This window comes from Aquarana catesbeiana, linkage group LG12 (assembly GCF_042186555.1).
Source record: "Aquarana catesbeiana isolate 2022-GZ linkage group LG12, ASM4218655v1, whole genome shotgun sequence".
Lineage (NCBI taxonomy): Eukaryota > Metazoa > Chordata > Amphibia > Anura > Ranidae > Aquarana > Aquarana catesbeiana.
Window position 1 is genome coordinate 21,897,270 of NC_133335.1, and position 144,179 is coordinate 22,041,448.

At 43.9% G+C, this 144,179-nt stretch overlaps 3 protein-coding genes and 1 non-coding gene across 6 annotated transcripts; 2 read left to right on the forward strand and 2 right to left on the reverse strand.

Annotated features, from left to right (window-relative positions):
• Positions 1-502: 502 nt before the first annotated feature.
• ARFRP1 (ARF related protein 1) lies at positions 503-36,425 on the reverse strand. The gene is made up of 8 exons (XM_073607379.1): positions 36,294-36,425; positions 30,862-30,963; positions 28,114-28,201; positions 24,223-24,305; positions 22,565-22,646; positions 20,087-20,157; positions 6,595-6,695; positions 503-3,516 (listed from the first exon to the last, which is right to left on the reverse strand). Exons 2-8 carry the CDS (start codon positions 30,952-30,954, stop codon positions 3,429-3,431), a joined length of 606 nt encoding a protein of 201 aa, XP_073463480.1. The 5' UTR covers positions 30,955-30,963; positions 36,294-36,425; the 3' UTR covers positions 503-3,428.
• Positions 36,408-61,033, forward strand: ZGPAT (zinc finger CCCH-type and G-patch domain containing). The gene is made up of 7 exons (XM_073607374.1): positions 36,408-36,633; positions 38,283-38,950; positions 47,356-47,489; positions 51,847-52,005; positions 55,079-55,201; positions 55,396-55,810; positions 60,753-61,033. The coding sequence occupies exons 2-7, from the start codon at positions 38,388-38,390 to the stop codon at positions 60,889-60,891; spliced, it is 1,533 nt and encodes a 510-aa protein (XP_073463475.1). The 5' UTR covers positions 36,408-36,633; positions 38,283-38,387; the 3' UTR covers positions 60,892-61,033.
• A 31-nt stretch (positions 61,034-61,064) lies between these two features.
• LIME1 (Lck interacting transmembrane adaptor 1) lies at positions 61,065-112,012 on the forward strand. 3 transcript variants are annotated; one of them, XM_073607375.1, is made up of 7 exons: positions 61,065-61,202; positions 61,441-61,606; positions 70,357-70,491; positions 77,233-77,296; positions 79,674-79,761; positions 82,676-83,004; positions 110,227-112,012. In XM_073607375.1, the coding sequence occupies exons 3-7, from the start codon at positions 70,379-70,381 to the stop codon at positions 110,461-110,463; spliced, it is 831 nt and encodes a 276-aa protein (XP_073463476.1). In that variant the 5' UTR covers positions 61,065-61,202; positions 61,441-61,606; positions 70,357-70,378; the 3' UTR covers positions 110,464-112,012. The 3 variants fall into 3 exon arrangements, with proteins under 3 accessions (XP_073463476.1, XP_073463478.1, XP_073463479.1); XM_073607377.1 differs by lacking the exon at positions 61,065-61,202 and having other exon boundaries at positions 61,243-61,606; XM_073607378.1 differs by lacking the exons at positions 61,065-61,202; positions 61,441-61,606 and having other exon boundaries at positions 69,520-70,491.
• On the reverse strand, positions 93,837-93,908 carry TRNAE-UUC (transfer RNA glutamic acid (anticodon UUC)). Its single transcript has one exon. It is a non-coding gene; the product is annotated as a tRNA-Glu (tRNA).
• Positions 112,013-144,179: the final 32,167 nt, after the last annotated feature.

Sequence of the window (144,179 nt, forward strand, 5' to 3'; positions counted from 1 at the left end):
GCGATTTTGAAGTGCGACATGTTAGGTATCTAACTCGGCGTAACATCATCTTTCACATTATACAAAAAAAACGGGGTAAATATTGTGTTTTTTTTTTTTAATTCATCAAAATTTTATTTATTCCCAAAAAAACTGTGTTTGAAAAATTGCTGCGTGAATACCGTGTGATATAACAAATTGCAACGATTGCCATTTTATTCGCTAGGGTCTCTGCTAAAAAATATATATAATGTTTTAGGGCTTCTGAGTAATTTTCTAGCAACAAAAGTTATGATTTTTGCATGTAGGATTGGCATGGTATGGATGTGGTTAAAGCAAACAATTTTAACAACATACTTCATTGAATGCATGGAGAATTTTCGGAAAAATGGTAATTTGAAAATCTTCTAGTGTTAGGGCCAGCATTATAATTTTTTTTTTATGGCTTTAAAATTGGAGACGTGAGCTGCATAGGTGGCCATTTGTGTTTTTCACATAACAGAAAATTTACCACAAGACAATAGAGGATTCAGATTTTTATTTTATTTTTTTTGGTAGGAAAGTCACCATAAAAATATCATCTCTGGTTAGGAGATCCCCTGAACACCCACCAAAATAACCTTTCAATGAAACAAACATTCACCACCGTCAGTGTGTACAGGCCGCATATGCAGAGGAATGTTGCTTTCTGAGCCGATACTTAGGCCTCATTCACACAGGAGTACTACAACGTACACCCACCCATGCACCCCTGTGCAGGCAGTCCCATTCAAGTCAACTGGTACAGCCACTGCTTGTTCCTAAATTGACATTTATGCGGAGGCACCCACACAGATATTGAATTTGGAGCAGCAGCTGTGTCTGCATCCCTGACATGAATGGGACTGCCTGTATAGGGACGCCAAAACAATATGTGCATGGGAATGGTGTCAATTATGAATTATGCCATTGGAGGGTATCATCCTGGAGCAAAATAACTCAAAATAAAGAATATATGTAATGAGACTATGAATACCCTTCCCTGTGCGAGAGCAGAGATGGGTGTTCCTATCTCCGCTTACAGGAGTTCCATGCATACCTGTACAGCTCAAAACAGAGAATATATGTAATGGGACTATGAATACCCCTCCAATAGCTAAATATATACACACAACAAATCTTTATTCCAAATCACTTTAAAAACACTCTACATAAAAACATATACAATTTGTAATAGGTGCCATTAATAGGTAATAAGTTGTACCATGGAAGTCCTCAGAAATCATTAAATGTGGGTCGACGTTTAGACGTGTTTTGCGGGGTGACCCGCTTCATCAGGACCTCAGATCTCGCATATAAATACAGTTGGTCACTAAAACAATATTGAAAACAGTTTTACACATAAATTAAGTATAATGTACATAATATGTCATAAAAGACAATAATCTCACATTTATTAACAATAAAAATAAGCCACTATCCCTAAAAAAAAGAAAGAGAGAAAAAAAATTGTGTGCTTTCTTTTTTTTAATTTGTTCACATTTAATGATCCCCGAGGACTTCCATGGTACAACTTCTCTGCCTGCTAATTGGGAAGACAAGCGATAGAGTTGGCACATATTACAAATTATATAGGTTTTTATGTGGAGTGTTTTAAAAATATAAGCCACTATCCCTAAAAAAAGAAAGAGAGAGAGAAAAAAAATGGTGGTGTTTTTTTTTTTAATTTTATTTGTCCACTCTTTTTTTCAGTGATAGAGTTTTATTTTCATTATTGTTAATAAATGTGATGTTATTATCTTTTATGACATATTATGTACATTATACTTAATTTATGTGTAAAATTGTTTTCAATATTGTTTTAGTGACCAACTATATTTATATGTGAGATCTGAGGTCCTGATGAAGCGGGTCATCCCGCAAAACGCGTCGACCCACATTTAATGATCTCTGAGGACTTCCATGTTACAACGTCTGACTACTTATTGGGAAGACAAGCGGTAGAGTTGGCACCTATTACAAATTACATATGTTTTTATTTGGAGTGTTTTTAAATTGATGGAATAAAGATTTGTAAACTTTTTTAATCCATTTTGTGTATATATATATATATATATATACACATACATATATACACACACACACACACAGTATTTGGCAATTGGAGGGGTATTCATAGTCCCATTACACATATTCTTTCTTTTGAGCTGTACAGGGATGCATGGAACACCTGTAAGCAGAGATGGGAACACCCATCCCCGCCCTCGCACGGGTGCATGTTGTAGTACGCCCATGTGAATGAGACCTTAAGACCTTAACAGCCAAAAAAAATCTCAGTGAAAGTTTGCACTGCTGCCCAAGACAACCAATGTCTTCCATTTCCTTCTCCAATTGCATTGTGGGAAACAGAAGAGGCTGCTCTGGGCAACCCTGACTGTGGGAAAGAGTGCTTCCCTTACTTAAATAAAATAGGCCCCAATCTAAAAAAAAAACAAAACAGAGGCGCCATTTTATAGGTTAAACCTATACACACGCTGCTAAATCACCACCGCATCAAGATGCAAAGCATTCCCATGCGTGTCAAAATAGTTCCCATAACAGTAGAAGCACTTAAAAAGAAGCAGTCGTTTCCCTCAATGGCACTCAAAGCCCCTCCAAACTAGGTATGCAGATAGCTGCGGTTATCCATAACCATGCCCTAAACCTAAATGGCAATGCCCAGGCCTGCTGATGAGGGAGGGAGAGGAGAGGAGTGTGTCTGACAGCTATCAAAAAAGCAGAGAGACCTCAGGGCAGCTCCGTGTGGCACTGGGAGGCATATTCTTCCTCTGTTACTTAAATCTATGTTACAGGAAACCACAAGAGAAACGTGCAAGAAACCCCTGCTGACAATGCAAGTTGCTCGGCCGTTTTTGACAATCCTTTGGCTTTAATACTTTCAGAGTCACTCTGAGCTGGTGCAAATTCTTTTCCAGGTCAGTGAAAAAAAAAAAATACAAAAAAAACCCCAAACATTTTCATCAGCATCCCTTGTATTTCTCTAATTCCTAGCAAACTACCTTAACTGTCTTAATTAGAAGCTCAAACTCCGACTGACTTCCTCCACTCGCTGATTACTGTCAAAACTGTGACATCCCTATGTATCCGATGCGCGACAGCTCCAACTTCACAAATTGATGCATTTAGATCCTTAGGGAGCATTGCCCACTAGGGGTGGCCAGCAGTACTGCAAGGTAGTTGCAACACATACAGGTGAGGGAGGTTAGGGGGGTTGGGATGTTGACATTACCACGTGTTTAAAGTTGCCCACAGGGCAGAGAAGTTCACAGGGGAATTTAAGATAAATAGAATTCTCTAAGGGTTATCTATACAGAGGAGTGGGTTGGCAGGTATGAGATATATACATTCCAGTCTACTGTAGTAACAGCTCCATAGAAAATTCTCAGTGTGCAGCTCATCGTCGCCGCACCCTATGTGATATCCTTCTGTCTTGGGGGCCGATGAATATTCCTCACTACACACTTTACCATCCACTCCACGCCCTCGTTCACGCCCCTCCTGGAAAGAAAAACAATAGAGATCAATACCCAGCCCACCAAAGCCTACCGAAAACTGAAATCTATAATAAAAGCTCAACTCCAGAATTTTAAATATTTTTAAACATCCATTGCCTAGCGGTCCAAAATTTAAAAAAAGCATTTTTTTTTTGTTGCAAAAAAAAAATAAAAAAAATAAAAAACCTCCCCTCCTGTTCTGCAAGCTCATTGCTCCGAGGTCCAGTGATCGGCCCCTTCCAGGTTCAATGACACCCAGAACCATTGAACCCACTTCTTCTGGACCCTGGCCTTAAAGTAGAAGAAAAATGTTCCCCTCGCCCCCCCTCCTCCTACGTATCCTGTAAAAAAAAAAAAAAAAAATAATGGGTGCTTACCTGTTTATAATCCAATCTTGTCACATGATCCCACAGCTCTGTCTCCCCTGTGTCAGTGACCAACTGCTGCAGGGGAGAGGAGGGAGTGCCAACAATGGCCGGGCCATGGGAGAGCATGGGTGAGACACCCTGGCTCCCGAAATGCACAGCAGTTGTCAAGCGCTTTCCTACACTGAGCTGCAGGATCATGTGACCGGACCAGAGTGATTTGAAAATAGTTAAGTACACAGATCTTTCTTTGATCAATTTAATGGAGACACTCCTTTGGGGGGGGGGGAGCAGATGAATGACAGGATCTCTCTTGCCCATTCACAGAACACAATGCATTGTGGGACAATAACAGTACGAGTTATGTGATTGGCGGAGGGGCCTCATCTGTTAACCCTTGCAGCTCTGGAAGATCGCCGCCCTGGGCAATATCCAGCAGCATGAAGGAAGCAGCAGCCAGCAGGACATGGGATACACACCATTAAAAGGGGAAGCTCTGCTTTAAGTACTCCTCCCTTGCTACATTTGACATTTTTTTTTGGGGGGGGGGGGGGGGGGGGCTGGCAGACCATTCAGGAGCAACAGCGCAACTCGTGAATGCGCAGTAGGAACCCGACTCTGAAGCCCGCAAGCTGTCACAGCCGGATGCCCACAGTTGAGATGCCGGGGAGAGAAGCCAGGGAGAATGGACGCACATCGCTGGATCGTGGGGCAGGTGAGTGGCTGTTTATTAAAAGTCAGCAGCTACAGTTTTTGTAGCTGCTGACTTTCAATAAACACAAAAATGACTGGAGCTTCTCTTTGAACTTCCCCTTATCCACCACTAAATTTCAACTCTAAGGCCACATTCACACCTGTTACCAGGACAGACACAGAATGCATGCAGAAACCCCAGCAGGAGTTCTCGGCAATTAGCTGCAGGTAGGAGCCCCATCGATAGCAATGGGAGACTGCCAGCTCCCGCAGCTAATTGCGGCTGCTCACATGTAATGGTGCAAACAATTACTAAACACGGAGAGTGCAAAATCTGGTGCAGCTCTGCATAAGAACCGATCAGCATCTAGGTTGTTTTAAAGCTTAACCCACTTCCCCCCCGGAAGATTTGGCTGCTCAATGACCAGGCCATTTTTTGCGATACGGCACTGCGTCGCTTTAACTGACAATTTGGCGGTTGTGCCACGCTGCACCCAAACAAAATTGACGTCCTTTTTTTCCCCACAAATAGAGCTTTCTTTTGGTGGTATTTGATCACCTCTACATTTTTTATTTTTTGCGCTATAAACAAAAAAAGAGCGACAATTTTGAAAAAAAAAATAATTTTTTTACTTTTTGCTATAATAAATATCCCCCAAAAAAATATATTAAAAAAAAAAAAACAAAATTCTTCCTCAGTTTAGGCTGTTATGTATTCTTCTACATATTTTTGGTAAATAAATAAATAAAATCGCAATAAGTGTATATTGATTGGTTTGCGCAAACGTTATAGCGTCTACTAAATAGGGGATAGTTTTATGGCATTTTTATTATTATTATTTTTACTAGTAATGGCGGCGATCTGTGTTGTTTATCGGGTCTGCGATATTGCAGCAGACAGATCGGACATTTTTGGGACCAAGTATACAGCGATCAGTGCTATAAAAATGCACTGATTACTGTATAAATGTCACTGGCAGGGAAGGGGTTAACACTAGGGGGCGATCAAGGGGTTAACTGTGTTCCCTTACTGTGTTCTAACTGTAGGGGGATGGGACTGTCTAGGAGGAGAGAAAGAGATCGATGTTCATACTTAGTATGAACACACGATCTGTCTCTACTCCCCTGAGAGAACCGGGATCGCATCGGCTCCTGGCCCACGCTGTGGGCACCCCCTAGTGGCGAAGCGATGTAAGCTAACGTCGTTTCGCCCAACCATGCCATTAAGACGCAGTAATGCCCTGTACACACGGTCGGACATTGATCGGACATTCCGACAACAATATCCATGGATTTTTTCCGACGGATGTTGGCTCAAACTTGTCTTGCATACACACGGTCACACAAAGTTGTAAAATCCGATCGTTCTAAACGCGGTGACGTAAACCACGTACGTCGGGACTATAAACGGGGAAGTAGGCAATAGCTTTCGTCTCTTAATTTATTCTGAGCATGCGTGGCACTTTGTGCGTCGGATTTGTGTACACACGATTGGAATTTCCGACAACAGATTTTGTTGTCGGAAAATTTTATAGCAAGCTCTCAAACTTTGTGTGTCGGAAATTCCGATGGAAAATGTGTGATGGAGCCCACACATGGTCGGAATTTCCGACAACAAGGTCCTATCACACATTTTCCGTCGAAAAATCCGACCGCGTGTATGGGGCATTACACTGCGGCGGCTGGTCGGCAAGCGGTTAATCTAAACAAGCTGAAGCTGATAGGCTACCATGCACAGCTGCACCAGATTTTGCACTTCCCAGTTTTTCCCAGTAAATGAACCAAGCAGTGTCCAAGGCAGATCACTCCCAGGTGATCGCTTCATGAGCGATTACACGCCAGCGGCTGCGATTAGCTGCGGAAGCCGTCTGACTCCCATTGCTGTCAATGGGGCGGCCTCCTGCAGCTAATTGCAAGGAACCCCCTGCTGGGGTTCTGGCATGTCATCATTGCCGGGGTCATTTGCAAGTGTGAATGTGGCCTAAAAACAAAATCGGATTATAGTACATGACGTCTGTCCTTACCCGGAAAGGGCAGAGCATGCCTGGGTGAGACAGTCCCTTTTTCCAATCTTGTTGATGCAATCACTGAAGGCAGTTTTGATATCTGGAATGGACAGGCAGCCCTGGAAAGAAACCAAACAAAAATACATTAAAAGCAAAAGGCATACCCAGAAGCACCTAAGATGAAGGAAGGAGCAGTGGGGGAGCACTGCAGAGGTGGATATACTATATACACTCACATTACTCATACTGCCCTCTTACCACTCCATGCACTCTCCAACAAAGGCAGCTTCCAGCCTCTCCTAGAGATTTACAGGCTGACGGTAGCTGGGCTGGATGGCGCACCTTTGCATTCAGTCCGCACCAAAATGCCTCAATCTCATGTACCTGGGCTAACAGCCACCAGAGAAATATAAATACCACACTCTTCTCCATGTTAAATATACAATCATTAGTAGTAATTTATTACAAACATGGCAAAAATCAATCTTGAATACAATAAAATGACTGAAGATGCAGATTCTAAACAGCTACATCCGAGCCCAAATGTTGATTTACGCGTTTCGCAGGTGTTCCGCTTCTTCAGGACTGCGGACAGCTCTTCTTTCCCTTTTTTCTTTTGAATGATATTTGTAATTGTTTATCTTATTTTAGTTTTACTTTTTCCTCCAGTTTGTGATTTACAAGTATATAGGGTAATGTTATTGATATTTAATAATCCATCTTAAAGTAAAGCTCCACCCAAAAGGGGAAGCTCCGCTTGTTTGCTTCCCCCCCGTCCGGTGCCACATTTGGCACCTTTTAGGTGGGGGGAGCCGATACCTGTTAAAAACAAGTACCCGCTCCCAATTCTGGGTAAGAAGTTGTGCAGCGATCTATGCAATTTCTGGCCCCTCCTCCTTCCCCCCGCTGCCTTCTGGGAGACGGACAAGCCACTTCCTGTTTCCCTTAGTGTAGATGCCAGAGCCTGCACCCGGAGCCTGTGGACGGATCAGCTTTGGGTGCCAACGCAGGATTCCTGGACAGGTAAGTGTCCTTTTATTAAAAGTCAGCAGCTACAGTATTTGTAGCTGCTGACTTTAACAAAAATGTTCCCCTAGGCTGTAACTCCTCTTTAAATACAATATATTTATTGAAGATGCAGATTCTAGACAGCTATACCCTAGGCCAAATGTTGGTCTGCGCGTTTAGTGAGTATTCAGCTTCTTCAGGATGGTGGACAGCTTTGGCAGATAGCTCTCTTTTTTCTTTTTTATGATATTGTAATCAATATTCATTTTTTTTTCTTGTGGTTTGTCACTTCTATAGGGTACAGCTATTGATATATAAAATCCATCTTGAATACAACACAATTATTGAAGATGCAAATTCCGGACAGATATATCCTAGCCCAAACGTTGGTCTGCATTTTGTGGGTATTCCTCTACTTCAGGGCCGTGGACAGCTCTTTCATTCTCTTTTGTATGATATTGTAATCAATATTCTTATTTTTTTGTTTTTTTTTCCCTGTGGTTTGTAACTTATATAGGGTACTCTTGGTATTGATATATCATTTAATATTTTTGTCCTTCATGTAGGCGTTCTTTTTGTTATGTGTATGTCCTAAAAAAACTCTCTGTCCTGAAGAAGCAGAAAACCCACAAAACGCGTAGACCAACATTTGTGGCTAGGATATATCTGTCTAGATTCTGCATCCTCAATAATTTTATAGTATTATATTCGAGATGGATTTTTTTAAACATGTGTCTAATAAATTATTACTAATGATTGTATATGTAACCTTGAGAGGATTGTGGTATTTATATTTCTCTGGTGGCTGTCTACAGAAAGTCCCCTCCCCCTTTTTTTTCTCTATACGTTGTTAGGAGGATCAAGCCACATGCACATTCTCTGGGAACCGTCACTTTTCATTCTTTCAAGGGAGAGAGCCGTTCACGATTATAAAACTCTCAGCAACCAAAGAATTAGACACAAGTCTGGTCTATACAGCAGGTAAAATAAGTATTGAACACACCGCCATTTTTCTAGGCAAATATAATTCTAAAGGTGCTACTGATATGAAATTTTCACCACGTCAGTAACAACCCATGCAATCCATACATACAAAGACACCAAAACAAATAAGTTCAGAAATGAAGTTATGTGTAATAAAATGGAATGACAACAGGGAAAATGTATTGAACACGCTAAATGACATTTATTTAATACTTCGTACAAAATCCTTTGTTGGTAATGGAGGCTTCAAGACGCCTCCTGTATGGAGAAACGAGTCGCATGCATTGCTCAGCTGTGATTTTGGCCCATTCTTCCACACAGTCTTCAAATCTTGAAGGTCCTGTGGGCCTCTTCTATGAACTCTGATCTTTAGTTCTTTCCATAGATTCTCTATTGGATACAAGTCAGGTGATTGGCTGGGCCATTCTAGCAGCTTTATTTTCTTTCTTTGAAACCAATTGAGAGTTTCCTTGGCTTTGTGTTTGGGATCATTGTCTTGCTGAAATGTCCACCCTCGTTTCATCTTCATCATCCTGGTAGATGGCAGCAGATTTTTATCAAGAATGTCTTCGTACATTTTTCCATCCATCCTTCCTTCAACGATTTGAAGTTTGCCAGTACCGTATGCTGAAAAACAGCCCCACACCATGATGTTCCCACCTCCAAACCTCACTGTTGGTATGGGGGGTGTTTTTGGGGTGATGTGCCATGTGACCTCCAAACATGGTGTGTATTATGGCATCCAAAGAGTTCAATGTTGGTCTCGTCTGACCAGACTATATTCTCCCAGTATTTCACTGGCTTGTCTAAATGTCGTGCAGCAAACTTTAAAAGAGCTTCAACACGCTTTTTCTTCAGCAATGGAGTCTTGAGTGGCGAGCGTGCATACAGGCCATGGCGGCTGAGTGCATTACTTATTGTGTACCTGCTAATTCCAGGTCTTTCTGAAGTTTTCCACAAGTGGTCCCTGGCTCTTGGACAACTCTTCTGATAATTCTTTTGACTCATCTGTCAGAAATCTTTCGAGGAGCTCCTGGACGTGGCCAGTTTATCGTTAAATTATGGATAAAACAAAAAAGTGTGGCGCTAATAAAGTATGAAAAAGTTCTTAATGAGTGGAACCAATGTAATAATAACGTTGGAAAAGAAATATATGTGAAAAGAATATGGCGATTTTAGGCGATCCCGGAAAACTTTCCTCTTCAGAGAAGCCTATCCTGCCTCCATCTAACAACTGCAGTCACTATTTTCTCCATTAGCTCATCCCCCACAGCTATTACCCTTTTGTATAACTTGACCCTCCCTCCTAGATTGTAAGCTCTAACGAGCAGGGCCCTCTGATTCCTCCTGTATTGAATTGTATTGTACTTGTACTGTCTGCCCTAATGTTGTAAAGCGATGCGTAAACTGTCGGCGCTATATAAATCCTGTATAATAATAAGTGTACATAAATACTGGCCACTGAGATCACTGTAGCTAGTGGGTTAAAGATCGTGATTATTATAGGAGAAATAGTTGTGGTAAAAAATGTGCTTGTGAAAAAACAACAAATGCAACATCAAAAAGTACAAAACAAACAAAATGATCTATAACAAAGTGTGATCGACACTCCGTGGGTGAATGACAATCTGACATAAAAATACAACATACAATAAAACCCCCCCTTTTTTTTAGGACCCCTTTTTGCTACCCTAGCTACCTTGTACTGCGCTTTTTTAGTTCAAACCAAATTGAACCAAATTTTTATCGCCCAATTTTCCACTCCTGTCGGATTTACACCATGTGGAAGTTCTTCTTTTTCTTTCATTATGGGAATTGACTCTGATTGAGCTGAGTTCGGTGGATGATCCAAGCTAGCCTAATGCCGCGCACACACGAGTGGACTTTATGGCAGACTTTGCTCGGCGGACTTTACGCCGGACTTTATGACGGACTTTCCGAATGAACGGACTTGCCTACACACAATCCACCAAAGTCCGTCGAATTCGTACGTGATGACGTACGACCGGACTAAAACAAGGAAGTTCATAGCCAGTAGCCAATAGCTGCCCTAGCGTGGCTTTTTGTCCGTCGAACTAGCATACAGACGAGCGGACTTTTCGACCGGACTCAAGTTCGACGGATAGATTTAAAACATGTTTCAAATCTAAGTCCGTCCAACTTTTGAGCAAACAAAGTCCGCTGGAGCCCACACACACGATCGAATTGTCCGTCAAAATCCCGTCCGCCGGGCAAAGTCTGCCGTAAAGTCCGCTCGTGTGTACGCGGCATAAGATCGGTGATTGAGACAGCAGGATAACCCTGATCGAGTCTATCCCCTTTGGTGGCGAGCAAGTCTCCAGGCTCCATCTCCCCATTGGTTACATTCTATCTACTGGGATTGGATCTACCTTCACCGCTTGGCGGTACAAGCACGTTTGACTCACCGCTGACGGGCCTGTGAGTCCATCTTTTCCGGTAAGGGTATTTCACCTTTTTCACTAGAAGTTTGTTTTGGAGAAGAGAATACCCTACAGACGTCAGCGCATTTCCAATATCGTTTGAGAAACCTGTATTAAAGCACCATGGCCTTGACACCATGAATCTTCACCTTGTTGAGTGATATGGTCTATACTTACATGCCAACATTTACTTATGCCTAAAACATATAGAATTGTGGCCTGTTTTACGTGTGGCATTCCTAAAAACTCAACCTTAAAATATTTCTGTGTATTTTTATGTCAGATTGTCATTCGCCCATGGAGTGTCGATCACACTTTGTTATCGATAATTTTGTTTGCTTTGTACTCACAAGCACATTTTTTACCACAACTATTTCTCCTATGTTGATCACGATCCTTAACCCACTAGCTACAGTGATCTCTGTGGCCAGTATTTATGTACACATATTCTTTTCACATATATTTCTTTTCCAACGTTATTTCCACATTGGTTCCACTCATTAAGAACTTTTTCATACTTTATTAGCGCCACACTTTTTTGTTTTATCTATATTTCTACAATTAGTCTGATTGTGGTGTTGGCTGCTTTACACCCAGAGTTGGCGCGGCATTTCCCCCCCCCATTTACCTATCCTGAAATTATGTTCTTTTCACTTCCGGATTATGGCCCCAAACAGTTACATAGTTACATAGTAGGTGAGGTTGAAAAAAGTCCATCAAGTCCAACCTGGGGCGATGTCATTGGACGTCATCTCAGAACAACCGAGAATCCCGCCCGCTGTCATTACATGAATTACATGAATACACTGGAAGTAGTTAATTTCTGAACGTATTTGTTTTGGTTTCTTAGTACGTATGGATTGCATGGGTTGTTACCGACATGTGGTGATAGAAAAATATTTACGTAGAAAAACGGTGACGTGTTCAAAACGTATTTTACACACTGTAGGTCATCTTTAAGGAGTGAAGGGTGTATCCCATTACTATGGCCAACACAACCACATTTATACAATGACTAGACGACATGGAAAGCACCCAAATGAAAACCAGATGACAGTTTTACTAAACCCCTGACGATCTTCACAGGAGAGCGACAGTGCGGTTACTGACACAAAAGGCCATAATGTGTGTCACGGGGCGTCTGGCCGAGTCAATGAATACACCACTGTGCGTCAAGAAAGGAAACACTTTACAAATGTCAAATGAGGGGGAGTGCACACTCCTGGGAAATTCCCATCAATAGTTGTAGAATCATCTACTGAAAGACAAACACTGGATGCCATTATACATTCTATTTTCTCAGATGTTTTTGGTTGCCCAAGTTTTGTTTTTATTCCTATTTGTGGAATGAATGCGTGTATTTAAAAGAAGATGTAAACCCGAACTGGGATGACCTTTAGTTTGCGATGGAACTTTGTAATCATAAACTATTGCCATGTTTTTGTTTCCATCTTTTTTTCATTCTTTTCTTACATCTAAGTGATGCAAATGACCTACAGCCTCTTTGCTGCCACTTCCTATCTACAGGGGAGCCAACAACAGTCAGCTTTCAATTATATGGATTTAAAAGTTTGTTTGTTTTTTTCCCCACAAGAAAAAATAAATAAAAATCATGCTGCTGTAACTGCATATAAAGTGTAAGCGGGAGGTGGTCTTTAACCTTACCGGACACTTTCACTTCCAGACTATGGCCCCAACAGTGCTCACTGGAACATCCAGAAGTTTAAAAATCCTTCTGTAACCAATGGCATCAGTATGTTTTGCAACAATAAGGTTGCGCAGGCCTTGAGGGAGCTCTTTGCTTTTACCCATCATGAGATGTTTCTTGTGTGACACTTTGGTAATGAGACACCTTTTTATAGGCCATCAGATAAGACTTAACCAGCTGATATTAATTTGCACTGACAAGGGGCAGGATTGCTTTCTAATTACCAATAGATTTCAGCTGGGGTCTTGGCTATCCATATCTTTTGCACCTCCCTTTCTTCATGCGTTCAATACTTTTGCCCCGTGTCATTCCATTTTATTACATATAACTCACCCCCTTTCTGCCCAGGCCAATTTTCATATTTCAGCAATGTCACACTTTGAACGACAATTACTCATGTCTTGTAACCAATGACATTTTTATTAAAAAAATAAATTAAACAGATAGAGCTTTATTTTGGTGGTATTTATTCACCACTAGGTTTTTTGTGCTATATAAATGAAAAAATACCGTAAAAAAAAAAAAATCTTTTTTCTTAGTTTCTATTATAAAATTTTGATAATGAATAATCTTTCTTTAAAAATTTAGGCCAACATTTATTCTGCTACATTTATTTGATAATATTATTGATTTATTGATAATATTATATATTGATTCAGGTTATTGTTATTTAGTCTGTGTGAAAGTTATAGAGTCCACAAGCTATGATATATATATATATCTGAACATTGATCATTCATGATGTACTGACTGCTTGTCTCATTTCTTGAGGCCCTGAAACACCAGGACAGTACAAATATCCCCCAAAGGACACCTTTTTGGAAAGTCGACACCCCAAGGTAATTAGTACGAGGCATGGTGAGTTTTTGAAGTAATTTTTTTTGTCAAAGTTTTTGGAGAAATTAAATAAAATTTTTCTTTTTTTTCTTTTCTTTTTTTTTTTTTTAATACATACAGTCACCAGAGCAGTACAGCATCACCATATCAGCAAATTGTTTTAATGTTTTCTTTTTTTAATCCCCCCCTTTTTTTTTTTTTTTTTTTACACATACTGTCACAAGAGCACTACAATGTCACCATAGTGACATTGTACTACTCTGGGGAGGTGATCAGGATTTTTTTTTTTTTATATTATGGTTGCTTATACAATGATCATCACTGCATAACCAATCATTTTTATGAATGGCAACCATTCATGTGCCATTGTGTACAACTGTAATAGCTGTGATTGGCCACAGCTACCACATGGTACTGGTCAACTGCGATTGGCCCTGTACCATGTAATTACTGCGACCAATTACAGAGATCATCACAATAGTACACACTGGGGGGAGATTTACTAAAACTGGAGCTGTCAGAATCTGGTGCAGCTGTGCATGGTAGGCAATCATCTTCTAACTTCAGCTTGTTCAATTAAACTTTGGCAATAAACCTGGAAGCCGATTGGTTTCTATGCAGAGTTGCACTAGATTTTGCACTTTTAACCTCCAGTGGCTATGAATGAAAGCCATTGCTTACAACTGACATGTGATCGTCACAGTGATCACATGGTACCAAGGCAGCTCACAGCATCCCAATACAACTATCTGTGTTCTGCTGTGTCTACTGTACGCAGCAGGTCACAGATCGCGCTGCTGTGCGGCCCCACAAGCCGTGCGAATAGAAGGACATTATATGGGATAGCAGTGCTCCCACCCATCCGTATTATTATTTTTTTTTTTTAAATCAGATCATTTTTATTGAAAACAAACAGAAAAAAACAACAACTTTTTTCATTTCACCACCCAAAGCAAATCCTTTATTTTTGAGGACACATAGGTATCAATGTTAAATGACCGTGCGGTCTAATATGCAGCCCTATTATTACAATAGGCCGGGCAGGAGGTGGTTAATGTTTTGCCTTTTAAAGTCCATATATGACTATCTTGTTGACAGTGCAATAATTGCTGCTGCATGATCTCACTACAGAACGAATAACGCTGTCACCTTATTAGAGGAAGTGGAAAAAACAATGTATCTACCCACAGGATCAACAGGTAATACAACTATAATACATAGGGAACTCGGAAAGCCAGACTAATGCTACTGACAGACTACATCCTATATGCAGCCCTCAAAAATTCCACTCGCCTGCTCGCATTTTGCGAGTGGATTCTGAGGGCTGGCGAGCTGGGCTGCCTGCCTGGGAGTGGGGGGGTGAGCACCGGGGTTGTATGGGAGCTGCGACCGCGTCGCGGAGGGTAAGGGAGGAGGGCAGGCAGCCGGATGATGAGAGCGCCGAGGAACATCACAGCTTTCATTTCAATCGCTGTATTCCCTGCGCTCGTTGTCACATACAGCCCCTCCTCTTTGTCCAGGACTTTGATAAACAGATCACCCGTCCAATCCTGGGACGTGTGAGGTCTATCAAAGTTCCCCGGCCAGGGGACGTGGCTGTATGTGACAGCGTGTGGCGGGAACACAGCAATTGAAATGAAAGCTGTGATGTTCCTTGGCGCTCTCATCATCCGGCCGGAAATTCCTCTCCCACTGCATAGACAGGCTGCACCGAGTGCACGCAGGTGAGGCTGCACCGGGTGGACGCAGGTGAGGCTGCACCGGGTGGACGCAGGTGAGGCTGCACCGGGTGGACGCAGGTGAGGCTGCACCGGGTGGACGCAGGTGAGGCTGCACGGATAAAGTTGTTGTTAATATTTATTTTTATAACTTAATTCTTCATAAAACATTTAAGTGTCATTTCATGAGATAATTTATGAGGGCGTGTTTCGGGGTGGAATACGGGGCGGTGCATGGTAGGGGTTGGGTGGGGCAACTGGTGGTGAGTAACCCTTGAAGCCTGGCTAGTAGCTCAGGACTTGGAATTTTGAGCCCTGATATATGGATTTTTTTTTTTTTTTGGACAATAAAATTTTTTAAAAAAAAATAGCAGTTCAGTATTGGCAGAGCATCAAATGTTGATTTTGGCTCTTACAAGTAGATTGTGCTTTGGGATAAAGTAAGCACAGTGTTATGACTACATGTAACACAGGCTTAGTCTCCCTCTGGAGGATGAAGCATGCAACTACAACTAACCTTTCTATACAAAAGAAAATAAAATATAGCAAAAAAAATAGATATATAGCAATACCATTCCTACACAAGCCATGTTGAAATGTAATATTAATAAAAGTAAATGTATTTTTCAATTTGCAGCTGCTGTAATTCTCTGTAAAATCCAATGCATTATGGCAACCTGAAGTTGTTCTGTTCATGGTTGGTGTACAGAACATCCCCAGAAATGTATTTTCCTTCTTGTGTGATTGGCTCGCTGATTTTTCCAGAGGTCTGCCCTTGACACTTGTCAAATTTTAGGCATCCTCAGCAACAGGAATTTCAGTTTTGATGAGATACTCTACAAGGGTTACATAGTTGTGGGATGCAAAACCCAGCAGCTTTTCTCATTAAAAAGCAAAATGTGACTATAATGAAGCAGACCCTCCACCATTCAGATTCAGTCTGCAAAGGACATGGCGAAATAAACAGCTTTTTGTTCAGAGCAACAAAAGGTAGGAATCTGCTACAAGGTTTGTTAAAATTGATCACATTGATATACATTGATCACCCAATAGTGGAGTTACTCTTTAAAAAGAGTCTTAAAGGACCCCGAGTTTAAGAAGAGTATCCTTCCCAAGGTGCAAGTCCATTCTGACTACCATGGATGCCAAAAGAAACTATTTTTTAGGAAGCTTTAAAGCCCAACTCCAGGCAAAAAAAAAGCTTTTTCTATGCAGCGGAGCTGTGCCCGCACTGCACTGGTTAACTGCTCGTTTTTTTATCTAGGGGATTGGAGAACAAAGATATACTTACCTAACCCCTCCGATCCTCCCCGCACAAGAGGATCCCACACAAGACTGGTCCCTGTGGCGCAAGCGGTCTTGTGCGGTGGACTGTTCCTGACGTCATGAAGCCCATAGACCTGCTCTGGACGTGAGGACATCAGGAACAGCCCACCACTGGATTGTGGGGGAACGCCATTTGCCAGTGGAGCGGAGGATCAGGTGAGTATAAAGCTTTCTCCTCTCCCCTGGACAAATCAAGCAGTTAACCCCTGCAGTGTGGGCGCAGTAAAAACACACTATAGTGGCATGGATGAACCGTGGATGGGGATGGCTAAGCATGGTTGAGCCATGAATGTGGATGACTGGGTATGGATGGGATGGCTGGGTGCAGTTTTTTTTGCCCGGAGTTGGGCTTTAAAGAGAAATCTGCAATTTCCTTTTGATCTAAGTACCTTGTTCAAGTGTTTTTACCTTAACATTTAGCCAATCCCCTCAATAATAAAAAGATATAAGTAATGCAGAAAGCCTTCATCTTTCTCACTTTCTGTAGCATGTATGGTATGTTTTTACTGCATGGTGGTAGACTGTCAGCTTAATCAGAGAAAAGCCCTTTCAGGACAGCAGTGGACGGGTTGAAATTACTGCATATAACTCCAGTTCTTGCAAATTATTGGTAAATGGGGCATGAATATGGGAAGGTGTGGTAAGTCACAGAATTTGCCAAAAGGAGGTAACTAAAGCCGGCCATAGATGATCAAATCTCAGTTGGTTCAGCAGGGACCTGCCGAGATTTGATCCATCTATAGGCAAGCTGGTTGTGCTGAAGTTGATCCATCGAACAACTTCAGTACAACCGGCCTCTCGGATATTTTTCATGCAATCACTGCCGGAAATGACCATTGTGTTTTGCCGGCAGAGAAGGCTCCCTGCTGACAGAACACAATGGCACAGCGGAAGGGACTCCACCATCAACACAATCAGGGAATCGAGCAATTTTCATACCTGTGGTACAAGGAAAGAAAACTGCATAATTTATGGGCTGCTTAAGAGAGAGGGCCCAGGACACAATCCCCAGTCTTCCTTTTCAGGCTTAGTTGTGTCATAGGAAGGTACACATGTTCCATTTTTATAGGGAGTCAGCAGGCCAAGGGATACCATATGCCTTAATCCCTGGAGGTCATCTGATATATCAATTAAATGGGGTAGGGTGTAGATACATATATATATAAAAACATTTTTATTCTACCTAAACTGACCCATAACCTTTGTCCCTGCCCCTAATCCTGACACTGACCTAGATCAAACCATTTTATTTTAAGCAGACTTTTTTTATTTACATGTTTCTTTACTAGCAAGGATAACAAGATGCAATGGGGGAGATTTGCTAAAACTGGAGAGTGCAAAATCTGGTGCACAAAAGTCCATCCATTGACCTATAGTGAACTTAAAGAAAAGTGCCAATCCAATATCAACCGGTGCTCCCCACAGGATAAATATGGCAAATATATCTGCTTACTAGATACTAAGACCTTCCAAGGTCTATAGGCGCTTCAGTGAACATTCACCCCTCACTACGGGTATAACCACCTTAGCTATCCAGCCAACTTGATTAGATTCCAGAAAGATATCCTTCACAGTGATTACCCTTCAAAAGGAACTCCAGAGTTTGATCCTCTTCCTGGGACAGGATCCCCCGCTCTGCCACCGGACAACTAGAAAGTTTCCCACATTTTCCTTGTTAAAAAAGAAAGTTGCCCCGCAGGAGGCAGCATGCTGTCACCACCACTTCCACCCTTCCAGGAGGGCGGAAGTGGCGGTGACAGCACGCTGCCTCCTGCGGGAAACTTTCTAGTTGTCCGGTGGCTGAGTGCGGATCCTGTCCCGGGGAGAGGAACGGACTGACTACAACTTCGGCATCGCTGGATGGTCGGATTCTGGAGTTCCTTTGGAGGGTAATTACTGTGAAGGATATCTTTCTAGAATCCAATGAAGTTGGCTGCATAGCTAAGGTGGTTATACCTGAAGTGAGGGGTGAATGTTCACAAAAGCGCCTATAGACCTTGGAAGGTCTTAGTATCTAGTAAGCAGATATATTTGCCATACTTATCCTGTGGGGAGGACCGATTGATATTGGATTGACACTTTTAATTTAACTTCACTATATGGACTCTTAGTTGGAATTTTTGACTTTTTTCCCCCCTTCTCACTATACAGTAAAACCTTGGATTGCGAGCATAATTAGTTCCAGAAACATGCTTGTAATCCAAAGCACTCGTATATCAAAGCGAAATTCCCCATAAGAAATAATGGAAACTCAAATGATTCGTTCCACAACCATTCAGGTCCTTCAGTTTATAGTCCAGATAAAAAGATTATAGCAATGTGACCAGGTTGTGTAACCATAAAATGTCCATCCACAAATGGAAGCCTCCACAAGGGAATTAGAAGCAAAATCTAGCAGGAGCTACAGAGTATAAAAGAGAAGAGAGGCGCCTCTAAGTGTAGAAATATGTTGCTAAATGTTGCACCTTCATTAAATGTAACCATATTGCTACACTCAGAGGCGCCTCGCTTCTCTTTTAGGCTGCATTCACACCTGAGCGTAGCGTTTTTTAGCGTTTCTTCTGGTGTTTTGTCACGCGTTTTTTCGGGCATACTTGCGCGTTTCCATGCAGCGTTGTGTGGCGTTTTTGAGCTTTGGCATTTTTTTTATTAGCCAATAGGAAAAATGATCATCTGGTTCATCATTTGCTATGTTGTTAGATTTTGTCATCTGCTTCCTGCTCCAAAAACGCCCAAATCTGCCCGATTCGCGAGACAAAAAAGGGTCCAGAACTTGTTTGAGCTTCAGGCGTAGGGCTTCAGGCGACTTGGAGTGGAGATGTGAACCATCTCCATAGAGAATAATGGATTTTTTCCCCTCAAGCGTTTTGTAGCTTGAGGCTTCAAGCTACAAAACGCTCAGGTGTGAATGGGCTCTTATACTCAGTTGTGACATGACGCTACTTGTATATCAAGACATCGCTTGTATATCAAGTCAAAATTTATTAAACATTTTTACTTGTCTTGCAAAACGCTCTCAAACCAAGTTACTCTCAAACCAAGGTTTTACTGTATTTCAATGGATGGACTTTTGTGCACACTATATATATACAATAATGGAGTAACAGCACAACACTTTGATTTTGATTTTATAATGTGTACATATGTGTGAGTGCTGCTGGTTTTTGGCTTGAAGTTCCACCTAAAATTCTCAAAGTGGAGCTAAACTTACCTTTCCTTCAACGGTCCATTTTTTCTACACCGGCATCTACTGCTGGGCGTTGGTCTTCGGCCGTCTTCATTGGCCGGTGCACTCGCAGGCATTGTGCTGGAATGCAAACTGAGAAGCGCTTGTGCCGCTCAGTGTACATTCCTAAGAAGAGTGCGGGCAGGCAGGTTTCTTTTATTGCAGAGGAAACATTGCAGGTCTCTTCTGCAATAAAGCGCCTGCCTGCTTGCAGTTTCTGACAGCCGGACTTTAGTTTAAAACCCCTTTTTTTCCTATTTACCTCCACATCCTGCTTGTTCGCCAGCACCAAGATGGGGACTCCTTCCAAAGCATCACTGCTGATTATTTTCTCTGTGTGACAAAGTAGGAATGTTAGGAGGGAAAACACAACATTGCAAAAGAACATCTTTATGCTCTCTCAGTCTCTAAATGGGCCAAATAAAATGACCTCTTCATAATTTCAGATAAACAATAAAGCCTTGTTCACAAGGACTTCACCTTGTATAAAAGCAGCTTTTAAAAAGGGTGGATATAAATGTATTTCTGTGTAAGTATAATAACTCTTTCATAAGTAAGCATGTGTAAACACTACAGTGACCTATTCATGACTGCTTCAGTTTAAAGCTTAAAGAGGAACTGCAGTCTGCTCACATCATTTGTAATAAAAAACATTTTTGCCATTGTAAAGCTTCCCTCCAACCACTTTGCATATAAATGTATATATACTGTGATTCTGTACTTGCCAAATATGCTGCAGAAATCTCCCTCCACGGAGTCTGGCTGCAGCCATTTTAACTGTGGGCAGCTGAAGTTGCTGCCTGTTCATTTCCTGAATTTACACCTGCAGCTCTTATTGGCCCTCTTATGACTCGTCCTCCCTCCCTGGCAAACTCTCACGAGAGTTAGAGAGAGAGCTGTGCATGATGTCATAAGCCTAGGCTAATGACCAGACAAGAAACAGGAAGTGGGCTGTATAAGGTATTTACTGGCAGAAAAAAAAAATGTTTTATTATCCAAAGTTAAAACAACAACAAGGGCAGAAGATTTAATAGATGAAAGATGAAAAAATGACTGAAGTTCCACTTTAACTTCAGGCAAAAATGACAATTTATTGGTTGATGTAGTTGTGTATCCATGAAAATATCTTCAGCTAGTACAAGCGCAATTTCACTTGCTATTAGCTGCTTGTAACCCCCAATACAGGAGCATTTAGACTGAGGGAGAATGAGGCAGCACTAGGAGTAAATCGAGGTGCTTTCATGCACATGTGTTAACAGGGAGCATGCTGACAGGAGGCAAAGAAAAGACTAAGAGAAGAGTATTCTGCTGCTCCTCCGATAACTGAATCACAGGCTGGCCATGCTGTGTTGTTTAACCACTTGAACCCCCTAGGCCTTTTTCTGACACTTTTGTTTACATGTAAAAATCTGTATTTTTTCCTAGAAAATTAGAACCACCAAAAGCAGAGGCCCAAGGGAATAAAATGGTGGGTTTTCCAATTTCTTAGGTCACACAGTATTTGCGCAGCGTGTTTTTATATATATATATTTTTGTAAAATATAAAAGATGTTACACCTTTTAAAAGTATTCGATCACACCAATATCGGTGTTTTTGATAATGGCGGCATTGACATCCGGGTAAACTGGAAGTGATGTCAGGTTATCGCTCCTGGTTATCGCGTTACCATAGCCGAGAGCCGATCCGGTCTTTGTTCGGCTCTCCGATCAGCAGACTAAAGCGCCAGCTGGTCGCTGGGGTCTCCTGGGTGGGATGGGAGAGGTCGAGAAAGACCCGGGGGGGGGGGGGGGGGGTTGGGTGTGGTGGTATGGGACGTCCCCTCCCTCTGCTTGTAAAAGCAATCCAGCAGCTAGTTAGCCGATAGGATTGCTTTTACCGCCAACTCTAAAAAAAACAGTACCAGGATGATGGCTGCAGCTGAAGGCAACATCCCAGTATAACCACTTGAAGTCTAGCAAAGTATGTAGCTGGTCGGCAGGTGGTTAAAGTATAAATAAAGGCAAATAGTTTTTGTTTTGTTTTTTTTGGATAGTGAGAAGAGGGATTAGAACACCTGTCAGGTTTTTATTACTGTCTTGATCCCGTTAGGGAGATTCATCCTTTCAACTTGTCCTGTTAACTATTATCAGAGAGTGTAGAAGTGAAAGAAAATCCCAAATTTTGGGTTGTCATCAGAACAGGAATAGAGGGAGAACAAACTAGTTCTGGCGACCTGGGTCACTTTGGATTTCCTCTCACTTCCTGTTTTGGCTATAGGAAAGGAAATGAAGGGAAATTTACCCAGGGGGGACACAGATGAAAAACCAAAAGGGGTAATAACCCTGTCTTACTCTATCCAAAATAAAAAGAAAACGTTTTTTGTTTTTGGTGCGAATTTAGCCTCTATTCTATCCTAGATAAGAATTTTTCACGCAACAATATGTAAATGGACAAAGCGCCGGATCTCTATGCATGTGTGGGGGGAGGGGGGGTGTTGGCTGCATAAAGCAAGAACAGACAGCTGCCTCCTGGTGATGTAAAAAGGAAGCTAGCCACCATGTGGGACAGGACCTGTAGAGGTGAGTGGTGCAAGAGGGTAGATAGGACAGAGCTGGATCCGCTGGGCTTGTAAGTATATTAATCCAGCATAAAGCACCAAAAGGTAAGTGGGTAAAAAGACTAACATTTGCATTGGGTTGAAAACAGTACAGGTATTCCATAAATCAAACATTTTGGATGTCACATACTCTTTTAGCTTACCAAAAGCTCGCTTTGACTCAGACAGTCGTGCCTCATCCGTAGAATCAATGACGTAGATCACTCCGTGGGATTCTGCATAATACTGAGAGAGTAAAGTATGGTCAGGGCAAAAAGTAACAAACAGTCGCAGCTCACAGCTATTCCACACTGAAGACCAGAATGTCAAATCAGCCACCCCCACACAACATGGGTTTATTTAGAAGCAGCCCAGAGTGGGGTTTAACATAACCTTTTACTAAATACACCTAAAGTCAATAATTTGGAGGGGTAGCCATAGACTTTAGGCCATATAAGTAGGTGTGATGGAGAGGTGTCCACAAACTTGTTGTACTTCTTCCCACAATGGGTCGGCGAATCTAGGCTTAAAAGAGAATAATGAATCATACTTCCCAAGGTGGATGCTGCATCGGTCCAGCCGGCTCTAACACTGAGAACTGAGCAATCAAACACCGCCGATTGCTTGGTTCTCACAGCTCCCCAAGCAGAGAGCTGGTGACTTTCAGTCACCGCTCTCTGCTCTGTCCCCCTTCATTGGAGTGCTGGGCTGTGGAGGGGGTGGAAGTAGCCCGTTCAGGCTCTTAGCGTCTCGCTGGGAGGCTGAGCCGGGTGCCGGTCCAGGCATGTGGGCGGATCCCAAATTCATTGCCGCAATCTTGCCCGAGCCGGGACTGGCTCTGACGTCAGCTGACAGCGGGCTTCAGCCTGTGTCTGCTGAAAATGGCTCACAGGAGTGCAGAGCGAACCACACTCCTGTAATCCACAGAAATACAGCCAAAACAAGCTTTGGATGTACTTCTCCTTTAGAGGGGTTGTAAACCCTCTCGGTTTTTCATCTCACTGCATTCTATGCAGTGAGGTGAAAAACCTCTTTTAGTGCCCCAGAGCCCCCCTTTTACTTACCTGAGCCCGATCGTTTCTGCGCCGGGGACCAGCACACCAGCTCCAGCCGGTGTCTCGGGTCCCGATTGGATAGATTGATAGCAGCGCAGCCACTGGCTCCCGCTGCTGTCAATCAAATCCAATGACGTGGGAGCCGGGGGGCGGAGCCGAGTCCTGCTGTCTGTGTCAATGGACGCAGCAGCAGGACACGGGAGTGCGCCCGCACGGGTGCCCCGAGGGAGAGGGATTCTATAACGGGGCACACGAGAAGAGGAGGAGCCAGGAGCGCCGCTGAGGGACCCCAGAAGAGGAGCATCGGGGCCACTCTGTGCAAAACCAACTGCACAGAGGAGGTAAGTATGGGCATGTTTGTTTTAAAAATATATATAATAATAAAAAAAAAAACAAAAAAACAAATGTTTACATATCCTTTAAAGCAAATCACTGCATCAATAATAGAAAATTGGTCCGCATGTGGACGCCCCTGATCTGATCTTCCAGGAAAAAAGCGAATAAAGGCTTAACACAGATACTGATGTAGCAAGGCATGTCCTTTGGTTCCAAAGAAAGAACATTGCACAGGGACAACAACCTCCTGTGAACCGAGAGATTTGCTAAATGTTGGACTTCAACTCCCCTCTACTGTCAATCTAATCAGTCAATATGAGCAACAAGAAAAAGGTATTCCTGTAGTAGCATGGATAAATGTCGATTGTAACGGAATATATATGGAGTTCTAAAGTGATGCTGGACAACAAGTCCCTGATCTGAGGACTCACCTTATCCCATAGAGACTGCAGCTCATCCTGTCCTCCGAGATCCCAGAACATAAGCCTGGCTTTTCCCACATCGATTGTCCCGACTAGAACAGAGAGAATAGAATAGCCTGAATCCATGAACAGCATTTAAAAAGCAATTTATATGGTAGGCAAATATTTTATTTCAAGCCAAACTCCAGCCTTGTGTTTATTTTTTTTTTTACGTTTTTGATAGATAAACTAATAGAATAGAGGAACAAATGGAATAATTAAACTGGCAGTTGTGCTCAAAAGTTTGCATCTTCTGGCAAAAATTATGAAATTTTGGCATTGATATTGAAAATATGACTGATCAGCCAAAAAAACTGTCTTTTATTTAATCATAGTGATGATATGAAGTCATTTATTATCACATAGTTGTTTGGCTCCTCTTTTAAATCATAATGATAATAGAAAACACCCCAAATGGACTGATCACCAGTTTCCATCCCCTGGAATGTTTGGCCTTGGTAAAGACACACAAAGTTACACACACGGGTTAAAATGGCAATTAAGGGTTAATTTCCCATATCTGTCGCTTTTTCATTTGCAATTAGTGTCTGTGTATAAATAGTCAATGAGTCTGTTAGCTCTCACGTGGATGCACTGAGCAGGCTAGATACTGAACCATGGAGAGCAGAAAAGAACTATCAAAAGACCTGCGTGACAAGGTAATGGAACTTTATAATAACAGAAAATGATATATAAAGATATTCAGAGCCTTGAATATGCCAATCAGTACTGTTCAATCACTTATTTTTTTGATCAAAATAAAAGTTTTATTGAGGATAAAGAAAAAAGAAACATACAAATGTAAAGTGCAACAGGCACTATCCATAAAACAGATACACCGACATATTCATACTGCATGTAAAACATTGAAGGTCAGATTAACTAAGAGTACCAATTTGAATGCAACGGAATATATTACACACATAGGGGGGACACCAAACAGCCCAGTGCATGTCATTAAAACCAGCGATGCCCGCGGGGGTGTGGGGCATAAGAGGGAGGGACATGAGGAGGAGTACACTCAACATACGTAGGGGAAGATTTCCAGTTTTGGTTTGGGATTCATTCCTCAGCAGTGCCAGTGGAAGCATCTTCTGTGATATTTGTTCGGGCAGCCCCTGTGCAAGTACAGTACTTTTTATAGGGGAGGGTAACGTTAATGGCCCTGATCCACTGTTGAATAGTTGGGGGCAACTCTTTTATCTAGGTCCTGGCAATTTGCATTCTAGCTAAGAACAGTGACTCTTGTAAAAAGATGTTTCAGTATTTGTCCTCCTCAGAGATGGAGAGAAGGCCCAATACACACTGGTGGGGGCATAGAGTCATGGGGAACCCATGCGATCATGAAGAAATCTGATCACCTGTGACCAGTATCCTTGGATAGAAGGGAAGGACCATAGTAAGTGATAAAATCTGCCCCTGGGATCTCCACACCTGAGACATGTTGGACTGTGCTCCGGCCTAGACCTGGAAAATCGAGTGGGTGTTAAATAGGACCTGTGGATAATGTAGAGGTGAGTGAGACGGTCAGACAACTTGGGCAATACAGATTTACAGGTAGCCATCACCTCCTCCCAGTCCTCATCTGTCCCCCCAGATCCGTCTTCCACCGGGATTTCAACTGATAGGCCAGGGCAGTGGCAGCAGGTAGCATGAGGTGGTTGTAAAATAAAGATACGTTTCTTGGGAGCCCGACCCGTGATCCACCAGATATAGCGATTGAAGGCTGGGGATGGAGTCACGAAATTAAGAATTGGGCGCATGTCGGAGTTGGAGGTAATGAAAAAAACCATCTTTCAGTGCATGAAACGATTTAACCAAGCCATCTGCTATGACATTTGAAAGATATAGGACCAACTCGGGCAAGTGCGGATTGTCCCACAGAGGCATATGGGTATGAATTACAGGAGCCTTGGTAAGGTTCATAGCCAGCTGCCAGATTTTGCAATGATGGAATAACATACCACTCCTATTGCCCATGTGGGACAACTCACGACTACCACTGTTCAATCACTTATTAAGAAGCAGAAAATTCAAGGATCTCTTAATACCAAGCCATGGTCAGGTACACCAAGAAAGATTGCAGCCACAACTGCCAGCAGAATTGATCAGGATACAAAGAAAAACCCACAGGTAACCTCAGGATAAATACAGGCTGCTCTGGAAAAAGATGGGGTGGTTGTTTCAAGAAGCACAATACAACGATACGTGAACAAAAAATGAGCTGCATGCTCAAGTTGCCTGAAATAAACCTTTACTGTGCCAATGCCACAAAAAAAAAACAGTTACAATATGCCCGATAACACCTTGACACGCCTCGCAGTTTCTGGCACACTGTAATCTGGAGTGACAAGACCAAACTAGAGCTATATGGTCATAACCATAAGCGCTTTTTGGAGAGGGGTCAACAAGGCCTATAGCGACAAGAGTACCATCCCCACTGTGAAGCATGGTGGTGGCTTACTGATATTTTGGGGGGGGGGGGGGGGGGTGGGAGCTCTAAAGGCACGGGGGATCTTGTTAAAATTGATAGCAAGATGAATGCAGCATGTTATCAGAAAATACTGGCAGACAATTTGCATTCTTCTGCAAGAAAGCTGCGCATGGGACGCTCTTGGAATTTCCAGCATGACAATGACTCTAAGCACAAAGCCAAGCTGGCCCTCCAGTGGTTACAGCAGAAAAGGGTGAAGGTTCTGGAGTGGCCATCACAGTCTCCTGACCTTAATATAATCGAGCCACTTTGGGGAGATCTCAAACAAGAAGAGGAAGAGGCTAGACTATCAGTGGAGTGGATCGATCGATGCAGAGAGACTGCTGGGGCCATTAATCAGTACTCACATTGTGTGTACCCTACACACTGACGGTAAGGGTCATCTGGTTCTGGATGAAGAGCTTCAGTTCGATCGTCTCTCCAGTTTTTTTTAATCATAAATGGATTTTATTGTTTAATTATGTTTTAAGCGCTACACCTTCTATTTTACATTATGGGGTATTGTTTGTATAATTTTGAGGAAAATAATGAACTTAAAGCAGAGTTCCACCCAAAAGTGGAACTTCTGCTCATCTGATCCCCCCCCCTCCGGTGCCACAATTGGCACCTTTTTTGGGGTGGGGGGTGTCTTTGACAGGTATCCTTTCCCACTTCCAGGAGCCTCAGCTGCAACCATTGACGTCACGGCTGGGGCTCCCTCCAATTTCCCCTGTCGCCAGACCAGCGGCGGCAGCACCTGACAGCTGATGGAAACATCAGCCGTGGTGCCAAGGTCGCTGGACTCCAGGACAGGCAAGTGTCCTAAGCTGCTGGTTTTTAATTTTATTTTTTTGGGGGCGGACCTCCGCTTTAATCTATTTTGGAATAAGGCTGTAACATATCAAAATGTGGAAAAAGTGAAGCGCTGTGAATACTTTCCGGATGCACCATATATAAAATACAATCCGTTTATATAGTGTCTAAACATCCTCACTTGCGTCACAAATCCACGAGTGCTTTATCAGCTTTTGTCTGCTGTGTGTTCTTTTACAGATCTATTGAGTGTGGTGCTGAATTTTTGAAATCCTTGTGTCTGGAGAACATAAAAACTGATCAGCATGCACAAAAGCAGCTCAAACTTTGGACATTTCCACTTCCTCTTGTGAAAAACTTCAAGCGAAGGATTGGTCACTGAAGGCCTGAGCACTGCGTCCTTGGGAGCCAATGAAGGAAGGCACCTGCTGCCCCCTATTAAAAGCACCCGGTACTTCCAAGTTTAGGTACAGTCAGTATCGGGGGGAGGGGGTGGGAGGGTCTTTTAAGAGACTCTTTCATGATGCCCTGAATAGTGACCAGCACTCTGTGATCTGTTTCCATAAAATACTCACTGTTCAGACCAACCGTGGTGGTGATTTTGGCAAGGTTCATTCCTTTGTAGTTTTTGTTGAATCTGATTTTGGTTTGTTCCAGATAAGTCTGAAAAGAAAATGAAGAAAAGAGAAAAAAGCGCTTACTGGCACAGCTGGATATGCCCCCTAGTACTGAGCCAACACACACTTCTGACAGGCTGGTGTAGTGTCTGCTTTCTTTTGGTACTCCTTTGGACTGCAGTAGGATCACTCTTGCAAGCCATGTTGATGGTGGTGTCTCAGACTTCCACATAGGTGACAGGGGGCTTCTTATACAGGTGACAAGCTTGTTTCTACTTGTGACCTTGATAAAAAAAAGGGGCATGGTACCCTAAAAATGCTGGTGTTACATACAGTACTAGTATCCCCTTGCTGACTGCAATACGTATATATACGTTGCAGTTTGCAAGTGATTTACTGGGGTAAGGGCTATAGCCATCGGCCGTAACCCCGATATTTTTTTTTTTTTTTTTTAGATGGCTTTCTCGTAAAAGCAGTCTGAGCGGCTCACAAGCCACTGGACCACTTTCAGAAGCGGCGGAAGGGGACTTCAGTGCTGGTGTTTCTCAGGCTTTCAGGGTTTTCACCGGCGATCCCGAGAATTGATCCAATGGTGTGGCCCGGTGTTTCGTCAGATTAGGCGACCCGTCAGAAAATGTAACGGAAGTGATTTTCCGTTGCCTCTATCTTGCTACACCCCGCACTCCTCCACAGTAAGGATACACTGAGAAGGGGCAAGCGGACATCTTGTTACACCCACCGGAGTTTTGCATTTTACAGTTATTTTTAACAGTAAAACGGAGCTTATAAGGTGAAATACAGTATTTAGAAATCCGACGGACTGTTTAGATGTTGAATTTTAAAAGCAGCGGCAAACCTGCTGATCTCACAGGTTTGCTAATCTGACAGAACACAGCTGCTTTTGTAATTCAACATGTAAACAGTCCAATGGATTTCCAAATACTGTATTTCACCATATTTGCTCCGTTTACTGTTAAAAATAAGTGTGAAATGCAAAACTCCGGTGGGTGTAACAAGATGTCCGCTTGCCCCCTTCTCTGTATATCCTTACTGTGGAGGAGTGCGGGGTGTGGCAAGATGGCGGGCGACAGAACGTCACTTCCGTTGCAAATTCTGACGGGTAGCCAAATTTGATGAAACACCGGCTGGTCACAGAGACAAAGAGAGACTAGATTATGTCCGATTGCCTCTATGGCCTTGGAGGACTGGAGACACGTCATGACATCCCTTCCAGTCTAGGCTGGAAGTAAACACATTTTTTTTTTTAAAAACAAAAGATTTTTTTTTTTTTTTTTTAAAACAAAAGATTTTTTTTTTTGATCTGTTGCTTTTAAGGGCTCATGCATACTACAGCTCAAAAAAAAGCTGCTTTTTAGCTTTCGTTTCTGCCTATAAGCTCGCAGAAGATTGATATTTTTTGTGCTCTTTCTTGCGTTTTTTATTGAGCTCTTTTGAGCATAAGTGTTTTTTTTTTTTTTTTTTTACAAACGCTCCAAGATAGTATTTTCTTAACCACTGTATAAACAAAAAAGCTGAAACAAACGTTTTCGCGTGTTTTCACAAGTTTTTTGAGCTTTTTGTGGCACTAGCTCCTCTCAAAAACACGAGTTTGGTGTGTGTGTGGGGGGGGGGGTCTGCCTGTGAAAGCCATAGTGTGCATGGACACATTGGCTAACATGGAGGGGAGTTTCCAGGCAGAAAAAAAATAAGAGCTCAAAAGCCTGTAGGAGCCGCTTCTTTGAGCTCCTTTGAGCTGCAGAGTGCACGAGACCTTCAGGTAGAGAGATGTGGGGTCTTTTTTTACCCCAGGTCTCTCCGAAAAGAGGACCCGTCATCCTTATTTCTATTACAAGCAATGTTTACATTCCTTGTAATGGCAATAAGGGCCCTTTCACACGGGCTGTCCAATCAGGTCCAACTGTCAGTTTTTCAGGCTGATCTGATCGGACCCTCCATTCATCCCTATGCAGCGGCGGATGTCAGCTATGTCTGCCGCTATCCGATCTGATCCTGCCTGCAAAATCCAGATGGATAGTGGTCCTATTTTACATCTCTCTGGCGGATCGGATGAAAAAGAACAGGCGATCTGAAATGTTAATGGGTACACAAGGTTGTTGCGAGACCCTGAACTCGCTTTTTGTGGGTGAAATAAAATATTTGAAAAAAAACCCAAAAAAACAGGCGGTCCGTTTCCACCGATTTCACCATAGACGAGAGCGGTCTGTGTCCGTGTCCGCTCTGAACCTGTCATCCGCCTGCTCAGTGGGGATCAGCGGAGCATGACATGTTAGGTATATATTTAGTCGGCGTAACATCACCTTTCACATTTTATTTAAAAAATTGGGGTATATATATATATTTTTTTTAATTCATTAAAGTGTATTTTTTCCCCCAAAAAATTGCGTTGGCAAAACCTCTGCACAAATACCATGTGACATAAAAAAATTGCAAAGATCACCATTTTCTCCGTAGGGTCTCTGCTAAAAAAAAAATTATAATGCTTGGCGGCTATAAGTAATTTTTTAGCAAAAAATACACTTAAAGTGGTTAATTATGGCTTATTAGTGGAGTAATTTACATTATCTCGTGGGAATAGCTTACTGGATGTGAGGTACCACCCCTCCCCCCCCACTTATTCAGCCGTAAAGTGGCTTAGCTGGGCTCCGTCCCGCCTACTGCCCTGAGAACTACTTCCACAATACTTACTGTCTTGCCAGCATTGTCCAGGCCCAGGATCAGGACGCAATATTCTTCCTTCTGAAACACGTACTTATACAGGCCAGACAGCAGGGTATACATGATGGAGACCTGTAGGTGAGAAGGATGCAAGAAACAAAATAAATGTATGACATGCAATTAGGAAAATGGCCAAAGGGTTAGCAAACCTCCAATGTTTTGCTTGTAAGACCCCTATATGTGATAAAGAAGAAGCCACAAAACGTAGTCTTGGGTCGGTGAAAGTGTCACTTGAGGTTATCCTAGCCAAAAAGGCAGAGGTGCTAGGCTGTCAAACAGCTTGGGGCGGCACAGAGGCTCACTTCCAGAAAGTCTCAGCTGGTGGCCTTTAGGGAAGATCTAAGAGGGCAAAAAGCAATGATATGATCTGTAGCTGAGTAGAGATTCATGCTATGGCCTTAAAGAGGGTAAGGATCCATCCTAGAATAAGGAGTCCCGTGGCGCCAATAATATTTTAGAGAAGAGACCCATGGAGCCAATAATATTTTAGAGAAGAGACCCATGGTGCCAATAATATTTTAGAGAAGAGACCCATGGAGCCAATAATATTTTAGAGAAGAGACCCATGGTGCCAATAATATTTTAGAGAAGATATTTGGGACACCAATACACTTTTGGAGAAGAGACCTGTGGTACCAATATTCTATGCCATGGTGCCAATATTATATAGGAGTAGAGATGAATGACACCAATAATATATAGAAGTAGAGTCAAATGACACCAAATAATATATAGGAGTAGAGACGAATGACACCGAGAATATATAGGAGTAGAGATGAATGACACCGAGAAGATATAGGAGTAGAGACGAATGACACCGAGAATATAAAGAAGTAGAGACGAATGACACCGAGAATATATAGAAGTAGAGACGAATGACACCGAGAATATATAGGAGTAGAGACAAATGACACCAAGAATATATAGGAGTAGAGACGAATGACACCAAGAATATATAGAAGTAGAGACGAATGACACCAAGAATATATAGAAGTAGAGACGGATGACACCAAGAATATATAGAAGTAGAGACGAATGACACCAATAATATATAGGAGTAGAGACGAATGACACCAATATTATATAGGAGTAGAGACGATCGACACCAATAATATATAGAAGTAGAGACGAATGACACCAATAATATATAGAAGTAGAGACGAATGACACCAATAATATATAAGAGTAGAGACGAATGACACCAAGAATTAATAGGAGTAGAGACGAATGACACCAAGAATATATAGGAGTAGAGACGAATGACACCAAGAATAGAGACGAATGACACCAAGAATATACAGGAGTAGAGTCGAATGACACCAATAATATATAGGAGTAGAGACAAATGACACCAAGAATATATTGGAGAAGAGACCCGTGATCCGCAATTAGCGTGCTACTGTCACCAGGGAAGTAAGGGCACTGCCACTGTTGGCCTCCTGAGGAAAATGCTGATTGCCTGGCTGTCTGACTTTTGTACTTATTAGTCTCCGATAGGGTTGCCACCTCATTCCTTTAAACCTGAACACATTACACAGGTTCTGTGGCTGATTAGGGTGGTAATTAAACTCACTTGGTGCCTTCTCTGCATTAAATTAGCCTCAGAACCTGTGTAATTCATATGTGTTCGGGTTTAAAGGGATGAGGTGGCAACTCTAGCCTCAGACTACATTTGCTTCAAAATGAGTGTCAGGATTCTTTACCTCAACTCATCAGCATGACAGCCGGGGAAGCAGTATTCGTAGAAGGAGAGTTCAGCAATGGCGGCCTCCATGGCTACCATTAAATGGGCCCCTAAAACAAAGCAGGGCCCAGACTCAAAGCTGTCATACAGGTGGGAACACAAGCCCTGCAAGTGGTGGGCAACGAATGTCTTCATGGGGTCATAGGGGGATGACACGCTACCCCTTGGGCAATGAATGTTCTTCCGGGGTGATAGGGGGATGACATGCTACCCCTGGGCAATGAATGTTCTTCCGGGGTGATAGGGAGATGACATGCTACCCCTGGGCAATGAATGTTCTTCCGGTGTGATAGGGGGATGGTAGACTACCCCTGGGCAATTAATGTTTTTCCGGGGTGATAGGGAGATGACATGCTACCCCTGGGCAATGAATGTTCTTCCAGGGTGATAGGGGGATGACATGCTACCCCTAGGCAATGAATGTTCTTCCGGGGTGATAGGGGGATGACATGCTACCCCTGGGCAATGAATGTTCTTCCGGGGTGATAGGGGGATGGTAGACTACCCCTGGGCAATGAATGTTTTTCCGGGGTGATAAGGAGATGACATGCTACCCCTGGGCAATGAATGTTCTTCCGGGGCGATAGGGGGATGACATGCTACCCCTGGGCAATGAATGTTCTTCTGGGGTGATAAGGAGATGACATGCTACCCCTGGGCAATGAATGTTCTTCCGGGGTGACAGGGGATGGTAGACTACCCCTGGGCAATAAGGAGATGACATGCTACCCCTGGGCAATGAATGTTCTTCCGGGGTGATAGGGGGATGGTAGACTACCCCTGGGCAATGAATGTTTTTCCGGGGTGATAAGGAGATGACATGCTACCCCTGGGCAATAAATGTTCTTCCGGGGCGATAGGGGGATGACATGCTACCCCTGGGCAATGAATGTTCTTCCGGGGTGATAGGGGGATGGTAGACTACCCCTGGGCAATGAATGTTTTTCCGGGGTGATAAGGAGATGACATGCTACCCCTGGGCAATGAATGTTCTTCCGGGGTGACAGGGGATGGTAGACTACCCCTGGGCAATAAGGAGATGACATGCTACCCCTGGGCAATGAATGTTCTTCTGGGGTGATAAGGAGATGACATGCTACCCCTGGGCAATGAATGTTCTTCCGGGGTGACAGGGGATGGTAGACTACCCCTGGGCAATGAATGTTCTTCTGGGGTGATAGGGGGATGGTAGACTACCCCTGGGCAATGATTGTTCTTCCGGGGTGATAGGGGGATGACATGCTACCCCTGGGCAATGAATGTTCTTCTGGGGTGACAGGGGATGGTAGACTACCCCTGGGCAATGAATGTTCTTCTGGGGTGATAGGGGGATGGTAGACTACCCCTGGGCAATGATTGTTCTTCTGGGGTGATAGGGGGATGGTAGACTACCCCTGGGCAATGAATGTTCTTCTGGGGTGACAGGGGATGGTAGACTACCCCTGGGCAATGAATGTTCTTCTGGGGTGACAGGGGATGGTAGACTACCCCTGGGCAATGAATGTTCTTCTGGGGTGATAGGGGGATGGTAGACTACCCCTGGGCAATTAATGTTCTTCCGGGGTGATAGGGGGATGACACGCTACCCCTGGGCAATGATTGTTCTTCCGGGATGATAGGGGGATGGCATGTTACCCCTGGGCAATAAATGTTCTTCCGGGGTGATAAGGGGGATGACATGCTACCCCCGGGCAATGAATGTTCTTCTGGGGTGACAGGGGGATGGTAGACTACCCCTGGGCAATGAATGTTCTTCCGGGGTGATAGGGAGATGACATGCTACCCCTGGGCAATGAATGTTCTTCCGGTGTGATAGGGGGATGGTAGACTACCCCTGGGCAATTAATGTTTTTCCGGGGTGATAGGGAGATGACATGCTACCCCTGGGCAATGAATGTTCTTCCAGGGTGATAGGGGGATGACATGCTACCCCTAGGCAATGAATGTTCTTCCGGGGTGATAGGGGGATGACATGCTACCCCTAGGCAATGAATGTTCTTCCGGGGTGATAGGGGGATGACATGCTACCCCTGGGCAATGAATGTTCTTCCGGGGTGATAGGGGGATGGTAGACTACCCCTGGGCAATGAATGTTTTTCCGGGGTGATAAGGAGATGACATGCTACCCCTGGGCAATGAATGTTCTTCCGGGGCGATAGGGGGATGACATGCTACCCCTGGGCAATGAATGTTCTTCTGGGGTGATAAGGAGATGACATGCTACCCCTGGGCAATGAATGTTCTTCCGGGGTGATAGGGGGATGGTAGACTACCCCTGGGCAATGAATGTTTTTCCGGGGTGATAAGGAGATGACATGCTACCCCTGGGCAATAAATGTTCTTCCGGGGCGATAGGGGGATGACATGCTACCCCTGGGCAATGAATGTTCTTCCGGGGTGATAGGGGGATGGTAGACTACCCCTGGGCAATGAATGTTTTTCCGGGGTGATAAGGAGATGACATGCTACCCCTGGGCAATGAATGTTCTTCCGGGGTGACAGGGGATGGTAGACTACCCCTGGGCAATAAGGAGATGACATGCTACCCCTGGGCAATGAATGTTCTTCTGGGGTGATAAGGAGATGACATGCTACCCCTGGGCAATGAATGTTCTTCCGGGGTGACAGGGGATGGTAGACTACCCCTGGGCAATGAATGTTCTTCTGGGGTGATAGGGGGATGGTAGACTACCCCTGGGCAATGATTGTTCTTCCGGGGTGATAGGGGGATGACATGCTACCCCTGGGCAATGAATGTTCTTCTGGGGTGACAGGGGATGGTAGACTACCCCTGGGCAATGAATGTTCTTCTGGGGTGATAGGGGGATGGTAGACTACCCCTGGGCAATGAATGTTCTTCTGGGGTGATAGGGGGATGGTAGACTACCCCTGGGCAATGATTGTTCTTCTGGGGTGATAGGGGGATGGTAGACTACCCCTGGGCAATGAATGTTCTTCTGGGGTGACAGGGGATGGTAGACTACCCCTGGGCAATGAATGTTCTTCTGGGGTGACAGGGGATGGTAGACTACCCCTGGGCAATGAATGTTCTTCTGGGGTGATAGGGGGATGGTAGACTACCCCTGGGCAATGAATGTTCTTCTGGGGTGATAGGGGGATGGTAGACTACCCCTGGGCAATTAATGTTGTTCCGGGGTGATAGGGGGATGACACGCTACCCCTGGGCAATGATTGTTCTTCCGGGATGATAGGGGGATGGCATGTTACCCCTGGGCAATAAATGTTCTTCTGGGGTGATAAGGGGGATGACATGCTACCCCCGGGCAATGAATGTTCTTCTGGGGTGACAGGGGGATGGTAGACTACCCCTGGGCAATGAATGTTCTTCTGGGGTGACAGGGGGATGGTAGACTACCCCTGGGCAATGAATGTTCTTCTGGGGTGCTAGGGGGTGGAACACTACCCCTGTACTGCTAAATAATAAAGTTGATGTGGCCCCTGGCTGCACACAGTGTCCAGAGGGGCCCCCATGGAGAACCAGGTAATGTTTCCTGTATATAAATGTCTAATCAGTAAAGGTAACAGCTCAGCTGGCCTCTACCTTTCTGCTGAGATAAAACTACACAGGATGGTCACACTCACCAGGCCACCTTCATCCCACTATACATCCATCCTCCCATCCCCCCATATTACCCACCTTTTGCCCAGATCCCCATCAGCACCGATTAGGCCCCTGCCAACACTCACTTCCGCCCCAACCCGCGCTGCACTCTGGGAATCTGCGTCCCGTGCGTCACACTCAGGCGGCCATCTTAGTTGTGGCACCGCCTGTCATAGCGTTGGGTCAGTGGAATAGATTTGTTTTAGGGACCAAGGAACCTACCGGGACAGAATATTAGAAGAAGTGTTATGTCCGCTTAGAGATGAGTCGTTTTTAAACTGAAATGATTCTAAGGGGGCTACAAGAAAATGGCGGCTGGTACAGAGACAGCTAAGGAGGTTACGCTGTGACGCGGGTGTCATGGCGGCTGTGTAAGGTAAGAATGAAATGAGTGGAGGGTCTGGTGGGAAATGGAAAGCTTGTGTTTGAGTCAGGTGCTAAAGAACTACAAGTCCCAGTGTGTATGGGGCCCCAAGTGTCAGTGTGTCATTGTTCTGGGGCCCCAAGTGTCAGTGTGTCATTGTTCTGGGGCCCCAAGTGTCAGTGTGTCATTGTTCTGGACTCCCAAGTGTCAGTGTGTCATTGTTCTGGGGCCCCAAGTGTCAGTGTGTCATTGTTCTGGACTCCCAAGTGTCAGTGTGTCATTGTTCTGGGGCCCCAAGTGTCAGTGTGTCATTGTTCTGGACTCCCAAGTGTCAGTGTGTCATTGTTCTGGGGCCCCCGAGTGTCAGTGTGTCATTGTTCTGGGGCCCCCGAGTGTCAGTGTGTCATTGTTCTGGGGCCCCCGAGTGTCAGTGTGTCATTGTTCTGGGGCCCCCGAGTGTCAGTGTGTCATTGTTCTGGGGCCCCTGAGTGTCAGTGTGTCATTGTTCTGGGGCCCCAAGTGTCAGTGTGTCATTGTTTTGGGGCCCCAAGTGTCAGTGTGTCATTGTTTTGGGGCCCCAAGTGTCAGTGTGTCATTGTTTTGGGGCCCCAAGTGTCAGTGTGTCATTGTTTTGGGGCCCCAAGTGTCAGTGTGTCATTGTTCTGGGGCCCCAAGTGTTAGTGTGTCATTGTTCTGGGGCCCCAAGTGTCAGTGTGTCATTGTTCTGGACCCCCAAGTGTCAGTGTGTCATTGTTCTGGGACCCCCAAGTGTCAGCGTTCTGGGGCCCCAAGTGTCAGCGTGTCATTGTTCTGGGGCCCCAAGTGTCAGTGTGTCATTGTTCTGGGGCCCCAAGTGTCAGTGTGTCATTGTTCTGGGGCCCCAAGTGTCAGTGTGTCATTGTTCTGGGGCCCCAAGTGTCAGTGTGTCATTGTTCTGGACCCCCAAGTGTCAGCGTGTCATTGTTCTGGGGCCCCAAGTGTCAGTGTCTCATTGTTCTGGACCCCCAAGTGTCAGTGTCTCATTGTTCTGGACCCCCAAGTGTCAGTGTGTCATTGTTCTGGACCCCCAAGTGTCAGTGTGTCATTGTTCTGGACCCCCGAGTGTCAGTGTGTCATTGTTCTGGGGCCCCCGAGTGTCAGTGTGTCATTGTTCTGGGGCCCCCGAGTGTCAGTGTGTCATTGTTCTGGGGCCCCCGAGTGTCAGTGTGTCATTGTTCTGGGGCCCCCGAGTGTCAGTGTGTCATTGTTCTGGGGCCCCCGAGTGTCAGCGTGTCATTGTTCTGGGGCCCCCGAGTGTCAGCGTGTCATTGTTCTGGGGCCCCCGAGTGTCAGCGTGTCATTGTTCTGGGGCCCCCGAGTGTCAGCGTGTCATTGTTCTGGGGCCCCCGAGTGTCAGCGTGTCATTGTTCTGGGGCCCCCGAGTGTCAGCGTGTCATTGTTCTGGGGCCCCCGAGTGTCAGCGTGTCATTGTTCTGGGGCCCCCGAGTGTCAGTGTGTCATTGTTCTGGGGCCCCAAGTGTCAGTGTGTCATTGTTCTGGGGCCCCCGAGTGTCAGTGTGTCATTGTTCTGGGGCCCCAGGTGGTTTAAGTATTGGATTTCGGTAGGCAGCTCATTTTTCATGGTCCTTTTTTTCACAATAAATATGATTTTTTTTTTCCAGGTTACATGAAGACAGTTGAGGATCGGTGACAGTTGATGTTGTAATCAGCTCTATAAAGAAGACAGACGGAGTCAGTAGCAGGGTGGAGGTGTTCTGTAGCACACAATGGATGAAGAAAGTCTGGGAGCCGCCATCCAGACCTACAAAGCCCAGCTGGAGCAGGTCAGACAGACGGTGAACGCTGATTTGGACCCCTCACAGAAAGCCGACCTCCTCCAGCTTCAGGAGGACCTGCAGCAGCTGATAGAACTGACCGAGTCTAGCCTGCTGTCTGTGCAGAAATCCAACTTACTGTCCGCCCTTGATGGTCCTTCCTCCTCCTCACATCCAGACGATGAGTATGAGGCTTTCAGGAGGGCCATAGGGGAACTGAGTAATGAAAGTGAGGCCACAGGGGCCACGGATAGTAAATCCATTGGTTCAGGAGGCAGTGAGGAAGAAGAGGAGGTGGAGGAAGAGGAAGATGTGACTAGCGGGATGAAGGTCAGAGCCCCTTACTATAGCACATGGGGGACGTTGGAGTATCATAACGCCATGATTGTGGGCTCGGAAGAAACAGAGGATGGGAGTCCCGGGGTCCGGGTTCTCTATCTGTACCCCACGCACAAGGCCATGAAAACATGCCCCTATTTTCTAGATGGAAAGTGTCTCTTTAATGAAAGCTGCAGGTAAGCAAAGCACTTCAAGACTGGAAATTCCAGGAACGGGGTTGTCAACCAAAAATAAATACCAGGCCAGGTCTTTGTAGATACGTGTTTTCTTGGCACCTCGGAAATGTCCGCCACTATTGATGGGTTTACATTTATAGAAGGCTCAAATGGAAAACTGGAGGGTGCAGCTGCTAGGTTCCCTTTTTAAAATGCTCATTGCTTGGCCGTCCTATGGATCCAAGCGTGCCAATGTGGTTTCCTGATATAAATACTTCAATACCAGGCACTTTGCCCCCTTCCTGCCCAAGCCAATTTTCAGCTTTCAGCGCTGTCGCTTTTTAAATGACAATTGCGCGGTCATGCTACACTGTACACAAACTAAATTTTATCATTTTGTTCCCACAAATAGAGCTTTCTTTTGGTGGTATTTGATCACCTCTGCATTTTTTATTTTTTATTTTTTGCTAAACGAATAAAAAGACCGAAAATTTTGAAAAAAAATAAGTTTTTCTTTTTTTTTTGTTATAACATTTTGTAAATAAGTAAGTTTTCTCCTTCACTGATGGGCACTGATAAGCTGCACTGATGGGCGACGATGGGCACTGATGGCTGGCACTGATATCACTGGTGGCACTGGCAGGCTTTTTGATTTGGCACTGATTGGCAGCTACCTGGGCATTGATTGTCATTTCCCTGGTGGTCTAGAGTGGCATACCTGGTGGTCCAGTGTGGTGGCCACCCCTGGTGGTCCTGGCGGCATCCTGGTTGTCCTGGGCGGGATCCGAGGTGGGGCCTGCGCTGATAAACAATCAGCACAGACCCCCCCCCCTCCTGTCAGGAGAGCAGCCGATCGGCTCTCCTCTACTCGCGGCTGATCACGTGGTAAGGAGTCTCTGTCAGAGGCTCTTTACTGAGATCGTAGTTGCAGTGTGTCAGACTGACACGCCGCAACAACGAACGCCGCAATGCGCGCCCCCGCGGGCCCGCAGCGGCTTGATATCCTGACAGACGTCATATGACGTCCGGTCAGGATATCGCAACCACTTTGCCAACGTCATATATCGGGCGGCAAGTGGTTAAAGTCCAACTCTAGGCAAAGCTTTTTTTTTTATTTCATTTTGGATAGAGTAAGGGAGGGTTATAACCTCTGTAAGGTTTATTTTTGCCATCTTTGTCCCATCGAGGAGATTTACTTTCACTTCCTGTCGCATAGCCACACAGGAAGTGAGAGGAAATCTCTGCAAATTAAAGTAGGACTATGGGCAAAACTTTTATTTTCATTTTGCATAGGAAGGGTTATAACCTCCTGTCAGATTTTTTTTTTTTTTTTTTTTATCTGTGTCACATTGCGGAAATTTCCCTTCACTTCCTGCCCCATAGCCAAACAGGAAGTGAGAGGAAATCCCTGCAAATTGAGTGTATTTCTTAGGGACCCCCAGGTCACCAGAGCTAGTGTCCCCATTGGATGATCCCCCTCTATTACATTTTTGGGGACAACCCAAAATTTGGGATTTTCTTTCACTTTCAATGATAATGGTAAATAGGACAAATAGAGAGGGGGAACCTCCATAATGGGAGCACAGACGGCAATAAAAACTGACAGGCGTTCTAATCCCCCTCCACTCCATCCAAAACTAAAAAAAAAAAAAAAAAAAGTTTTGCCTTTAGTTATACTTTAAGGGAATTTCTTGGGGGGGGGGGGGGGGGACGGGGTCAGGCAGATCACCGGAACTAGGGTCCCCATTGGAAGATTTCCCCTCTATTACATTTCTGGGGACAACCCAAAATGTGGGATTTTCTTTTACTTTCACTTTCAATGATAATAGTAAACAGGGTAAATGGAGAGGGGGAATCGGAGGGGGCACAGACCGCAATAAAACCTGACAAATGTTCTAATCCTTCTTCACTCCATCCAAAACTACTAATAAAGTTTTCCCTTAGTTATAACGTTTCAGAAAGGCATTTTTTTTTTTAGATTTGTATAGAGTAAGGGAGGGTTAATAACCCCTGTCTGTTTTTTTTTTTTTTTTTTTTTTTTTTTTTTTTTTATTAAAGTCATTGGTGTTCCAATTGATTGATTTTTTTCGTTTATTTCCTGTCCCAAAGCCAACAGGAAATCCCTCCAAAGTGAGGGAGTCCCTGTTGTTTTTTTTTTTTTTTTTTTTGTTTTGTTTTTTTTCCAGAACTAGTGTCCCCATTAGAAGATTTTCTCTTTATTCCTGTTTTGGAAACAATCCAAAATTTCAGAATTTTCATTCGCTTTTGGGGATAATAGTAAACAGGACAAATAGAGAGGGCGAATCTCCCTAACAGGCACACAGACAGCAATTAAAAAAAAATCTGATAGGGGTTCTAATCCCCTCTCCTAAACTAAAAGCTATCCAAAGAGCTATCTGAAACTTTAAAGCGTTTCCTTAACCCAAAAAATAAAAAAACAAAAATAAAAAATGGATCCTGCTCCTTTTTTAAAGCATTGGAAAAAAGAAGATAAAGCTGCGCTAAAAATTAATCTGTGAGACGCAAACCATTAGAGACTAAACCAATGCGCTCACAACTGGTGTAAATGGTTGATGTGCAAAGAAATGTTTGGTAAAGGAACTGGTAAAAACCAGTATAACAATATGTGAATCAACAAATAAAACGGGTACAGAAATTTAAAATCACTAAAAACACAAAGCATCTATAAAAAAAGATTACTAAAACCCAATCATGTGATAATGTGAATAACAGCAAGTACTGGTAAACATATGTGGCAATAATGGAAAATTATCAGACAAGTGAATAATGATTATAAAAAATATGTAACAAACAATGAGTCCATATAGTGTGTACTGACTGATGAAAAAAGAAAAAATGAAGGAAAAGTCCATGCACAATGTATATATGGCTTGTTCACGGTGACATAAATTTCAGACACCCCAGAAGCTGTGAAGAAATAGGAAAGTACCTCCACCTAAAGACACACTGCCGCTTACCAGAATAATATGGTCCCTCTCAATAGCAGCCTGTTCCTTCTGGGATTTGCGCAGCACTCGGTGACTTCAGCATGCCGCTCCTTCCTACGCGTTTCGTCACTACAAAGGACGTCCTCACGGGGTACGGGCGGTGTCTTGACGCACGGCTTGTATAACAAGAATACATAACCAAGCCTCAGTCTGAGTCCCGTGACACCGTCAGACAGTGCCATCTTGGCTATCGGGAAAAAATAAATAAATAATATATATATACAAACATGGATGTGGTGGACCGATGGTCGGAAGGGGGGGAAAAAAAAATCCCGCAGAACTGCACGATAATAGACCCCTCCGAAAGCCATAACGGCCCAGTGGAAATAAGTGCATAAAAGTTGCAGACTAAATTTTAATCACAATGGAAACCAAATGGTTCCATTGGCCCATATCTCAAAAAGCATGACACCTGTCAGCAACATAGGAGAACCTATATAAACAAAAATTGGCACTACCTAAAAATTAAAAAATGTATAATAAAACAAAAATAAATACAAAAATATAATAAAAATAAATGAAAAAATTTGTCATCACCCTCGGCTACCCGGGACTCAGATCAAATTCACACAATCGAATATATGAGTATCCAAAAATGTAATTAAAACAATAATCAAAACTACTTTTAAAAAAAATGTTATATTAAAAATGAGGGTCACTAGGTGTTATCAATAAAAGAGTTAATATCAACCTCTATGTTTAAACCAAAGGGGGTGTAACATTTTAGTTTATGCACCCATGCCATCTCTAACTTAGAGATGCTCCTAACCAAAGAGCAACCCTTACAATGGGGCCTATATTTGTCTATACCTAGAAATATGGTATTAGATGGATCTCTATTGTGCACTGTAAGATAGTGCTTTAACACTGAGTGTTTGGTGAAACCCCTGCGTATGTGTTTTATATGTTCATTTAAGCGTACCTGGAGTGGTCGCTTAGTCTGGCCCACATACTGCAGGCCGCATGGACATTGAACTATGTAAACAACTCCCACTGTAGAGCAGGTGATAAAGGGCTTGATGGCATAGCTCTTAAAGGTGCAACTAGAACTGAACCTAGTGGTCCTTCTGGTCCTACATCCATTAATTGAACAGACGTGACACTTTCTGCATTGGTAATAGCCAGTAAGTTCCGCAAAAAACGTGGGTCTTATACTGGAAGTGTTCAAAATATTCAATTTATCCTTCAAAGAAGGGGCACCCCTAAACACAACCTGAGGTGTATCAGGCAAAATTGACTTGAGGACCTTATCGTCTTTGAGGTTATGCCAGTGTTTTTTTTACTATATACTTGATGTTGGAGTGTTGGCAGGAATAGTTAGTGATGAATGGATTACGGAATGCACCATTCTCACGACCTCCAGTACTCTTTTCAATAAGTTGTTTCCATCAACACACTTGACCTGCTCTAGAGAGTTGGTAAGGGACTCAAGTGAGTAGCCCTTATCCACAAATCTTTGAGTGAGGACCTGAGCCTGTGCCAAGAACACACTCTGTTCAGTACAGTTATGATTTAATCTCAGGTACTGACTCTTTGGCACTGACCTAAGCCAGGAGGTATGATATCCTGTGGGATGGCAGTGAGTCTGACCTCTCGGCCTTTATGGATTCCCTCAATACCAACGATAGGGGCATTCACCTTAACTATGAAGCTAGTCAGGAGAAAATCAATTTCTTGGACCTTACGATTTCTGCCAGTGGAGAGTGTTTTGTCACCTCTACATTTTTCAAACCCACTGACAGAAATTCGTTCATTCCAAATAATAGCTGTCATCATGCCTCCTGGCTTAGGTCAGTGCCAAAGAGTCAGTACCTGAGATTAAAACATAACTGTACTGAACAGTGTGTGTTCTTGGCACAGGCTCAGGTCCTCACGCAAAGATTTGTGGATAAGGGCTACTCACTTGCGTCCCTTACCAACACCCTAGAGCAGGTCAAGTGTGTTGATAGAACCAACTTACTGAAAGAGAGTACTGGAGGTCGAGAGAATGGCGCATTCCGTAATCCATTCATCACTAACTATTCCTGCCAACATTCCAACATCAAGCATATAGTAAAAAAACACTGGCATATCCTCAAAAACGATAAGGTACTCAAGTCGATTTTGCCTGATACACTTCAGGTTGTTTTTGGGGGGCCCCTTCTTTGAAGGATAAATTGGCTTGCAATATTTCGAACCCTCCCAGTATAAGACCCACATTTTTTGCTGAACTTACTGGCTATTACCAATGCAGAAAGTTTCAGGTCTGTTCAACTAATGGGTGTAGGACCAGAAGGACCACTAGGTTCAGTTCTAGTTGCACCTCTAATGCCGCGTACACACGGTCGGACTTTTCGTCTACAAAAGTCCAACGGACGCTGACGGACTAAAGCTGGCTGGTAATCCGATCGTGTGTGGGCTTCTCCGGACTTTCAACTGACTTTTTCAGCCTCAAATCCGACGGACTTTAGATTTGAAACATGCTTCAAATCTTTCCGACGGACTCGAGTCCGGTCGAAAAATCCGCTCGTCTGTATGCTAGTCTGACGGACAAAAACCCACGCTAGGGCAGCTATTGGCTACTGGCTATCAACTTCCTTATTTTAGTCTGGTGTACGTAATCACGTAAGAATTCGACGGACTTTTGTGTGATCGTGTGTAGGCAAGTCTGTTCGTTAGAAAGTCCGCCGCAAGTCCGTCGAAAGTCTGTCGGACAGGCTGTCGGACTTTTGTAGCTGAAAAGTCCGACCGTGTGTACGCGGCATAAGAGCTATGCCATCGAGCCTTTTATCACCTGCTCTACGGTGGGAGTTGTTTATATAATTTAGTGTCCATGCGGCCTGCAGTATGTGGGCCAGACTAAGCGACCACTCCTGGTACGCTTAAATGAACATATAAACAACTTGCACAGGGGTTTCACCAAGCACTCAGTGTCAAAGCACTATCTTATGCCCCGTACACACGGTCGAAAATGTGTGATAGGACCTTGTTTTCGGAAATCCGACCGTGTGTAGGCTCCATCACACATTTTCCATCGGATTTTCCGACACAAAGTTTGAGAGCAGGATATAAAATTTTCCGACAACAAAATCCGTTGTCGGAAATTCCGATTGTGTGTACACAAATCCGACGGACAAAGTGCCACGCATGCTCAGAATAAATAAAGAGATGAAAGCTTTTGGCTACTGCCACGTTTATAGTCCCGATGTACGTGTCTTACGTCACAGCGTTCAGAACGATCGGATTTTCCGACAACTTTGTGTGACCGTGTGTATGCAAGACAAGTTTGAGCCAACATCCGTCGGAAAAAATCCTAGGATTTTGCTGTCGAAATGTCCGAACAAAGTCCGACCGTGTGTACGGGGCATTACAGTGCACAATAGAGATCCATCTAATACCATATTTCTAGGTATAGGCGAATATAGGCCCCATTGGAGGGGTAGCTGTTCGGTTAGGGCTGATAGCATCAGAGCTATCTACGTTTGTTCCTACTATGTGGTTGCTCAAAGTCTGCTCTTCCTTTGTAGGCATTCGTATACACATATTCGTTTTTTCTTTTTCTTCTCATAGCCAAGATGGTGCTGTCTGACAGCGTCACGGGACTCAGACCAAGGCTTGGTTATGTATTCTTGTTATATAAGCGGTGCGTCAGGATGCCGCCCGTACCCCGTGTCGATGTCCTTTGTAGTGACGAAGCGCATAGGGAGGAGCAGCGTGCTGATGTCACCACGTGCTGCGCAAGTCCTGGAAGGAACGGGCTGCTATTGAGAGCCGGCCGGCTCGATTGTCTTTTTTGGTGTTTTTATTCATGTGTCCATTCGTCTTTTAATTATAAATAAATATTGAAAGTTTTTACACTAGGGCAAGCCTTTTCTTTATACTATGGGGATTAAACCATCGTGTTCCATTCGGATGAGGATTATCGCTGCTGAGTGTGAGGAGTTTGGTGCACGCCACTGGGACCCCAGGCTGGGTTATAAGCCATTTGCACTTCTGGGTCCCCTGTAATCGGGGACCATATTGTTCTGGTAAGCGGCAGTGTGTGCTTAGGTGGAGGCACTTTCCTATTTCTTCACAGCTTCTGGGGTGTCTGGAATTTGTCACCGTGAACAAGCCATATATACATTGTGCATGGACTTTGTCTTCATTTTTTTCTTTTTTCATCAGTCAGTACACACTATATGGAGTCATTGTTTGTTACATATTTTTTTATAATCATTATTCACTTGTCTGATAATTTTCCATTATTGCCACATATGTTTACCAGTACTTGCTGTTACTCACATTATCACATGATTGGGTTTTAGTAATCTTTTTTTATAGTTGCTTTGTGTTTTTTGTGATTTTAAATTTCGGTACCTGTTTTATTTGTTCACTGAGTATTTTCCATTTTTGAGTTGAGTCACATATTGTTATACTGGTTTTTACCAGTTCCTTTACCAATCACTTCTTTGCACATCAACCGTTTACCAGTTGTGAGCGCATTGGTTTAGTCTCTAATGGTTTGTGTCTCACAGATTAATTTTAAGCGCAGCTTCATCTTCTTTTTTTACATTTCTGTCCGGGGTCGTATAACGCCCTGAGTTACAGCTTGATTTTTGTAGCTAATAGCGCAGTTTTTTTCTTACCATTCCTTTTTAAAGCATGTTATATGACACAGTGCTTGTCCTGTGTCTTTTGGCCCCCTGTAGCACCTAAAAAACCTGACTGATCCTGCCAGTTTCTCCCCTCCCCTCCGTAAACTGACCACGGTGTGTCATGGCTGCTGAGACCAGACACGGTGGTCAGTTTACGAGCTTCTGGCATCAGCAGCCTGCTATTTTCTCTGCTCCTGTGTCCTCCTCTCCCCTCTGTCTGTGGGTGAGCCGCCCCTCCCCACTCCTGCTGCTCTCATAACACTAACCTGTATACACCATCAGCACTGCCTCCTATTGCAGTGTCCCCCCTCTGTGAATGGCTTATAAATATAAATGCTGTAAATACCTCATTTTAAGAGCAGAGATTGCGATCACATGACCAGCCAGCTCTCTCCTCCCCTCCAGAATGACATCAGCAGAGGAATCTTAGCCCTGCCCGCTGCATCTCTCAGAGGAGGAAAGGAGAAAGCTGGCCAGTCATGCGATCACAATCTCGGCGGTAAAATTTGGTATTTGCAGCATTTATTTTTTATAAATCGCACACAGAGGGGGATACTACAATAGGAGGCAGTGCTGATGGTGTATACAGGTTAGAGTGGCTTAACAAGCACTTTAACTCGGACTTTGTATCCTGCATGGTTGTTCCGGATCAGTGGTTCAAAAGGTAGATTAGAGTTAAATATCAGGTATATTAGATGTCTTGTCTGTAGTGAGCACTATTGCCCTTTTAGATATGAGTACAGTGAATAGTTTGTGTCCTTTAACGGTCCTTTTTTTTTTTTTTTATTTTGCCTCCACTCAGGTTCTCACATGGACAAGTGGTGCCAGCAAGTGAGCTCCGGGTCTTTAAGGAGGCAGACCTCCACTCTCTCGGCATTGACAAACCCTGCTTGGCCCAGCACAGCGATGGCATCTGGTACCCTGGGCGGATTATAGGTAAAGTCTGAGACTACAGGGCTGGGCACACCAACCTTTTATGTCACCCAATACATTGTCAATGTTGTAAGGCAGAAAAAAATACAGTAAGTGCATCAACTAGAATTAATTTAACATCACATTGTAGTATTCTCATAACTCCATTTATCATGGTATGTAAACCTCAAACATCCGAGGGGCTGCTGACCACTTAGTGGTTTCTGCATTGCTCTGTCCTCCTAGTCGTTGCTGTGTAGACTTTTGCCCATGGGGGATCATGGCATTGTCTTGGCACTGCCCCCCCCCCCCCCCCCTCGTTGCACCAGGAGCCACCTAGGGGCTCCCCCCCCCCCCCCTGCCTTTTGAAGTGAAATTTGATTGGTGGTGTAAAAAGGCAGAGGCAGTTACAAAGACATGTTTCAGCAATTCTACACTAATATTACCAAAAGTATTGGGACGCCGGCCTTTACACGCACGTGAACTTTAATGGCATCCCAGTCTTAGCCCGTAGGGTTCGATATTGAGTTGGCCCACCCATTGCCGCTATAACAGCTTCAACTCTTCTGGGAAGGCTGTCCACAAGGTTTAGAAGTGTGTCTATGGGAATGTTTGACCATTCTTCCAGAAGCGCATTTGTGAGGTCAGGCACTGATGTTGTACGAGAAGGCCTGGCTCACAGTCTCTGCTCTAATTCATCCCAAAGGTAGTCTATCGGGTTGAGGTCAGGACTCTGTGCAGGCCAGTTAAGTCCCTCCACCCCAAACTCGCTCATCCATGTCTTTATGGACCTTGCTTTGTGCACTGGTGCTCAGTCATGTTGGAACAGGAAGGGGCCATCTCTAAACTGTTCCCACAAAGTTGGGAGCATGAAATTGTCCAAAATGTCTTGGTATGCTGATGCCTTAATGCCGCATACACACGAGCGGACTTCTCGTCGGACTGAACTCCGAAGGACTTTTCAACGGAGTTCCGCTAAAATGGACTTGCCTACACACGATCCCACCAAAGTCTGATCGTTTCGAACGTGATGACGTAGGACCGGACTAGAAAAGGAAGTTCAATAGCCAGTAGCCAATAGCTGCCCTTGCGTCGTTTTCGGTCCGTCGGACTAGCATACAGACAAATGTTTTTTTCCGATAGGAATCGAGTCAGCCGGAAAGATTTGAAACTTGTTCTATTTCCAAGGTCCGTCAGATTTTTCGAAAGGTCTGATGAAGCCCACACACGATCGGAATGTCCGACGGATTCGTTCTGTCTGACATTTTCTGCCGGAAAGTCCGGTCGTGTGTACATGGCATTAGAGTTCCCTTCACTGGAACTAAAGGGCCAAGCCCAACCCATGAAAAATAACCCCACACCATAATCCCCCCCCCCCCTCCACCAAATGATTTGGACCAGTGCACAAAACATGCATGCATCCCGATATCTTTGGTAATATAGTGCATCTCTACTCCTATTTACTGCCCCCCTGAGAAGTGTGTGCTGTGACTAGAGTGTGTTACAGAGAACCCAGAACTTGACCTCCAGAAGATTTACCCCTTTCCTGACCAGGCCATTTTTTTGGGATACAGCACTGCGTTACTGTATCTGACAATTGCGCGGTCCTGCGACGCTGTACCCAAATAAAATGTATGTCCCATTTTTCCCACAAATAGAGCTTTCTTTCGGCGGTATATGATCACCTCTGCGTTTTTTTTTGTTTGTTTTTTTTTTAGTTTTTGTGCTATAAACAAAAAAGACCGGCAATTTTGAAAAAAAAAAAAACAATATTTTTTTACTTTCTGCTATAAAACATACCCAACAACATTTTTTTTTAAATTGACTTTCTTCATAAATTTAGACCAATACGTATTCTGCTACATGTTTTTGGTAGAGTAAGTGTATAGCAATCAGATCAAAGTATAGGGAGTGGCGCTGTGTTAGGAGTATAGATAAAAATTAGCAAGAAGTACAAATGTAAAAAATAAAAGTGTAAAGAATAAGAAATGTTTTGGTATAATCCAAAAATTACTTACAGAAAAAAAAAAAAATATATATATATATATCTATCTCCTTGTGTTAGTGGAAACACCTTAAACAGGTGAAAATTAATACTATATGTGCAAAAAATCGCAAATATTAAGCAGCATCACTAAATAACATAATTACATCTTCACATGAATAAATATAAAGTGCCAAAAACAATAATTGTCCACCAATAATGTGTAAATGTGCAATAATTATACGCAATAAAAATCATTAATATTGTGTCAAAATCGCAGCTAAAAATCAAAAAACCATATGTTGTTTGGTGCAAAAAAGTTCATAGCAATTGTGCAGAAAATTCTTCTTAGGTGATAAAGTGCCGTGCTGTAACACCTGGTGGTCCCCCCAATGTGGTTGCACTCACCGGAGCGCTCCACCCCTGCAGGGGTACGAGCGTGTAATGTTGGTCCTGTCACTCCAGTCCTATAGGTGTCAGTTTCCTTCCACGCGTCCCATTTCCAAAAAGCAGCTGTATACACAGAGAGGTGGGGACTTCCTGTCCCTTGGTATTAAAAGTCCCCACTGGATATCCGCTTGAGTAGTAAAAAATATTAGAAGAAAAGTATCCACATAGCGTGATTCTGTTTTAAAAAATATCCATTTATTTGCATAAAAAACAGTCCAGTCGCATAAGCCTGGTAACACACTAGCGGTTAAAAAGTATCTAAAAATAGTTACAAACTGGGAGAGGGAGCTCACAGTCTCCTATACTCTCCCTGTAATCCGGGGCCGCAGCGTCAGCGTGAACCGCCGCTTGCGTTCCACCGGTCAAAGTTCCGGAACCACGATCCGCGGAAATGACGTTGTGCGTGCCAAGATAGTCCCACCTATTGTTTTACGCAAGCGTTATAGCATCTGCAAACTATAAGATTTATTTATGGAATTATTATTTTTTTTTTTTTTTAATACTAGTAATGGCGGCGATCAGAGACTTATAGCGGGACAGCAATATTGTGGCCAACAACTGGATACTAACTGACACTTTTTGCACTTTGCGGTAACCAGTGACACTAATATGCCCCGTACACATGATTGGACTTTCCGACAACAAAACCGTGGATTTTTAATAATAATAATACATTTTATTTATAGTGCACTTTTCATCAAAAGATCTCAAAGTGCTACAGGATAAAAACAAAAAGAAAAATGAGCAGTTTATACAATGAAACAAACATTTTTGTTTGAAGGATGTTCGCTCCAAGTTGTCTTGCATACACACAGTCACACAAATGTTGGCCAACAGTTACGAACGTGGGAACGCGGTGACGTAAAAGGAAGTTCAATAGCCAGTGCGGCTCCTTCTGCTCGATTCCGAGCATGCATGAACTTTTGTGCGACGGACTTGTGTACACACGATCGGAAATTCCGACGACAAAGTTTTGTTGGCGGAAAATTTGAGTATCTGCTAGCCAACATTTGTTGGCGGAAAGTCCGACAACAAATGTTCAATGGAGCATACACACGGTCGGACTTTCAGCCAACAAGCTTGTGACAGACCTATGCTCAGCTCTGACGGGGCATTCAGTCCCCTCCAAAAGTCTCTCTCCTGGCTAGGTCTGTCACAAAGCTCACATCCAACATTTGGAAATCCGATCGTGTGTACGGAGCAATACAGTGATCAGTGCTAAAAATATGCACTGTCACTGTACTAATGACACTGGCTGGGAAGGGGTTTAATATCTAGGGCGGTGTTGGCGAACCTTGGCACCCCAGACGTTTTGGAACTGCATTTCCCATGATGCTCAACTACACTGCAGGGTAATTGAAGGGCTAACTGTGTGCCTCGCCGGCGTTTTTGTGTAGTGTATGTGCTGCTTTTACTAGGGAAGGAGATTAGTTCTAGTCACTGCTTTGTAGAGACACAGAATACATCCCTCCCCCCGTCAGAACTGAGCTATGCCTTGTTTACATAGGCAAATCTCAGTTCTCTGTGTTTTACTGATGATCGGCGGGTGCCGGAGGACATCGAGTGCCCTGCACCTGCAGATTGGCTTCTGCTGTAAATCATCACAGCAGAAGCAGCCCCCTTGCTTGTTTCAATTGAACCCTTTGCTGATACTCTCCTCATTTGCAGCATATCACCCTAGGCTTCTCTCCTGAGTTGGACAATAAACATCTCCCTCTTCCCTCATCTTCCTTGCATAGAAGGGTACGTGTTTTGTAGCTCACAGAAGATAGCTGGGAAAGCTGATAACATATTTTTTAAGATTTCAGTCACCATATCTAATGACTGGTAAGCTGTAACTTATTACATTGTTGTTTTTGCATTTTAAATAATTTTTTATTTTTTTTTCTGTTTTACATTTGCTGTTTGTATGCTATGGCTGACTGTTGTTTTCCCTGTGTGTTTTAGACATTGACAACTCATTCTACACTGTAAAATTTGATTCTTTGCTGCTGAAGGAAGCCGTGCTTGAAGCAGATGCCATCATCCAACCGCTACGGGAAAGTGAAGACTCTTCGACCGATGAAGATGATGAGGATGAAGTAGAGGATTCTGGGTATGCCCAAGGTTAGTAAGATAATTATACCTGGTTTAAAGGTTAAGTCAGGGCTCAATAAATTTGGGGTGCCGGGGATAGAATTGTATGTATAGCTCAGACCTTTTTTATAGCTTTAGACCACGTAGGGAAGGGTTAAATCCTCATCACATTCATTTTCTGTGTGCCACTGGGCACATTTCCCCTCACTTCCTATCCTGGACACATAACAGGAAATGAAAAGAAAACTCCCCTTATAGTCAGGGGAATTCCCCTCTAAAGCCTGGTATACACAATGAGATTTTTTTTTTTTTTTGTATGCTAATCTCTCTATTGAAAATGAAGATGTTACGAAAATTCTCGAACGAGAGAATAAGAATTTGGAAGTGATGTATTGTATTTTCGGTTGAAAACTGCACTGATTGAACCAAAATCATACCTAGAGCTGCACAAAAAAATGAGAATCACGAGAATGAGAATCAAGTTTTTTTTTTTTTGCTTTATAATAAAGATCACAATTCTCTCCCGATTCTCGCGGCGTAACGTCCTCTTTCACATTATACCCCTTTCACACTGGGGCGCTTTGCAGGCGCTACAGCGCTAAAAAAAGGGCCTGCAAAGCGCCCTGAAAGTGCCTCTGCTTTTGTCTACAATGTGAAAAACCCAGAGGGCTTTCACACTGGAGTAGTGCGCTAGGACGGGAAAAAAAGTCCTGCTAGCAGCATCTTTAGAGCGGTGAAGGAGCCGTGTGTATACCACTCCTTCACCGCTCCTGCCCATTGAAATCAATGGGGCACCGCGGCTGTACCACCGGCAAAGCGCCTCTGCAGAGGTAGAACCACCCCGCTAGCGGCCAAATACTGCCGCTAAAACTACGGTAAAGCGCCGCTAAAAATAGCGGCGCTTTACCGCCGACGCACCTCCCGCCCGTGTGAAAGGGGCCTAACTGTTAAAAACAAGTGTGTAATGCAAGACTTCGATGGGTGTAAAAAGATGTCCGCTTGCTTCTCACTGTATCCTTACTGTGGAGGAGTGCTGGGTGTACAAAGATGGCGGCGTCGAAACGTCACTTCCGTTACTAAATCTGACGGGTCGCCAAATCTGACGGAACACAGGCCGCGCGAGTGGTAAGTATCTAATCTCTTCTTTACAGGTACAGCTTAATTTCACACTTTAGATCGTTGACATGCTCAACTCAAAGGCTTCAACAAAGATGGCTAAATGCTTTGTAAAAACTTGCAGTACACATTGCTCTTTCACTTACTAAGGCTGCATTCACACCTGAGCGGTTTCAGCTCGTAAAACGCTCATCTCTAAAGTTCAAAAACACACAACAAGCAAAATCCAATTCATTTAAATGCCCCCTGTTCACATCTGAGGGTTCTGTTGCCTGAAGCAAAACTCCTGAAGCTCAAAAAAGTACACGAGGTTCTTTTTGGACAGATTACAGGCGTTTTTCTGCTTTTTACATTGGTGAACTTTTGACCTGTACAAAATCGCGGCAAAAAACGCGCGACTTTCCACCTGAAAAACGATACGCTCAGGTGTGAATGCATATTGTATACCAACAAGCATGTGATTGTTTGATGGATAAAAAAATCGCAATATGTGGGCGCTGTTTTTGATCCTTCTGTATTCGTGCACCAAAATAATAAAAATAGACTCTGCTGCCCTCTTAGGCTGCATTCACACCTGAGCGTTTTCAGCTCATAAAACGCCCGAAAAAACCCCTGGAAAAATGCCCAACAAGTAAAATCCCATTCATTTTAATGGCACCTGTTCACATCTGAGCATTTTGTCACCTGAAGCAAAACGCCTTAAGCTCAAAAAAGAACATGAGCTTCTTTTTGGGGCAGATTACAGGCGTTTTTTCTGCTTTTTACATTGGTGAACTTTTGACCTGTACAAAATCTGGTCTAAAATGCTGCAAAAAAAAAAAAAAGTGTTTAAAAACACGCGACTTTGAAACGCTCAGGTGTGAATGCAGCCTTAAAGCGGCGTTCCACCCAAAAATGGAACTTCCGCTTTTCGGAATCCTACCCCCCTCCGGTGTCACATTTGGCACCTTTCAGGGGGGAGGGGGGAGCAGATACCTGCTCCCACTTCCGGGCATAGATAGCCGAGCCATCCGCAGGTTTGTACGCCACTTCCGGCACCTTCTCCGTTCCCCTGCCAACGCCCCCCCCCCCCGCTGTCTTCTGGGAGACACACAGGTCCCAGGAGACAGCAGGGACCAGTGGGATCATGCAGCGCGACTCGCGCATGCGCAGTAGGGAACCAGGAAGAAGTGAAGCCGCAGGACTTCACTTCCTGATTCCTTTACCGAAGATGGCGGCGCCTCCAGCCGAGGGACGGGTGCCGACATCGCAGGCGCCCTGGACAGGTAAGTGTCCAATATTTTAAAGGTCAGCAGCTGCAGTATTTGTAGCTGCTGACTTAAAAAAAAAAAAAAAAATTAGGCGGAACTGCGCTTTAAGCACAAAATGCCTCGGGTAATACTCCAATGATATGTTGTGTGATGTAATCACTTCTATATAAGCACTAAGAGACTAAAGCCTGCCTTTATCGTTGGATTGTTTGATGAAAGTATCATTTCAAGATTCTGATTGATATAAAGCAATTTATTGATACTTTTCTAATGACCGTTTTTATCACTTTTGGCCTATTTTGTGTAATTGGATTGAGGACGAAACTCGTTGAATGGCTAAGAAATGCTGATCAGTCTCTACCTTTATAATTCAGTATATGGAAAAGTCAGTTGACTCTATAATTATCACATTTGATTTTGTTTTACTTTTTTTTCCAATAAAACTTTTGACATTTTAAGGATTTTACTACTTGTATTGCATCAGACCATTGTTTTAGCGATCCAGTTTATTAAAATATTGAGTCTCCTAAAACAATTGATATGTGAATGGCTTGGGGGATGATCTGAGCAAATGGTAAAAAAACAAAATACCAATATCAATGTCAAGGTGAGTAAACGCAGAATTGGCTTAACCCCTGCATATGATTCCTTAAAATATAAAGATGCCAGGAAGCGATTTTAACTTCCCTCCCTACTTCCCCTTTCCTCCAATAATACATCATGCTTTGTTTATACAGTATTAGCAGACAATGAAGTGGTTGGAAGTGGTCCCTGCAGTTCTGAATTTGCCGGTTGGGAGGCTCACACACGTGGGATTGGATCAAAGCTTCTAGCTCGAATGGGATATGAGTTTGGGAAAGGTAAGTGATTGTTCTATCTTTCTTTTTTTTTTTTCAACCTTTCAAGAAAAGAAAAACTATTTCTCAATCCCAACATTGAGCACAATTGTCCTGATGATGCAAAATGATCAGCTGCCAAAAATAGCAGTTATGATAAAAATGAATTGTACTTTTCAGATCAGCCTGTATTTTTATACTCATTCATTATTTTTTAGGTCTCGGAAAGAATTCAGAGGGTCGAATTGAGCCCGTACAAGCCGTGGTCTTGCCAAAAGGGAAATCATTAGACCAGTGTTTAGCGATCCAACAAAGGAAGCAAAAAGGAGCGGGCCGCCCTCCCAGAAACAGAAAAAAGCGAGCGCCCAAGCTGGCAGCGGCGGCAGGCCGTGGGAAGCCCAACCGCCGCAATGTGTTTGACTTCCTGAATGAGAAACTGGAGGGCCAAAACGACAAGGGGCAACCCACAGGGACCAGAACCCATTTAGAAAGGAAGGGCAAGGAAGTCTATAATGCCAGCCAAAGTAGCAAGCGGGCACTGAATATTGAATTGGCCAAGACTATAGAGAGGACCCGGCAGAAGCAGAGAGAGATTGCGCACATTGCAGAGTCGCTGGCAAGGAATGAAGGAAGGTAAGTGCAGGTTATGGACCGTTGATTGATGTACTCAATACCATTTCCACACTACACACACTGTTACTCAAATGAATAAAACCTTACCTAAGCTACTTTGTAACATAAAGGATAAGTTCACCTTTGAGAACATGTCACCTACTCCACCCGTTTTTTAGGGTGGAACATGTAACGTGTGCCCACTCCTGCAGCTTCCCCCCGATTTCCCCTTCTTCTACCTGCACCCGCTGTCACAATTTGAAAAGAACGCAGCTGTGCTGGGCTCCGCCCCCACAGCTGTGTCATTCATTCTTTTACAGAGGTCTGCGAATGAATGACTTTCAAGTACCGACAGCCTTTGCGGCTGAAGGTTTGTAGTTATCAATGAACTACCAGGGCACTGCTGAACGCTCTAGGTAGTTCATTGATTTTTGTTTTTTTCCAGTCATTCAGTAACTGCCTGGTCATGTAATGTATGGGCAGACAGCTGCACAGACAGTCTGCAGGAGCCTGAGATTGCACCGTGATCTGCTGATTGCTTTTCAGGCTCCTAAAATAAAAAAATAAATAAAAAGCAATAATAATAAAAAATGCACTTTTTTTTTTTTTACCTGAACACATGTGCATTTATTTTATTATATATATATATATATATATATATATATATATATATATATATATATATATATATATATATATATATAAAATAATATTTAGAGAGGTGAACTTACCCTTTTAACCTTATTAAAAATACCATTTCATTCAGTCTACAGCCTTTGTAATTTTTTCCAAACATCTCCAAGAGGTCTGTACAGTACAATTATTCTCTATGTGCCCTGTTTACACCACAACACTGGTATCATGCGCAGATTTTTTTCTGTGCAGGAATCTGCAATGTGTATACAGTGTTCTGATGTGATATCAACACTGTGGTGTGAACAGGGTACATACCTGACATGCATGAAAACTGATGTTAACGTGGATACAAACTCACTGATGTAAACTCATATCTCTGCAAGTGAAATTCGCTTGGTTTTCCCATCAGTTTATTATGTGCTGTGAACAAGCCCTTACAAGCAACTTGTTGCGACAAAATATGTCATTACATGCAGTGCCCCTCCAACTTGCCATGTAGTTTGAAAAATTTCAGCAGGTTCACTGGAATACTGAAATAGAAAAAAGAGGGTGCGCCAACCTTGTGGATTATCCTTGGATATATTTTATTAAAAAAGTAAATTAAAAACTACTCACAAACATGTGAAAGTAAACCGCAATATAAATAGCCTTCAGATGATGGCCATCGGTCTCACGACAACAAACTCTAGATGGTAATGGAGAAGATTTTAGGGGCCACTGCCGGCTGACGCGTTTCAAAGGGATACCTTCTTCCTCAGAGCCCAGCAGTGTTGTCTCCTTCAGCTTCTTATATATACACACATACAAGAGTGTGCACTCATGAGGAACCTCCCAGAGGGGTTCAGAGGTCCCACCCACAGATTGTGGGTGGTACTCAGCAAGAGGGTGACGCCCAATTCACATAAGTGGACATACACCTATATGGAATGCTGTGTCTCATTATGTGATATAGACATCCCTTACAAGACAACACAGCTAGTTCCTTGATCCCTCTGCAGGTTGTACAATTAAAGGAGAAGTTCCCCTTTTGTAACTTGTTACATGTTACACCCTGTAACAGACCCAACCAAGACAGGGACTTTTGGAGAGGGCTAGGGGCAAGCCTCCTACCCACTGGTTATGGCCCATGAAGAGAGCAGATCATTTTCTAATGAACGACCACCACTTAATGGACGCTGAGAGCGAGGCTTGGTATAATTCTCTGAATAAGGACAATAAAGCATTCCTTCTGGAGTGGATGGGAAGGTGTAATAGAGGAAATATGGTGGCCCTCCTGCGGACTGGGTTGGAGAGGCTCCTTCACTTGGAACAAAAATATTAATCAGCCATAACCCTCAGGAGATCTATAAAGATAAATTAATTCCACTGTATCAGATTACTAAGACTCTTCTAGTGGACAGAATACACAAGTTTGTGTCTCTCCTATTGTTTATTGGGTCACCTATTGTTTCTGTCTGTCTGATAGTATTGTGTGCACTCCAACTTGTTAGCAAACTATTGTTGGATGTTATATGTTTATTAGCTTACGGATTAGATAAATCACTGTCAGCTATTAGTTGCTAGATGTGGATTAGCATATAGTATATGTTGGTTGTTCCTTAGTTATGGTAATTATATTCCTGTATACAGTTTCCTTTGCATACGATAATGTGATCAGGCTCACCTGATCTGGTGTACTATAAATTCTGTGAGTTTTCAATAAACCGTTCCAGTTTGCATGTACAAGCTATTGTCGGCTAGTCTTGTATGCTCAGCTATATCTGGTTTCTATGTCCAGATTGGAGGAAGCTATATACAGTATCTCACAAAAGTGAGTACACCCCTTACATTTTTGTAAATATTTTATTCTATCTTTTCATGTGACAACACTGAAGAAATGACACTTTGCTACAATGTAAAGTAGTGAGTGTACAGCTTGTATAACAGTGTAAATTTGCTGTCCCCTCAAAATAACTCAACACGCAGCCATTAATGTCTAAACCGCTGGCAACAAAAGTGAGTACACCCCTAAGTGAAAATGTCCAAATTGGACCCAATTAGCCATTTTCCCTCCCCGGTGTCATGTGACTCGTGTTACAAGGTCTCAGGCAGGTGTGAATGGGGAGCAGGTGTGTTAAATTTTGGTGTTATTGCTCTCACTTTCTCATACTGGTCACTGGAAGTTCAATATGGCACCTCATGGCAAAGAACTCTCTGAGGATCTGAAAAAAAGAATTGCTGCTCTACATAAAGATGACCTAGGCCTGTGATGGCGACCCTTGGCACTGCAGATGTTTTGAAACTACATTTCCCAGGATGCTCAACTACACTGCTGAGTGCATGAGCATCATGGGAAATGTAGTTCCAAAACATCTGGAGTGCCAAGGTTCGCCATCACTGACCTAGGCTATAAGAAAATTGCCAAGACCATGAAACTGAGCTGCAGCACGGTGGTCAAGATCATACAGCGGTTTAACAGGACAGGTTCCACTCGGAACAGGCCTCGCCATGGTCGACCAAAGAAGTTGAGTGCATGTGCTCAGCGTCATATCCAGAGGTTGTCTTTGGGAAATGGACATGTGAGTGCTTCCAGCGTTGCTGAAGAGGTTAAAGGGGTGGGGGGGTCAGCCTGTCAGTTCTCAGACCATACGCCGCGCACTGCATCAAATTGGTCTGCATGGCTGTCATCCCAGAAGGAAACCTCTTCTAAAGATGATGCACAAGAAAGCCTGCAAACAGTTTGCTGAAGACAAGCAGACTAAGGACATGGATTACTGGAACCATATCGTGGTCTGATGAAACCAAGATAAACGTATTTGGTTCAGATGGTGTAAAGTGTGTGTGGTGGCAACCAGGTGAGAAGTACAAAGACAAGCGTGTCTTGCCTACAGTCAAGCATGGTGGTGGGAGTGTCATGGTCTGGGGCTGCATGAGTGCTGCCGGCACTGGGGAGCTACAGTTCATTGAGGGAACCATGAATGCCAACATGTACTGTGACATACTGAAGCAGAGTATGATCCCCCTCCCTTCAGAGACTGGGCCACAGGGCAGTATTCCAACATAACGACCCCAAACACACCTCCAAGACGACCACTGCCTTGCTAAAGAAGCTGAGGATAAAGGTAATGGACTGGCTAAGCATGTCTCCAGACCTAAACCTGGGGGCATCCTCAAACGGAGGGTGGAGGAGCGCAAGGTCTCTAACATCCACCAGCTCCGTGATGTCATCATGGAGGAGCCGAAAAGGACTCCCGTGGCAACCTGTGAAGCTCTGGTGAACTCTATGCCCAAGAGGGTTAAGGCAGTGCTGGAAAATAATGGTGGCCACACAAAATTTTGACACTTTGGGACCCGGTTTGGACATTTTCACTTAGGGGTGTACTCACTTTTGTTGCCAGCGGTTTAGACATTAATGGCTGTGTGTTGAGTTATTTTGAGGGGACAGCAAATTTTCTTCAGTGTTGTCACATGAAAAGATAGAAGAAAATATTTACAAAAAATGTGAGGGGTGTACTCACTTTTGTGAGATACTGTATCTTGACGGAAGCACTCAAGCTGGGTGCTTGACTGTTCCGTCACACACCCATATTCAGGTTGGGCTATTTAAAGAAGAATTCCTGGTATGGCATTTTCCTTATAGTTTGCGTTGGTATATCTTGGTGCTATGCATATACCATACCTGCGGGTTCCCTCTAGAAGCTGGAGATCACTGCTACACCAGTCATCTCCTATAGCTCCCAGGTCTCCTGCTGAGCAGCTGCCCAGCTGCAGTGTGAACATGGGAGGTCTGCCGTTTGGCACAGGCGCCATAAAGATAATGCTTTGCTTTCTCCCAATGAATACAAAGCATTCTTTGATTGGACAAGGTGGAGAGGGTCACATCACCACCCTCCCTCTTAGCCTCATCTAATCACAGAACACTTTGCATTCATTAAGAAAATGCAAAGGATTCTCTGAATGGTGCCCGTGCCCAGCGGCCGACCTACTGTGTACAGAATGTAGAAGGGTAGCTGCTCAGCGCAGAACAAAGAAGCTAGTGGACATGAGCGGTGTCTACTACAGTGATCTCCAGCTTCTAATCTAGAGGGAACCCGCAGGTATGGTATATGCATTGCACCAAGCTGTACCAATGTATGGTATATGCATAGTTGCATTCAGTGGGTCCAAGCTGGAGGATCAGTGTAACTATGTATAAAATGCCTTGGTCGTAACATATTTTCTATTGTGTATAAAATGACATAAATGGAATTCTTCTGAAATTTAATTTGCAAAGACAATGTTATGCATCTAGGATTTTTTTTTTTTTTTGTAGCTGAGTTGTGAAGGTGACCTTTTATTTTTCTTTTAGGGATAGCGTGATCAGCACGCAGCTGGAGAAACGCCTCTCAGATGCTCGATCTCAGCTTGCAGGTTTGCAGCAGGAAGAGCGAAGTTTGCAAAGAGAACAGAAGAAGGCAAACACACACAAAAAAATGACTGAATTTTAATTTGCCCCATATATATTTATATATATAAATATATCTATCCCTGTACAGACTCATGCCTTATAACTATGTATCAAACTGTTCATTGCCCCAGTTTGTAATATTTGTTTCTGAAACTGAGAATAAACCGTTTTTAATACTCCCAGTTTTGGAGTGTCTCCTGCCCACACCTGTCTTTGAGAGATTTCAACACCCCCCCTTCCTTTCTTCTCGATGTCATGATCTTTGAGGCAAGGGAGTGGTGTCATACCACAGAACATTTCCTGCGAGGGCAAGCTTAGAATCCTGCACACTCAGTGCACATTGGGACCCTGGTAATTATTGTATTGATCCACTCCATGTCCCCCAAATTCTCAACTCTTCCCCATCTCTGCTTCTTTTTGTAAGCCATTTTGACATTTTGAACTTCCCTTCGCTCTGATCATATCTGGTCCCCCGCTACCTGCTCGACGCTCAACACGCCTTATCAGACTTGCACGTCTTGTGCTTACCCCGCGCTTTGCTGAAAACAGTCATGTATGTCCTTTTATGTTCATTTTCTGTTTTTGGCAGCACCTCGAAGCGGACGAGACTGCTAGTATCGTAATTCAATCGCCCCCTCGCTATGATTTCTTAGAGGCTCGGTTGTCTTCCAGTAGGTCGCTCAACGCTGGACAACCACTAGGCCTCTATGGTTGATGGCACACCCTAGGATCATGCATGATTGTCCATTTCAAAGGTAAGACCATGGTTATTTTTTGTTTTTAAAATATTTTGAGCTTGCTGGTTGTCTGTCCATCATTTTGTTTATGGAGGTGTTCACCTTGATGTGGCAGTTTAGTGGATTTTCAAACAATTGAAGTGCTGGTGGTTTCATCGCTAATAGGTTATATTGCTACAGGACGCTTATAAATTTAAACTTATATTTGAAATGCGTTTGGATAAAAAATGTCAGCCTTTGGACCATACCATTCCCCTAGAGAGGAGAGGGATTCTTTTTTGAAACACTTCTTTAAGTTCCTTTTAGAATTCGGCTGGACACTAAGACAGCATTCAACAACTTGCTTTCTCTAGCAGTCATTACATCCGCTTGTTTTACCCCAGTGTTTAGGTCAGCACCTTTTTAACAAGGTTCATTCGTTATCTGGAGGAAAAATATAAAAACAATTAGCCTATCAATCCCTCTTGGAACTGTCAGCCATGTTCACTCTGGCCAAAAGTTGATGGACATATGACCATTGCACAAAAGATGGTGGACATATGACCATTGCACAAAATTTGGTGGACATATGACCCTCGCACAAAAGATGGTGGACATATGACCATCGTACAAAAGATGGTGGACATCCCATTCCAAAACCATGGTCATTAATATGGTGTTGGCTCACTTTTTGTGCAGCTATAACAGCTTCTACTTCTCTGAGATTTTGGAGGTGTCTGTCAGAGTTTGTGCTCATTTATCCAGGGGAAGCATATGTGAAGTCAGATACTGAAATTGGATGAGAAGACCTGGTTCATACTCTGCGTTCAATTGCATCCCAAAGATGTTCATTGAGGTCTCAGGGCACTTGATGTCCCCCACACCAATTTCGTCAAACAATATCTTTATGGACCTGGCTTTGCGAATCTGAAGTTGATCATCTTTAGGGACGTCCACATACTTTCAGCCAGATAGTGTAAGTATCAAGTGCTCAGGTGATAATTCTAAAATGTACCTAAATGTGGCAGTTTAGTGGGTTTTTAAGTGATTGAAGTGCTGGTGGTTTCACCACTACATAAAAAAAGGTTATATTGCTACAGGTCGCTGATAAACTCAAACCTGTATTTGAAATGTGTTTAGATGACAAATGTCAGCCTTTGGACCATACCATCCTTCTAGAGAGGAGAGGAATTCTCTTTTAAAAATGCTTCTTTAAGTTTCCTTTTAGATTTGGGCTAGACACTGAGACAGCATCTAAGCATTCAACAACTTGCTTTCTCTAGCAGTCATTACATCCGCTTTTACCCCAGTGTTTAGGTCAGCACCTTTTAACAAGGTTCACTCGTTATCTGGGGGAAAAATATAAAAACAATTAGCCCATCGATCCCACATGGAGCTGTCAGTCACATTTACTCTGGCCAAAAGTTGGTGGACATATGACCATCACACAAGTTGGGGGTCATATGACCATCGCACAAAAGTTGGTGGACATATGACCATCGCACAAAAGTTGGTGGACATCCCATTCCAAAGCCATTGTCATTAATATGCTGAGATTTTGGAGGTGTCTGTCAGAGTTTATGCTCATTCATCCAGGGGAAGCATATGTGAGGTCAGGTACTGAAGTTGGATGAGAAGACTTGGTTCACACTCTGTGTTCAATTGCGTCCCAAAGATGTTCATTGAGGTCTCAGGGCACTTGATGTTCCCCACACCAATTTCGTCAAACAATATCCTTATGGACCTGGCTTTGCGAATCTGAACTTGATCATTTTTAGGGATGCCCACATAATTTCGGCCAGATAGTGTAATGCCACGTACACACAACCGGACTTTACGGCATACTTGGTTCGGCGGACCGGAGTCCGTCGGACAATTCGATCGTGTGTGGGCTCCAGCAGACTTTTTTTTCCCCAGAAATTCAACAGACCTAGAAATGAAACATGTTTCAAATCTTTTCGACGGACTCGAGACAAAAACCGACGCTAGGGTAGCTATTGGCTACTGGCTATGAACTTCCTTGTTTAAGTCCGGTCATACGTCATCACGTACGAATCCGTCGGACTTTGGTTGATCGTGTGTAGGCAAGTCCGTTCATTCGGAAAGTCCGTCGTAAAGTCTGTCCAAGTCTGCAGGGCAAAGTCTGCCGTAAAGTTCGCTCGTGTGTACGCGGCATAAGTATCAGTTGATCAAGAGACAGTTATAAAATGTTCCACAAGTCCCTTTTTTTTTTTTCTTCACTTTTATGAGACCTTTTCAGTTTGGTATAGCAGAGAGAGTGCAACAAAGACCTCTGTAAATAGAAGGTCATTATCCCATGAGTTCCCCAATTCTTATACTGATTTTTTTTATCTGTGCATTATGTCTACTAGGAAATTTTAACATTTTGCTGGTAGCCATGTTATCTCACTGCAGATATGCCTTAATAATTCCATCACAGCACAGTTTTTTTTTCCCTTGTTTAATGAATATTTTTGACAGAAGGTCTTCCTTTTTTTTTCTGTTTCTTTGAAAACCGAACTTTAAACAAATATAAAAACACCCTCTTAGTCCAGCAATGATTTAATTTAGAAATCATTTGATGTATAAAAAAACAAAAAAAACAAAAAAAAACTGATAGTAGAATTAAAGAAATGCATATATTTATATTAAAAGTAGCCTTTTAAATTAGCTTACAGTCGAGGCTCATAGCCAGGCACGGAGCCACTGCCAGTCCCCCTGACCTCCTTCTGCAAGGCCCAACAGCCTCCAGGAATCTCTGCTAAAATTAGTCTTTCCTTTTAGAGATTGGACAGTACTTGCTAGATTTGCGGTGGATTTCTTGGCCTTACAGAGACTTGTCACAATCTTGTGTTAAATAACTTCCCTCCCTGAGATAATCGTTTGTCCACCAAATACACATGACCAGAACCAGATCATACCAAAATGGTGCGTATGGACTTGGGAAATGTAGCAGAGGTCATTCATATGACAAACTGTGAACTGCCAGTCTAGCTTTTTTTATTGTCCTTAGATGAATAATTCACTCCTGATTGCACATACTTAAAGCCTTCTGTGTGCAGCAGCCCCCCCAATACTTAACTGAGCCCATCTAGATCCAGTGATGTTGCAGGAGTGTCTCAGCTGCCCGGGGTTGCCCACCTCATTGGTTGAGACAACAGCGCAGCGCCATTGGCTCCCGCTGCTGTCAGTCAGCCAATGAGGAGAGAAAGGGGGTGGGGCCGAGCCGCGGCTCTGTGTTTAAATGGACACAGGGAGCTGTGACTCGGCTCGGGTGCTTGTTGTGGGGGAACTCAACAGGAGGGAGGGGCCAGGAGCACCGAAGAGGGACCCGAGAAGAAGAGGATCTGGTCTGCTCTGTGCAAATCCACTGCAACAGAGGCGGGAAGTATAACATTTTCGTTATGTTTAACAAAAAAAAAAAAAACGGAAACTTTTTACAATCACTTTAAGCCTTGTACACAGGATGGGATTATTGGACGACTAATCCTCGATATTTTATTTTTTTTTGTTGCATGCTAGTCTCATATCGAAAGTGAAGAGGTTACTCAACTTGCGAAAGTTCTCGTACGACAGAATACAACTTCAGAAGTGATGAAATGTGTTGAATTGTTTTGCAATGTATTCTTTCGTTTCCGAGCATACGTAGTCTTGGCTTTACGATTTTTTTTTTTTTTGGACGATAAGTAAATGAAAATCGGACGCTGTGTTCACATACGGTAAAAAATTTTATAGCGTGCGCTTTCAGCTTTTGTCGTCCGAAAAGTCGAATCGGCTGTCGAAAGCACCATACTAACGATCAGATAATCTGCTGATCGCTCGTCCTATGAATTTTTACTTATGATTTTCTTAACGTGTGTATGGGCCTTTAGCGAGAATTTGTTTCTCTGGCAAATCATAATATATCCTTTTTATTTTTTTTATATCAGCAGGAATGGTAGACACTCACACAGATGAACAGGGAGGATGATATAGAAGCTTTATTACACTGATGTTTCAGCAAGTCACAGTTTGCCCTTCTCTTCTTTTCTTTCTTGGGAAACAGTACAGTAAAGGTTCTATGTCATTTTGCTCATCCTTCTGTGAAAGCCCTTTGAGTGCCTACAATACCTACCTACAATACCTGAGTGCTACATTATCTGCTTTGTGTGGAGCACCGAGGCATTTATTTTGTATGGAGTGCTGATACCCTTTTTCCATATACAGGTGCATCTCAAAAAAAATTGAATATCATCAAAAAGTTGATTTTATTTCAGTAATTTGATTCAAAAAGTGAAACTCATATATTTTATAGATTCATTACACACAGAGTGATCTATTTCAAGCATTTCTTTCTTTTAATTTTGATGATTATGGCTTACAGCGAGTGAAACCCCAAATTCAGTATCTCAGAACATTAGAATATTGTAAAAAAGTTAAATATTGTAGACTCATGGTGTCACACTCTAATCAGCTAATTAACTCAGAACACCTGTAAAGGTTTCCTGAGCCTTTACATGGTCTCTCAGTCTGGTTTAGTAGATTACACAATCATGGGGAAGACTGCGGACTTGACAGTTGTCCAGAAGACAGTCATTGACACCCCCCACAAGGAGGTTAAGTCACGAAAGGTCATTGCTAAAGAAGCTGGCTGTTCAGAGTGCTGTATCCTAACTTACTAATGGAATGTTGAGTGGAAACCGGAAGTGTGGTAGAAAAAGGTGCACAAGCAATAGGGATAATCACAACCTTGAGGGGATTGTGAAGCAAAGGCCATTCAAGAACTTTGGGCAGATTCACATGGAGTGAACTATGGATGGTGTCGGTGCTTCAGGAGCCACCACACACAGATGTATCCAGAACATGGGCCACAACTGTCACATTCCTTGTGTTAAGCCAGTCCCGAACCAGAGACAACGTCGGAAGCATCTTACCTGGGCTAAGGAGAAAAGGGACTGGACTTGTTGCTCTTTTCGGATGAAAGTAAATTTTGCATTTCATTTTCAAATCAAGGTCTCAGAGTCTGCAGGAAGAGTGGAGAGGCACATAATCTAAGCTGCATGAGATCCAGTGTGAAGTTTCCACAGTCAGTGATGATTTGGGAAGCCATGTCCTCTGCTGGTGTTGGTCCACTGTGTTTTATCAAGTCTAAAGTCAGCGCAGCCCTCAACCATGAAATTCTAGAGCACTTCATGCTTCCCTCTGCAGACCTGCTTTATGGAGATGCTGATTTAATTTTCCAGCAGGACTTGGCACCTGCCCACACTGCCAAAAGTACCAATACCTGATTTAATGATCACGGTATCACTGTGCTTGATTGGCCAGCAAACTTGCCTGACCTAAACCTAATAGATAGAGAATCTGTGGGGTATTGTCAAGAGGAAAATGAGACCCCAGACCCAACAATGCAGACAAGCTGAAGGCTGCTATCAAAGCAACCTGGGCTTCCATAACACCTCAGCAGTGTCACAGGCTGATCGCCTCCATGCCACGCCGCATTGATGCAGTAATTCATGCAAAAGGAGCCCCGACCAAGTATCGGGTGCATACTATACTGTGCATGGACATACTTTTCAGTAATCCAACATTTCTGTATTAAAAATCCTTTTTTTATTGTTCTTTATGTAATATTCTAATTATCTGAGATACTTACTGAATTTTGGGTTTTTACTATCTGTAAGCCATAATCATCAAAATGAAAGAAATGCTTGGAAAATATATATATATATATATATATATATATATATATATATATATATATATATATATATATATATATATATATATATATATATATATATATATATATATATATATATATATAATCACTGTGTGTAATGAATCTATTTAATATGAGTTTCACTTTTTGAATTGAAATACTGAAATCATTTAACTTTTTGATATTTTACATTTTTTGAGATGCACCTGTATGGATATAGATCTCTACCTATCTATCTCGATAGACATCTCAAATAGAATCGCCACATTCTGAAAATTCTCTTTATTGTTAGTGGATTAATCTTTACAAAGCTGCACAAACAGCTTAGCGCTTTACTAGGTAATAAAAAAATATATATATATAAAATGTATGTATATATGTGTATGTGTGTGTGTGTGTGTATATATATATATATATATATATATATATATATATATATATATATATATATATATATATATATATATATATATATAGCGCTGGTAGATTTATAATCTACCGCAGATTAGGTAAATTGTGTGTTAGGAAGGTTAAAAGTTCGCCTCTGTTCCAGCTTGGCTGACGTTGTGTGTGCTTCCGTGCTGACCGGTGGGTGTCGCTGTTACCATTAGTCAGTGTTGGAAAGGCAACGTGTCGAAGTGTATGGATGCTCCTCTGTCTCGGAGACAAGCTCGGTGGAGGTGGTCCTCCGAGTTGCATTCTGGGAAGGGGGTATTTATGGGACAGACTCCATGTTCTAAGGTCGTTTTACAGCCACCTGCTGGCCCTCCTGGCCGACAGGTATGTGTTAAGGAGCTACCTTGTGGTCCTCCGATCGGGAGGCCCACGATGCTGCGGCGTAGGGGTGGGTCCAGAGGCTTGTCTGGGGCCTACCACTGCGGCTGAGGAATGGTCCTGAGCTGTTGGTCCTGTGTGACGAAGCTGGACGGCCGAGGAGATCCCAAGGGAGGACCTGTCTTGGAGAGATCACGCAGCGTGCTGGTCTATAGAGGGGCCTGGTGACTCGGTTGGAGGACATATCCAAAAGAAGTAATTATACAGTAGAGTGTCGCTGGTTCGGCTTAAAGGTTCAGGCACTGTGACTGACTGTTCACTGCAGAAGATCTGATACATCCTGTGGCAGAGGATTGTGCAGATTTACCCCCCCAAACAAGTCTGTGGCAGAGACTTTAGATTCGTGCTGCGTACTGGTTGCTAGACTGGTGAGAGAAGCCTATCCAGACGAGCAAAGAGTGTATCCCATGAGGGGAATGCATTCCATATAATTATCTGAAATCTACCAGGACATTTGTCACTAAGATCTTGTAAGAAGATATTTGAGTTTCTCCTGAAGGTTTCCTTTTCCGTCTTTTTCCTGCTACTTCCTAAAGTTTGACTGTTTAATAAAGCATTGAAAACGTACTCCAGTGTTGGTGCGTGTGTCGTCCAGCAGTAAACTCAATGGAACCCTTAGACCCGGTGCCGGTGAAACAGAGGGAAGCAGAGTGAAGGTAACAGACCCGCTTAAACCAGCAGCTCCACCGTGAGTTAGTGCTACACATATATACCCCAGTTGGGGCGAGCTGCACAGGAATCTTTTGAAATGTAGTGGATGCACCATTCAGCCAGCAGATTGCATTTTTTTTCCCGTGATCTAAAGTTCCATAAAAAGGTTTTGCACTCCAAAATGCTGAATATCAACATTTTATTTTTGACATTGTGTAGTACATAGTAATGTACACCCGAAAGACAAATTTTTTTTTTTTCAAATATAAATTTTATTCAACTCCAATCAAGGGCGAGGGCCCCAACACATACAAGCAAAAGCAGGTGCCGATTCGGCCATTTCAAGTTGACAACGCTCAGACAGATAAATGGTCAGTACAGTTACATTTAGAGTGTAATTATTGGCTCGTGCATACAGCTTTTAGTTCAACTTGTAATAGGTGAGCTCACGTCCTATTTCAGGTAGTATATTCGGGGTGAACCTCGCCTACTTTTTCCATTTTACAACCATATAAAGAATAGAGAAGGAAGAACAAGGGGAATCAAGGGGGGGAAGGGGGGGGGGAGGAAGGGCAGGGGAGAGGGCGTGGGAGACACGGCGGCGATACTCTCGACAAGTTATATCGCAACCAGCTTCCGAGGAGGCCAACAGAAAGACAATTTTAAACATCTTTTATGATGGATGGATAGATAAATAGATATCTTTTTTTTTCCAATGAAATCACAGGTCACAGGTCCTTCTTGTCCTTCTTCCTCTCCTCCAGTGGTGCTTGTAGTGGTGGGGAAGAATAGCACTCAATACATTTACATTGGATTGGGTAAAGCTATTGCTATGGGGGGCATCTTAAAGATGAGTATTGTAGCAAAACATTTTAATTATGGTATGCTCTTAAATTTAAAAAAAAAAAAAAAAAAAAAAAAATATATATATATATATTAACCTTTTTATGGAACTTTAGATCACGGAAAAAAAAAAAATGCAATCTGCCGGCTGATTGGTGCATCCACTAAAGATTCCTGTGCAGCTCACCCCAACTGGGAGATATATATAATATTTTTTTTTCTCGTGATAGTTTTGCTTTAAAGCACTACTCTTCTCCCTGGCGCTGGTCCCCCTATTATGTTGAATTACGGACAGCATTGGGTAAACTGGAGATGGACTTTAAGAACCCCAACAGCATTTAAAACCTTTCGTGTCCTTGGTGGCACACGCGTGCATTAGTGGTCTCATATTTGAAGTCGAGGGGTCATTCGGGGACTCTGAAGTAAGGATCATACAGCAACTGCATGGAAACTTCTAATAGCTTTAGGGGTTAAAGTCATGATAGACCTTGATAAAGTTGCAGTGCTAAACCACATGCAGAGCTGAGCAAGGCAGACACCTGCACCTTGACAGGAAGTGGTGTAACAGCACAATGCGAGGCCTCCTGAGTATTGCAAGCTGTAAGTCATGATGCACCCCGCATCGTGCTGCACAAATCATCCAACGTGACCCGTATTTCAGCTGTGTGCAGAGAATGCCTGATCAGCAATGATTGTCAATTCTGATTAATGTGACTACATAGGATACTGAGCTTTTTTATTTAATTTTTTTATCTCCTTATAGCTATTAGGTGCAAGTTGCCACTATGGCTCCAGGTCCTGTGACTCCTTCACCCTCAGATCACATCCTCCCTGCCCTCTGCTCTGCGCTGGGTCTGTTTCTTCTGCTCTGCGGTCTGTGCGCCCTCTGCAAGAGAAGGTAGGTCACTTCAAATAGAACGCTCCTGGATGTAGAGGTATTCCTTTTGATTCTGTTCATTTTTTTTTAAAAGAGGAAATTTATTACACAGGAATCTCACAGACATAAAAAAAGTGTCATAAGGAGAACCAGTTTTTAATGGGTTTAGGAAAAAAGCTTTTTTTTAAATTTTTTTTATTTTTTCTATTGTTATTATTATTTTATTTGTATTTTTTTGTGACTGGTGGTAACAGGTAAGCATACAAGATGGCATAGAGAACAATAAAAACTTTGTGACATTCTAACACTACTTCACACTACTTAAATTTGTTTTTTTTTTTTTTTGTGTCCTCCATACAGACAGGAAGTCAATATCACTGATAGGAGTACAAAACCTGACAGAGGCTCCAACCCTTTTTCTACTCTCTCTGTTTAAAATGAATAAACAGACCTGGGTTGGAGTTGGGCTTTAGCCACTTGATTGTAATCTTTTTTACTGAGCTAGACCTATAAAAGAAGCCTATATATTTCAAAACTCTCAAAACAGATTTCCTTTAACCACTTGACCTCCGGAAGATTTACCACCCCCCCACCCCCCCACCCCCCCCCCCCCCCCCATGACCAGGCCATTTGGCACTGCGTTATTTTAACTGGCAACTGCACTGCAACTGTCATTCGCTGTATCCAAATAAAATTTATTCAATTTTTTCCCACAAATAGAGCTTTCTTTGGGTGGTATTTGATCACCTCTGCGTTTTTTTTTTTTTTTTTGCGCTATAAACAAACAAAAAGCAATCATTTTGAAAAAAAAAAAAAAATACTTACTTTCTGCTATAAAACCTAATCAATGAAAAATTAAAAAAAAAATCCAATTTATTCATCAATTTAGATTAAAATGAGAATCAATATTTAAATATGCAGTGAAGGGAATCGTCTATTCTGTATCCTTGAAAGAATGGGGAGAAAAAACACAACCAGGTGAAATGACATATGGTAAAAATGTGAGTTGGGTATCCTGGAGGAATCTTTCCGATCTTCAGCTAGCTCCTGAGGCTTTGGTGGATTACCTTACCCTGCAGAGGTTTACTTGCATGCACATGTGACCTCACTAGCAATAGGAGGTCCACATCATCTGGTAAGAGGTCCCACTTACAGGGTGATTGTCACAGGAGGATCTTCTTGGTGGTGGAACCCCTCTGGAAATATTATCTTGTGTTTTTTTTTTTTTTTATATACATCCCGTGGACTTTCACTTCTATGTACTTTCCAGAATAGTTTTCAATATTTTTACAATCTATGTCATAACTATTCGGGATGTATATAAAAAAAAAAAAAAAAAAAAAAAACAAGATCATTTTTCCAGAGGGGTTCCACCACCAAGAAGATCCTCCTGTGACAATCGCCCTGTTAGTGGGACCTCTTACCAGTTGATGTGGACCTCCTATTGCTAGTGAGGTCACATGTGCATGCAAGTAAACCTCTGCAGGGTAAGGTAATCCACCAAAGCCTCAGGAGCTAGCTGAAGATCGGAAAGATTCCTCCAGGATACCCAACTCACATTTTTACCATATGTCATTTCACCTGTTTGTGTTTCTTTATTCTTTCAAGGCTATGTAATAGACTATTCCCTTCATTGCATATTTAATTTTGTTTCTCACCTTGATTATTAGCGCAACTTTTTTGTTTTTAATTTGTGTCTACTATGGTCTGTCACTGCTGTTTTCTTATTTAATTTTTACTTTTTTCTATCAATTTAGGCCATTATGTATTCTGCTACATATTTTTGGTCAAAAATAATCCCAATAAGTGTATATTGATTGTTTTGCGCAAACGTTATAGTGTTTACAAACTACAGTATATATATGGAATTTTTTCTTTCTTTTATACAGTAAAACCTTGGATTGCGAGCATAATTCATTCTGGAAACATGCTTGTAATCCAAAGCACTTGTATAGCAAAGCGGATTTCCCCATAAGAAATAATGGAAACTCAGATTATTCGTTCCACAACCATTTATCCATAGGTCCTTCAGTTTATAGTCCATATAAAAAGATTATAGCAATGTGACCAGGTTGTGTAACCATAAAATGTCCGTAAACAAATGGAAGCCTCCACAAGGGGATTAGAAGCAAAATCCAGCGGGAGCTCCAGAGTATAAAAGAAAAGAGAGGCGCCTCTAAGTGTAGCAATATGGTTACATTTAACCACTTACCAACCGGCCCATAGCCGAATGACGGCTGCAGGGCGGTTGAATAACTCTGGGTGGACGTACTATGACGTCCTCCCAGAATTCCCCTCTTGCGCGCCCCCTGGGGCGCGCACCCGAACACATCCGTGACCGCCGGGTCCAGGGGACCCGGCGCATCACGGATCCCGGTAAATGGCCGCTGATCGCGGCCGTTTACCATGTGATCGAGCCGTCAAATGACGGCGGGATCACATGTAAACAGACCAGCGTCATCTGATGACGCCGGTTCCTCTCCTCCCCTCCTGTGTACCGATCGGTACACTGTGGAGGAGAGGGGGATGGATGGATGTCTGCAGCGCTGTGGGCTGTATGTGTAGTGCCCACAGTGCTGCACAGAGACATCCATCCATCCATCCATCCATGCTCAGCCATCCCTCACTACTGCAATGCTGTGCAATACTCTGCATTACCCCCACAATACTCTGCAATACCCCCACAATACTCTGCAATACCCCCACAATACTCTGCAATACCCCCACAATACTCTGCAATACCCCCACAATACTCTGCAATACTCTGCAATACCCCCACAATACTCTGCAATACCCCCACAATACTCTGCAATACCCCCACAATACTCTGCAATACTCTGCAATACCCCCACAATACTCTGCAATACCCCCACAATACTCTGCAATACCCCCACAATACTCTGCAATACCCCCACAATACTCTGCAATACTCTGCAATGCCCCCACAATACTCTGCAATGCTGTGCAATACTCTGCAATGCCCTCACAATACTCTGCAATGCTGTGCAATACTCTGCAATGCTGTGCAATACTCTGCAATGCCCCCACAATACTCTGCAATGCTGTGCAATACTCTGCAATGCCCCCACAATACTCTGCAATGCCCCCGCCATACTCTGCAATGCCCGCCGCCATACTCTGCAATGCCCGCCGCCATACTCTGCCATGCCCCCGCCATACTCCGCCATACCCCGCCATACTCCGCCATACCCCGCCATACCCCGCCATACCCCGCCATACTCCGCCATACTCCGCCATACTCCGCCATACCCCGCCATACCCCGCCATACTCCGCAATACCCTGCCATACCCCGCCATACTCCGCAATACCCTGCCATACCCCGCCATACTCCGCAATACCCCGCCATACTCCGCAATACCCCGCCATACCCTGCCATGCTGAGCCATGCTCAGCTGTACTCGGCCTCTGTATGTGGCCAGGCTGTGGAAGTCTCACACATGGGGTATCGCCGTACTCAGGAGGAGAAGGAGAATCTATTTTGGGGTATCATTTTTGGTATGTACATGTTATGTGGTAGAAATATTGTATAAATGGACAATTTTGTGTTAAAAAAAAAAAAAAGCGTTTTAACCACTTCCCGCCCGCCGGTCGTCATACAACGTCCTTGACTTTGTGCGGAGATATCTGAATGATGGTTGCAGCTACAGGCATCATTCAGATATCAGCTTTTTCAGCCGGCGATTCCCTACACCATGAGAACTATCATAGCAGCTGTTCCACTGCTTGATCGTTCTTACGGGAGGCGAGAGGGGACGTCCCCCCTTCCCGCCGCCTTGCGGTGCTTCTACCGACTCACCGCTACGATCGAAGCCAGGATCTTTTTTTTTTTTTTTTTTTTTAATTTCAGGCTTCCCAGCCTAGAGGTGAGATGTGGGGTCTTATTGACCCCATATATCACTGTAAAGAGGACCTGTCATGCCATATTCCTATTACAAGGATGTTTATATTCCTTGTAATAGAAATAAAAGTGGTCAAAAATTTTTTTTTTTTTGGAAAAAAGCATCAAACTAAAATAAATAAAGTAAAATGAACAATAAAAAAAAAAAAAAAAAATTTTTTTAAAGCGCCCCTGACCCTGCGTGCTCGCATGCAGAAGCGAACGCATACATAAGTCCCGTCCACATATGAAAACGGTGTTCAAACCACACATGTGAGGTATCGCTGCGATCGGTAGAGCGAGAGCAATAATTTTGGCCCTAGACCTCCTCTGTAACTCAAAACATGTAACCAGTAAAAAATTTTAAAGCGTCGCCTATGGGGATTTTTGAGTAGCAAAGTTTGGCGCCATTCCACAAGCGCGTGCAATTTTGAAGGGTGACATGTTGGGTATCTATTTACTCGGCGTAACTTCATCTTTCACATTATGCAAAAACATTGGGCTAACTTTATTATTTTGGTTTTTGTAAAGCACAAAACTGTTTTTTTCCAAAAAAAAGCGTTAAAAAAATTGCTGCGCAAATACTGTGCGAGATAAAAAGTTGCAACGACCCCCATTGTATTCTCTAGGGTCTTTGCTAAAAAAACATATATAATGTTTTGGGGTTCTAAGTAATTTTCTAGCTAATAAATGATGATTTTTACATGTAGGAGAGAAATGTCAGAATTGGCCTGGGTGCTCCAGAACGCCTGAAGGTGCTCCCCTGCATGTTGGGCCTCTGTATGTGGCCACGCTGTGTAAAAGTCTCACACATGTGGTATCACCGTACTCGGGAGTAATAGCAGAATGTGTTTTGGGGTGTAATTTGTGGTATGCATATGCGGTCTGTGAGAAATACCCTGCTAATATGACAATTTTGTGGAAAAAAAAAAAAAGTAAAAAAAAAACCTTGATTTTGCAAAGAATTGTGGGAAAAAATGACAACTTCAAAAAACTCACCATGCATCTTTCTAAATACCTTGGAATGTCTTCTTTCCAAAAAGGGGTCATTGGGGGGTATTTGTACTTTTCTGGCATGTTAGGGTCTCAAGAAATTAGATAGGCCGTCAGTAATTCAGGTGTGATCAATTTTCAGATATTCGCACCATAGCTTTTGGACTCTATAACTTTCACAAAGACCAAATAATATCCACCGATTTGGGTTAATTTTACCAAAGATATGTAGCGGTATAAATTTTGGCCAAAATATATGAAGAAAAATTACTAATTTGCAAAATATTATAACAGAAATGAAGAAAAATGTATTTTTTTACAGATTTTTCGGTCTTTTTTTCTTTTACGGCGCAAAAAATAAAGAAACCAGCAGTGATTAAATACCACCAAAAGAAAGCTCTATTTGTGTGAAAAAAAGGACAAAAATTTCATAAAGATACAGTGTTGCATGACTGAGTAATTGTCATTCAAAATGTGAGAGCACCAAAAGCTGAAAATTGGTCTGGTTAGGAAGGGGGTTTAAGTGCCCAGTTGTCAAGTGGTTAATGAAGGTACAACGTTTAGCAATTCACATGGTTGATGAATAAAAGCGTCACATCTAAGTATGCCGGCTTCCGGGGTAAAGCTGTCCACATAGACCATCCTCAGCACCGCTGACTCTCACCGCTGTCAGCCTGCCATCGTGACCGGGAAGACTACCCTGCAGTAGAGCGTTCTGGAAGTGAGGCTTGAATGGCTTGTGGAGCGCAGCGTGGAAGGGATGACGGTGCGGAGGATGGTTTATGTGGACAGCTTTACCCCGGATGCCCGAATACTTAGATGTGTCTGTTTTAATCGTCAACCATGTGAATTGCTAAATGTTGTACCTTTATTAAATGTAACCATATTGCTACACTTAGAGGCGCCTCTCTAATCTTTTATACCCAGTTGTGACATGACGCTACTTGTATATCAAGACATCTCTTGTACATCAAGTCAAAATTTTTTTTAAAGATTTTGCTTGTCTTGCAAAATGCTCTCAAACCAAGGCTTTACTGTACTAGTAATGGTGTCGATCAGTGACATAGCGGGACTGCGATATTGCGGCGGACAATCAAACACTGACACTTTTGACAATTTGCGGGAACCAGTGACCCTAATACAATGATCAGTGCTAAAAAAAATATGCACTGTCACTGTACTAATAACACTGGCTGGGAAGGGTTAAACAAACATTGAAGCTTACTAGTCAGTGGTGAGTGCATTATTTATTTTTCTTTATGTATTTAGGCTTTTCCTTTATTTACACCTGGTGATCCCGCCAGTAACACATATCCTGTCCTGGGGTGACAACACTGTATTGTATCAACGGAGGAGCAAAGTTGTCACCCCAGGACAGGAAGTGCGTTCAATGGTAAAGGGAGAAATCTTATTTTTAGCCCCCGTTCACACCAGTGCGACTTGTCATGCGGTTTGACAGTTCCAAACCCGCATGACAAGCCGCACCCCATTGCCAGCTATGGAACCATTCATGTCGCAGCGATTATGAAAAAGGTTCCTGCGCTGCTTTTTACGGAAAATTATTTTTTTTTTTTATTGTGACTTGCATAGACTTCTGGTAAGTGACGCCGCAATGAAATCGGCAGTGCAAATCGCGCTGAACTGTGGCTTTAAAATCGCGCTGAAGTAGCGCGATTTCGAAACTGCACCGGTGTGAACCAGGGCTAAATAATGATACTGTTGCTATATATTGTGACACGTTTTAAAATGTATTCATTATTCATGCCGTTATTAAAATGTCTGTTCACTGAAATATTGATTTTTATGTGAAAAAAGGTGGATTAGGTGTTGGAAGGTGATGTTGATATCTGATATGTTTGTCCCTGTTTAGGAGGAAGAGAAGGAAGAGGATAATGAGGAATCTCCATCCCAATGGGGTGGCCCTTGTCGATGTGGTAAATTTTATAATGCTGATGAGTAGAGGAATAATTGTGTATTAATATTGTAATTCTGTAGGCTTGCCTATGAAGATTTTTTTTTACTTGCCTTATTAAGCTTAAAGTGGATGTAAACCCTGACATATACCCAGTGAAGTGAACAGCCTCAGATGATACACAGAGATGAAACAAATCTCCCTACATAAGTTTTACATGTATATCTGCTGTCTTCAGCGTTATATACGGTTCAGAAATACGTATACGATATATATAACATACGTCCTGTTAGAATTTTCTCTTCCTGATTCACCTGTAGGAGTGGATTCTTGCCAACCACTGTGAGTCAGCTGATTGGAGGAAAGGCGCACTCACCCCCCCCCCCCCCCCTCCCCAGGCAAAGACTTGCAGAGCTGTGCTGTGAATAGACCAGCTCTCTGCTAATCTATTTATAGCACACACCCTGACACAAAATTCAGCCTGGTTTTATCACAGTTGACGGAGAACTTGTCAGATGTTATCAGGCTGATAACAGAAGAATGGAGCAGGGGAAAGCCACGAGACTTAGGGCTTTGAAGAGAGATAAGTAAACACTACAGATATATGTGGCCAGCTCAAATTTCATGAATGGGGTTTACATGCACTTTAAGCCCATCTCCACACACACTTTTTTTTTTTTCCCATTTATAAGCCTGCACATATGTGATCATGTAACTGCTTGCCGACCAGCCGGCGTCATTATACGGCGGCAGGCCGTCTCTCCTGTGCAAATCGCCGTAGCTGTACAGTGGGCGGATTCGATGTCCGCCCGCCGACCTGCGATCGCCTATTACAGAGGCAGAACGGGGAACTGCCTTTGTAAGGTGACATGACAGGGATCTACTGTTCCCAGGGATCTCTGTCATGTCGCTGGCAGCCCCCCCCCCCCCACAGTTAGAACACACCTAGAAAACACGCTTAACCCCTTGATCGGCCCCCTAGTGTTAACCCCTTCCCTGCCAGTGACATTTATACAGTAATCAGTGGCTATTGTTAGCTCTGATTGCTTTATAAATGTCATTGGTCCCAAAAAAGTGTCCGATCCGTCCGCCGCAATGTCGCAGTCCGGCTAAAAATCACAGCCATTACTAGTAAAAGAATTAAAAATAATAAAAATGCCATAAATCTTTCCCCTATTTTGTAGACGCTATAACTTTTGCGCAAACCAGTCAATATACGCCTATTGCGATTTTATTTTTTCCAAAAATATGTAGAAGAATATATATCGACCTAAACTGATGAATACATTTTGGTTTTTTATATATGTATTATAGCAAAAAGTAAAAAAAAAAAAATATTTTTTTCAAAACTATAGCTCTTTGTTAATAGCACAAAAAATAAAAACCACAGAGGTGATCAAATTCCACCAAAAGAAAGCTCTATTTGTGGGAAAAAAAAGGACGTCAATTTTGTTTGGGTGCAACGTCGCACGACCGCGCAATTGTCAGTTAAATCGACAAAGTGGCGTATCGCAAAAAATGGCCTGAATGGCCACAAAAGAAGAGCACTATCTTTTACTTTTTGCTATAATAAATGTCCCAAATTTTTAATCAAAAAAACTAATTTTTTTCCTCAGTTTAGGCCGATATGTATTCTAAATATTTTACACTGCCACAGTATAATGATGGCGGCTGGTCGGCAAGTGGTTAAATAGTGAAATCCAGCACTTAGAACTCCGTCTGACTGTTTAGATGTTGAATTTTAAAAGCAGCAAACTTCTGTCAGATTAGCAAACCTGTGAGATCCGCAGGCTCGCCGCTGCTTTTAAAATTCAACATCCAACCAGCCAGACGGAGTTGTAAGTACTGTATTTCACTATATAAACTTACTTTACTGTTAAAAATAAGTGTAAAGTGCAAAACTCCGGGGGTGTAACAAAACTCTGGTGGGTGTAACAAGATGTCCGCTTTCCCCCTTCTCAGTGTATCTTTACTATGGAGGAGTGCGGGGTGTAGCAAGATGGCGGCAACGGAACGTCACTTCCGTTACAGAATCTGATGGGTCGCCAAATCTGATGGGGCAGAGGAATGACGGGATTTGTAGTTTCACCACAGCTGGAGGGCCGAGGTTGCCTACCCTTTGCCTATATACACTTTTATCTTCTCTTATATACAGTGGAGAAGTCATTTAAAGCCTGACAAGGGGGTTCTAACCCTTCGCGACTCTATGCTAGTTAAATAAAAACCATAAAAGCACTCTTTTCAATTAATCCTTCGCAAGCATAGTCTGATTGTGAAAACTGAACAGCAATCGTTTTTTTTTTCTTTCCGTCGTTGACCGTTTAGCCATAATATAATTTTTTTTAGACTTTTTGGTACTTTTTTTTTTTTTTTATCATTGACTGTCTGTCATTTTCTAGACCCTGCTGCGTCAAACCCAGCTTAGATCTCTCAGCAAATCCGACACCAAACTCCATGAAATCAAAAAGCCACGATTTGGAGACCACCGTAAGTTCACGTTTACTTGTATTTATAGGTCCTCTTTTTTCCTAGGTGATGTCATGTCCAGAATCAGAAAGCGGACCCCTCGTGCCCATCCTGTGACCCTTTTGGTACTTGTTTTGCTGTTCATGCAGAGCAAAGCAGGACATAAACTTTAGTATACCCCCCAATGAGTTGCACTGTTATTTTTACGTAAAACATGCACATCACATTTAAATCAATAATGTGAAAAGTCCTCATACAAAGTCCAATGGAGAAAACCAATAAATATATCCACTTGTGAAAACCCAGTGTAAAAAAAAAAAATCTCCTTCACCGAACACTGTTAACCGTGATTCCGTCACAGCTCGTTTACCAGAGCCCGAGACCCCACAGGTCTGCCCAAACTTGCACTACAACCGAGCTTTATTTAAATATGTATAATCTACTCACAGGAGTGGAAGTGACATATGCATGAAATAGAAACTGACACCAGCGTGATGACGTCACCGCTAGGCTCTGCCCTTACGCGTTTCATTCCACAGACCGTCTTCGGAGGGTTGCCAGTGAAGGAGATTTTTACACAGGTTTTCAGTAGCGGATATATGTATTGATTTTAATATTGAACTTTCTATGAGGACTTATCACATTTTTTTATTTAACTGTGATTTGCATGTTTTATGTAAATATAACCGCTCAACATATTGGGGGCAATATATCAGTTTTTGAGGATATCTGTGAGTGCTGCTGTTTTTTTTTTTTTTTTTTTATTTTATTATTGCACTGATCTGCACATTTTTGATTCGCATACGTTTTCCAGCACTAAGCGCAGTTTTTTGGTTTTTTAGCATTAACTTTAGTATCCAGCAGTGTTAAAGAGGAACCGCAGCCGGCTCACATCATTTGTAATAAAAACATCTTTGCCATTCTGAAGCTTCCCTCCAACCACTTTGCATATTATTTTATATATGCTGTGATTCTGTACTTGCCAAATATGCTGCAGAAATCTCCCTCCACTGAAGCCTCGCACACACGATCAGATTTTCGGACAATCGTTTGTCCGTTTTTTTGTTGCATGCTAATCTCATGTCGAAAGTGAAGAGGTTACTAAAAATATGAAAATTCTCGTAGGACAGAATACAACTTCAGAAGTGACGTCATGTGTTGAATAGTTTTGTATGTATTCTTTCGTTTCTGAGCATGTGTAGTCTTGCGCTTACAATTTTGTTTGTACGAAAACCGTACTAATTAAACGAATATCGAGCAATAAGTTCACGTACGACAAATATTTTAGTTGTACGTGAACTTAAATATTATAGTCTGCACATCCAGCTTTTGTCCGCCGAAAAACCGTAATCGGCTGTCGAAAGCACATACTACCGATCCGAAAATCGGCAGATCGTTCGCCGGACGAAATTTTACTTCCGATTTTCGTATTGTGCCAAATCTCCCTCCACTAAGTCTGGCTGCAACCATTTTAACTGTGGGCAGCCGAAGCTGCTGCCTGTTCACTTCCTGGATTTACACAGACACACAGAGGCACAGCTCTCATTGGCCCTCTTATGACTCCCCCCCCCCCCCCCCATCCTGGCAAACTCTCAGGAGAGTGATTGAGAGAGAGAGCTGTGCAGGATGTCATAAGCCTAGGCTTATTACCAGACAAGAAAAAGGAAGTGGGTTGTATAAGGTATTTACTGGCAGAAAAAAATAATTTTACTATTCCAAATTTTAATGTCCAATAAGGACAGAAAAGTTAATAGATGGAAAGATAAAAAAAATGACTGAAGGCCCGCTTTAATTTTAGTGTTTATTAGCTTTTTATTATCGTTTTTTATTTTGCTTTCCTTTCATACTGTTATCTTGACCAGTGCCCCTTAAAGAGGATCTGTACTGCGAGAAATATATAGGCTTCTTTTTATAGGTCTTGCTTAGTAAAATATTACTGTGTTGGCCAAGCTATAAAAAATTGCCCTGGAATGAGCTTGCTGCCGGTAAAGGCAGAATGTTTGTTTTGGGTGAGTGTAACCCCTAGATACCTTTTTATGACTGTCAGCTAAATAGTATACTCAGAAGGAGGTCAGCAGAGGCAGCCAACAGTAACCAAAGCCACACTTTGTATGTGTTTTAATCAGTGACGGCCCGTGCACCGTGGGCGCACGGGCGCCCCATCCATTTCAGAACGCCGGACGCATGGTGTCCTATTGCAGGGGTTGGTATTTTTTGAGGCACCTGATTAGAGGCCGAGGCTCTAATAGGCTTCAAAATAGGGTGGGCTCGGGGTGCAGAGAGTGCGCCCTGATCCCACCCAATTGTGTGACCATAGCGAATTCATTTTTGCCATTTTCACACTAACCTTCCTCCCCGCCAGTCAGGAGGCAGGATGTCAGGGGGGTGTCGTAGCCGCAAGTGGCGGGGGGGGGGGGGGGGTCGGTGAGCTCAGTGACTGCATATGATGGGCACAGTTGGTGGCATATGGGCACAGGTGGCAGCATATGGGCACAAGTGGCTGCGTATGGTGGGCACAAGTGGCTGCGTATGGTGGGCACAAGTGGCTGCGTATGGTGGGCACAAGTGGCTGCATATGGTGGGCACAAGTGGCTGCGTATGGTGGGCACAAGTGGCTGCGTATGATGGGCACAAGTGGCTGCGTATGGTGGGCACAAGTAGCTGCCTGTGATGGGCACAGTGAGGCTGCCTGTGATGGGCACAGTGAGGCTGCCTGTGATGGGCACAGTGAGGCTGCAATTGATCGGGGGGGGGGGGGGGTTCAGTATTTTTGAGTTTGTTTGCGCCCCCTAAAAAATTTTGAGCACCAGCCACCACTGGTTTTAATTGTCCTCCGTATGGGATAAAACACCAATGCCATAGGCAAGTCCTGGTATATATTTATGCCCATTATCCTGTGTGCATCATTAACATCCTTTCTTCTTTGTGCCACCAGAGCTTCGGCCTGTGAGCATGGACCCGCTATACCACTCCTCAAACTGGCAGCTCCCTGCCGCTACTGACGAAGATGCCACCTACTCCAACCTGAACTACACTCCTGAGCCCCTAAGGACCTCCTTGTACGAGTGTGTGGGCTCTCGGTCAGAGATGGATACCGTGCCAAGTGAGTCTCCAGCAGATGAAGTAACGGCTGAATACGCCGTCGTTCGCAAGGTGAAGAAGGGGCTGAACACAGGGGTGCAGCAATCCAGGAAGGAAAAGGATTCGCAGACACAGAAACCCTCGGAAGAGCCTATCCTTCCACATAGGCCGGACGACCTTGAGGTATGAGGTTCAACGAGTTTTGTCTAAAGGAGATTGTACAATCAGATTGTAAAGCATATTACCTTCAAATGTGCTTTGCCAGAGGTTCACTTTAGTCCCCTTGCCCTAACTGCTCATACTTGCCCTTAGCCCACCATTCTGCTCAGTGATGAGGAGCACAATGCCTACTTGTATAAATGCCAAAAAATATTCCCACCTGGGGTGATCTATGTACATTGCAAGGATTTTATCAAACTTTTTTGCAGATTCTTACCTTGTGTTATTCTGGATAAATAGCTGTTTGTCTGTGTCCATGCGCAAAGTGAATCTGTATGGGAGTGATTTTGTTATTAATCGGCTGCTGCACCTGCAGGGCTCTAATGAGGAAAGTGGCAGGGTCTTCATCCCTTTAGACATATGTTTTTTTGTTTTTTTTTTTTGGGAGTATCTCACCAAAAATGACCTTTTTGTTGCAGGGACTGCTTAAAATCGAATTTGTATGCAGACTCCTGCGAAAATCAGTGAGCCAATCACACAAGCAGGAAATTACATACCTGGGGGGTGTTCGGTGCACTATCTGTGTACAGAACACCTCCAGGTTGCCATATTTGTATTTTACAGAAAATTTACAGTGCTGCAGATTGAAAAGGAAAGGTTATTTTTAATACATTTTTGATCATTTCATCATTTTTTTTTTTTTCCCATGAAAGTGGAGTTACCCTTTAAAGTGGTTCTAAAGGTAGAAGGTTTTTACTTTTAAAGTGGTGTTCCACCCTAAAAAAAAAAATGCATGACTGTGCCTAAAAAAAAAATAAAAAAAAAACATTTGGAAATTTTTTTTTTAACTTACCTCTAAATGCCTATTGCTAGGGGGTCCCTCGTAGTCTGCCTCTTTCAGTGCCTGGGCTGGTGACATCACTTCCCCCTCGGCACAGGAAGGACTCGGCTCTGTTCCCTCCCACTTGTCAATCATCTGGGACCCATTACAGGTCCCTGGTGACTGAGCGGCCAATCACAGTGTGCAGCGCCGCTCGCGCATACGCAGTGGGTGCCAGGCTGTGAAGCTACAGCCCGGCGCCCACAGTTGCAATGCCGGCACCGCCGAACGGAGGGGGAGACGAGCGGGGCTTCGATCCCCCGCATCGCTAGACCCTGGGACAGGTAAGTGTCCAATTAAAAGTCAGCAGCTGCAGTATTTGTAGCTGCTGACTTTTAATTTTTTTTTTTTTTTTTTAATGGGCCCTCCTCTTTAATGCATTTTCTGCATTAACACTTTCCCACCTGGCCTATAGCAGAATGACAGCTTGGGCGGTGGCTTTACTGCGCTAAGTGGACGTCATATGACGTCCTCTCAGGAAGCGCCGCTCGTGTGGCCACGGGGCAGCGCAGCGGCGCTATCTGTCACCGGCTGTGTCCGCCGAACACAGCTAATGACTGATCAGTGTACAGGCTTGCTGCCGGTACCATGTGACCGCTGTGACCAATCGCAGCAGGTCACATGAGCGCTGTAAACAATGGATGGCTTCCTTTCATGCCATCCATTGTGTACAATTGTGTTGCTAGCTGTGATTAATCAATATGATTACGTGGTACAGACGGGGCCAATCACAGCCCATCTGTACCATGTGATTAGCTTTGACCAATCACAGCTAACCACAACAAAACAAACTGAATCAATTTCATTCAGTAAATGCTTGCTTATAGCAATGTAGTTCACTGCTATAAGCAATCATAATGTGAAAAAAAAAATACTATGGTAACATTATTTTGCTCTCGTCACAGTGTGTTGAAAAAAAAAATCGTAAAAGAAAAAAATGGAATAAAAATTGAATTTTTTTTTTTGTATTGTCACCAGTCAGTGTCCCTGATGATCACCGCCATACCAGTTGTATGATGACGCTGTACTACACTAGTGAAAGTATTGAAAAAAAAAAATTCAGAATTTTTTTTTTTCTTCTTTAACTTCATTTTCCAAAAAATTATGACAAAAAAAATTACAACTTCAAAAAACCTGCCATGAGATAGATAGATAGAGAGATAGATAGATAGATATTATATAATATATATATATTGTTATATTTGGACTTGTTTTTGGTTGCACTACACTATGTTTTGTTTAGTCCAAGATATATAAAATATATATATATATATATATATATATATATATATATATATATATATATATATATATATATATATATATACATACATACATACATACATACATATATATATATATATATATATATATATATATATATATATATATATATATATATATATATATATATATATATATATATATATATATATATATATATATATATATTATGCAACCAATAACAAGTCCAAATATAACAAAATATTTGGACTTGTTTTTGGTTGTGCTACACTATATTTAGTTTTGTTTGATCTATTGAGAGTCACGTGTGGATACACTCTAAGTGGTGTGGGCAGCAATCACATGAAGTCTATTAGTAGGCTAATTGCATTTTTATATATTGATTTCACATTATTATATTGATTGTTGCGCTGATTATATATTATTTCAATATACCTTGGACTGTCTACTTTCCAAAAAGTGGTCATGTGGGGGGGTATTTGTACTATCCTGGCATTTTCAGGCCTCAAGAAATAGGGATAGGTCTTCATGATGCATCAAGATTGATCAATTTTCAGATCTATACCATAGATTCTGGACTCTATAACTTTCCTATATACTAAATAATATAGAATTTGGGTTATTTTCACCAAAGAAATGTAACAGATACATTTTGGCCTAAATTTTATGAAGAAAGATGCAAAATTTTATAACTGAAACAAAGAAAAAAAAAACGTGCATAAACATTTTTGCTTTAAGGCCTGATTCACACCTATGCATTTTTTTTAGCACGTGTTCAGTTTTGCTGAAACACACTACAGTCCATTTAACATGGTTTCCTATGGGGGTCACGTTCACATCTGTGCATTTTATGGAAAGGACCTGGGACTTTTTTTCCGGTTTTTAGTTCCATAGACTACAATGGATCAAAAACGTGTATTGAAAAACGCAAAATAGGAGATGCAAACTGCAACCCATCCCGGCGCCTCTAACCCTGAGCGGCAGTGTTAGATCGCTCGGTTCTCACAGCTTCCTGAGCAGAGAGCTGCTGACTGTCAAAACCACTTTAAGTTATATCTGTTCTGGTACTTTTTGTTTCAGAAGGATTTATAGTGTAAAACTCGGTCATCTCCATTTTCTTTGCTGCTTTAGTAATCGCAACACAGTAGCATAATAGAGTTTAAACATGTATTGTACTATTGCACTACCACATAAGAATAAAAGGAGGCTGCTAAAAGAAGAAAAAGGCTTTTCTTCGCTTTTTAATAATATTTAATGTTTATAATAAATTCAGTTAAAATGTGCAATAGCATTACAGCCAATAGAGTTTACTTTTTTTTTTAAATTATATTTTAACCACTTGGCCTCCAGAAGATTTACTCCCCTTCATGACCAGGACATTTTTTTGCTATACGGCACTGCGTTACTTTAACTGACAATTGAGCGGTCATGCAATTAAGTTGATATAATTTTTTCCCCCCACAAATAGAGCTTTCTTTTGGTGATATTTGATCACCTCTGCGTTTTTTTTTTTATTTTTTGTGCTCTCAACAATTTTGGAAAAAAAACAATATTTTTTACTTTCTGTTATAAAACATAGCCAATAAAAAAAATAAAATTTCTTCGTAAATTTAGGCCATTATGTATTCTGTTACATATTTTTGGTAACAAAAATCCCAATAAGCATATATTGATTGGTTTGCGCAAAAAACTATGAGATATATACTGGAATTTTTTTTTTATACTAGTAATGGGGGGGGGAATCAGCGATTTATAGCGGGACTTCGATGTTGCAGCAGACAGTCTGACACTAACTGACACTTTTGACACTTTTTGGGGACCAGTGACACTAATACAGTGATCAGTGCTAAAAATATGCACTGTCACTGTACTAATGACACTGGCTGGTAAGGGGTTAAACATCTAGGGCGATCAAAGGGTTAATGTGTGCCTAACCAGTGATTTTGTGTTGACTATTTGAGGTGCTTTACTAACGGATGTGCTGGATTTTATTCACTACTTTACAGGGAAACAAAATCCAGTACATCCCCACTGACAGGGCCGCCGGCACCCGCTGATCGGCGAGGAAAAAGACAGAAAAGAGCCCATGTAAACAATGCAGAGCTCTGTTCTGTCTTTCTCCTCACCGATCAGCGAGTGCCGGCGGTCATTCATTGGCCGACTCCCGCTGATCGACTTCCACTTCCCCTACCTGGAAGTGCCGGATCACATACTAGGTACGTGATCCGGCACAGGAGAGCCACTGTGCCACCGTATAACAGTGTTATGTGGTCAGCAAGTGGTCAAACATGTATTTTACTATTGCACTACCACATAAGAATAAATAAAGGGGCATCTACTAAGCTGCTGAAAAACGAAATAAATAAGAAAAAGGCTTTTTTTTTCTTAGGCTCCATGTACACTGGATGTTAAAATAACGTTATAAAAACGCCAATAGCTTTGCAATGAGTCTTTAAATGTTTTTTAATGTTTTTGTAATAGCGTTTATTAGCGGTTTTTATCTTTTTTCCTCGTGTTTTTTTTTTTTTTTTAAGACAAAAATGTAAAAAAAACGCTGGTGAGCCACGTTTTTGAGCGTTTATGCACGTTTTAACGTTTTTAAATGTTTTTTGTGGTCAGAAAAACAGCTCATGAACGCGATTTTAGGGCATTCAGACAACAGCCCATAAACTCCACTGCTGAAAAATCTCCAAAAACGTCCATGTGTGCATGGACACATAGGATAACATAGAGGAGAGTTTATGGGCTGTTAGAAAAGTCGCCCAAACTCCCAAAAAATGGCCGTTTATAAGCTTCAGTGTGCATGGAGCCTTAATATTTATTGTTGGTAATGTATTCAGGTAATATGTGCAATAGCATTACAGCCTACAGACTATACAGTTTTTTTTTTCTTATATTTTAAAGTTGCACGTCTGTTTGTCAAAAAACAATATTTTTTTTTTTTATCAAACTTGTTTTTTATGTATAAAGACGTTATATATCACAATGGCTAAATCTGTGTCTGCAGTGCATGTTTAAACAGTTGTAAAGCCTTAAAGTGATTGTAAAGTCTTGTTTAAAAAAAAAAATGAAAAAAATAACCAACATGTTATACTTACCTGCTCTGTGTAGTGGTTTTACACAGAGAAGCCCAGATCCTCCTCTTCTCGGGTCCCTCTTCGCTGCTCCTGGCCCCTCCCTCCTGTCGAGTGCCCCCACAGCAAGCAGCTTGCTATGGCGGCACCTGTGCGAGCTGCAGCTCTGTGTGTCCATTCAGATACGAAGCTGCCATTCTGCTCGGCCCCCTCCCTCTCCTGATTGGCTAACTGACTTTGATTGACAGCCACGGGAGCCAATGTCGCCGCTGCTGTGTCTCAGCCAATCAGGAGGGACAGTCTCGGACGATTGAGGGACTCATGGACATCGCTGGACAGAGGTGGGGCTCAGGTAAGTAATTAGGGGGTCAAGCCAGAGGGAGGGAGTACAGGGATTATGGCGGTGCCAAGAGAAACACCGGATACTCGATTTTAAAGTTAAAATTAATTTTTATTATTGAACAAAAATCGTTAAAACTGGACATCAAAATCACAAAAACATGGTGTGCTTAATTACTAAAATCATTTCTGTAGCAAGCTTCACGTAACTTGGCCTGAAAAGCGTAGCGGCCAGTTCAGTGGGTAGGTATTTTAGATGCCCGACATGTTTCTCCAGTGATGGCTTCCTCAGGGACAGATATTTGATACCTAAAGCGCTACAGTGCACTCTATAGAGAGAAATATAACAATCAATACACATTCTAAGACAGATGATACATTAGATACAAAGAAGATATATATGTACACATGTTTACGAGCCGTCAGGGTAGACCATCCCCCACCATCCAAAATAAGCCCCAAGAGCCTCCCCATACCAACAGATGACAGTGAACCCCCAACCAAGCCATCTAAGGATGGATAATATGTACCTGCAAATCACCAGGGATAGGTGCCACACGCCTCCAGAGCAGGGCCTCAAACAAAGATCACAATGGGTAGCTGCAGGGAGCAATGGGAAAGGCCTGGCAGAGTTTATATCTAAAAAGTACAATTATTTGTAGATAAATTCTTTATGATGGATTCTTGAAAGGTCTTATGACCCCCCATCAATTGAAGAAAACGAAACAAAATGTAGGACTAACATAGTCTCTAGATTTGTACTTACAGAAAATACTGTTTATAATGAGTGACAGGACCCCGATAGGCCGCCAGTGTTGAAGGCAGTTCAACAACTGTGGGGCAAGTATCTCTACAAAATTAATAGAGAAAAGAGGGTTTGTGTGGCATATGATATCTAAAAAGTAGTGCAGTTGCAAGTTGCAGACTGTGTTAACAGATGACACAGACCGGAAGTAAGCAGAGTTAGTTTGACACTCACCAATAAGTAAATATGGAATGAAATAGTAGGCTGAGAAGGGACCTACAACCGGTTGGAGCGCCAGATGAGGCAAGCTAAAGGACAAGAGACACTGTCAGCATGGAGTAAATGGGTCATTGGGAAAGATAAAACAGCTACTTCAGGCACAGGCGGTAAATGAAGATACCTACCGGACCGGATGGCAGTGAGTGCAACGGTGTCCTGTGAATCCCTGGCGTGTGTAGTGGCTTGGGATGCCAGCGTTCTTATGCCCCCCACACACGAGCAGCGTCTGACGTCACCGCACGTGTGAGCGGACGAGAAGAAGCCACTGCACATGCGCCGCTCGCAATTCCGTCCGGGCCTACAAGGTCCAGAGAGCATTGCGGTGGTGTCTATGGTGACGTGTAAACACATCACAGACAACCCGCAGTATCCAAACGCCGCAACTAGCAGCGCGATACCTGGGAGATGGAGCCGATCTCCAGTGTGCTGTGGCTGGGGCGGGCAGAGGAAAAACCAATGCCCTTGGGTGTCCATACAGCTAAGATGTATCTAATATGAGAGGCTAGAAGCACTGAGCACGGTGTGCACCCACCACTGTGAAGTACAGGGGCCCGCGGGCAATTAAGGCCCAACGGGTGGTAAGAGGACATGGAGGGGGGTAGGGGGGGGGGGGAGGAGGGGAGAGACTTTCAAATTATTGGGATGAGGTGCCGTATCACACTGAGGGCCGCCCAGCCACATAGTAATTAGGGGGTTGCAGGGGAGGCTGCTACACACAGAAGGTTTTTTTTATCTTAATGCATAGAATGCATTGAGATAAAAAACCTTCTGCCTTTACAACTCCTTTAAGGTTTTTGACCTTAATGCATTCTATGTCTGTGTCCAGTGTGCTCCTGTTCCTTTAAGGGGGCCTGGGCTGCCTCTAGGCTCACCTGCCCCACATCTATCCATTCCATGCATGTGCTTCCACTGTGGAGACACTTATAAATTTGTAGTGTTAGGACTGCAAGCAACACAGGGTGCCGTGATGAGGCCTTGCAGCTTTCACATGCGTTTGCAAATGTGTGCTAACTAAACCCCTGCTTTTAACAGATGGTTAGACGGGTTAATTTGGTTGGTCAGCAGACTGGTTGGTGAGTTGAGCTATGGAATTGTTTTTGTCTTGCATGTTTATGGCCCTCCATGTGCTCCTTGCCGTGAAGGCCAGTTATAGGTGGGGGCAGTGGCCAGTTTTTTGTCCATGCAGATAGTGTCTGGGTCAGGATTAGAACCATGGACCCCCGGTTAACAACTAAGCATCTGTGCTGCCCATATGCGGCCTCTGTTTTTTATGACCCGGGGGATAAATCAGTGATGCACACAAAGTGCTTCGGAGGTGAAGCAGGCATCTTGGGGCGCACTGAATGGAGCCATTTAACCGACCAGCATGTCTTTGGGTTGTAGGAGGAAACTCACACAAACACAGGGAGAACATGCAGACTCCATGCAGACAGTATCCTGGTCAGGATATGAACCAAACACCCCAGTGCTGCAAGGCAGAAGTGCTAACTACTAAGCCTCTGTACTGCCCGATGTTACATCACCTATAAATGGAAGTTCCGCTTTTCTTCCTCTTCCTCCTTCGGCTTTACATTTCCTAAAGGACCTGGAGATACAGGTCCATATTGTAGAGTTATGAATCTTTCATATTCTGTCCTGTAGGGGGAGTTTGTATGAACTGTTCTCATTTCACCAACCCTACAAATTAACTATCTATGCCTCCCCCAAGTTCATTAAATTCTTCCTCTTTAATATTCTGTCCTGTAGGGGGAGACTCTGAACGGTTCTCATTCCACCCACCCGACCCATGAAACTTCCATATCTTATCCACATTCTCTTTGAGTCATGATATTCTTAAGTGACCTAGAGATGCAGATCCTTTTTGTAGAGTGACCTGGAGCTACAGAGTCCTTTAGCTGTTGTAGGCCTCAGTGGTCACTACGCCAATATTGGTGATGTCCTTCGTGTGGAATGGGTCAAATACGTGTGCTCTGGTCTGTATAGTGTCTCTACTCCATGGATAAGCTCTGTCTTATGTAATGACAGACATGGTCCATCTTATGGACATGAGCTAGCCATGGGTTTGACCTGAAATGTAGACAGGACAACTCAGTTGAATGTGGAAGCCTGGCTCTTCATAGATGGTAGAGAGTCTATTCCCAGTATGGTGGATTGGGCAACAATGATAGTCCATCATCATTGTCTATGATTGTCTGTGGAGCTGTTACCAGCTCCACCTACCGTGCCCAGGTCTGCTGGCCAGTCTCCACTGTTATCTGTATCTGAATAGGGACCACTTGAATGGGGCACCAGCGCTACGTTTTTAACGCTCACCTAAAAGGTAGTTCCTCGTTTGCAGCCATATTTGGATGACACCTACTTTATATCTGTTACATGTTCTCATTCACAGAGTAAAACTGAAAAAAAGCATTTTAAAGTTTGCTGCTCACCTTCAAAGAGGGAAGCGCATGCGAACAAAGAAGAAAAGAAACGTGGCCTCACAAATCTGATACCAGAACCCCAACCAGCAAGCAGCCTGGCAGGCCAGGAAAGGGGGAGTTAACCTTCACCCCTCTCCACTTCTGAGCCATACTGGACCACATGCCCTCAACATGGGGAGTGGACCTTGCAAAGGGGGACCCCCCTCCCCCCTGACAAGGAACCTCCCCATGTCAAGGGCATGTGGCCTGGTATGGGCAAGGAGAAGAGGGGGGTGCATGCTCACCCCCCCCCCCCCCCCCCCCCGTCCTGGCCTGCCGGGATGCATGCTCAGGAGGGAGTCTGGTAGCCATGTTTTTATTTTTTATTTTTTTCATTTTTTCCATGGTGAGCAGCAATTTTTACAATTTTCTTAAAGCTATGCTATGTGAATGGGAACACGTAACAAATATAAAGTAGGTGTAAAAAATGTGGCTGACAAATTGAAAATACCTTTTAGGTGAGCTCAGTAGATGAAGCGTTGGTGCAGAGACCTGTCTTGATACAGCCGTACCTGGTACCTGGGAGGGCTGACGGGAAGACTCTTCAGTTGTTGGAATGGCAGCCGCCACCAATGTAGCACCCTGTGTTGTTAAAGCCATATCGGGCCACTGGGGGGACTGATTAGAAGACCCTCCGGTACTGCAGTGGCAGCCGCCACCAGTGTAGGGACATGTGTTGGTACAGTCGTACCTGGTCCCTAGGAGGGTATATCAGACTTTTTGTTGAGTCTTCTTCTGGGAACAGTCAATTGTCTTGTTTGACCAACTACATTGATAGTTGGTGATTCAGAAGCTTCAGAAAGGGAAATAGAGGGCTGATGTTAATGCTAATATTCCTGCTGGGTTAGTATGGGTGTAATATTCCTGCTGGGGGGAGTATGGGTGTAATAGTCCTGCTGGGGGGAGTATGGGTGTAATATTCCTGCTGGGGGGGGTATGGGTGTAATATTCCTGCTGGGAAGAGTATGGGTGTAATATTCCTGCTAGGGGGGCATGGGTGTAATATTCCTGCGGGGGGGGGTGATATGGGTGTAATATTCCTGCTTGGGGGGTATGGGTGTAATATTCCTGCTTGGGGGGTATGGGTGTAATATTCCTGCTTGGGGGGGGTATGGGTGTAATATTACTGCTTGGGGGGTATGGGTGTAATATTCCTGCTGGAGGGAGTATGGGTGTAATATTCCTGCTGGAGGGAGTATGGGTGTAATATTCCTGCTGGAGGGAGTATGGGTGTAATATTCCTGCTGGAGGGAGTATGGGTGTAATATTCCTGCTGGAGGTTATGGGTGTAATTTTCCTGCTGGGGGGTATGGGTGTAATTTTCCTGCTGGGGGGGTATGTGTGTAATATTCCTGCTGGGAGGTATGGCTGTAATATTCCTGCTGGGGGAGTATAGGTGTAATATTCCTGCTGGAGGGAGTATGGGTGTAATATTCCTGCTGGGGGGAGTATGGGTGTAATATTCCTGCTGGGGGGTGTGGATGTAATATTCCTGCTGGGGGGGGGGATATAGGTGTAATATTCCTGCTGGGGGGAATATGGGTGTAATATTCCTGCTGGAGGGAATATAGGTGTAATATTCCTACTGGGGGGAGTATGGGTGTAATATTCCTGCTGGGGGGAATATGGGTGTAATATTTCTGCTGAAGTAGATATGGGTGTAATATTCCTGCTGGGGGGAGTATGGGTGTAATATTCCTGCTGGGTTCACCTTCTGGGGGAACATTTTCTTCCTCAAACATTCCACACATTCGCTTCATTCTTTATTCCTAATATATACTCCCCGTTGACCTTGTATAGTGCTTTTCTCTCTGAGGACTCCAAGTATTGGAGATGGCGTTGGCCGGGAATCGAACCCGGGTCAGCTGCTTGAAAGGCAGCTATGCTCACCACTGCACCACCAACGCAAGGTAGCATGTCTTTGTAGTGTGGGAGGAAACCGGAGTACCCGGAGGAAACCCACGCAAGCACAGGGAAAACATGCAAACTCCATGCAGATAGTTTCCTGGTCAGGATTTGAACCGTGGACCCCAGTGCTGCAAGGCTAACCCCTAAGCCTCTGTGCTGCCCTTATGCGGCCTCTGTTCTCTAAGGCCCGCCCCTGCTGAGCGGAGTACATCAGTTATGTCCGCTCAAAGCGCCTCCAGAAGAAATCCAAACTTAACCTAAACTACAATCTATATATAATATATAACACTTCAAAACACACCCAAATAATAGCATCCCGTGTAGGCAGTCCCATTGCTGTCAGCTGGGGTGCAGTGGCTGTACCCAATGTGACATCTGTGTGAGTGCCGGTGCACGGCCCCGAACGCACCCAGGGTGCGTCCATGCAACTGCACCCGCATGGATGTCCTTTTTGGGGTAAACGCAGCCCCCACACAGAGTACAGATTCATACACCCCGTGTGAGTGAGGCCTTGGACTTCTCCATAAAGGACCTCACTGGCGGGAAGAGTTCTCATTTCTCCAGAGAAAGCCTAAAGAAAGCTGGAAAGACTCCTCCCACCTCTGAAGACAAAAAGAGTTCCAACCAACCAAGTCTTCCCAAAGCTACCTCATATCCAAAAGTTGCCAAGTGTGTAAATGTAGACCTTAAGCTTTAAGGTTAATCAAAAATATCACATTCTAAAGGGAAAGGTATAACAAAGGGGAGAATGGAATAGGGAGAGAGGGAGGAAAGGAGGGGTGGAGGGGAGGTTGGGGATAAGGAAGGGGTGTGGGGGTTCCCCCAAACCCTCACCCCCTTCTTCCTCCAACCTCCCCCCCCCCCCCTTTTCCTCCCTCTCTCCCTCTTCCATACTCCCCCTTGTTCTACCTTTCCCTTTAGAATGTGATATTTTTGATTAACCTTAAAGCTTAAGGTCTACATTTACGCTCTTGGCAACTTTTGGATATGAGGCAGATTTTGGAGGACTTGGTTCGGTTCCCCCCTGTGCCTAGCAGGCTGTTAATCACCTGTAAAAAAGTACATGAGGAGATGGTGGTAAACAGCCTGCTAGGCACAGGGGGGAACCGAACCAAGTCCTCCAAAATCTGCCTCATATCCAAAAAAGTTGCCAAGAGCGTAAATGTAGACCTTAAGCTTTAAGGTTGATCAAAAATATCACATTCTAAAGGGAAAGGTAGAACAAGGGGGAGTATGGAAGAGGGAGAGAGGGAGGAAAAGGGGGGAGGTTGGGGGTAAGGAAGGGGTGTGGGGGTTCCCCCACACCCTCACCCCCTTCTTCCTCCAACCTCCCCCCCCTTTCCTCCCTCTCTCCCTCTTCCATACTCCCCTTTGTTCTACCTTTCCCTTTAGAATGTGATATTTTTGATTAACCTTAAAGCTTAAGGTCTACATTTACGCTCTTGGCAACTTTTGGATATGAGGCAGATTTTGGAGGACTTGGTTCGGTTCCCCCCTGTGCGTAGCAGGCTGTTTACCACCAACATCTCATGTACTTTTTTACAGGTGATTATGTTTGGGCGATGTATTATCGAACCTTAAAGCTGTTTGGTTTGTCCAGCTACATTGATGGTGATTCAGAAGCTACAAAAGCAAAAATGGAGGCCTGATGGGAGGATCCTCCGGTTACTGGAGTGGCAGCCGCCACCAGTGTAAGGACCTGTGTTGGTACAGCCGTACCTGGTCCCTAGGAGGGTTCCTTAGACTTTTTGTTGTCTTCTAGGAACAGCCAATTGTCTTGTTTGTCCTACTGCATTGATAGTTGGTGATTCCGAAGCTCCAAAAACTAAAATGGTGGGCTCATGGGAAGACCTTCCGGTTACTGGAGAGGCAGCCGCCACCAGTGTAGGAACCTGTGTTGGTACAGCCGTACCTGGTCCCTAGGAGGGTTCCTTAGACTTTTTGTTGTCTTCTAGGAACAGCCAATTGTCTTGTTTGTCCTACTGCATTGATAGTTGGTGATTCCGAAGCTCCAAAAACTAAAATGGTGGGCTCATGGGAAGACCTTCCGGTTACTGGAGTGGCAGCCGCCACCAGTGTAGGAACCTGTGTTGGTACAGCCGTACCCTGGGAGGGTTCCTCAGATTTTTTTGTTGAGTCTTCTTCTAGAAACAGTCAATTGTATTGTTTGTCTAACTACATTGATAGTTGGTGATTCCAAAGCTCCAAAAATGTAAATGGAGGGCTGATGGGAAGACCCTTCAGTTACTGGAGTGGCAGCCGCCACCAGTATAGAGACCTTTGTTGGTACAGCCATAACTGGTCCCTGGGAGGCTTCCCCAGGCTTTCCACTGAGTCTTCTAACACTCTATCTCCACACACAAAACTTTGACTATGCAGAAAAGGTACAGTGGCACTGTTGTTGGTGAAGAAAGCTAGTGGTATTGCTCTTGAAGACAGGTGTTGAAGAGAATTTTTCATAGAGTGATGATGTAGTAGACTTTGGTGATGATGGCTTGACTTGAAGATCCTCTCCCACATATTCACTAACGAATCATCCTCTGATCCCTCCTCTTCATCGCCTAGTTGAAAATTTCTTCTGACATTTTGGCCATCTTCTCTCCCAATAAAGCTGCACCCTTCTCATTTAAGCACAATCCGTCACTGCTATAAAGATGGTAACCACCTGAAAAGTCAGCCCAGTTCGCCATGAAGCCATACCCCTCCTCTCTGCACCAGTTTTTCAGCCACTTGTTAAGCTCCCTAAACTCCTGCTGCCTCTCTGGTGTGGCTTGAGGTTCAGGCAGTATTTCTAAAAATACTGCTTTGGAGGTCCTTTTCTTCAATATAGCCCCTAAGTCCCTGAAGTCATTTTTTAGGGTGCCCCATCTTCCTATAACTTTGTCATTAGTAATATGTATCATGACAGCTGGGTTCTCCCCAGCCCCATCCAACAATCTGTCCATCTGATCCTCAACGTCCCGAACACGAGCACCCGGTAAAGAACATTCTGTTCGGTAATAACAGTCTTTGTGGCAGATTGCCCTCTCTTTCCTATTGATTGAGTCCCCTACCATCAGTGTCTTCCTATTCCTTCCTGTAACCTTGCCCCCATCTTCACTGGAGGCGATGTTCTCAAGGTTCCTCTGGAATTTTGTCTCATCTTGAACATCACATTCTGGTGGAGTCACAATGTGAATGTCGCATTCTGGTGGTGTCACAATGTGAACATTGCTTCCTGGTGTAGTCTCAACGTGAATGCCACATTCTGGGCGAGTCTTAGTGTGAGAATCACATTCTGGTGGGTTCCCAATGTGAACTTCACATTCTGGTTGAGCGTCCATCTGAATTTCTTCCAGCTTTCTGGTCATCTTCTCTGCCAACAGAGCGGCACCGTGTTCATTTAAGTGCAGTCCATTCCTGCTATAGAGCGAGTAGTTGACTGAAAAGTCTGCCCAGTTCTCCATGAACCCAAACCCCTCCTCCCTGCACCAGTTCCTCAGCCATTTGTTAAGCACCATAAGCTCCTGCTGCCTCTCTGGTGTGGATCGAGGTACAGGCAGTATTTCAGAAAATATTGCCTTGGGGGACCTTTTCTTCAATATAGCCCCTAAGTCCCTGAAATCATTTTGTAGGGCGCTCCATCTTTCTCGAACGTTGTCATTGGTTCCGATATATACCATGACAGCTGGGTCATCTCCAACCCCATCCAACAATGTGTCCATGCAATCTGTAATGTTCTGAACCCGAGCGCCCGGTAAAGAACATACTGTTAGGCGATAACGGTCTCTCTGACAGATTGCCCTCTGTATCCTTCCAATAATTGAATCCCCTATTACTAGTATCCGCCTATCCTTTCTTGTATCCTTGCCCCCATCTTCACTGGAGACGTTCTTCTGGCATTTTGGTGGCGTATCAACCTGAACATCACATGCTGGTGGAGTCTCCGTATAAATGCCACATGCTGGTGGAGTTTCCATGTGAATGTCACATGCTGGTGAAGTCTCCATGTGAACGTCACATGCTGATGAAGTCTCCATGTGAACGTCACATGCTGGTGAAGTCTCCATGTGAACGTCACATGCTGGTGAAGTCTCCATGTGAACGTCACATGCTGGTGAAGTCTCCATGTGAATGTCACATGCTGGTGGAGTCTCCATGTGAATGTCACATGCTGGTGGAGTCTCCATATGAATGTCACATTCTGGTGGGTTCTCAATGTGAACTTTAGATTCTGGTGGAGCGTCAATCTGAATTTCTTCCAGCTTTCTGGTCATCTTCTCTGCCAACAGAGCGGCACCGTGCCCATTTAAGTGCAGTCCATTCCTGCTATAGAGCGAGTAGTTGACTGAAAAGTCAGCCCAGTTCTCCATGAACCCAAACTGCTCCTCCCTGCACCAGTTCCTCAGCCATTTGTTAAGCACCATAAGCTCCTGCTGCCTCTCTGGTGTGGATCGAGGTACAGGCAGTATTTCAGAAAATATTGCCTTGGGGGACCTTTTCTTCAATATAGCCCCTAAGTCCCTGAAATCATTTTGTAGGGCGCTCCATCTTTCTCGAACGTTGTCATTGGTTCCGATATATACCATGACAGCTGGGTCATCTCCAACCCCATCCAACAATGTGTCCATGCAATCTGTAATGTTCTGAACCCGAGCGCCCGGTAAAGAACATACTGTTAGGCGATAACGGTCTCTCTGACAGATTGCCCTCTGTATCCTTCCAATAATTGAATCCCCTATTACTAGTATCCGCCTATCCTTTCTTGTATCCTTGCCCCCATCTTCACTGGAGACGTTCTTCTGGCATTTTGGTGGCGTATCAACCTGAACATCACATGCTGGTGAAGTCTCCGTATAAATGCCACATGCTGGTGGAGTTTCCATGTGAATGTCACATGCTGGTGGAGTTTCCATGTGAATGTCACATGCTGGTGGAGTTTCCATGTGAACGTCACATGCTGGTGAAGTCTCCATGTGAACGTCACATGCTGGTGAAGTCTCCATGTGAACGTCACATGCTGGTGAAGTCTCCATGTGAACGTCACATGCTGGTGAAGTCTCCATGTGAACGTCACATGCTGGTGAAGTCTCCATGTGAACTTTAGATTCTGGTGGAGCGTCAATCTGAATTTCTTCCAGCTTTCTGGTCATCTTCTCTGCCAACAGAGCGGCACCGTGCCCATTTAAGTGCAGTCCATTCCTGCTATAGAGCGAGTAGTTGACTGAAAAGTCAGCCCAGTTCTCCATGAACCCAAACTGCTCCTCCCTGCACCAGTTCCTCAGCCATTTGTTAAGCACCATAAGCTCCTGCTGCCTCTCTGGTGTGGATTGAGGTACAGGCAGTATTTCAGAAAATATTGCCTTGGGGGACCTTTTCTTCAATATAGCCCCTAAGTCCCTGAAATCATTTTGTAGGGCGCTCCATCTTTCTCGAACGTTGTCATTGGTTCCGATATATACCATGACAGCTGGGTCATCTCCAACCCCATCCAACAATGTGTCCATGCAATCTGTAATGTTCTGAACCCGAGCGCCTGGTAAAGAACATACTGTTAGGCGATAACGGTCTCTCTGACAGATTGCCCTCTGTATCCTTCCAATAATTGAATCCCCTATTACTAGTATCCGCCTATCCTTTCTTGTATCCTTGCCCCCATCTTCACTGGAGACGTTCTTCTGGCATTTTGGTGGAGTCTCCATGTGAACGTCATATGCTGGTGGAGTCTCCATGTGTGCGTCACATGCTGGTGGAGTCTCCATGTGTGCTTCACATGCTGGTGGAGTCTCCATGTGTGCGTCACATGCTGGTGGAGTCTCCATGTGTGCGTCACATGCTGGTGGAGTCTCCATGTGTGCGTCACATGCTGGTGGAGTCTCCATGTGTGCGTCACATGCTGGTGGAGTCTCCATGTGTGCGTCACATGCTGGTGGAGTCTCCATGTGTGCGTCACATGCTGGTGGAGTCTCCATGTGTGCGTCACATGCTGGTGGAGTCTCCATGTGTGCGTCACATGCTGGTGGAGTCTCCATGTGTGCGTCACATGCTGGTGGAGTCTCCATGTGTGCGTCACATGCTGGTGGAGTCTCCATGTGTGCGTCACATGCTGGTGGAGTCTCCATGTGCGCGTCACATGCTGGTGGAGTCTCCATGTGCGCGTCACATGCTGGTGGAGTCTCCATGTGCGCGTCACATGCTGGTGGAGTCTCCATGTGCGCGTCACATGCTGGTGGAGTCTCCATGTGCGCGTCACATGCTGGTGGAGTCTCCATGTGCGCGTCACATGCTGGTGGAGTCTCCATGTGCGCGTCACATGCTGGTGGAGTCTCCATGTGCGCGTCACATGCTGGTGGAGTCTCCATGTGCGCGTCACATGCTGGTGGAGTCTCCATGTGCGCGTCACATGCTGGTGGAGTCTCCATGTGCGCGTCACATGCTGGTGGAGTCTCCATGTGCGCGTCACTTGCTGGTGGAGTTTTAATGTAGCTTTCACATTCTGTCTTGCTCACTGGGGCAGACCAGCCTTGTGAACTGTGTTTGCAGTAAATACCGCATACATCTGCAATAAAAAAGAAGAATCAGATTTAGCACCTTTACCTACATTATATATATTTTTTATACAACATCAAATTTATAGAGAGAAAAGTTTAACATTCCAGTGCCAGGGACAATAAATAAACCCTGACATAACAGGGACACAGGGATGACTAATGGTGGCGTTCATATAAAAATTCTGGTTGCCTGGCCGTTATGCCGACCCATTAAAAGGAATTGAGTCAGAAGGGGACTGATTCTTCACTTTCGGGTGCAGGGGAGTAATCTGCAGTGCTTCTGTTTCTTAGTATTAAACTAAACATCCGGCCTTTTTTATTGTAATCTTTAGAATTGTTGCGGTGGCTTCATATAGAAGAGGCCCGGGACCAGGAACCGCTGCATTGCAGATTATTCCACCGTACCCGAAAGTAAAGAAATAGTCCCCTGCACGGTTTGGATTGATTTCCATGCGATTCTGTCATGTGACAATCGTGACAAGATCTTGCCATGTTTGGGGTGCCATTAGGAAAAAATGTTATCCAAATGCTGGTTGCACATTTTCCCATGATTTTGAATCACAGCAGAATCATAGCACTTCTGCCGGCTGTTCCAAATTGCCAAGTGTGAGTGCGGTCTAAGTCAGAATTCCAGGCAAATGGCTAAAAAACAAGGATGAAATAGTGAATATATAGCAATTTGATTATCATCACTGTGCTTTTTTATTACCAACGTTGAGTGGCGGACCTATCATGCCCCTCTTTACAATGTTGTCTGTGCCATACTATCTTTAATACCGTTAGGCATTGTGAGTATATCCCACATTGCACAGCACACATTTTGTAGCGATATATTTTTACTCTATATACATATCTGTGTACACACTTATAACGTGTGCTCTTTTTAATGGCCTCCCCAGTTGCCGGGTTTTTCTATAGACCCCGGTATGACCATTCTCCTTATTGGGGTCTGCCCTTTAGGATCACTATAATCAGTTGGAATGTACCTCAGTTTGTACGAACTTTATTTCTGAGTTATATATTTTACTGTTTGATGTATGTATATGTGTGTGTGTGTGTGTGTGTGTGTGTGTGTGTGTATATATATATATATATATATATATATATATATATATATATATATATATATATATATATATATATATATATATATAGTGATCTTTTATGTGTACTCAACAGAACTACCTCCAGCTCCCGAAGAAGCGTTATATAACGCGAAATATGTCGGGCAATTAAAGAGAACACCCACCTGACCTGCAATTTAACCCATATTGCGTCCTAAATTCACAACAATTCACATTTGGGAAGTTGGTTTCTCTTCTTCTACTCTTGAATGTTGGGACATATACATTAAATGATTGGGTTCAATTAGCATGCAGGATAGGATTTATCTATGTATGATTCTTTTCTATATGTAAATTGTATGTCTGATAATCCTCAATTATATATATAATCTTTTTTAACAAAAATCTAAATGTAATAAAATAAAAAATATTTTTACCTTTTATACTCTTTAATGCCTTTGGGGTGCAGACGGAGTGATCTTCTGCACTGCAGTTCCCAATAATTAAATTTTAAGTTCTGGCCTCTTCTATATCAACCAATCAGGGACAGGCCAGGACTGTAATTGTTGGGGAATGCAGCACTGCCGATTACACCACCTGCACCCTAAAGGCATTACATTTGCCTCTGCCTGCCCCCTGCTGAAGAAATGGGGCCAGAGGAAGTTTATTTTGTTTTTTTTGTTACTTGTTTTGCCCTCTGAAGAGCAATCTGTGATTCCTTTTCAGAGGGTGTTTGACAGGCGGTGATGAAGCGTTATATTGCTTGCTGGATGCACAACAATATAAAGCTTTAAATGTTTTTTTTTAATGTTTGCAACTATCTATCATCAGTGTCCATGGCAATCCCTATACATGTGTACATATGGGGGTGACCCCTCATCAATGTCCATGGCCATCCCTATACATGTGTACATATGGGGGGGACCCCTCATCAATGTCCATGGCCATCCCTATACATGTGTACATACGGGGGGTAACCTTTCATCAATGTCCATGGCAATCCCTATACATGTGTACATGTGGGGGATGGGGTGATTCCTCATCAATGTCCATGACCATCCCTATACACGTGTACATACGGGGGGACCCCTCATCAATGTCCATGGCAATCCCTTTACATGTGTACATATGGGGGGGCGACCCCTCATCAATGTTTATGGCAATCCCTATACATGTGTACATAATGGGGGTGGGGGGGTGACCCCCTCATCGTTGTGCATGGCAATTCCTATACGTGTGTTTATATGGGGGGTGACCCCTCATCAATGACCATGGCAATCCCTATACATGTGCACATATGGGGGAGGGGGTGACCCCTCATCAATGTGCATGGCAATTCCTATACATGTGTACATATGGGGGGGTAACCTTTCATCAATGTGCATGGCAATCTTTATACATGTGTACATATGGGGGTGGGCGACCCCTCATCAATGTCCATGGCCATCCGTATACAGGTGTGCATATGGGGGGGACCCCTCATCAATGTCCATGGCAATCCCTATACATGTGTACATATGGGGGGGTGACCCCTCATCAATGTTCATGGCAATTCCTATACATGTATACAAATGGGGGGGTGACTCCTCATCAATGTCCATGGTAATCCCTATACATGTGTACATATGGGGGGTAACCTTTCATCAATGTGCATGGCGATCTGTATACATGTGTACATATGGGGGGATGACCCCTCATAAATGTCCATGGCAATCCCTATACATGTGTACATATGGGGGGGACCCCTCATCAATGTCCATGGCAATCCCTATACATGTGTACATATGGGGGATGACCCCTCATCAATGTTCATGGCAATCCCTATACATGTGTACATATGGGGGAGGGTGACTCCTCATCAATGTCCATGGCAATCCCTATACATGTGTACATATGGGGGGGACCCCTCATCAATGTCCATGGCAATCCCTATACATGTGTACATATGGGGGGGACCCCTCATCAATGTCCATGGCAATCCCTATACATGTGTACATATGGGGGAGGGTGACTCCTCATCAATGTCCATGGCGATCCCCATACATGTGTACAAAGAATTTTAGAACCGAGGGGGATTTTAATGGTGCCAAAACACCCAAAAAATATTTTGTTATAAAAACATCTTTATTTGAGTCTAAAGTTTTAAAAGAAATGGGGGACAATGAATGTCCACATTTCATAAAAACAATTCAGTGCACATGTACAATATACACATAGTGTATTCTCAAAACTCACCGCATCTGTCAGAACAAAGACATAGCGGCCACCAGGCCAGACGGGACTGATGGCGCCAGGCCACAGAGCCAGCCATTGGTCTTGTTCTGACAGAGGCGGTGAGTTTTGAGGATACACTTGGTAGGTTTGATCTTCAGGCCCTTCACATGTGTATGTTGGTCTTGCTGATGGGTGCATGATCTCTATTTGTTATCAGATGGGACACTGTGGGTGGCCTGGAGGACGCTATTGATTTAATGTGTCCGCATTCATCATTGCTTCATGACATTGTTCCTTCATCACTGGAAGAAATAGTTCCGGATTGGTGTGTTGCTCCCCTCTACATTCTGTGGAAGGAGCATTTGAATGACATTGAAGGTAAACCTAACTTGTATATCTAATTGATTGAGGACTTTATGTATCCTTGATATATTTCTTTCCTCAGTGCACATATATTTTACATATATATATATATATATATATATATATATATATATATATATATATATATATATATATATATATATATATATATATATATATATATATAATCTATCCCCTTTCCTTTTGACATTTCTAGTATTTCCACCGGCCCCTTTAGTAGTGTGCATTAGCTTGATTACATTCTATAGACATGGTGAGTTTTATTTTCATGTTGTGTGCCCCTCTGTATAGTGCTCAGACCCTCATGGATATTCATTGAACATATTACTTATGTTGTTATATGTTTTTGATACACATTTACTTTGATAACAGAAATATTTATTTACAGTCATGCATACCTACTAATACTTACTAATAATGACTTTTTGTAGCTACATATTGCTTTATAAGTTCTTAAAGGAGCTGAAAAGTAAAACATGTCGAGCAACAAGCATCACGCTGGTTACAGGAGCTACTTTATGTGTATATTGTACATGTGCACTGATGTGTTTTTATGAAATGTGGACATTCATTGCTCCCCCCCCCTGTTTCTTTTAAAACTTTGGACTCCAATAAAGATGTTTTTATATTAAAATATTTTTTTGTGTGTTTGGGAACCATTAAAATCCCCTTCTCTTCTAAAATTCTTTGAAAAGGAATAATTTTGGGATGAAGGTGCCTTTAATCCATGAGTGTAGGTGACCTATCCAGAGTACTTTTTGTATCTATCACTATCCATAGTACTTACCAATATCGATGTCTGTATCTCGGTGATTATTGGCTTTACAGCCGGAACCAAAACATCCAACAACGGCTCTGAAGCAGCCGCGCACAAAAGCCCGAGCCCTCTTATTGGTACCTGCAGGCTGGTCACTGATACCTCCTTCCATAGCTGGGCTTCCCTTGGTGGGTTTCTCTTTGGTGTTTTTCAGAGAAACAAACTGTTTACATTTAAATCGTCTCATTATTAAGAATAAAGAACCACGCTTTAAATGTACAAGAATAGAAATCGCAAAGAAATTGAATCGAATGAAAATCAAATCGAATCAAATCGCAAGAAAATCTCCAGAGAGATAAAAAAAACAGGTCCTCACTGGTCAGCAAACACTCTGTTTCTGCTGCCAGCCTCCCTTGCAACTCTTTATATTGGCTGAGACTATGACATCACAGAGCAGGGTCATGTGACCTTTGAAAAAAAAACTGACGATTTTTCTTAAAGGGGCCACGTCCTTATTTGTGAGCTTTATGAATTCAGCCTGTAGGCTCTGTATACAGACCTAATAGGGACCCGGCTCCTGGAAGAACATGTTTTTCTTGAAGTGATGGTTATTGTGAATGAGATTTAACCCTTACAGTCCCATGGCTGAAAACAAAGATGTGTATTCCTATAACACTGTGAATGGAGCCCTATAAATCCTCGCTGCCTATCAAATCTTTTCATTTCTTTTATTTGATCATTTTATCATTATTACACACCAATTATCTTTCACTTTCACCAAATCCCAGGTTTTTCCATTTTTAACCCTTTAACTGCCAAGTCAAATATTTTTCCTTTCATTTATGAACCCTTTCTTTGCCAAACCAACCCCATCCCTAAACTTTTTCACTGCCAAACCATATTTTTTTCATATTTAACCCTTTCTGTGAACCCTTTCTTTGCAAAAAAAATATTATTTTTACGGGTTTTTTTTGTTAACCCTTTCAGTGCCAAACTAAAGTCTTTTTTTATTTTTAACCCTTTCACCGCCAAAACCAGTTTCCCCCTTTTTAACGCTTTCACTGCCACTCCAATATATATATATATATATATATATATATATATATATATATATATATATATATATATATTTTTTTTTTTTTTCCCCATTTCTTGCCCATATGTTAACGTAAAACCTGTTTATTGTTGGTTTTGGATGGAGTGGGGAAGGATTAGAACCCCAGTCAGATTTTTTATTGCTGTCTGCTCCCCTTATATGGAGATTTATTCTGCCAAATCTATTTTTTTTTCTTTCAGTTTTTAACCCTTTCACTACCAAACTATATTGTTCATTTATTTCAACCCTTTAAAGAGGAGCTCCACCCACATTTTCACCCCTCACTAATCTGTGCTCTGTAAACAAATCGGATATTTTTTAATTTTTTTTCTCAGCACCTTCTGTATATAATATTCTGTATTCATTTTTCCCTTTCTCCTCCCTGGCCGCGGCCCCGCGCTCATCATTTCCGGTTTGCAATGCCTCCTGGGAGATGTGTGTCACCAATCCCAGGAGACAATAGGCATTGCTGGGCTGTAGCATCGCGTTATTTGCAAACCGGAAATGGCGCGATGCAAGGCGGCTGCCAGCGCCATTTTTAAAAAGGGTCACCAGGCTTGTGTTGTCATGGTTACCAAAGCTTCTTATACACAGTGATTGGCGGTGGGGGAGGGGGCTGGAGCATCTAGGCTCTGATTACATACAGGGGGGGAGGGGACACACCATTACTAATCATTTATAATAGAGCAATAGCATGAGGCAGTTTTGATGGGGGCATTTTTGATGCGGCAATTTTGATGGTGGCAATATGATGGGGCAGTTTTGATTGAGCAAATTTTGATGGTGGCAGTATGATGGGGCAGTTTTGGTGGGGTAGTTTTGAGGGGGCAATTTTGATGGTGGCAGTATGATTGGGCAGGTTTGATGGAGCAATTTAATGGGGGCAATGTGATGGGGCAATTTTGATAGGAGCAATTTGATGGGGCAATAGTATGAGGTAGTTTTGATGGGGCAATTTTGATTGTGGCAGTATAATGGGGCAATTTTTGTTGGGGCAATTTTGGTGGGGGCAATAGGATGGGGCAATTTTGATTGTGGCAATTTTGATGGTGGCAGTATGATGGGGCAATTTTACTGGGGGCAATTTGATGGGGCAATTTGGAATAGGGCAGTTTTGATGGGGCAATTTTGATGGGGCAATAGGATGAGGCAGTTTTGATGGGGGCAATTTGATTGGGCAGCTTCTGCAAAAGTTAATTACTTTTTAAACGGCGCTAATTGTAAATCATATCCCTCTTTCTGTGCAGATGTTATATATATATATATAACAAGAGATTTTATATATATATATATATATATATATATATATATATATATGCACAGAAACAAGGGATATCATTTACAATTAGCATCTTTTAAAAAGTAATTACCTTTTGCTTTTTGTATTTCTAGATTTATAATCTTTGTAAATGTAGATAATCTTCCTGGTTCCTGGAGGGGGAGGAGAGCTTTCCATAGCTTAGGGGCGGCAACTTCCTCTGACACTGCTGTTGCTATGGAAACACACACACATTTTAACCCTTTCACTGCCAAATCATTTCCCCCCCATTTCTCTCCCGTATGTTAAATTATAAATAAAGGAACATGTTTTTTTTGTTAGTGTTGGATGAAGTGGAGAGTGATTAGAACCCCTGCCAGGTTTTTGTTGCTGTTTGCTCCCCCTTTAGGGAGATTCATTCTCTCTACCATTATCAAACAAAAATTAAAGAAAATCGCACATTTTAGGTTGTCACCAGAACAGGAATTAGAGGGGAAATCTTCCAATGGGGACACTAGTTCTGGTGACACCCAGGGATGATGTCACTTTGGCGGATTTCTCTCTTTTTTTGGCTATGGGACAGGAAGTGAAGGGAAACCCCCCCAATGGGGACACAGATGGCAAAGAAAACCTGACAGGGGTTATAGTCCCCCCCCCCTTACTCTATTGTAAATGAAAAAAAAATGTTTGTCTTTATTTCTATTTTACCTTTTATCTGGTATGCGGGGGATGGTGGGGACTCAGTATAAAAAGAGGGTGCAGCATATTACACATGGGGCTATGGGGGAGGGTGTGTCTGCAGACACGAGCAACTGCCACTGCCGGGAGGGGGGGAGGGGTGAGCGCTCAGTCTTTTGAACCCTTTCACTTTTGGACATTTTTGCTGATTTCTGCTCTCCCAACATTCCCTAGTTTGTGAAATGATGAAGGCAGAAGAACTAACCACTTCAATTCCTCAAACTTCTGGTGGGACTGCAGCTGCTTGTTTTATGTTTCTGTGCAATGTACACTACTTGGAGGATTTGGAGGGTTTTAATGGATATAAATCTGCTGATGGAGCTGGTGCCGGTCTGGGCCCCGGAATGTGGAAGAATATAGATCGTGGGAGGAGCTTTTAAAGGGGATTTATTAATAAAAGCGCGATGTACGATGACCTCGTCATTTCCTTTTTTGGTGATTGGTGGAAATCCATTGACGGGAGAATATATCTATTGGATGAAGAAACGCTGATTTGGTGGTTTTTGGTTATAGAATAACGCGTGATTGGCCCAGAGGTCCTCGGGGTTCTGGGGGGCATTCGCAGCAGGTGGAGCACTTTTTGTATTGAATTTTAACGATCAATTATATAAAAGCGGGGGATGGGATGAAGTTTGATAAATACAATAACACGGAATTTTGTGGATGAACATTTTCAAGGACTTTTTTTTGTTTTTTGTTGTTTTTTTTTTTTTTGGTTTTGTTTCATATGTTTTTCACAAATCTGGATATTGATTTCATGATTTAATGCATGGTGTTGAATCGCATGTTTTATCCTCATATGTCTTTCACAAATGTGGATATTTATGATTTAGACCCCTTTCACACTGAGGCAGTTTTTTAGGCGTTTTAGCGCTAGAAATAGCGCCTGAAAACCGCCTCCCATTCACTGCAGTGTGTGCTTTCACACCCGGGCGGTTTTGCTTGCGGGACGTCAGAAAAAGTCCTGCAAGCAGCATCTTTGGGGCGGGTTTGAAGCGCTATTAATAGATCTCCCAAAACGCCCCACCCATTGAAATGACTTCCAAAGCTCCTTAAAAGCGCCACAAACCGGGTCTTTTTTTTTCTTTTTCTTCTTTTAAGGTCCGGTCATCACGGGACCTTAAAAAACCGGCCCAGTAGCGAAAAGCGTGTGAAGCCCTGCACAAATGTCTGGCGCTTTAGTGCTGTTTTAGCGGCGCTTCAGTGTGAAAGGGGTCTTATTGTATGGTGGTGAATCATATGTAAATTACACCAACTAGATATTACACCAACTAGATATTGATATAGATCAATAGTTATTAGTGAGGAGGATTAGCGCCGACTTTATTTTGCTTTTTTATTCATATATTTATGCCGTCTATTTTACAGCTCAGGTTTGCAAACAAACTGGTCGCTATGGCAGCAGTGTTGTTTTCCTTTCTAGCTGATATCTCATGTAGAGGCCCCTTATGTTTCCTTCTAAATCTAAACAATCTTGTTGTCATAGCAATAGCATAGCAGTCTGAAGTCCGCTCTTTGCTGACGTCACAGGAATCAGTCCAGGTACCGCGTCATCACAACAATAAAGTCGGGATCCGCCAGGTGCCTGGACTGATGCCTGTCTCAGCCTGTCAGCGAGCTGCTGAGAGCCTGAGGCGACCACTCCCCGCCCCTCCACAGCTCAGCGCTCCAATGAGAGTGCGGGGGGGGGGCAGAGCGGAAAGCTGCTGATCGACAGTCAGCAGCTCTCTGCTCCAGGAGCTGTGAGAACCGAACCATCGGCGATGTTAAGTCGCTCGGTTCTCAGTGCAGAGGCGCCGGGGGACAGATGCATCATCCACCTAGGTAAGTATGAATGGGCAAAAAAAAAAAACAAAACTTCTCTTTTAAGGTAAAAAAAACCTTCTGCCTTTTTGGAATGAATTATTTAAATAATTTTCTTCTCCTGCCCAGGACTACATGTCCCATGAGGCATTGCTCCTCATACATTCACAAGTTCTCAGGCACGGTGTATGGACGGTGTACTGAGCTGTATTTTCTAATATGTAAACAAATAATGCATTCTGTATGCAGGCCAGCTAATCGGCTGACCAACTAAACGATTACAAAAATAGTTGACAACTATTTTCATGATTGATTCTAATCGATTAAGTCGATTTAGTAGTTCCAGCCCTATACCAGTATTATACCTTTTTCTGGAGTTTAGTACAACTAGACCTGGCCTGGTACATGATTATGTCGGTTTATCCCCCCTAGTTTGGTACACGGTGATTAAACTAATTTTCTTCGTCCTGCAGATTGAAGCGATGTACTCCAAAGTGAATAAGAAGAAGACGATTAGAGATGACCCCCGAGTCTCTCCAAACCCGGCTTTTCAACAGCTTCCGCCAATGAAGATGTCCGCGGTAAATGAAACCGCCCAGGGCTCTCTAAACGCAGTTTTCGAAAGCTCCCCACTGCCGGCGAACCCACCCGTGCACCCCGAAGAGAATTTATACGAGAGTATATGTGAGATGAGCAGCTATGCTTTGTAGCTACCACTGAGAGTTTTCAGCACTGACACTAATACTTGCACTGATTCCAGTTTGGTAAATCTGTTGAAAAGTCTGGAGCAAGTGAAGCAAGATCACAGTGTTGTGGGGCAGAATGAAACAATGCAGATATTGCTTTTACTTTCTAAATTCCTGCCAGCGGGCATTTTATTGAAATTGCTGACTCTGTAACAGGCATAATATGAATTTAACAATCCATGGCAACACTCCGGGGCACATGCCCCCCCCCCCCCCCCCCCCCCCCAGTTTCGGCCCTGCTTAGGTGGATGCAGAATCAGTGTGGACAAGGTACATTAACTGCTGCAGCCCCGGAAGATTTTACCCCCTTCCTGACCAGAGCACCTTTTACATTTAATTTGGCACTGCGTTGCTTTACCTGACAATTGCGCGGTTGTGTGACGCTGAACCCAAAGGAAATTTGTGTCCTTTTTTTACCACAAATAGAGCTTTCTTTTGGTGGTATTTGATCACCTCTGCGGTTTTTACATTTTTTTGCGCTATAAACAAAAAAAGAGCAAAAATTAAACTTTTACTTTTTGCTATAATAAATATCCCCAAAAATGTTTTTAAAAAACACATTTTCATTTTAGGCCAATATGTATTCTTCTACATATTTTTGGTAAAAAAAAAAAAATCCCAGTAAGCGTATATTGATTGGTTTGCGCAAAAGTTATAACTTCTACAAACTATGGGAAAGATGTATGGCATTTTTATAGCATTTTTAATATTTTTTATACTAGTAATGGCAGTGACCTGCGATTTTTAGTGGTACTGCAACATTGCGGCGGACAGATCGGACACTTTTGACATTTATACAGCGATCGGAGCTATAAAAATGCACTGATTACTGTGTAAATGTCACTGGTAGGAAAAGGGTTGACACTAGTGGGCGATCAAGGGGTTAAATGTGTTCCCTCGTTCGTTTTTTCTAACTGTATGGGGATAGGACTGACTGGGGGAGGAGACATATTGTTGTTCCTACTTAGTAGGAATAAACGATATGTCTCCTCTCCTCTGACAGAACAGGGATTTGTGAGTTTACGCACACAAATCCCCGTGCTGGCTCTTGTGCATGCGATCGCGGGTGACCGGCAACGATCACGCCTGCCGACCACGTGCATGGGGTCCCCCCGCCGTGCCGCGGGACATGCCTCCAGCGGCTCTTAAAGGGAACAAGGTACCTATACGTTGTTTTGCGCAGTCGTGCCATTTTGCCGATGTATATCGGCATTAGAGCCGGTTGGCAAGTGGTTAAAGCTGAATTCCAGGTTGATGTAAAAATACACCAATAAGTGCTGATTATTCATTAAAAATGAAGAAATTTATTTTTAAATGCAGCAACTGTAAGTACTTGACATCCGCCTCATCCAGACTCATGTTAAGCAAAACTGAACGGGAGAGGGAAGGGCAGGACTAGGAGCCAATCAAGTGTGCTGGAGCATACATGTGCTGACTAGTGGTGCACTGAAATGAAAATTCCCGGTGCTGAAATCAAAAATTCAGGAGGCACTTGGCTGAAACCAAAAAGTTTTTTTTTTAAAATACCGGTATATATATATTTTTTATAAATAATTGTATTATATTTACCTTTTTAATTAATATCACGAATTTAAATGAATATGAATTTATTGTCGCCCATTATCGGCACCTTTTTGAAGCGGTGTTAAAAATCCTGCTTGCTGCATTTTTGGTCAGCACCTCCCCATTTGAAATGCACTGAAAACTTGGGAAGAATGCATCATAAATGCACCCATGTTGTGTTTTTGATGCATATTTTTGAGTTACGTGACCTATGAAAAATTACACCATAAGCACACGGTAAAATCGCGGGCGTTTCCAGCAGCCATTATGGGTATTTTTTTTTTTTTTTTTTGCTTTAAGCAGAACGCTAAAAACCCTATTTTTGGCCAAGAATTTTTGGTGCCTCACGAGTGCTGACAAAGGGAGAGCAGAAGGATGATATAGCGGTATAGCCCTGCCTGTATTGTAACCCCTTCCCATGTATATATGTGGCAGTGTGCTTTATGGCACTATAGAGAGATAGATAGAGAGAGATGGATATATATATATATATATATATCTATAGATAGAGATATATATATAGATACATAGATAGATATAGATAGATAATATGAGAGATCTCTCTCTCTATCTATATATAGATATATTATAGAGTGTGTGTAACTGGCTTTGCTGGGAGTGCGCTTAATTGGTGCCCCCAGCATTATGACTGCGCTGTCGCCAATAGCTCCCGGGTCACTGTGTACGATTGGGAGCCTGTGGGACAGACTCCTGATCATGTGATTGCTGTGACAGCCAATCACAGAGATCCCATGGTCAGGAAGCCCATGTAATTAACTCGTAAAAAGGGGTTAACGTGACTGTTTAAATCTCAGAGCTGGCTGGAGAGAATTACAAACTCTTTGGCAGGTAATACAGCTGATAGATAGATATAGATATATATATATATATATATATATATATATCTATATCTATCTAATATTTAAACTGTTTATTTAGCTGCATGCCTGGAATTCAGCTTTAAACTGGGGCACGTTTTAGGGGCACGTTCACACTCTGAAGGGCTGTCTGCGTTCAGATCGCTTTTTAAAGTGCATTTGACAGGTGGTGAGAACGCCTCCCCGCCGACTGCTTTAAACCCCCTTGAACACCGCAGTAGCGCACCACAACCGCATGCATTGCGCGCAGTTTGCGGTGTGTTTGCAGAACAGCCTATTTCACTTTAATGGGTCACGCTCGGCTGCCGCTGTGCCTGCCAAAAGTTTCAGGGGGGTATAATTCCTGCCGCGGCTACACCATGTGCCCACTGCCTCTGCAGCTAAATGGGGAGCGGTTGGCTGTAAAAACACGGCTCAACCGTGGGGGTTTTCACCGACTCTCAATTGCTAGTGTGAACAAGCCCTTAAGGCTCTGTTATTGGTGACAGTTCGGAGGGTTTGATTATATAATGTACATTACAAATAGCTTTATATACAGGGTGGGGGGGGGTTATTTTTATAGATACACGTGTAAATGTTTTAGGATATTGTCGACACTGAACATTTCTGAGATAAAGTTCTGGTCTCTTCCCTCTAATAATCACTCAGTAGGTAGCCTGTGTTGAGCTCCACTGAGTAGAGATGTGGGCTGGACTGTAATACATAGAAATCTCCCGCCAGCTTTTAGCCAGTAAGCGTGCAGAATTAGGATTTCTACCTTCACTGGCTGCATGCTTTGTTCCAGGTTTGGCAATGCCGATATCACCAGGCCACTGTTATTTCTAGAAGGAGGTCAGCAATGACACTGCAGTGATCCAGTGCAATCCTTCGATGTGATGGCTGCATTTGTTTTCTTCAGATTTAGGAATATTTTCTGCAAGTACAGAAAAATGCCCGTTGATCCTGATAGAAATCCAGTGTCCTTGTAACTTTATCTGCACTGAAATGATATCTCAAGTAATGTTATTCCTTCCTAGCTATTTTCTGTGGTGTTGCTTGTCTCCTTAGTAATGCAGATGATGAGACAGGGAGGAAGGTCCAAATCAGGAGCAAGCAGCCTAGCGTGACAATCAGTGCCGGGACAAGGTCATCTAGAGCCCAGGGGGAACATGCCAAACTATGCCCCCCCAATAATGTATGAGTATTATGTGTTAGAAACCCCCCCCACCTCAAAAAATAGGAACACCAGTCTGCATGCCAGCCAGGTCATATCTGCCCCCTGCTAAACCCCCCCCCCAGCTCAAATCCCCTTTCCCCAAATCCCCCCCAGCACACCCCCCCCCCCCAAAACAAAAAATCGCTCCTCCCAGCAAAAACCCCCTCTCAAATTTCTCCTCCCAGCACAAATACCCTCCAATCATGCCTACTAGCACAACCCCCCCCAAAAAAATTCCCCTCCTAGCACAAATCCTCCTTTCCCTCTACCATATTGCCTCTTCCAGCACAAATCCTATCCCCCTCCCAACATAAAGCCCCCCAAATCTCCTTTCCTAGCACCCCCCACTAAATTTCCCCTCCTAGAACAATTTGCACCCCCCACCCCAATCTCCTTGTGTTGCTCCCCCCTCCCCCCGCATGTCACATGATACCCTTGTCCCGGCCCTGGTGACAACCTTGCTCCTCCCATAGATACAATGTTGTCACCCTAGAACTGGAAATGTGATACCGGTGTTCTGCCGAGAAAGTCCCCCCCCCCCCCCCCGGCTGATAAGGACTCCCCTGTACTGTGCAGGCTCAGCGCTTGCGCAGTACGAGCCGGCGAAAATAGCCAAAGCTGAACACCTGTGAGTCAGCTGTACACGGCGCCTGTAACAGGGCCCCTCGCGGGCTCGCTTCGCTCGCCATGCTTCACTCAGCATATTTTTGTTCTAACTCTATGTCCACTTGGATGGTGGGGCTTGAAACTGGACTCAGGTCAGTATGTAGTGCTCAGGCGCTGTGTAGCGCTGACGATCAGCTGTTCAACTTCGAAGACTTTCGACGGCTCCGTAGTCGTTCGTACTGCGCAAGCGCAGCACAGGTGGGGGGTCCTTATCCGCCGGGGGGGGAACTTTCTCGGCAAGACACCGGCTTAGGAAATGAAAAGAAATACAGCCTGAAAAACAATGCAGCCGCTACATTTTAGGACTAGTAAACTCCAATATGTTACAGATTGGTTCTTATATCGAGATATGCTTTCATTTTAAACACGCGGCAACTCATAGTAGCCAATCAGATTTTTATTCAGCAGTTTATAATAAAAACTCACTTTTGATTGGCTGCTGGGGCAGATTATGGCACTGTGCACTTTACCTAAGCCTGCCATGACTGAGAACATAGACTAAGCTCATCATACACATTGTATAGATTGCAATCTCCATTGGATATGCCAAGAGATATGTAGTACAAGGGCCTGCCTGATTGGTTAGTCCTCATATTACATAGTTTTAGTAAATCTTAAAGTGGTTCTGAATAGTGGGGCGCCGAAATGAGAATTCTGGTGCAGAATCTGGGCCGTTTTCTAAAGCCAATATCGTCACCTTTTTTTTCTTTCAGTACGACACTGAAAGCCTTATTTTCGGCGTACATAATTTCGGTGCATCTCTAATTCTGAAGGTACGAGGTTTTCTTTTACCATAATGCATTTTATGCATTAAATGCAGCTTCCCCCCCTCACCTTTATACTTACCTGATCTCAATCCAATGATGTGCAGGAGAGCAGCAGCTCTTGGCTCTCTTTCCTCATTGGATAGAGGGGCAGCAGCGGGAGCCATTGGCTCCTCCTGCTGTGAATCACAGCCAGTGAAGAGAGAGAGCAGGGGGGGCGGGGTCGAGCCACGCTCTGTGGGTCAATGGACACACACAGCCAGCTTGGGATTGAGCATGCGGCTAGTTATGGGGGCATGGGGGGGGACCCCAGAAGAGGAGGAACGGGATTGCTCTGTGCAAAACCATTACACAGAGCAGGTAAAGATGACATGTTTGTTATTTAAAAATGAAAAATAAATGCATTTAGAATTACTTTAAATTGATTGTACTGTGAGATTGTATGGTGACCCTTACACTGACTCGAGACTTGGGAATGGGAATCGATTATCTGAGATATAAATAAATTGTTCATTTACACTGGCTGAGACTCTATATATAGACTGGTTGTATGTTATGGAGATAAACGTCTTTTATGACACAATATGAGTCGCGCTTATTGTTATTACACCAGTTATACATGATTATTGTCAAAAGTATTGGGACGCCTGCCTTTACACGCACATGAACTTTAATGGTCTCCCAGTCTTAGTCTGTAGGGTTCAATATTGAGTTGGTCCACCCTTTGCAGCTATAACAGCTTCAACTCTTCTGGGAAGGCCGTCCACAAGGTTTAGGAGTGTGTCTATGGAACTGTTTGACCATTCTTCCAGAAGCGTATTTGTGAGGTCAGGCACTGATGTTGGACAAGAAGGCCTGGCTCGCAGTCTCCACTCTAATTCATCCCAAAGGTGTTCTATGGGGTTGAGGTCAGGACTCTGTGCAGGCCAGTCAAGTTCCTCCACCCCAAACTTGCTCATCCATGTCCTTGGAAATGGGAATAAATACTGTAGCTGCTGACTTTTAATAAAAGGACAATTGTTTCAGGGATCCCACTATGTCGCCCTCCGAAAGGTGGAAAATGTGGCAGTGGAGGAGGGGGGGGGGGGGACAAGCGGAGCTTCCGCTTTTGGGTGGAGCTTCGCTTTAAGGAGCTTACAATCTAAAGTCCCTGCATGTATACATACACCTACTAGAGCTGACTTAGACAGGGGCCGATTAACCTACCAGCATGTTTGGAGCTTGGGAGGAAACCAGAGTACCCGGAGGAAATCCATACACGTAAAGGGGAAAAAAGCATACTCAGAGCAGATGGTGTCCTGACTGGAAGTTGAACCAGGAACCCCAGTGCTGCAAGGCGGACATGCTAATTTGCAGCAAGTGATTGTATGAATGGAACAGAGATGACTGTTGCACATGCTCACAGTTTAAATAAAAGATGTAAAGTTCATTTTTAAGGCCCCCTGCACACTGAATGTTTAGTGCCAGTGCAAGAGGCTCACCTGCTGGTTGCTGCCTGGCTTACCAGTGCCCATCAATGCTGACTGCTAAAAACTGACCTACCTGACCATTACACTGACCTACCTGACCATTACACTGACCTACCTGACCATTACACTGACTTAGCTGACCATTACACTGACCCACACTGACCATTACGCTCACCTACCTGACCATTACGCTGACTTACCTGACCATTACACTGACCTACCTGACACACACCGACCCACACTGACCATTACACTGACCTACCTGACATCCACTGACCATTACACTGACCTACCTGACACGCACTGACCTACCTGACCATTACATGTGACGTCAGACTTCAGGTGACCGTGACCTCTGGCTCGTCCTGCAGCTCAGCCGTAGTGTGCAGCGCCGGTGTGCCCCTCCCAGTAGACAGTAGGCAGCCAGAGACAGGAGAGGAGAGCCGAGCGGGGATCTCATAGTGACGCAGCCGCATTGTAATTCCCGCCTTCTGGAGCCTGCGGCGCCTATGATGGACATCAATCGTCCCGCGGTCCCGGCATTGGACCGGTGGGACGTCCATCATAGGTGCTTGCAGGTCTAGAAGGCGGGACCTGCTATGTCACTCGGCCGCACTCCGAGTCAGATCGATCCCCGCTTGGGGCTAATAATAGATTTGTGAATGCCCGAGACCCGGGGCTTTTTGGGGATCCACTCGGGGCTCCAGCCTCGAGTGTTTTTATATCTTTTTAATGTTTTTATAGCTGCAGCTTTTGATCCGGCCTTCTCAAGGTACTTCCTGTTATTAGGGTGACAACACTCCGTCCCTGCCTCCTAGTTGTGCTTGCTGGGCTTCTGATGGAGACTACAAGTGGTTGTTTCAACACAAACGGCACAGGCACGGTCCACCGTTCTCACCATTAGGAAACCCGGCCCGAGATATGCCATAGAGCCATCACTGGAGTCCATGTAGTGCTGTCCCCCCTCTACATTGTAAAGCGCTGCGTAAACTGTTAGCGCTATATAAATCGTGAATAATAATGTAGTCCAGAAGTAGTTGAAGGAGCACAGCAGGACTGCGGTTTTGGGATTGGTTGAAGTATTTAATGTAAAAATGGCAATTGCGTATGATACAGAGTGGTTTGACAAACCTAGTTTCATTTGATTAGGCATTACATCTGCTTGAAAAGGGGGTCCAGTGAAGAATGGGCTCACCTATGCAAGGTCCAGTTATTACATCAGCCAGACGGCAAGACCTCCACCACCACCATCTCAAGGGAAGAAGAATAACTAATCCTATCCCTTGCTGCAGCACTCCCCACTTCTCTCTCATGCTCCGAGTTGTTGGCAGGCCTTGGATGACCTTCTGTACAATGCAGAGATGATGGTCCTGCATTGTACTTGGTTACGTTGGGCTGCGACCGCCATCCAGAGCACCATAAACAAAAGACTTGGGGGGGGGGCGACCTGTCATACAGATGGCGGGAGCCTGACAGAGCTGGGGGTAAGGTAAGTATTACAGCTTACAGTGCATCCGGAAAGTATTCACAGCGCTTCACTTTTTCCACAAAATGCATTAAATCCATTATTTTCCATAAAATTCTACCCCATAATGACAACGTGAAAGAAGTTTATTTGAAATATTTGCAAATTTATTAATAATAAAAACATCCCATATACATAAGTATTCACAGCCTTTGCCATGACATTCAAAATTGAGCTTAGGTATATCCTGTTTCTACTGATCATCCCTGAGATGTTTCTACAACTTGAGTGGAGTCCACCTGTGGTAAATTCAGTTGATTGGGCATGAGTTGGAAAGGCACACAGTCGTCTATATGAGGTCCCACAGCTAGTGCATGTCAGAGCACCAACCAAGCCATGAAGTCCAAGGAATTGTCTGTAGACCTCCGAGACAGGATTGTATGGAAGCCCAGATCTGGGGAAGGGTACAGAAACATTTCTGCAGCATTGAAGGTCCCAATGAGCACAGTGGCCTCCATCATCTGGAAATGGAAGAAGTTTAGAACCGACAGGACTCTTCCTAGAGTGGGCCGCCCGGCTAAACTGAGCGATCGGGGGAGAAGGGCCTTAGTCAGGGAGGTGACCAAGAAATCTGTGATCACTCTGACAGAGCTCCAGCACTTCTCTGTGGAGAGAGGAGAACCTTCCAGAAGAACAACCATTTCTGCAGCACTCCACCAATCAGGCCTGTATGGTAGAGTGGCCAGACAGCCCGTCCGGAGTTTGCCAAAAGGCACCTGAAGGACTTTCAGACAACGAGACACAAAATTCTCTGGTCTGATGAAACAAAGATTGAACTCTTTGGCCTGAATGGCAGACTGGGATGAAGGTTAATTTTCCAACAGGACAACCACCCTAAGCACACAGCCAAGATAACAAAGGAGTGGCTATGGGCCAACTCTGCGAATGTCCTTGAGTGGCCCAGCCAGAGCCCAGACTTGAACTCGATTGAACAACTCTGAAGAGATCTGAAAATGGCTGTGCACCGACGCTCCCCATCCAACCTGATGGAGCTTGAGAGGTCCTACAAAGAATGAGAGAACCTGCCCAAAAATAGGTGTGCCAAGCTTGTAGCATCATACTCAAAAAGACTTGAGGCTGTAATTGGTGCCAAAAGTGCTTTAACAAAGTATTGAGCTGTGTTAGATGTACTGGCAGATTTAGTTCCACTAACAAATTGAAGCCAAACTCCAGCTCACGCTGCAGTTACAGCAAACACTTTTGTTCCTTTTGAGATAAAGGTTTTACATAAATAAATAAAAGCTGACCATCGTAAGTCAGTGGTAAATGGTTTGTCTCAACACCCTGCTACATCTGCAGGACAGCTTGTTCTGTTGAAAAACAACAGACTTACTGGCTGGATCACCAGGTGCAAATTAATGAAAGAAAGTCTAAAATAGAAAACCAATGCATCACATCTAAGAATTGGTAAGCTGTGATCTAATAAATGTTTGCCTTTAGGTTTAATACCGCTTTAATGAGTGTTTAACCTTTGCAATGCAGTGGGCCCCGCTACCAGGGTGTTTTTTTTTTTCGTGCCTGGAGTGGGGCTTTAATTATAAGAGCCCGAAGCTTAGAAAGAATCTCGGTGACAATGGGCATCTTTCTTCATACTTTTTGCATCTCTTTCACTACTCTAACTACCACGGTTGGCATTCGATACACTTTTAATCGGTTCATTATCTCTAGAGGAAGTTGCTCAATTTTGGGCAATTAAACAGAAAGTTGTATCAGACTCACCATAATTTTCCTTTTCTGGTGCCTATCCATGGCAGTTTACTATCACATGTACGCTGCCATGGAGGCACCAGGATGATGCCAGATGAATGGTGTTGCTGGCAATGATGTCATTGATGATATTAAAGGACAACTGGACTGAACCCACCCAGACAGGGAAGGATGGTATAAATAAAAAAAAAAAAATATATAAATTTAATAAAATATCAATTTAAAAAAAGATATATTTAAAAAAATAGAAATACAATAAAGTCATTTATAAAAATTAATTATATATATAGTATCTCACAAAACTGAGTACACCCCTCACATTTTTCTAAATATTTTATTCTATCTTTTCATATGACAACACTGAAGAAATGACACTTTGCTACAATGTAAAGTAGTGAGTGTACAGCTTGTATAATGCCGCGTACACACGGTCGGACTTTTCGTCTACAAAAGTCCAACGGACGCCGACGGACTAAAGCTGGCTGGTAATCCGTTCGTGTGTGGGCTTCTCCGGACTTTCAGCAGACTTTTTCAGCCTCAAATCCGACGGACTTTAGATTTGAAACATGCTTCAAATCTTTACGTCGTAACTACGACGGACCCGAAATCCGCTCGTCTGTGTGCTAGTCCGACGGACAAAAACCCATGCTAGGGCAGCTATTGGCTACTGGCTATGAACTTCCTTATTTTAGTCCGGTGTACGTCATCACGTACGAATCCGTCTGACTTTTGTGTGGTCGTGTGTAGGCAAGTCCGTTCGTTAGAAAGTCTGCTGCAAGTCCGCCGAAAGTCCGCCGGAAGTCTGTCGGACAGGCTGTCGGACTTTTGTAGACGAAAAGTCCGACCGTGTGTACGCGGCATTACAGTGTAAATTTGCTGTCCCCTCAAAATAACTCAACACACAGCCATTAATGTCTAAACCGCTGGCAACAAAAGTGAGTACACCCCTAAGTGAAAAATATCCAAAGTGTCAGTATTTTGTGTGGCCACCATTATTTTCCAGCACTGCCTTAACCCTCTTGGGCATGGAGTTCACCAGAGCTTCACAAGTTGCTACTGGAGTCCTCTTCCCCTCCTCCAGAGATAAAGAGAAGGCGAGAGGCAGACCTAGGTTATTAAAACAGTGCCACATCCAGTAATCAAGATACATACAAAAAGGGGTTCCTTGTGCTCCTCCACCTTCCGTTTGAGGATGCCCCACAGATGCTCAATAGGGTTTAGGTCTGGAGACATGCTTGGCCAGTCCATCACCTTTACCCTCAGCTTCTTTAGCAAGGCAGTGGTCATCTTGGAGGTGTGTTTGGGGTCGTTATCATGTTGGAATACTGCCCTGCGGCCCAGTCTCTGAAGGGAGTGGATCGTGCTCTGCTTCAGTATGTCAGAGTACATGTTGTCATTCATGGTTCCCTCAATGATCTGTAGCTCCCCAGTGCCGGCAGCACTCATGCAGCCCCAGACCATGACACTCCCACCACCATGCTTGACTGCAGGAAAGACACACTTGTCTTTGTACTCCTCACCTGGTTGCCGCCACACACGCCACCTCTTCAACCTCTGCAGCACTCATACGTTTATTTCCCAAAGACAACCTCTGGATATGACGCTGAGCACATGCACTCAACTTCTTTGGTGGACCATGGTGAGGCCTGTTCTAAGTGGAACTTGTCCTAATAAACCTCTGTATGATCTTGACCACCGTGCTGCAGCTCAGTTTCAGGGTCTTGGCAATCTTCCTATAGCCTAGAGCAGTGATGGTGAACCTTGGCACCCCAGATGTTTTGGATCTACATTTCCCATGATGCTCATGCACTCTGCGTTGTAATTGAGCATCATGGGAAATGTAGTTCCAAAACATCTGGAATGCAAAACATCTGGAAGGTTCACCATCACTGGCCTAGGCCATCTTTATGTAGAGCAACAATTCTTTTTTTTCAGATCCTGAGAGAGTTCTTTGCCATGAGGTGCCATGTTGAACTTCCAGTGACCAGTATGAGAGAGTGAGAGTGATAACACCAAATTTAACACATCTGTGAGAAAGGGTCCCCCCAAAGAGGATTGGGATTTTAACCCTTTCATGACTAAGCCTATTTTTGAAATTTGGTGTTTACAAGTTAAAATCTGTATTTTTTGCTAGAAAATTACTTAGAGTTCCCAAACATTATATATATTTTTTTAGCAGAGAATCTAGAGAATAAAATGGAGATTGTTGCAATAGTTTATATCACATGGTATTTGTGCAGCAGTGTTTTAAACGCATATTATTGGAAAAGGGACACTCATGAATTTTAAAAAATCCAAACAGTAAAGTTACCCCAATTTTTTTATATAGTGTGAAAGATGATGTTACGCCGAGTAAATAGATACCAAACATGTCACCCTTTATAATTGCACGCACTCGTGGAATTGTGACAAACTACAGTACTTATGAATTTCCATAGGTGACGCTTTAAATTTTTTTTACGGTTACCAGGTTTGAGTTACAGAGGAGGTCTAGTGCTAGAATTATTGCTCTTGCTCTGACGATCGCGGCGATACCTCACATGTGTGATTTGATTTGCGGGCGCGACTTTCGTATGCGTTTTCTTCGCTGTGCGAGCTCGCGGGTACGGGGGCACTTTAAAAAAAAAAATTTTTATTTTTAATTTATTTTATTTATTTTTTTACTTTATAAATTGTGTTTAAAAATTTTTCTTTTTTTTTTTTTTACTTGCTGTCACAAGGAATGTAAACATCCCTTGTGACAGTAATAGGTGGTGACAAGTACTTTTTATGGAGGGATCGGGGGTCTAAAAGATCCCCGATCCCTCCTTTGCACATCAAAGTATTCAGATCGCTGAAAACTGCGATTCTGAATACTGTATTTTTTTTTTAAAAGCCTGCGCCATTGGCAGCCGAGTAAACGGGAAGTGACGTTTGGACTTGATGGACGTGTGTCTTTTTTCAACCTCACCTACTATGTAATGTCATGACTTCGTTCCAGCCCGCCCACAGCCGCCGGAGGCAGCCGATTGGACACTGGGCCTCCCGATCGCACGGGAGACCCGCTAAGAGCGGCGGGAGGGGGTGGATGTCCCCTCCCGCTCCTCTGGTCTAACAGCCGAGCGGCTTTTAGCTGCATCGGTTGTTATACTCGGGTAGCCGATCACCCGCTGAAAACAACGGTACCGGGATGATGCCTGCAGTTGCGGGCATCATCCCGGTATAACCCCGGAAAGCCAAGTACGCATATCTGCGTACGGGCGGCGGGAAGGAGTTAAGGGCAACTGAGTAATGATACAAAACCAAATATTGATTTATGACAAATTGTAATTTATTAAATATTATAAAAAGCCAATATCGGCATAGAAATTGCGATTTGAAAATTTAAGAGCAACATCAGAAATCTACAACAAATGCAAATAAGTATTGTGTCCTAGATGGAAATTACTGCTGACGCGTTTCAGGAACTTGTCCTTTCCTCAGGGGCGGTTCCTTTGTGGAAGACAATGTACATCTATAATAAAACATAAATCAACATTGAGAATCATATAAACAGAATGCATGAAGTGAGCATCGTTAAGGGCAGGGGAGTGCAAGAAAATCATGATCCCAACACATGCAAGATTAACCCCACCTCCAAATATATTTATATATAAAAAGATGTGGCTGGTAAGCGGTGGTCAAGCCAAAAGATACGGCTAGAAAATGACTGTATATAAAATGGGGGGGGGGGGGAGCAACAGCACACTGAGCTTCCCAGTGAATGGCTGGGCAGGGGGGAGTGTGTCAGGACAAGTCTGATCATTGGAGGAGGGCAAGCTGAGTTCCCAGCACAGCTAGAGAACTGACCACGCTGTGTTCTCATGCCTGGTGTGGTCAGTTTTGATAGGAAAGCAGAGGGACTGGCAGGTTTACCAGGAATTTCACATAAAGGAAGCAATACAAAGAGAACAGGAGACTCTCATACAAGTACATGGGACAGCAGGCACCTATCAGGAATATGAAATGTTAGGGCAAGAAACACTTTGAAATAAAAACATACAGAACAAAATAAAATTATAAATACAACAGAAATACATAAAAATAAAATATAAATGAACAATAAATATATGTTAAAATAAATTGTAAAAAGAAATTAAATAAAATGAATATATAAAATAAAAAAATGAAAATACATAAAAATAAAATATAAATGAACAATATACGTTAAAATAAATTGTAAAAATAAATAAAATAAAATGAAAATACATTAAAATAAAATGTAAATTAATAACATAAAAATAAATACAACGAAATTACATTAAAATAATTAAAAATAAACAAATAAAAAAATAAATACAATAAAAAACAGGAAGCAGCAGGAGTCTGGAGCTTTTTTTTTTTTTTATTCATTATCACAATACAATAAACAGATGAAGCAGCAGAGAAGGGAAAGGATCAGTCTGTCCCCTGTGATCCTGGCTGGCCCATACACATTACAATGTGATCGCACAGTGTGGGGGTGTCGGGGCCTTCCATGTAGATGGTATCGGATCTCTCAGCCCCCGTCACGCCCCCCTCTTCCTTCGACACGTGACCCGGCCGCTGAACAACAACACGCGGCGGCCAATGGGGGACAAGGGACTGGCCACGTGCCAGAGCACGAGGGGGGCGGGCCCGTGTTGATGTCTGGCCTCGGCCAATCGGAGCGGGCGGCCGCGCTCTAGGTGGAGGTGGGTGGGGCCGTGTGTGTGGAGAAGGCGGTGGTGTGGGCGGGGTCTCCGGTGCGCGCTCTCCGCTACTCGGTTTTTTTTTCTCCTCAGGAAGATGGCGGCGGTGAGCGGTGAGGCGGCCGGGAGTCTACACCGCATGGAGGAGCCGCTGGGGGGCCGAGAGACCGAGGTACCGGGGAGAGGAATACACCCGGGGAACGTCTCCTTCCACCCACAACACCCGGAATGTCACCACACACCCCTCCCCCTACTGTGTACACCCGGCCCGGGACACCCCCCACCTTTATTATATACACCCCTCCCCCCCAATACACCGACACCCCCCCTCTATTATATACACCCCTCCCCCCAATACACCGACACCCCCCCTCTATTATATACACCCCTCCCCCCCAATACACCGACACCCCCCCTCTATTATATACACCCGGCCCGGGACACCCCCCATTATATACACACCTTCTTCTTCTGAACCCCCCAATATACTGACACCCCCCTATTATATACACCCCCCCCTCCCACACCCCACCACCGAGACACACCCCCCTAATTACACCCGGAATGTCACCCCCTCCCCCATTATATATACACCTTCTTCATCATCACACACTGACACCTCCTCATCCCCCTTCTTCATCATCACACACTGACACCTCCTCATCCCCCTTCTTCATCATCACACACTGACACCTCCTCATCCCCCTTCTTCATCACACACTGACATCTCCTCATCCCCCTTCATCATCATCACACACTGACATCTCCTCATCCCCCTTCTTCATCATCACACACTGACATCTCCTCATCCCCCTTCATCATCATCACACTGACATCTCCTCATCCCCCTTCATCATCACACACTGACACCTCCTCATCCCCCTTCTTCATCATCACACACTGACATCTCCTCATCCCTCTTCTTCATCATCACACACTGACATCTCCTCATCCCTCTTCTTCATCATCACACACTGACATCTCCTCATCCCTCTTCTTCATCATCACACACTGACATCTCCTCATCCCTCTTCTTCATCATCACACACTGACATCTCCTCATCCCTCTTCTTCATCACACACTGACATCTCCTCATCCCTCTTCTTCATCATCACACACTGACATCTCCTCATCCCCCTTCATCATCACACACTGACATCTCCTCATCCCCCTTCTTCATCATCACACACTGACATCTCCTCATCCCCCTTCTTCATCATCACACACTGACATCTCCTCATCCCTCTTCTTCATCATCACACACTGACATCTCCTCATCCCCCTTCTTCATCATCACACACTGACATCTCCTCATCCCTCTTCTTCATCATCACACACTGACACCTCCTCATCCCCCTTCTTCATCATCACACACTGACATCTCCTCATCCCTCTTCTTCATCATCACACACTGACATCTCCTCATCCCTCTTCTTCATCATCACACACCGACATCTCCTCATCCCCCTTCTTCATCACACACTGACATCTCCTCATCCCCCTTCTTCATCATCACACACTGACATCTCCTCATCCCCCTTCTTCATCACACACTGACATCTCCTCATCCCTCTTCTTCATCACACACTGACATCTCCTCATCCCCCTTCTTCATCATCACACTGACATCTCCTCATCCCCCTTCATCATCACACACTGACACCTCCTCATCCCCCTTCATCATCATCACACTGACATCTCCTCATCCCCCTTCATCATCACACACTGACACCTCCTCATCCCCCTTCTTCATCATCACACACTGACATCTCCTCATCCCCCTTCTTCATCATCACACACTGACACCTCCTCATCCCCCTTCTTCATCATCACACACTGACATCTCCTCATCCCTCTTCTTCATCATCACACACTGACATCTCCTCATCCCTCTTCTTCATCACACACTGACATCTCCTCATCCCTCTTCTTCATCATCACACACTGACATCTCCTCATCCCCCTTCATCATCACACACTGACATCTCCTCATCCCTCTTCTTCATCATCACACACTGACATCTCCTCATCCCTCTTCTTCATCATCACACACCGACATCTCCTCATCCCCCTTCTTCATCACACACTGACATCTCCTCATCCCCCTTCTTCATCATCACACACTGACATCTCCTCATCCCCCTTCTTCATCACACACTGACATCTCCTCATCCCTCTTCTTCATCACACACTGACATCTCCTCATCCCCCTTCTTCATCACACACTGACATCTCCTCATCCCTCTTCTTCATCACACACTGACATCTCCTCATCCCCCTTCTTCATCATCACACACTGACATCTCCTCATCCCTCTTCTTCATCATCACACACTGACATCTCCTCATCCCCCTTCATCATCACACACTGACATCTCCTCATCCCTCTTCTTCATCATCACACACTGACATCTCCTCATCCCTCTTCTTCATCATCACACACCGACATCTCCTCATCCCCCTTCTTCATCACACACTGACATCTCCTCATCCCCCTTCTTCATCATCACACACTGACATCTCCTCATCCCCCTTCTTCATCACACACTGACATCTCCTCATCCCTCTTCTTCATCACACACTGACATCTCCTCATCCCCCTTCTTCATCACACACTGACATCTCCTCATCCCTCTTCTTCATCACACACTGACATCTCCTCATCCCCCTTCTTCATCATCACACACTGACATCTCCTCATCCCCCTTCTTCATCATCACACACTGACACCTCCTCATCCCCCTTCTTCATCATCACACACTGACATCTCCTCATCCCCCTTCTTCATCACACACTGACATCTCCTCATCCCTCTTCTTCATCACACACTGACATCTCCTCATCCCTCTTCTTCATCACACACTGACATCTCCTCATCCCCCTTCTTCATCATCACACACTGACATCTCCTCATCCCCCTTCTTCATCACACACTGACATCTCCTCATCCCTCTTCTTCATCATCACACACTGACATCTCCTCATCCCTCTTCTTCATCATCACACACTGACATCTCCTCATCCCTCTTCTTCATCATCACACACTGACATCTCCTCATCCCCCTTCTTCATCATCACACACTGACATCTCCTCATCCCCCTTCTTCATCATCACACACTGACATCTCCTCATCCCTCTTCTTCATCATCACACACTGACACCTCCTCACCCCCCTTCTTCATCATCACACACTGACATCTCCTCATCCCCCTTCTTCATCATCACACACTGACACCTCCTCATCCCCCTTCTTCATCATCACACACTGACATCTCCTCATCCCTCTTCTTCATCATCACACACTGACACCTCCTCATCCCCCTTCTTCATCATCACACACTGACATCTCCTCATCCCCCTTCTTCATCATCACACTGACATCTCCTCATCCCCCTTCTTCATCACACACACTGACATCTCCTCATCCCCCTTCATCATCATCACACACTGACACCTCCTCATCCCCCTTCTTCATCATCACACACTGACATCTCCTCATCCCTCTTCTTCATCATCATCACACACTGACATCTCCTCATCCCTCTTCTTCATCACACACTGACATCTCCTCATCCCCCTTCTTCATCATCACACACTGACATCTCCTCATCCCCCTTCTTCATCATCACACACTGACATCTCCTCATCCCCCTTCTTCATCATCACACACTGACATCTCCTCATCCCTCTTCTTCATCACACACTGACATCTCCTCATCCCCCTTCTTCATCACACACTGACATCTCCTCATCCCTCTTCTTCATCACACACTGACATCTCCTCATCCCCCTTCTTCATCACACACTGACATCTCCTCATCCCTCTTCTTCATCACACACTGACATCTCCTCATCCCCCTTCTTCATCATCACACACTGACATCTCCTCATCCCCCTTCTTCATCACACACTGACATCTCCTCATCCCTCTTCTTCATCACACACTGACATCTCCTCATCCCTCTTCTTCATCATCACACACTGACATCTCCTCATCCCTCTTCTTCATCATCACACACTGACATCTCCTCATCCCCCTTCTTCATCATCACACACTGACATCTCCTCATCCCTCTTCTTCATCATCACACACTGACACCTCCTCACCCCCCTTCTTCATCATCACACACTGACATCTCCTCATCCCCCTTCTTCATCATCACACACTGACACCTCCTCATCCCCCTTCTTCATCATCACACACTGACATCTCCTCATCCCTCTTCTTCATCATCACACACTGACACCTCCTCATCCCCCTTCTTCATCATCACACACTGACATCTCCTCATCCCCCTTCTTCATCATCACACTGACATCTCCTCATCCCCCTTCTTCATCACACACACTGACATCTCCTCATCCCCCTTCATCATCATCACACACTGACACCTCCTCATCCCCCTTCTTCATCATCACACACTGACATCTCCTCATCCCTCTTCTTCATCATCATCACACACTGACATCTCCTCATCCCTCTTCTTCATCACACACTGACATCTCCTCATCCCCCTTCTTCATCATCACACACTGACATCTCCTCATCCCCCTTCTTCATCATCACACACTGACATCTCCTCATCCCCCTTCTTCATCACACACTGACATCTCCTCATCCCTCTTCTTCATCACACACTGACATCTCCTCATCCCCCTTCTTCATCATCACACACTGACATCTCCTCATCCCCTTCTTCATCATCACACACTGACACCTCCTCATCCCCCTTCTTCATCATCACACACTGACATCTCCTCATCCCCCTTCTTCATCACACACTGACATCTCCTCATCCCTCTTCTTCATCACACACTGACATCTCCTCATCCCCCTTCTTCATCATCACACACTGACATCTCCTCATCCCCCTTCTTCATCACACACTGACATCTCCTCATCCCTCTTCTTCATCACACACTGACATCTCCTCATCCCCCTTCTTCATCACACACTGACATCTCCTCATCCCTCTTCTTCATCACACACTGACATCTCCTCATCCCCCTTCTTCATCATCACACACTGACATCTCCTCATCCCCCTTCTTCATCACACACTGACATCTCCTCATCCCTCTTCTTCATCACACACTGACATCTCCTCATCCCTCTTCTTCATCATCACACACTGACATCTCCTCATCCCTCTTCTTCATCATCACACACTGACATCTCCTCATCCCCCTTCTTCATCACACACTGACATCTCCTCATCCCCCTTCTTCATCATCACACACTGACATCTCCTCATCCCCCTTCTTCATCATCACACACTGACATCTCCTCATCCCCCTTCTTCATCATCACACACTGACATCTCCTCATCCCCCTTCTTCATCATCACACACTGACATCTCCTCATCCCCCTTCTTCATCATCACACACTGACATCTCCTCATCCCCCTTCTTCATCATCACACACTGACATCTCCTCATCCCCCTTCTTCATCATCACACACTGACATCTCCTCATCCCCCTTCTTCATCATCACACACTGGCATCTCCTCATCCCCCTTCTTCATCATCACACACTGACATCTCCTCATCCCTCTTCTTCATCACACACTGACATCTCCTCATCCCCCTTCTTCATCACACACTGACATCTCCTCATCCCTCTTCTTCATCACACACTGACATCTCCTCATCCCCCTTCTTCATCATCACACACTGACATCTCCTCATCCCCCTTCTTCATCACACACTGACATCTCCTCATCCCTCTTCTTCATCACACACTGACATCTCCTCATCCCCCTTCTTCATCATCACACACTGACATCTCCTCATCCCCCTTCTTCATCACACACTGACATCTCCTCATCCCTCTTCTTCATCACACACTGACATCTCCTCATCCCCCTTCTTCATCACACACTGACATCTCCTCATCCCCCTTCTTCATAACACACTGACATCTCCTCATCCCCCTTCTTCATCATCACACACTGACATCTCCTCATCCCACTTCTTCATCACACACTGACACCTCCTCATCGCCCTTCTTCGTCATATCACACTGACATCTCCTCATCCCCTTCTTCATCACACACTGACACCTCCTCATCCCCCTTCTTCTTCATCACACACTGACATCTCCTCATCCCCCTTCTTCTTCATCACACACTGACATCTCCTCATCCCCTTCTTCATCACACACTGACACCCCTCATCCCCCTTCTTCATCACACACTGACACCTCCTCATCCCCCTTCTTCATCACACACTGACACCCCTCATCCCCCTTCTTCATCATATCACACTGACATCTCCTCATCCCCCTTCTTCATAACACACTGACATCTCCTCATCCCCCTTCTTCATCATCACACACTGACATCTCCTCATCCCTCGTCTTCATCACACACTAACATCTCATCCCACTTCTTCATCATCACACAATGACACCCCCCTCATCCCCCTTCATCATCACACACTGACATCTCCTCATCCTCCTCCTTCTTCATTATACACTGACATCTCCTCATCCCCCTTCTTCATCAAACACTAACACCCCCTCATCCTCCTTCCTCATCACGCACTTTCAACCCCCTCATCCCCCCTTCTTCATCACACACTGACACTCCCTTCTTCATCACACACTGACACCCCCTTCTTCATCACACACTGACACCTCCTCATCCCCCTTCTTCATCATCACACACTGACATCTCCTCATCCCCCTTCTTCATCATCACACTGACATCTCCTCATCCCCCTTCTTCATCACACACACTGACATCTCCTCATCCCCCTTCATCATCATCACACACTGACACCTCCTCATCCCCCTTCTTCATCATCACACACTGACATCTCCTCATCCCTCTTCTTCATCATCATCACACACTGACATCTCCTCATCCCTCTTCTTCATCACACACTGACATCTCCTCATCCCCCTTCTTCATCATCACACACTGACATCTCCTCATCCCCCTTCTTCATCATCACACACTGACATCTCCTCATCCCCCTTCTTCATCATCACACACTGACATCTCCTCATCCCCCTTCTTCATCATCACACACTGACATCTCCTCATCCCTCTTCTTCATCACACACTGACATCTCCTCATCCCCCTTCTTCATCACACACTGACATCTCCTCATCCCTCTTCTTCATCACACACTGACATCTCCTCATCCCCCTTCTTCATCACACACTGACATCTCCTCATCCCTCTTCTTCATCACACACTGACATCTCCTCATCCCCCTTCTTCATCACACACTGACATCTCCTCATCCCTCTTCTTCATCACACACTGACATCTCCTCATCCCCCTTCTTCATCATCACACACTGACATCTCCTCATCCCCCTTCTTCATCACACACTGACATCTCCTCATCCCTCTTCTTCATCACACACTGACATCTCCTCATCCCTCTTCTTCATCATCACACACTGACATCTCCTCATCCCTCTTCTTCATCATCACACACTGACATCTCCTCATCCCCCTTCTTCATCACACACTGACATCTCCTCATCCCCCTTCTTCATCATCACACACTGACATCTCCTCATCCCCCTTCTTCATCATCACACACTGACATCTCCTCATCCCCCTTCTTCATCATCACACACTGACATCTCCTCATCCCCCTTCTTCATCATCACACACTGACATCTCCTCATCCCACTTCTTCATCACACACTGACACCTCCTCATCGCCCTTCTTCGTCATATCACACTGACATCTCCTCATCCCCTTCTTCATCACACACTGACACCTCCTCATCCCCCTTCTTCTTCATCACACACTGACATCTCCTCATCCCCCTTCTTCTTCATCACACACTGACATCTCCTCATCCCCTTCTTCATCACACACTGACACCCCTCATCCCCCTTCTTCATCACACACTGACACCTCCTCATCCCCCTTCTTCATCACACACTGACACCCCTCATCCCCCTTCTTCATCATATCACACTGACATCTCCTCATCCCCCTTCTTCATAACACACTGACATCTCCTCATCCCCCTTCTTCATCATCACACACTGACATCTCCTCATCCCTCGTCTTCATCACACACTAACATCTCATCCCACTTCTTCATCATCACACAATGACACCCCCCTCATCCCCCTTCATCATCACACACTGACATCTCCTCATCCTCCTCCTTCTTCATTATACACTGACATCTCCTCATCCCCCTTCTTCATCAAACACTAACACCCCCTCATCCTCCTTCCTCATCACGCACTTTCAACCCCCTCATCCCCCCTTCTTCATCACACACTGACACTCCCTTCTTCATCACACACTGACACCCCCTTCTTCATCACACACTGACACCTCCTCATCCCCCTTCTTCATCATCACACACTGACATCTCCTCATCCCCCTTCTTCATCATCACACTGACATCTCCTCATCCCCCTTCTTCATCACACACACTGACATCTCCTCATCCCCCTTCATCATCATCACACACTGACACCTCCTCATCCCCCTTCTTCATCATCACACACTGACATCTCCTCATCCCTCTTCTTCATCATCATCACACACTGACATCTCCTCATCCCTCTTCTTCATCACACACTGACATCTCCTCATCCCCCTTCTTCATCATCACACACTGACATCTCCTCATCCCCCTTCTTCATCATCACACACTGACATCTCCTCATCCCCCTTCTTCATCATCACACACTGACATCTCCTCATCCCCCTTCTTCATCATCACACACTGACATCTCCTCATCCCTCTTCTTCATCACACACTGACATCTCCTCATCCCCCTTCTTCATCACACACTGACATCTCCTCATCCCTCTTCTTCATCACACACTGACATCTCCTCATCCCCCTTCTTCATCACACACTGACATCTCCTCATCCCTCTTCTTCATCACACACTGACATCTCCTCATCCCCCTTCTTCATCATCACACACTGACATCTCCTCATCCCCCTTCTTCATCACACACTGACATCTCCTCATCCCTCTTCTTCATCACACACTGACATCTCCTCATCCCTCTTCTTCATCATCACACACTGACATCTCCTCATCCCTCTTCTTCATCATCACACACTGACATCTCCTCATCCCCCTTCTTCATCATCACACACTGACATCTCCTCATCCCTCTTCTTCATCATCACACACTGACACCTCCTCACCCCCCTTCTTCATCATCACACACTGACATCTCCTCATCCCCCTTCTTCATCATCACACACTGACACCTCCTCATCCCCCTTCTTCATCATCACACACTGACATCTCCTCATCCCTCTTCTTCATCATCACACACTGACACCTCCTCATCCCCCTTCTTCATCATCACACACTGACATCTCCTCATCCCCCTTCTTCATCATCACACTGACATCTCCTCATCCCCCTTCTTCATCACACACACTGACATCTCCTCATCCCCCTTCATCATCATCACACACTGACACCTCCTCATCCCCCTTCTTCATCATCACACACTGACATCTCCTCATCCCTCTTCTTCATCATCATCACACACTGACATCTCCTCATCCCTCTTCTTCATCACACACTGACATCTCCTCATCCCCCTTCTTCATCATCACACACTGACATCTCCTCATCCCCCTTCTTCATCATCACACACTGACATCTCCTCATCCCCCTTCTTCATCACACACTGACATCTCCTCATCCCTCTTCTTCATCACACACTGACATCTCCTCATCCCCCTTCTTCATCATCACACACTGACATCTCCTCATCCCCTTCTTCATCATCACACACTGACACCTCCTCATCCCCCTTCTTCATCATCACACACTGACATCTCCTCATCCCCCTTCTTCATCACACACTGACATCTCCTCATCCCTCTTCTTCATCACACACTGACATCTCCTCATCCCCCTTCTTCATCATCACACACTGACATCTCCTCATCCCCCTTCTTCATCACACACTGACATCTCCTCATCCCTCTTCTTCATCACACACTGACATCTCCTCATCCCCCTTCTTCATCACACACTGACATCTCCTCATCCCTCTTCTTCATCACACACTGACATCTCCTCATCCCCCTTCTTCATCATCACACACTGACATCTCCTCATCCCCCTTCTTCATCACACACTGACATCTCCTCATCCCTCTTCTTCATCACACACTGACATCTCCTCATCCCTCTTCTTCATCATCACACACTGACATCTCCTCATCCCCCTTCTTCATCACACACTGACATCTCCTCATCCCCCTTCTTCATCATCACACACTGACATCTCCTCATCCCCCTTCTTCATCATCACACACTGACATCTCCTCATCCCCCTTCTTCATCATCACACACTGACATCTCCTCATCCCCCTTCTTCATCATCACACACTGACATCTCCTCATCCCCCTTCTTCATCATCACACACTGACATCTCCTCATCCCCCTTCTTCATCATCACACACTGACATCTCCTCATCCCTCTTCTTCATCACACACTGACATCTCCTCATCCCCCTTCTTCATCACACACTGACATCTCCTCATCCCTCTTCTTCATCACACACTGACATCTCCTCATCCCCCTTCTTCATCATCACACACTGACATCTCCTCATCCCCCTTCTTCATCACACACTGACATCTCCTCATCCCTCTTCTTCATCACACACTGACATCTCCTCATCCCCCTTCTTCATCATCACACACTGACATCTCCTCATCCCCCTTCTTCATCACACACTGACATCTCCTCATCCCTCTTCTTCATCACACACTGACATCTCCTCATCCCCCTTCTTCATCACACACTGACATCTCCTCATCCCCCTTCTTCATAACACACTGACATCTCCTCATCCCCCTTCTTCATCATCACACACTGACATCTCCTCATCCCACTTCTTCATCACACACTGACACCTCCTCATCGCCCTTCTTCGTCATATCACACTGACATCTCCTCATCCCCTTCTTCATCACACACTGACACCTCCTCATCCCCCTTCTTCTTCATCACACACTGACATCTCCTCATCCCCCTTCTTCTTCATCACACACTGACATCTCCTCATCCCCTTCTTCATCACACACTGACACCCCTCATCCCCCTTCTTCATCACACACTGACACCTCCTCATCCCCCTTCTTCATCACACACTGACACCCCTCATCCCCCTTCTTCATCATATCACACTGACATCTCCTCATCCCCCTTCTTCATAACACACTGACATCTCCTCATCCCCCTTCTTCATCATCACACACTGACATCTCCTCATCCCTCGTCTTCATCACACACTAACATCTCATCCCACTTCTTCATCATCACACAATGACACCCCCCTCATCCCCCTTCATCATCACACACTGACATCTCCTCATCCTCCTCCTTCTTCATTATACACTGACATCTCCTCATCCCCCTTCTTCATCAAACACTAACACCCCCTCATCCTCCTTCCTCATCACGCACTTTCAACCCCCTCATCCCCCCTTCTTCATCACACACTGACACTCCCTTCTTCATCACACACTGACACCCCCTTCTTCATCACACACTGACACCCCCTCATCCCCCTTCTTCTTCATCATACACTGACATCTCCTCATCCACCTTCTTCTTCATCATACACTGACACCTCCTCATCCCCCTTCATCATCATCATCATCCCCCTTCTTCATCATCACACACTGACACCTCCTCATCCCCCTTCTTCATTATCACACACTGACACCCCTCATCCCCCTTCTTCATCATATCACACTGACATCTCCTCATCCCCCTTCTTCATCATCACACACTGACATCTCCTCATCCCCCTTCTTCATCAAACACTAACACCCCCTCACCCTCCTTCCTCATCACACACTGACATCTCCTCATCCACCTTCTTCTTCATCATACACTGACACCCCCTCATCATCATACACTTGACACCTCCTCATCCCCCTTCATCATCATCATCATCCCCCTTCTTCGTCATCACACACTGACATCTCCTCATCCCCCTTCTTCATCAAACACTGACACTCCCTTCTTCATCACACACTGACATCTCCTCATCTCACTTCTTCATCACACACTGACACCCCCCTCATCCACCTTCATCATCACACACTGACATCTCCTCATCCCCCTTCTTCATCATCACACACTGACATCTCCTCATCCCCCTTCTTCATCATCACACTGACACCTCCTCATCCCCCTTCTTCATCATCACACACTGACATCTCCTCATCCCTCTTCATCATCACACACTGACACCTCCTCATCCCTCTTCTTCATCATACACTGACATCTCCTCATCCCCCTTCTTCATCATCACACTGACACCTCCTCATCCCCCTTCTTCCTCATCACACACTGACATCTCCTCATCCCCCTTCTTCATCACACACTGACATCTCCTCATCCCCCTTCTTCATCATCACACACTGACATCTCCTCATCCCTCTTCTTCATCATCACACACTGACACCTCCTCATCCCCCTTCTTCCTCATCACACACTGACATCTCCTCACCCCCCTTCTTCATCACACACTGACATCTCCTCATCCCTCTTCTTCATCATCACACACTGACATCTCCTCATCTCCCTTCTTCATCATCACACACTGACATCTCCTCATCCCCCTTCTTCATTATCACACACTGACATCTCCTCATCCCTCTTCTTCATCACACACACTGACACCTCCTCATCCCCCTTCTTCATCATCACACACTGACACCTCCTCATCCCCCTTCTTCATCACACACTGACACCTCCTCATCCCCCTTCTTCATCACACACTGACACCTCCTCATCCCCCTTCTTCATCATCACACACTGACATCTCCTCATCCCCCTTCTTCATCATATCACACTGACATCTCCTCATCCTTCTTCTTCATCACACACTCACACCTCCTCATCCCAATTCTTCATCATCACACACTCACACCTCCTCATTCCTCTTCTTCATCATCACACACTGACATCTCCTCATCCCCCTTCTTCATAACACACTGACATCTCCTCATCCCCCTTCTTCATAACACACTGACATCTCCTCATCCCCCTTCTTCATCATCACACACTGACACCCCCTCGTCCGATTCTCCCCCCCCCCCCCCCGCCATGCCGGAAGGAGATGTTTGGGGTATAAACACACAACACGACACCTGGCTCTGTCACTCTTCCCTCAGGCAGACATGGCTGCTGGCCTCTCACGTGTTCTTTTCTCTGTGCAGGTTTCTCCTATCTACGCTGACACCCGGACACCTTTTCAGTATGACAGCATGCTGGCGCCAAGGACCGGCCAGTGCCAGGACTTCCTGTGTGGGACGCTGCAATCTCCGAACGCACCCGTCTCCCAGCCTCAACCTGTACAGAGCCGCTTCTCACCAGTGTTTTCCAGTGTCATCCCCGTCCCCAGGCACAGGTCAGCCAGCAATCACACCCACTGTATAACTGTACCATGCAAGGAACGGATCTGGTTATTACATGCACTGTCATTTTGTAGGGGTAACAAACAGCTTTGTGTTGTCAAAGGACAATTTGTTTAGACTGGTATTGTCTATTTGAATCATTTCCAAATTCGATGACCTGTTAAGTGACCCTGTACTTTGTTATTGCAGCGTTAAGTAAAAGGTTCATTTAAAGCAGATCTAAACCTAAAAGTAACATGTAATATATTGCAGTTTGCTAGTTCTGGGCTGTGGTGACTGCCTTTGATTTCCCCTAGTAGAATAGACAGTACAGAGAAGGATGGTTTGCTTCTGGTTCTGCTCACAGGACGTAACGAGAACACAGTATTTCCAGCAAGATCAACATATTTTTTTTTTGTACTTGTCGAAAATATTCTAAGGCCGGCCATACACGGTGCAAATTTCTTTCCTGCAACCACGGGTTGCAGGAAAGAAATTTGCACGATTCTCCCATCAACACAGACAGGGCTGACAGGGCAATCCCTCCTGCGGGGCCTTTGTCTGCACCCGGCTGGGACGGTTTCTCCCGCTGGGAGGAGGCAGAGATTATATCTAGCAGCTGTGCGAAAAACCTCTAGTTTTGGGATTTTTAAGGCAATGAAATAATAATAATAATAAGAGATTTTATTTTAACATATAAAAAATAGACAAATTGAGTAGAAAAATTCAACATGTTGCATAATTATACAAAGATTAAAAACAATGCATGGTGTATTGGATTGAGTTGGAAGTGGAATGACTGGATGGTAAAGAGTAGAGGGATATCAAACGCGTTTCAAATAATGCATAAGCAAAATCTTCATCGGGGATTTATACCACTTCAGTACAAAATGTAGCATTTTAGAATTCATATAAAGTATAAATTTTCAATAGCTGCAAACATATGACACATGAACACTTTCTAAATACATGTATAAGTAACTTTTTGGCAGAAGCATTCCCCACGTCTCGGTGGAAAAAGTCAAAGATTTGCACAAATGGCCCTTCACACTGTACAGGACTGCTGGATGTGATCCAAACATATGGCGCTCAAAGCAGAGAGGGACACCATAGGTAGCCTGGAAGATTTTCTCAAAAAAAAAAAAAAAAATCTTTGATTTTCTTAAAAAAAAAACTTGATTCACGATTTGAATCTTTTTTTTTTTTTTTTTACACCGCGCCGGTCCTGAGGAGCTGCGGGCATGTGTTTTTAGGCGAGGCCACGGCGTCCGGCCTCGCGGACTAGGCCGAAGCCGCTGCCTCACCTAATAACTCCTGCCCACAGCTCTTTGGTACCGGCGCAGTGTTAGCGCCGGTCCTGGGGAGCTGCAGGCAGGAGTTTTTAGGCGAGACCGCGGCTTCGGCCTAGTCCGCAGCGTCTGGCCGAAGCCGCGGAGTCGCCTAAAAACTCATGCCCGCAGCTCCTCAGGACCGGCGCGGTGAAAAAAAAAAAAAAATCTAAAAAAATCAATTTGCTTAAATTTTGAATCTATTTGACCTCTCAACTCGATTCAAGATTTAAATCGATTTTTTTTTCCCCAGCCCTAACCATAGGCCATTTAAAGACAGATAATGAGAAATTTGTCCAATGGGTACTACGTATTCACATACATTACCCACACTGCAGCTCCATCTGTTGGGGTGTGAAAACATCCCTCAGGGGAGCAGGTTTGCAAACCCTAAACTTAAAAAGAGGCTACTTACTGTTAGGGACAGTTTGCTTACAAAATCCAAGAGTTCCGGAGTAGTAGAACTTCGGACGCCTGTAGACCGGATGTGACGCGGCAACGCAGGATGTGCCGGTGGTGCATCTTGGCGTCATCGTCCGCATGCCTGCGCAGTATATGGAGACGCCGGGGACTGCAGCTGGCGCCATTATTCTCTCTTCCATATGATATCTGGAGGAGTCAAAACCCGTGGAGCCGTGCCGATTCAGGCAGCCTGACCGTTCCCATTAATGCAGCCTGACCTGTGCCATCGCTCGGGCTCCTCTGTCTTCTATGTCAGCAGGTGTCAGGTCCAGCCGGGAGATCGACCGGTGTTCGCCTGGGATGTCTCTCCTCCAATATTCTGCCTCTTTTCTGTACTAGCGTGGCGGCGGGGGCTGTGCCAGTCGTATATTCGCACCATAAGACGCAGAGACCTTTTCCCCCATATTTATTTTGGGGAAAAGCGCGTCTTATGGTCTGAAATATACGGTATATGAATTCTAAAATGCTACATTTTGTATTTTCAGAAGTGGTATAAATCCCTGATGAAGATTTTCTTATGCATTTATTATTCGAAATGCGTTGGATATCCCTCTACTCTTTACCATCCGGTTTCCACTGGTGGTCATTCAGCAAGTAGATGAGAAATACCACTTCCAACTCAATCCAATACACCATGCATTGTTTTTAATCTTTGTATAATTATGCAACATGTTGAATTTTTCATTGCCTTTAAAAATCCCAAACTCGAGATTTTTCACATTTTTCTTGTTACCATAGGGATGATGGCAATTGCACACCTAGTCACATGAGCCGTCTCATTTCTTCATAGCTAGCGGCTATAGCTGTGGTTGTAATCCCCTGAAATAAACAAAAATGAACAAAGCATACTCTTCTATAGTGTGTGCTTGCCTTTCAAGGCACCTACTATGCTTCCTACCTCTCACTTGTTCCTCTATCTGTATGAGCCACTTCTGACAGTCCATGTCAACACCAGACAATACCGAGATGGCCCCTACAACCCCCCCTGCAAGTTTCCCTATGAGATTCTGTTGGGGGCGGGGGGGGGGAGTGTTCGTTCCCCTTACTTAGGTTTCAGATTACACTCCTGCTCTATGCTGTGCAGTGTGTGACATCAGATTCCCGCCTTCTAGAGCTTAATAATGCTGTCTAAGTTCTGTACTTTAAAGAGCTCCGGAGAAGAGATGGCTGGAGATAAACGGGTATGTAGGAGGATTTTTTTTTCATCTGTTAATTATCTTGGGCTGGTCAATTCACTGGGTATATGCAAGGGTTTACAACTACCTTAATCTCCATACAAGGCTCAGAGCAAATGAAAAAAAAAACTAACAGGGCTTCTAAACCCCATCATTGTTTTTAAAAAAAAAAAAAAAAATCTAGAAATCCTGTATCCAGTGTTACCCGCTTCTCCCCTTCTTCCATCTATCATCACCGATATTAAAGGAGTTGTAAACTCCTCGAGGACGAGTCCAGCAGCTCTGCCTGCTGTGTAGGGTTCTCCATTGGATGGATTGGTAGCAGCAGGAGCCATTGGCTCATCAAATCCAGTGACACAAGTGGCGGGGCCGAGTCCTGCTGTCTGTGTCAATGGACGCAGCAGCAGGACTCAGAAGCGCGCCCGCAAGAGTGTCCCCATGGAAAGCTGCTCTCCGTGGGGGCACTTAATGAAGAGGAGGGTCCGGGAGCGCCGCCGGGGTACCCCAGAAGAGGAGGATCGTGGCTGCTCTGTGCAAAATCCTTGCACAGAGCAGGTAAGAAACATGTTTGTTGTTTTATAAAAAATATATATTCTCTTTCTCCTCTCTCTATGCAGATATGCAGAGAGGGAAAAAACAGTGTGTGTAAATAAAGAAAAAATACCTAGTTTAAGTTTGTGATCTACAGTGGATATAAAATGTCAGGTTTCTCTGATGTAAAAAAAAACAAGATGAATAATTTCAGAACTTTTTCCACCACCTTCTCTTTTTTTTATTTTTTTTTTTATGTGACCTATAAACTGTACAACACAATTCAGAGACAAACTGAAATCTTTTAGGGGGCAAGTAAAAAAAAAAGTTTAAAATAATATGGTTGCATAAGTGTGTACACCCTCTTATAACTGGGTATGTAGCTGTGTTCAGAATTAAGCAATCTCATTCAAACTCCTGTTTAAATAGGAGTCAGTACACACCTACCATTATTTAATGTGCCTCTGATTAGCCTCAAAGTTCAGCTTTTCTAGTATTATTATTATTATTATTATTTTTAAAATTTTGAAAAAAAATGATATTTTCTACTGTTTGTTATAAAAAAAAGTCCAATAAACTCAATTTTAGTCATACATTTAGGCCAAAATGTATTCGGCCACATGTCTTTGGTAAAAAAAAATGTCAATAAGCGTATATTTATTGGTTTGCGCAAAAGTTATAGCGTCTGCAAACTAGGGTACATTTTCTGGAATTTACACAGCTTTTAGTTTATGACTGCCTATGTCATTTCTTGAGGTGCTAAAATTGCAGGGCAGTACAAACCCCCCCAAATGACCCCATTTTGGAAAGTAGACACCCCAAGGAAATTGCTGAGAGGCATGTTGAACCCATTGAATATTTATTTTTTTTGTCCCAAGTGATTTGAATAATGCCAAAAAAAAAAAAAAAATATTTACAAGAAGTTGTCACTAAATGATATATTGCTCACACAGGCCATGGGCCTATGTGGAATTGCACCCCAAAATACATTCAGCTGCTTCTCCTGAGTAAGGGGATACCACATGTGTGGGACTTTTTGGGAGCCTAGCCGCGTACGGGGCCCCGAAAACCAATCACCGCCTTCAGGATTTCTAAGGGCATACATTTTTCATTTCACTCCTCACTACCTATCACAGTTTTGAAGGCCATAAAATGCCCAGATCGCACAAAACCCCCCCAAATGACCCCATTTTGGAAAGTAGACACCCCAAGCTATTTGCTGAGAGGCACGTTGAGTCCATGGAATATTTTATTTTTTGACACAAGTTGCGGGAAAGTGACAATTTTTTTTTTCTTTTTTTTGCACAAAGTTGTCACTAAATGATATATTGCTCACACAGGCCATGGGCATATGTGGAATTGCACCCCAAAATACATTTGGCTGCTTCTCCTGAGTATGGGGATACCACATGTGTGGGACTTTTTGGGAGCCTAGCTTCATACGGGGCCCCGAAATCCAATCACCGCCTTCAGGGTTTCTAAGGGCGTAAATTTTTAATTTCACTCCTCACTACCTATCACAGTTTCGAAGGCCATAAAATGCCAAGACAGCACAAAACCCCCCAAAATGACCCCATTTTGGAAAGTAGACACCCCAAGCTATTTGCTGAGAGGCATGGTGAGTATTTTGCAGCTCTCATTTGTTTTTGAAAATGAAGAAAGACAAGAAAAATGTATTTTTTTTTTTCTTTTTTCAATTTTCAAAAGTTTGTGACAAAAAGTGAGGTCTGCAAAATACTCACTATACCTCTCAGCAAATAGCTTGGGGTGTCTATTTTCCAAAATTGGGTCATTTGGGGGGGGGGGGTTGTTCCATCTGGGCATTCCATGGCCTCCGAAACTGTGATAGGCAGTGAAGAGTGAAATCAAAAATTTACGCCCTTAGAAAGCCTGAAGGTGGTGCTTGGTTTTCGGGGGGTCCCGTGCGCGGCTAGGCTCCCAAAAAGTCCCACACATGTGGTATCCCCTGTACTCAGGAGAAGCAACAGAATGTATTTTGGGGTGTAATTTCACATATTCCCATGGCATGTTTGAGCAATATATCATTTAGTGACAACTTTGTGCAAAAAAAAAAAAAAAAAGTTTGTCTCTTTCCCGCAACTTGTGTCACAATATAAAATATTCCATGGACTCGACATGCCTCTCAGCAAATAGCTTGGGGTGTCTACTTTCCAAAATAGGGTCATTTGGGGGGGGGGGGGGGGTTGAACTGTCCTGGCATTTTATGCACAACATTTAGAAGCTTATGTCACACATCACCCACTCTTCTAACCACTTGAAGACAAAGCCCTTTCTGACACTTTTTGATTACATGAAAAAATTATTTTTTTTTTTGCAAG

Bases quoted from the DNA above. Each gene is read 5' to 3' on its own strand.
- ARFRP1 (XM_073607379.1), bottom strand. From the start codon at position 30,954: ATGTATACCCTGCTGTCTGGCCTGTATAAGTACGTGTTTCAGAAGGAA. The intron at 20,158-22,564 runs GTAAGCTAAAAG...TTTGTCACACAG, and splicing joins TGAGTCAAAGCGAGCTTTTG to AGAAAATAATCAGCAGTGAT. The intron at 6,696-20,086 runs GTAAATAGGAAA...GTTTCTTTCCAG, and splicing joins CGAACAAGCAGGATGTGGAG to GGCTGCCTGTCCATTCCAGA.
- ZGPAT (XM_073607374.1), top strand. From the start codon at position 38,388: ATGGATGAAGAAAGTCTGGGAGCCGCCATCCAGACCTACAAAGCCCAG. The intron at 47,490-51,846 runs GTAAAGTCTGAG...TGTGTGTTTTAG, and splicing joins GTACCCTGGGCGGATTATAG to ACATTGACAACTCATTCTAC. The intron at 55,811-60,752 runs GTAAGTGCAGGT...TTTTTCTTTTAG, and splicing joins CTGGCAAGGAATGAAGGAAG to GGATAGCGTGATCAGCACGC.
- LIME1 (XM_073607375.1), top strand. From the start codon at position 70,379: ATGGCTCCAGGTCCTGTGACTCCTTCACCCTCAGATCACATCCTCCCT. The intron at 77,297-79,673 runs GTAAATTTTATA...GTCATTTTCTAG, and splicing joins GGGTGGCCCTTGTCGATGTG to ACCCTGCTGCGTCAAACCCA. The intron at 79,762-82,675 runs GTAAGTTCACGT...TTGTGCCACCAG, and splicing joins GCCACGATTTGGAGACCACC to AGCTTCGGCCTGTGAGCATG.